This window comes from Leopardus geoffroyi, chromosome C3 (assembly GCF_018350155.1).
Source record: "Leopardus geoffroyi isolate Oge1 chromosome C3, O.geoffroyi_Oge1_pat1.0, whole genome shotgun sequence".
NCBI classification, from domain to species: Eukaryota; Metazoa; Chordata; class Mammalia; order Carnivora; family Felidae; genus Leopardus; species Leopardus geoffroyi.
In genome coordinates this window covers 92507162-92651340 of record NC_059338.1, presented here as the reverse complement: position 1 = coordinate 92651340, position 144179 = coordinate 92507162, and the positions used below count along the sequence as shown (strand labels likewise).

Here is a 144179-nt window from a genome sequence, read left to right as displayed (position 1 = left end):
TAGACTCTGGTCTCTTCAGGAAGGAGCGGCAAGTGTTAGTCATTTTTCTTTCTGGCAGCACTTATTATAGAGCCTGGAAAAGAGTAGGAATGTAAAAGATACTGGTAGACTGGCTGACTGACAAACTAAATTAACAAAGTGCAGCAGAAATTAATAAAGGAAACCTTGACATTTGTGACATCTTTAGAAGGGACATCTTGGCATTAAAAAAGAAAAGTAGTATTCTTGTGACAATTCTTGGTAGGATATGTTCTACGGTTCTAAATAGTCTTAGCTGACATAGCTAATTATAAGCCTTTTAAAGAACTACTAAGATGTTTTTTGAACTCTGGAAAGCTATTAGAAGAGGTAGCATTCAAGAGACCACCTGCCTATCCCTCATGCTTCCTGGAATGTTGGTGATTGTGTCTCACAGACACGGGCACCATCCATCATCCCATCTGTGAAATTTCAGACTTGACCTACAGGTGTGTTTTGTCTATGGTTCCTAAAGGAGTCTTTCCATTTAAGAGACTGTATTCTTAACTAATACCAATTTTCGACCAAAGAAGCAGTCATTAAAATAGCAATCAGTAAGTCAGAAAGGAGTTTTTGTTTTTAACAGAGCAAGTTTTTTTTAATGTTTTATTTATTTTTGAGACAGAGAGAGACAGAGCATGAGCAGGAGAGGGGCAGAGAGAGAGGGAGACACAGAATCCGAAGCAGGTTCCAGGATCGGAGCTGCCAGCACAGAGCCCGAGGCAGGGCTGGAACTCACAAACCGCGAGATCATGACCTGAGTGGAAGTTGGACGCCTAACCGACTGAGCCACCCAAGCGCCCCAACAGAGCAAGTTTTAAAAGGAAATGTGAGAAGCAATGTTTTTCCTTCTCCATTAACTCTATGAATCTAAGCATCAAGGCAGACACCGTTCTTACTAGGGTGCCCTTTTAAGTGGCTCCTGTCTGAGCTCCTGTAAGTTGCCTAACTGTGCATTGGCCACTGGTGGTCTATTCATTCTACACACGTTAAGCCTCAGTATCTCCTGAGGAGCTTGTTAAAAATACAGATGTCAAGGCTCTTGCCTATGATGACAAAGGGATAGCCTTAGATGGACATTTCAATAGTTTTTGCACTTCAAAGTTTCTGATTCTTTGCCCTATTCTAAAAAGAAAAAGAAAAAAGTTTCTTAGGATGGCTTGCCAAAGTAAATCTCTGTGTTTATTATTTCTAATCAATAAAACATGATACTTTCCCAGTGTGACCTTTTTTGGTGTCTCTTTCCTTTAATTAACTTTCTCCGTAAGAATGAAGTGTAATACAATTTGTGTTCAGTTTTTGTTTTTTTGATTAGCACTATGTTGCTACTGACATCTGATTTGGGTTTAACAATAAGGGCTATAGTCTTTGGAGACAGATAAAACAAAAGCAAAAATAAACTATTGGGAATACCCCAAAGTAAAAAGGAAACCATCAATAAAGCAAAAGAAACCATCAATAAAGTTAAAAGGCAACCTATTGAAGGGGAGAAGATATTTGCAAACGATATATTCCATAAGGAGTTAATATCCAAAATATACAAAGAACTCATACAATTCAACAACCAAAAAACAAGTAACCTGATTAAAAATGGGCAGAGAGGCTGAACATTTTCCCAAAGAAGAAATACAGATGGCCAACAGAAATATGAAAAGATGTTCAACATCATTAATCATTAGGAAAATGTAAATCAAAACCATAATGAGATATCACCTGACACATCTCAGAATGGCTGGAATCAAAATCACAAGAAATAACAAGTGCTGGTGAGGATGCAGAGAAAAAGAAAACCTCATGCATTGTTGGTGGGAATGCAAACTGGTGCAGCCACTCTGGAAAACAGTATGGAGATTCCTCAAATAATTAAAAAATAGAAATACCATACAATCTGGTAATCCCACTCATAGGGTATTTATTCAAAGAAAATGGGGGTGCCTGGGTGGCTCAGTTGGCTAAGTGTTCGACTTTGGCTAAGGTCATGATCTCACAGTTCGTGGGTTTGAGCCCCGCATCAGGCTTTGTGCTCACAGCTTGGAGCCTGGAGCCTGCTTCAAATTCTATGTCTCCCCCCGCCTCTCTCTCTCTCTACCTCTCCCCTACTTGTGCTCTCTCTCTTTCTCAAGAATAAATAAACACTAAAAAAAGAAAATAGAAATACTAACTTAAAAAAATATATGCATCCCTGTTTATCACAGCATTATTTACAATAGCCAAGATATAGAAGCAACCCAAGTGCCCACTGATTGATGAATGAATAAAGAAGATGTAATATATACACACATGCATGCATATATATACATATGTATATATATATATACATACATATACAACACACACACACAGGAATATTATTCTGCCTTGAAACAGAATGAAATTTTGCTGTTCATGAGAACATGGATGGACCTAGAGAGTATTATGCCAAGTTAAATAAGTCAGAGAAAGAAAAATACCAGATTTCACTTACACTTGGAATCTAAAAAACAAAACAAACAACAAAAACAACAACAAAACAGAAACAGACTTATAAATACAGAGAACTGGTGGTTGCTAGAGAGGAGCCGGGTGGGTGATGGGTGAAAGAGGGATTAGACTGTACAAGTTTCCAGTTATAAATAAATAAGTCATGGGGATGAAAAGCACAACATAGGGAATGTGGTCAGTACTAATGTGATAATGTATGGTGACAGATAGTGACTACACTTATCATTGTGAGCACTGCATAGTAGATAGAATTGTCAAATCACTAGGTTGTACGCTTGAAACTAGTATAACATTGTATGTCAATGATTAAAAAATAATAAGAATAAAGATAATTATAAGGATAAGAGTATTTTATTTCACCAACTGCAAGATTCACATCCTTCATATTTTAAGATATCTGAAACTGGGATGCACCTTTCAGTTCATGGCATTTTATAATCTGTCTTAGGGAGGCAGTAGCTGTGACAAGGTTAGAATTGCCCATACATACATTCACGGTGTCAGCATCAAAACATGCTGAATAGGTGGCAACAGCATGGAAGGAAATCCTGGAGACTGGAGAAGAGAACTCTTAACTACTATAAACCAATTGTTATCCTGAGTATTGGCAATACTTCTAGAGCTGGATCAAAGAAAATTAACTCTACATAATCACAAAACCATGTTAGTCTGACCCTCAGTAAACACTTTTCATAGTATTACGAGTTATTTTAGGAAAGGCTTAATCACCAGCACTCTTTCTGGGACAGAGGCTGTTGCGTGGAATATGTTGGATATTGACCGATGACTCCAAGTTGGAAAGTGGTGAAGATTAGGATTCTGAGTTTTGAAGTGGTTTTAGAAGTACCTTAACCAATTTATTTCACTTCCATTTTCCTTTTTATGTGTGCACAAAGTTGATATACAATAAAAAAATCTATGTTTAATTAAGCCAAAAGCATTCTTCCAATAAATATAATACAAAATTATAAGTGATAAGAATGCCCTAGGTTATAGTTTAATCAGAAGTATTTCTTTCTTTACTCTTAGGGGTAGTAATGGAAAATAATGGAGTTTCTTACCACTGATGGACTCTTAGATTCTATGAAATGAAGTTATGACAATGAGGGAGCTTATAACTTGCTTACTGTGTGTCAGGCACTCTTCCAAGCATGTCACATGTAGGAACTCAAATTAATCCTCACAAAACCCTATGAGATATGTACTTTGCTATTCTCATTGTACAGAAAAGGAACGAGTCACAGAGGTGTAACTCTGGCTCTTAACGAGTCTCTAGATTTGTGACCCATGACATTTTTTTCTCTGACACCCAGTTCCTTGTGTGCAAAGTGGGTATCATAAAGCCCACCTCACAGGGCTATTGTGAATATTATTATATTATATATATTATTATATTATATTATATTAATTATATTGTATTATATTGTATTATATTATACTACTTAGTACATAAAAAGGTCTAAGTAAGACCTCAATTCCACAAATTATAAATTCCCTTTCTTGGGCATTTTCGGTTACCTACACAACATTTATTATCCACTTCCTTCATAACAGAATCCTGATTTTGTCCAGATTATCTACCACCTCCTCCAAGAAGCCCTTGTGCTGCAGGCGAACTACTCAACTGTAGTAGTGATCTTTGGTTATTTTAAGCTACTCATGGTAACATTCTCCTTGCTAGTGATCGGTTTAGGAACACAGGACTAAGCCAATCAGATCAGAACATTCACCTAGCAGCAAGAAAATGGCACAGACTTTTGACCCAATGGGGCATGAAGAAAAGTTAGGGTTCTGGAAAAGGTCTTAGAAAAATGCAGGTCCATGCTTCAGATTCTGTGTCTCCCTCTCTCTCTGCCCCTCCCTGCTCACCCTCTGTCTCTGTCTCTGTTTCAAAAATAAATAAACAGTAATAAAATTTTAAAACAAATAAATAAATACATTTGGTAAAATGTTAAAAAAAAAGAGAATGAAAAATGCAGGTCTTTTCTTCTGAATATTTTGGGGCTCACAACTGGACAGCCATTTAGCTACCAGCCTGAAGATGAAGTTGGCACATGGCAAGGGACAGAATTAAGATATCTACAAAGAAACAGAGTCAGTTAAGTCAACTCTACCCCAACTTTGGATTTCCAGTTATGGAGCCATTTCAATTCCTTGTTATTTAGACTACCTTGAGTTGAAATTTCTGTTATTTATAGCTGAAAACATCCTGACAGAATGAATAGCTCCAATTACTTTGCCCTTATTTGTTCCAGGTGCTGTGCTCGGCACTTTGTATACATTATACACATCCCTGAATCATTATCTTTATTTTAAAGGTGAGGAAATGGAAGTCAAGGGAACATAATGAGAAGGTGGCACAGACAAGATGCAATTCCTTTCTCTTTTTGCTTCATAATCAATGATCTTCTTAAACTTATATCTGATAGAATTTTACAAACCCCATTAAAATTTTGTTCATGGTACTATGTTTTGTTTAAGAAATATTTGCCTTTGCAGAAACTGTTTTTACCCAAATATTTAGTCCAGTTTCATTATACCTACTTTAATATCTTCATCAAAGTCACTGATTTTTTAACTGCAGAGCCATCTGTATTTTATTATTGGCTAGAGTGATTATATCACGGGTGACAGACTCAAATTCCTCAGGGACCCAAAAAAGTTATGAGTGAAATAATAGGGAAGTCTTATTCAATAGCTTTTCCTGCTTTTCACATACTTTCTCTCCATCTCTAGGTACTATTTCAGTGGAAATACTCATGGAACGTTTGAGCTGGACTCAAACAGCAGTCCAGCCTCATTCATCCAGGGGGTTAGAGGTCTTTTAGTGGTCATTCATGATTTCTCATCTCCCTGAGATAGTTTTGAGAAGTCAGCTGTTCTTCAATAGGCTTATAAACTATAATTGGTTCCACTAAGATAGAAACATATAGCTATATTTAAAGAATCAATAGTCTCAGTCAATTATTAAAGTAGGTTAATAGCTACCTAGTGTCCAAGGACTAATGCCATATATGCAGTGATCCATATCCTGCTTTAATTATAATTGGCCCAGGTCCTTAAAGCACAGGGCACTGTCCAGATGAAGTATGTAATATCTCTCTAATGATGAAAAGTAAGGTGTATTTACAAAGATAGTGAGAAAGAATCAAGTGATTAATAGGGGAAAAATAGCTGATCACAGAAAATATGCTTTCAATGAATTTTAAAGTTGAGAAAGTATCTGTTTCTTTTTGTTCCAGTTTAGTGGTCTTGGCTGAGTCCCAAGGTTCCAGGGTTTCAGTTACCAGAAATTGAATCAGGTGCGTGGTTAAGAAGACCCATCTGAAAGACCCAATAAGAGGCAATTAGCAGGTGTCCAGGCATGGAAGTTTATTATGATGATGTGAAATATGAGAATATACAATTTGAAGAGAACTGGATGCCATAGTATAATATATGTATAGAATATAGTATAGAATAATATAGTATATATATATATATATAGTATATATAGTATATATATAGAATATATATAGTATAGGATATAGTATAGAATAATATATACATAGTATAGAATAGAATATATAGGATAGAAAATATAATATATATACTATAGTATAGTATAGAATAGAATATAGTATAGAATAATATGTACAGTATAGAATATACTATATTATAAAATACAGTATAGTATATATATAGTATAGTATAGAATATATATAGTATATAATATGTAGTATAGAATATATACTATAGTATATAATATAGTATATATAGTATAGAATAATAGTATATATTATTATACTATAGAATATAGTATAGTATAGAAAAATATATATTCTATAGTAGTATAGAATATAGTATAGAATAATATAGTATAGAATATAGCATAGAATAGAAATAATATAGTATAGAATATATAGAATATAGTATATATAGTATAGTATAGAATATAGTATAGTATAGAATATAGTATAGAATATATATAGTATAGAATATACTATATATGGTATAGAATAGTAATGTAGAGTCCAGGAATCTGAATTAATGGAGAAGATCAGTGAGGGATAATAAAGGCCTAGACCCCTTGTCTTAAGGTGAGACAACTCTAAACAACCATTCAAGCTCCAGAACTCCCATGGGATTAGCCAAGGTCTTTGTTGTTATTCTATCACAGTTCTCTGCCCAACCAACTTCTGTCTCTCTTGTAGATGCTAATTCCAAGTTTACTGCCCGATAAGCATTCTGCATAGAAATCATCTTGATCTGTCTCCCAGGTAGCCCGACCCAAGACACCTCTCTTCTGCCATTTAGAGAGGTAACTGTTCCAGATGGTATAGCTACAAAATGGCAAAGGCTGAAGTGGATATGTGGCATGAATGAAAAATAAACCTTTATTGTTTTAAGCATTGACATTTGGGATTAATCTTCCATCACAGCCTAACTTTGCTATCTTAACTAATAAATATACTCACAGTGTCAACCATGTCCTTGGTATTTCTGGTGGGCTCCTGCAGCTTCATCCAAGTCTCTATCTTTAGGACACTTTCAAGATGGCTCCTCGGGGCTTTGTCAGTCCCAGAACAAGAACACAAAGACTAAGTAATACAGCCTTTACATACTGAACTCTGCCCTAGACTTAAGATATTTTTGGCTGTAATTTTCTCTGAGAGTAGCATAGTGGATCTATTTAATAGATGAAACTTCAGGGCAATGAAGTATAGCTGGACTCTCTTTATCTAGGGTTCTCCCAAATCTATTGGGGAAGGGGGAAAAGTGGAGAAGGGGGGAATAATAAAGCAATTTTATCCTAATACCTCATGCTTATGGAGTCTGGCAGTCAGAATTTCTTCCCAAGTCATCCACAAGGAGAACTCTCGTGGCCCATTTGCCTGGGTGTGGCAGAAGACCACGTAACTGTTCCCCAAGTTGTGTAATAGGAATGGATTCCTGAATTTCTGAGCAGTACAGGTGGGCCTTTAGGACTTTCTATGTCTAATTTGACCCTTGCATCACATAAAGAGAAATGGGGAAGGACTTGTAGTTTCATCAGGGTGATCCAAGGTGATGTACCATCTCTCTTTTCACCTAATAAGTATCTCCGCAACAATCTCCCTTGTATAGCCTTGGTCAAGCCAAGATGCATTCTCTAGAAATTCCATTCTTGACCACTTAGGAAGCTACCTTTCCCAGGGAAAGTTTTGGCTCCTTGGTCCTTCTTATGTTTTATAAATCCCTGCATTCAGTCTTTCTCTAGGTGTGAATGCTTTGCTCCAAAGTGGGCAGGTTGGGAAGTCCAAGCTCATGAGAATCTCTGATTCTTATACAGTCTTTCCCAGAGACATAACTGGCTTCTCTATGAGTTACTTACAATGAAGCACATCTTGCCACATGGACTCAAGAAGAAGAGAGTCTTCATGTGAATTTGACTTTGATTCCTCTTCTTGTGAAATAATAACCTAGGAATTTTGGGATTAAGGGTGTTTAACTCCTTCCTGATACTATTGTAAAGGTTCATGTTAGACAAAATGGCTCTGAGCTATGTGAAACAACTGATATCAACCCCAAAGAGATTTATTATTATTTTTTCAATGTTAAAATCTTTCCTTTTTAAAAAAGTTTATTTATTTTGAGAGAGAGAGAGAGAGAAAATCCCAAACAGGCTCTGTGTTGTCAGTTGCAGAGCCCGACGCAGGGCTCGATCTCATGATTCATGAGATCGTGAAACTGGAGCTGAAATCAAGAGTTGGATGCTTAACCAACTGAGCCACCCAGGTGCCTCTTAAATCTGTCCTTTGATGATGTTTTGGGAATTCATCCTGTTTCAGGAACAAATATGCATACAACCGAGAAAGAGAAATGGCTTAGGCTACAAAATCGACATTTTCCCCTTGGCTCTTTAGTAAGTTTAAAAAATAATGATAACTTCTATTTATTGAGCAGTTGCTATTGGCCAGGAAGTTTGTATATACTCTATTATTAAGCACTCACAACATTCCTGTTTTTACAGATAGGGAACACCAGAGGTTAGTTAAATTTCTTAAGATGATTCTATTATTCATAGTACTCAGCAGAGAGAGGATTGAAACCCATGTTCTTTCTGATCTGCTAACCAATTCTTCTCACCATTATACCTACTCATCTCTCTGTAATGAATAAAAATTTGTAGAAATCACTCACCCTCTAGAGATTTCATTATTGATGTCTACATTAAATGGAATTGCAAGTTGTTTCTGAATGTGAGAAGTACAATTAGAGTTAAAACCTGATGCAACTTATTTTAAAACTGCCTTTAAAATGTTATGAGACAGATGAGTATGTACAAAAAAGAGGTAGACAAAAACCTGAGATTCTTATCTGGACAAATACCATCAACAGCATAATAGCTTTCACTTCTTGAGTCCTTCTTATGTGACTGGCACTGTTCTAAAGGGCTCTTATGAATTGACCAATTTAATTCTCAGGATGACCCTAGCAGACAAGAACTATTATTATCCCCATTTTACAGCTGAGAGAATGGAGACTCAGAGAGTTGAATTATCTTGTTCAAGGTCATATAGATAATAAGTGTTAGGTCCAGGAATTGAACTTAGGTAGTCTAACTTTAAATGTGTGCCCTTAGTTATAAGGAGCTTCTGTAGGATAATTGTACCAGGGTGTCAAAGACAATTTAAATGTTCTTGTGGATACATAAGAAAAAAGATTAAGGTATTTGTGGGCAAGCGTAAAGAACAAAGTAACACCAAGAGAGTCTGAGGATTTTGGATAAGGGATGATGGGTAACCTGACAAGTCTGGAACTGTTTTCTCTTCCTTATACATGAACTGAGTCAAGTCGTACCTCTGTTTAGAATGTTCCTCACATTTGATGTAAAAAATAGAGGATTGATTGTAATCAGACACTCCATTTCCCAAACAAAGATTTTGTTGGAAGGATGGGGCTGTTTACTTGGTTCCTGACTGGCAACCCGAGAGTCCCCAGGATCACTCTTATGAAGCTCTTTTATATGTTTCTGGGAACTCACAACTGTGAGTAATCCAGGAAGAGTCAGGAGGATTAATTCTGCTGAAAGAAGGTGAATACTCCCGCTAGGGCTTCACCTCAGAAAAGAGCACTCTGGTTCATTGGAAGAGGGTTAGGGGAAGAAAATTGGATGGCTGTGCCACTTGTAACATTTTGGCCAATACACTCCAATGGTGGGCCCCTACTTTAAAAGTTCATAGTCATACTGCAGCCAGAGTGGTTCCTAAAATACAAATCTGATCACATTCCTTCCTTGCTTCCAACCTCTCAAGGGCTCACATTTCCCTTTGTATAGAGTCCAATACCCGTAGATGAAATATAAAGCTCCTTCTCACCCGACTCTTGCAGACTTCTGCAGGCAAATCTTTCACGTCCCCCTTCTCACACCCTACAGTCTGGCCACAGTTATCTCTTTGGACTTTTGTGGACATGTCTTGCTATCTTTTGCACCTGGGATTTTGCACTTGTACTTTCTGTGTGGAACAATCTTGATAACTCCAAATACATTTTTTAAAGACTAACTTCACCTATGAAGTCCTCTGAGAAGTTTGTCTTCACTTATTCACTCATGCATTCACCAAATATTTATTAAACACCCACCCTGTGCCAGAAGCTACTGAATGGGCGGCAGGGGTGGGGGGATGATTTTGTGCAAGCATCTAAGATGTCTCATAACACCCACACTTAGCTCTATATCCTTGTCACATTGTATTGCATTTGCCTTTTATGTGATTTTTTTCCCCACTAGGCTGAGAGTAGCATCTGGGAACAACCAATGTCTTATTTATAGTTTTGTTGCAATACCCAACTCAATGCTTGACATATAGAGTAGCTACTCAGAAATATTTCTAGGATGAGTGGATGAATGAACTGTTTCTTTCAAAATCCTTTCTTCACTTCTAGAACACAGAAAAGTCAGATTTGGTTTACCATTAATCTGAAAACATCTTTTTTTTTTTTTTGCAATTAGGTCGACAGAGTCCCTTCAGCTCAGCAGAAGCCTGACCACTTGCCCTCAAGGTAAATCACAGCAGTCTGCCCAGAATTTGCAACCACCAATTCCTGATGGAACCTCTCTGGCTTCAATGAGTCCAAGAGACAGAAAGCTGAAGTTCCTTAACATGCCCCTAGTCCCTTTTCTTTCTGTAATTTATCTTGAAAGACTACTGACAAAGCCAATTTCAGGGTGAGGAAGTGTGCAATTGTGCACACGCTGAAAATAGGGACTCTGGTTTTCTGTACAGAATCTTTCTTTTACTTTTCAGAAGGTTTTTATTCCATTTTGCTAAATATCCATGTAGTTCCCAGGAAGAAAATCTTGAATTACAGCCGGCTTTCAGCTTCTGCCCTGCCTCCTTAGCTGGTCTTGGCATTGACACAGCAAGCATATGGTAAAATTCAATAAATATTTGTTGAATTGAATTATCTTGGTGGTAAGGGAAATGAACCCTGTAGAACCCCACGAAGCCACAGTGGTTAGGAGTTTTATTTGTGTTTAATCAGTTTAGAACCCTTGGGACTAGAAATATGATGGATAAGAATTGACCACAGAAATATCTCATGTTATTTCCCTCATTGTCTTTCTCCTCTTTACCTCTAGCCACACAGACACATCTTACAAGGAAATAAAATCAGGGTATTTCTATGGGCTATGTGAAAACAATTCTGCTGAACCTAGATGTGGCGGTACTTTGAAGGCTGATCCAATCACTCATACACTGTGTACATTGGAGAGACTTAGAGTAATTGCTCACAGGGTCTTCACTATGGTTCTCAGGGACAGGCAGTGGTGTTCAAAGAAACGTAAAGGACCAAGGAATCCTATTACAGCTTTTCTTGCTTATTTATCTCCCTATATTAGCCAATCACTTATGCTGAAATGAAAACCTAGAGAAAAAAAAAGGATAGGACAACGCACTGTTCACTTGCTTTTCAGTTTCCTTACTATCCTTAATCATCTATGAGCCCAAGGTAGAGAGTGCTGGTAGAATTATAACAAGAAGTGAGGAGTGCCTGGGTCGTTCAGTTGGTTAAGCATCCGACTCTTGATTTTGGCTCAGGTCATGATCTCACAGTTCATGAGATCTAGTCCCTCAGGCTCTGCTCAGATAGCACTGAGCCTGCTTGGGATTCTCTCTCACCCCCCCCCCCACCCCTCTCCCATTTGTGATCTCCCTCTCAAAATAAATAAAATTCAAAAAAATAATTATAACAAGGAGTAAAATAAAAACAGTTCAGTTAGTTTTGCATGATGTTTCCACTGTTCTGGTAAGAATAAAAAACAAATACTTGTATGAGCTATGAAATACAAATTGTGCAATTTCAGTGATTCCACACATGAACTAAGTGCTCTTATATTTGCACTTAAGACTCACTGCATGCTATAAAGTTCAGCTAATAACTTATATTTTTAATTTTTCTTTCTAAGAACAAATGAAGCATCAAATAAAAACACATCATGACAAGTTGAGAGAGAAGATATGGAAAAAAGGGAAAGCTTTGTACCTTAGTACTCTTAACAACACTCTCTTGCTTGAATTTTAAATGAGACTCCACATTTTCATTTTGCAAATATGTAGCTGACCTAGAACGACGATGGGAATATTCACTCATTTAACAAACATTTCCTGAGTGCCTGTTCATGCCTACACCTAAAGAGATAGATTAGACAGAGAAGCAGGGCTGAGCCTATGAAGACAGGACAAGAAGCTGAACCTGGGAAACAGAGAAGTGTTCTTCAGGTGAGACTCTGACACAAGTTAGAGGGGGCTCCTCATGTTGTCCCTGGGAGACACTGAGGTGAGGCCCCCATGGATGCTGCCTGAGCAAGGCTCCACTGTGTTGGTGCAATCTGTGCTGTGTCTCTTCATCTGGGACCGGAGCAAGAAACAACTTACTTCAAGACACATTTGAATACTGGTGTTGTTCACAGGTTGCCTGGCTTATTCTGCTCCTAGTATTGCTTGCATTCTGCTGGAAGATATATCAGATGTCCCCTATTTAGCTAAAGGCATCAAGGAGTGAGCCATTGGCCCAGTTCAGCCCTCCTTAATGTATCCTTACAAGGAGCTGATAGAAATAAGCTCTTACTATCAGGCTCTTAAAAAAGGACGGAACTCAGCTTTCTTGAGTTTGATAGACAACTTTCTTTCTCCTTTCATCTCCCTCCCTTAGTCATGAGGTAGGGCACACCTAGGTATCCTCCTTCTCTTGGAATGAAAATATCTGGTGATGACTATGTCCGTGACTCCTCTTAGATCATGGCTTGACAGCTTCTAGACCCATAACTTCAGCAGCTTATTTTAAAAGAAAATTCAGGGAGTTGAGATGGGGTTTGAATATTCAACCAAATAAGCTGAATGTGCCCCCATTCTTACCAAGTCCTATCTGGTCTTGAGATGGCTTTCTTCTAAGCTATTTCTCTCCCATTGCTCTTTTTTTTCTTAGTTTTTTTTTTTTTTTAGTTTATTTAGTTTTTGAGAGAGAGAGAGAGAGAGAGAGAGAGAGAGAGAGAATATCCCAAGCAGGCTCCATGCTCTCAGCGCAGAGCTCGATGCGGGGCTTGAACCCACAAACCTTGAGATCATGACCTGAGCCTAAATCAAGAGTAAGACGCTTAACCTACTGATCCATCTAGACACCCCTTTAAAACTTGTTTTTAGTTTATTTATCGAGAGAGAGAGACAGACACACACACACACACACACACACACACACACTCTCTCTCTCTCTCTCCCATTGCTCCTTGATTGCCCATAGCTCTCAAAGTTATTATATTAGATGCAGGAATTATATTGGCTGATACACTTCTGAAGTTTGGTCATTGCTAGTGGTGGGGGCGGGGGGACTACTCTTCATTTGTTCCACAGTTTTATCCTATTAAAATCCTATTAAAATAACTTTTCGTAACATTAGGGAGTAAAAATTTCTTGAGGACAGGATTTATTGTTAGAAAAATGTGCTTATTTTTTCGTAGAATGGTACTTGCTTGATATAAACAAACTTGACATTATTCTGCTTTCCTCATCTCCCAAACTGAGTTAATTGCAAAGTGCATTTTAAAACAACAACATTGTACAAATGATGCCCATGGGAGAGTAAGACAGGCAAAACCTGTCAATAAGTCTTTCCAAGATTCTATTGCTTCATTCATTCACTTAGTCACATATTCAATATTTATTGAGGGCCTGCTGCTTGCTGGGAAGTGAGGTGGATACTGGATGTGAATGATGCAAAACAGAGTTTCAGTCTTCATGGAGCTCATCATCTGGTGGGAGGCATGTAAGATCTTCAACTGACCATAAATTTAAGTAATTACAAGCTGTGTGTAGTACTACAAAGTAAATGTATAAAAACCTGCAGTATCACAGAACAGGAGGTCAGGACTCATTGGGAGAAGATTGGTCAGGGACATTTCTCCTAAGGGTATGATGAGCTGACATGTTAGGCTGTTGTAGAGACAGCAACAGCTCTCAACTCTTCCTTTGCACATTTTTGGGCTCATTTGTTCATCATTTTGTTTTCTTACACCAGCTGTTATGGTTGGAGTTGCGGCTGGGGATTCTGCAAAGGAGAGAGTGCAGTCGTGATATTATAGTCTCTCTTCTGCACTGATGGTGTTTGAATTTTGCTCTTTTGCATGGCTAGGAAGAACTTGCCTTCTCTGCAGAAGTGCTGGGTTTGGTGAATACATCAGGAGAGCATTGCTTTCTTCATTGCTGTGCGTGGCAGATACTGCTATATCAATAAAGGCACTTCTTGCTGAGCCTAGATGAATAATTCTTAGAAAATGTCCAGGTTGTTGCTTCCAAATGATTAGAGTTGCAGTGAGGAATGAATCCTACTTGCTATCATCCTACACTTCTGCTTTAGTTGATAAATGGAACACAACTGGTTCCATCTAGGCCTGGGGCAACTGGGTGCTTCTAATGCCAATATCCTGTCCCTGACTTATGATTCATCTAACCTTCCAGTCAAGGAAAATTCTTCTCCCAGGTTTCTGCAAACCATACTCTGACACACTTCCAACCTCCAAGGAGCATGTGCACAAGTTATTAAATTAATACTGTAAATTGCTCAGAATAGTATTTGGCACCTAATATTTGGAAAATAGATATAAACAAACATTAACTAACAAGAAATACATAAATATCTGTCCTACTTTAACCTTTGCCTTTATATGGAATCAGATTCTCAGGAAAGAATATGGCTTCCTCCTTACCCCAAACCTGTGTCAGGGGTAAACTGCTACTGAATATATCACATGGACCCTGATTCTCGGTAATGCTCTTGTGGGAAGGGATGGATGGCATACTGTAATTAAGGAAGAAAAGATGTGGAAAATCAATTATATTTGAGATATAATTTTGGTTTCATGTCAGAGATGTTTGGGTTATCTTTTGGCATAGATATATGTTAATTGTATAAACTTCCGCTGGGAATTCATCTGAATCTTCTTTTATTAGTAAAGATCTTGTGACCACTTCTCAGTCTTACCAATGCCTGGACATAATAGACCCTCAACTAACACTAATTAGATTCTTCTATACTCTGTTTTTTAGTTCCTTCTTGTATTCATTTCTGCACATTCCTTCCCCCTAGGGGTACAACTTATTACTTATGGACCCAAAGAGTAGAAATGGACCTACAGAGTCATCTAGTCCAAGAGTCTGTAAGTTGTATTTTGAGGGTTCTAAGGGATCCATGGAGGAATATCAAGGGTGTGAGCAGGTAGAAAGACTGAGAGAGCTCAACTCCAGATTCCAACACTGACATTTTTGTCCACTGAGTTCAACTGGAATTAATATAAATGTGCTTTTAAAAAAAGTTTCCAGTGCTAAAAGAAGCTTTGGAAACCACTAATAGTTCTAGTCTTTGTTTTATAAAAGATGAAACAGCACCAGGGAGGGGAGATGGCCAGTTCAAGGCCTCATAGAATGTAGAGTGAGACCCAGTTCAAAGGCAAGCCTCCAGGCTCATGGGCCAGGGCATTTGGGACTCTGTTTGCAAATGTTCTGCCTTTGGCTTCCACCTCATCTCAGAAAAAGTAGGTTTCCTAGTGCAATTTTGCCTTGGGAACATTGCAGTTAAGAATCTCTGAGTCTATTCATTTAGGATTAAGTTCTCACAGTTGGCTGGATTCCTTAAGACACTACTGAATACAGAAATAATTGAGAAGTGCCTGCAGAAATAAAATAGCAAAAAGTATGGACAGAATTGAAGTTGAGATGCAATTCAAAAAAGGGCAACACCACCTGTGGAGACAATATCTGAAACAGTAAGTGAGCAAGGAAAATCCTAGAAAGCTGGCTGCAAGCATGGCATGGAAGTAGCAGGCAGAAAAGCATATTTATGTTTGTAATGGGATTCAGTAACAGAAAATAAACAGACTGGGATGGGGCACACACACACAAAACAACACCAAGTCACAGCATATTGAGGAGATTGTCCCGATGGTCTTTGGTAATACTGTTCTTATAAAAAGGGCTGTTCCATTTCGTTAGCTCAGCAGCAAAGGGGAGAGATGAATTGGAGGGAGTTCTGAGCAGAGTAACGAATGGGAAGGATAATTGGCTTCTGGGGTAAAAGGTAAAAATGTATAATGCTTTTGAGGCACTGTCATAATAGGTTTCCATTAAATTCTGGAAACCAGAAAAACCAAATGGGGAGTGAAAGAAACTCGGATGCATAGAGAGTTAGTGGAAAATGATTGCATAGAATTAGGAATATCAGAAAATAGGTTATACTTGGGAATAAAGTTCTAGTAGAGAAAATCAATTTATCAGCAAATTGAGTCACCATGCTAGAGGTAGAAGCAGCTTAACATAAAGTGTAAGATATGTGTCTTTCCTCATAAACTTTCAGGTATGGGATGCCTCCAGCCAAACCATTTTTTTTTCTTCTTGAACACTCTTTGTTCTCTCCAGAGGGTCTTTGCACCTGCTGATTCTTTTGTCTGGGTCAGTAGTTGCCCACATCCTCTCTCTCCCCATCAAGATCACTGAATGACTCTTTCTTTTGTTCAAATATCAGCAAAAATGTCACATTCCCTTCTTTTAAAATGAGATGTTGAGTGGTTTTTGTTGTTTAGAGAGAAAGAGAGTGCAAGAGTGTGGGAGAGGGGCAGAAGAGAGAGAGAGAAAGAGAGAGAGAGAGAGAGAATCTTAAGTAGACTCCATGCTCAGCACAGAGCCAAACATGGGGCTCAGTCCCACGACCCTGGGATCATGACCTGAGCCAAAATCAAGAGTCAGATACTCAAACAACTGAGCCATGCAGGCATTCCTGAGGTATTAGGTGATTAAGTAACTTGACAAATATTACACAGTGTCTCACACCAGAACCCTAGCTTTCATTTCAATACTGCTTTTCTCAATAAGAAATATATATTTCAATTGAAGAAAAATGAGTGTATTCATATCACAGGAGACAGAGAAGCAAGAGCCTCCCATCCTAAGTCTAGGAAAGTTCAACTAAAAAGAAAGAGAACCTGGCCACCACACATCATCATTTGGGGTATCTTGAAAAAAGTTTTACAGTAAAAAACAAATGGGACCTTGTGAGAGCCACTAATTTATAAGGAATGTCAACTGGATAGACTTTCTATAAATTTTACCAAAATAATTACAAACTAGATCCCTGCAGGCTAAATATCATTTGTCCCTGATATAGATTGTGGTACCAGGAAGTGGGTTAAATATTAAATAATCAGATGTGATTATTTAGTAATAACATATAATATATAGAGATGCATGTTTTTATTTTAAGGAACTAGTTCATACAGTTGTGGTGGCTGGAAAATATGAAATCTGTAGGGCAGGAAACTGAGAGAGAATTTCTATGTTGCAGTTTCAAGGCAAAACTTCTTCTCTGGAAAAATCTCAGTTTTTACTCTTAAGGCCTTTCAACTGATTGTATAAGGACCATCCATATTACTGAGTGTAATCTCCTTTACTTAACATCAGCTGATTGTAGATGCTAACCACATTTGCAAAATATCTCTACAGCAACACCTAGATTGGTGTTTGATTAAATAACTGGGTAATATACCCTATCCAAACTGACACATAAAATTAACCATTTTAGGTGCCTGTCTCTATTTCTTTTCCACTTCCAGCTTACCTCTCAAATTGCAAAAGCAGGACAGCACATGTTATTTCAGGTATGACCACCAAGAATATAAGAATAGAATAGGAGTTTATTTTTATTTTCAGTGTCCATCATAATTTTTTGGATATTTTTTGGTGATAGCCCTTTGTTAGACTGGTATTGGCATTGGCTTTATTCATGTCTCATTCTCTCATTTATTCATTCCACAAATATTTATAGAACACCAGGAGGTTCTGGGTGATGGAAAACAGTCTTTGTAAATCAGTGCTTTCTGCAATGATGGAAATGTTTTATAATCTGCACTATTTAATACAGTAGCCACTAGCCACATGTGGCTATTTAACACTTGAACTGTAGCTAGTATGACCAAGAAACTGGATTTTCATTTTTATTTAATCCTAATTAATTTATATTTCCATTTAAATATTCACATGAGACTACTGTATTAGGCAATGTAGTTCTAAATTATTGAGTTTCTTTTACTAAGATCTAGAGATCAATTAGATTCTGATTATTGCTCCAGAGAATCTTAGAATTAAAAGGGACTTCAGGGGTCATTTGGCCAAACTTCCTCTACAGATGAGGATACAGAGGTCAAATGAGTTGATGAAGGTTAGAGCTTGTTAGCAACAGTGCAGGACCCAGGACTTGCATCAGCTAACTCTCAGTCCACCGTTTATTCCCTTAGTCTGTACAACCTTCCCATCTAATTAGACCATTTGATTTTCCCCTTAGAATCTCCAGCCCATTTAGTCTACAATTAACAAATAACTCTAAAAATGGAACTCAACCATGCACATGGTTTCAGAATGATTACATCTTGCCTGCATCATGGCAGAATAATCTGGCATTTTCTCTTTTAGAAGCCAGTTGGCTGGTGATACACCTATAACTTCTGCAGTGATGCCAATGGGATGTTCTCTCTAGTCATGCATGATCCCCATATGCTTTAGTGAAAACAGAAAACGATTTTATCTGTATAACCCTTAGTCATTGGTATTTTCTTTGGAGGAAAATGCAACTTGGCCCACATAATACAACTTTGAACACGGCACCTTCTTTGATAAATCTCTAGGTGACAGAAATGGGGTGAACAGAGCATCCTAAGGCTTTCTCATATGGCTACTGATTGACTTTCTTGTACTATGCATCTTTCTTTGTTCATTTCCACTGTGCAAAATAAACAGATTTATAGACAGTGTATCTTGGCCAGGACATCATCCTTGTTAATATGAGCTTGATACCATTTTGCACTACACCAAAGCAGCATGTCATATTGACTCTGTATTTAATTTAACATCAAAGTATAAAATATAGGCCACATAGGACTCAGAGGAAGCCTTTGCTTTTTAAAAATAAGGTACATTTATAAAATAATGGCTATCAGTTGTTGCATGAATGAAACTGTGTCTTGTTATGTGCTTTGGATTTGAGGAGCAGATGGAAAGTGTCTCTGAGATGAGAATGATTGAATAATATAATTTTAAACATGTTTTGCCAACAACCGATTTTCTGTCACACTGATCAATTATTGAAGATGAAATTCGTATACCAGCTAGAAACGAGGATTGTTATTTAAGGGAAGGAGATGATACTATCTCTTGGTGCAGAGTTTTATTATTTGGGGCCAGATGTCCAATCCACTATCTGTGATTGACACAACGATCCAAGTTCCGTCATTCCTATGAGAGGTGAATCATCCATCCATTGCTATCAGGGAACCAAATTTAGATTGGATATTTATTTGAGCCACAAATGCAACTGCTCCAAATCTGTTCAGCTAAAAAAGAGCAACAACTAACATCAAAAAATCTACAGGAAAGGTCATTACAAAATCAACTACAAGTCAAAGACAGTAGTTTGGGCTGGGATAATAATTTTTATTTTGCTTTTCTGGAAAAGTTTCAAAAGTTATAGTAAGTGCAGGGAAACCGAGTTCATTCAAGTGATCTATCTTTCATGAACACAACTTTACCATCCCGGTATTAATTGGTTTGTCTCTGAAATATATAGAGATGTATAGGGTCTTTGAATTTTTAGAGAACAAAAGTTCTAGGGGAATTTATTGTTTAATATTTTTCAGCATCATTTTCTATTTGTATAATGTTTTATTTTTTTATTTTGATGAAGAAAACTGATGTTTCCTCCTTAACCAGCTTTGGGGGCATCAGTGGAACAACTGAAACATTCAAAACAATCAGCAGCAGTATGAATAAAATATCAGCCACCTCCTAGCAACATTTCACATTTAAAACTTTTATTAAAGTTAATGGGAGTTTTGCCTGCACAAGGACTGCTGGATGGGAAATCCATGGAGGAAGGCAATTTTTAAATGGGTAAATTAAAATCAAATGGTCCCAGATGACAAGAATAAGCAGAATGGTGTTTAGAGTGATATGTAACAGTGGCCACAGCAGGTCTAATATGCTATATTCAGACTTCCAATTTTATTTTTACAGAGACTCTGCAAATGGCTCCAAAGAGTGAATTGCCAGTGTTATTTTAGCAAGGGAGTGAACAGTGCTCAGAGGTGATACTCCCAGGGCCCAAATTGAACTGATAAATGGAGAATGATCCCTCTCTTCATTGTGTCATTAGATCCTCACAACTATCCTTAAAAAAAAATTAGAGGGCCGCCATTACCCCTTTTTCACAGAGGATGAAGCCAAGGTGAAGATCAGGTATGTAGTCTGCCTCACATATACAGCTTCTTCAGGACAGTAAAAGGATTCCAAAAGTTTCTGAGTTTCCTGGACATTAAGTAGATAAGCATGGAGTTTTGGCTTTCAGTTCCTCTGACTTGACTCTGCAAGGAGATAAACCAATTCTCAGGATGTTGAGTAGCATTTCTAAGAATTGAACAACATGAGACCTAAATGTTCTAATCCACTCTTCTAACAAATTGTTACTGAGCATCTACTATGATCCTGCCTTGGGTCCTGTCTCAGAGCTGTTGACTATTAGAGAATTTAACAAACTTAAATTCCTGGATTCAGTGTCACCATTTATTTGATAATTTTCATTCCTCTTTATCAGTTTTGATCATCCTGTGGCTCCAGCTTTCATTCTCCTAAACTAGATATCTCATAGAGTAAGAATGGTCTTGACTAATGGTTCCCAGTAAAAGTCCTGAGGTTGAGTTTTACTGGATTGTTCTGCATCATGTGCTTCCACTTGAATCAATCATAGTAACCAGAGGGATTGGCCACTGATTGGCCAGGCCTGTGTTATACACTTGACCTTGACAGAAGGGTGTGTGTGGGCAGCCTCATGTAAATTTCATTAGCGTGGGAAAGGGATAGTTCTCCAAAAATATTAAAGCAAGAGTAAGTGAAAATGCCATCCATTCTATAAAGGAGAAAATTGAGGCTCAGAGAAATTAAGTAGCTTGACAAAGAAAAAGATGGTGATGAACGGTAGAGACAAAGGTCTTAACTTCTAGCTCCAGAGAAAATCTTCCCACACATCCATCATATTGTGATCACTCAGGTCAGGAAGAAGTGTTCCGTTCATCTTTTAAATCCATCCACTACAAATAGGAAAAAACAAGAGAAGCTACTAACCAGATTTTATAAACACCCAAGAGCCCTGAGTATATTTTGGCTGGAGAGTTGTTTGTTCACTTGTGTTTAATGAATGGCCCCTTATCTGACAATGCTGAAACACCCATTTAAACTACAACATCTGTATTTATGTTTGCTGAAGACATGCTGTTATTAAGTTGAAAAATTGCTATCTTAACAGTCTCATGTGCTTTAGACTTTGTCTACCAAGGTAAAAAGTCTTTAACAAAGAACCTTAGTGCTGTTAAGGACAAATACTGAGAATTCAAGGAAGATATTCTATTGAGGGGATGATCTAGGAGGAATTACCACCCTGGATACCAGTCAGAAAAATGCTTCAGAGAGGAGACATCTCAGCAATTATAGTGATTAAGAGGCTTAGAATTACCCTTTCTTTATTGACTTTTACAAGCCTTCTCTTTTTTGAAAAACTAAACTGTAGTGCAAAACATTTCTGAATTTTTAAATTCCCATTATACCTTGCAAGATAGGTATACCAGGTAAGATTATTAGAATTAAAATATGTTGATTAAAAAAACCCTCTCTAAAGAAGATGAGCTAAGACATGGCTACTATGGATGTTTCGGATAGTCGCAAGAGAGAGATGCTGAGACTTGTCCAAATTCTTTCCACTCCTCTGAATTTTATAGGAATTCAGCAACATTAGCTTAATAAAAAAGCCATCAAATAGGTGGAAATTGAAGTCTGACACTGTGCGTTCTGTCACTTGCTCATTCTGAATGACACAGCTGAGGATTTCTTTCCAGTCCTGTGGGTGTAAGTGCCAAAAAGATAAAATGAGCAGAAGCAATGACATAAGGTTGCCATATGTCATGGTGCACTGCCTGGGGATGGAGACCCAGAGAAAGGCAAGGTCCTCCCAGGGTGGCCATCAGACTTGCAGAACAAGAGTACAAAAAGCTGAGAGTAAAGGACCTTTAAGAGGCGGCCGGATGTCAGGTCACACACTGGGCATACAATGAAGCGTCACCTCTTTGGAGGATAAAATACTTGGAGTCCCAGAGTGTCTGAGAGGATCAGGGAACTGGCTGAAAAGAGTGTGTGTTCTTGGTGGAGCTAGAAGTTAGTGAATATGGGAATTGGGGTGGTGTGTGTGTTTCTATATCCAAATTTATACCTTAATTACATAAGAAATAATCATAATCACAATGCTACATGTACATCACCTCATCTAATCCTCACAATTGCCCTGAGAAATGAGATAGGCAGATCAGGGCCAGTATCCTCTTTCTCATTTTACAGATGAGAATACTAAAGTCTGAAGACATAGAGTGATTTGTCACAAGACACGCAAGCATTAATTGTAGACAAGTCCATGAAAATGTAGGCAGGACAGAGTATAGCGATTAATTGCTTAGACTCTGAAATCAAACAGAACTTTAATCTTGGATCTACCGTAAGTGTCATGTTACCTTGGGAAAGCGCCTTAACTCTGAGCTCCAGCTGTCTCAAGTAAACACGGAGTTAAGATAAAACACATCTTTATAGGTGTTTGGATGATAAAATTAGACACATAATGCATTTAGCACAAATTCTGGCACGAAGTATGTTTTTTAATGTTTATTTATTTTTGAGAGAGAGAGAAAGAGAGAGAGAGCAGGGGAGGGGCAGAGAGAGGGGGACAGAGGATCTGAAGTGGGCTCAGTGCTGACAACAGAGAGCCCAACATGGGGCTCAAACTCACCAAACCTCGTGATCATGACCTGAGCTGAAGTCAGATGCTTAACTGACTGAGTCACCCAGAAGCCCCACAAAGTTAAGTATTTGATAAAATTACTAACCATTATTATTGTTTTCAGGCAGACAAAATGTAAGATCAGACTTAAAAGTAGACCTCTCTTGCTTGCCTACTCACCATTCCTTCCTTCCTTCCTTCCTTCCTTCCTTCCTTCCTTCCTTCCTTCCTTCCTTCCTTCCTTCCTTCCTTCCTCCTCCTCCTCCTCCTCCTCCTCCTCCTCCTCCTCCTTCTTCTTCTTCTTCTTCTTCTTCTTCTTCTTCTTCTTCTTCTTTTTGTAACAATAGCCCCAGTTTCCTTTGGGGGAACCACTCCTTCCAAATTCTTGATTACTGGGCATAGTTGGGGCTTTTCCCTCAGAGGGAAAGGAATGCTTCCCTAAGAGGAGGGAGGCATTCAACTAGACCTGACTAAATAGAACCCCATACTCTCTGGCAATGGTGATGATTTATTTAGCCATGGGCAAGTAGAGTAAACTCACCAAAATGGAGTGAATCCTGGAATTTTTCTGTGAACTACTAGTGAAAGGGGCACTTTCTTTCCACTGGGGGGTTGTGGAGGAGTGGAAGGCCAACTTACCACCCTACGGGGACACCTTCCTGATAGTGAAGTCAAGCGGGAGAAACACAGAGCTAAGAGATGGAGGGAAACTAAGTCCTAATCACATGCTTTGGGGTAGCTGCACAGCAAACCAATGCTGTTCCTGGTGGAGGTTTTGTTTGGTTTGGTTTTAAGTTTTTCTTTATAATTGGAGAGTTTGGGGTTCTCAATTCCAAGATATCTTTCTCGCTCAACATCTGGAAATGTCTCAGATAATGGGTATGCCTTAGGTGGAGCCCAGTGATCCCAGGTGGGTGAGAGGAAGGCTGCAGAGATTAGGAAACAAGCAGCAGAGATGGGCTGCAACACTCTGTGAAGAAGGGGGTGACATCCTGTCCCTCTCTATTCTGGTTATTGTCCCCCCCATAGTCCCACTTCCTGAAAACTGTACTTGCTGCTAGGAGTTTGTGAAGCTGACATCATTCATGGGTTAAGTTATACATGACACATGCCTTCATGCTTCCCTGAGACAGATTCCAAGTGCCAGAGTGTCTTGTGCCCCAGGCCTTAAAAGGGATTCCTAGAAAATGGTTTAATGTGGATTGTATTGTTCTAACTCACCAACTGTTCAGAGAATTTTAATTAAGTTCTGTCGTATTCATCCTTTACTCTTAAAAAAGCCCTTTGTTTCATAACCCAGTTCAGAACAGTTAAATATTTCATTTGAAGTATAAAACCCCATTCACCACACAGGTAAAACATTGGTATCTATGAAAAAACCCTTCAGACTCAGCTGAGTGACAAGATCTGGGGCTCTAATTTCAGCTCTGCTGGAGACACTGGAACAACTCAGACTTCTTTGCCCAGAGCAAAAATGAAAATGCTGAAATTGTTTTACTTTGCTGAACCTTGGCAGAAGTATGAGGGAGGCAATGTCTTCAAAGCACAAAAAGTACTTGGAAAAAAGTCATCATATTATGTATAGGGTCAAGAACATATTCTGATGGCTACAAATACATAAGCAAACTGTGTTATTATGGGCTCAAGAGTTAGCATAGGGCAAACAGTGGGATAAATCTCAAGGACGCTCCTTCCCTGAAAGTCCTTGGTTTTACCATTAAGTGATTACGTGGAGTTCTTCACAATGAGAGTTTTCTTTGTTTCATTGAGTGGTTGGTTAATTTATTAATTCACTATTTGTTTCCTGAGTATTTTACTATCTTCTCAGCGCTACGGATACCAAAAGTGGGTCATTCATTATTTAATTGTCAATAAATATTTGTTGATTACCTACTATGTGTCAAGCAGTGGAGATAGAGAGATGGGAGGTGGGAGAGCATGGTCACAGCTCATTAGAACCTTACTACTCAAATTGTGGTCTAGAGACCAGCAGCATCAGCATCCCTTAGGAATTTGTTAGAAATCCAAAATTTCAGACATACTGAATCAGAATTTGTGTATTAACAAGGTCCTCAGGCAATTTGTATGCACACGAAAGTATGAAAAGTACAGCATTAGGAAGGCATGTGTCATAGTGTAGTTTAGTGGGCAAAGAATGAACAAGTAGTCTAGAAACTAAGGTGCTAGTGGTTGGGAAGTTTCTGCTCTGATGCTTGCTATGCAAATAAAGAAGTCACTTATCTATGTTATGACTCAATGCATTCCCTTCAAAATAAGATAATAATATCTGCTCTTCTTCTCTTGTGTGCTGTTGTGAAGATCAGATGAGAAAATGGTTGCACAGTGTTAGTGCTGTCCAAAGGCAAGGCATTGCTATTATAACATTTAAGGTTTAGAGAGGTTTCTGTATATTGTGCTTAGCTTCAATGCCCAGGAACTGGGGTTTGATTCTGATTTAACAATTTCCTGCATTATGATTCTATGTTAAGACACTCTTATCTCTAGGACTCAGAGATGTGAATAACAGTTTTGTTAATGTGCCAGCACGCAGTGCGGTTCTAGTGCTTTTTAGCTGTGAGTATAGAAATGGCTATAGTAGACATTTTTTACATTCAGCTCATTTCAATAAAACATTGAGGGCTTGACTACTGGGAAAATCCCCAGGGTATGGCAGGTTTGATTCCACTTTCACAGAGTGTTTATTTTAGGATGATGATGTAATATGCAAAATAATTATAATTCATGATACAATATGCATAGGTGCTCCGAGAGAAGTTCCAACAATAGGCAAAGACATGGGTATATTTGTAAAACACAAGAGATTTGTAAAATAAGAACGTGACAGATTATTTACAGATTACAGTTTTATCATCTACTCCTTTAGCAAACTCTCAGGCCATTGGGTCATGAGATATCTACAGGCATTGGAGAAAACTATTAATAGATTACTAGAAAGTGATGACCTAGCTCCAGGTGTGAACACCTTGTTTTATCAGCCATCAAAATAGAGAATTCAGACACATATCACTTAGGAACCTGAGCTCTTTCTTCCTGCTGTGGTTTATAAAGTTTCTCCATGAAAGTACTAGCACACTGCTTATGTGCAGTTTGCAATAATTGTTAGAGGAAATCAGATTAGGATTTGGATGAGAGAAACAATATACAAGAACCATCGCTGAACCCCGACATTCCTATTTCATACCTTCCTCCCATCTTGCCACTCTGAATTGCTATTTGGATTCCACCACACAGCTTTTGAACAGCAAGGAAAAATACTCAGTGGAGTAGCCAGGATTTGATGATGATAGAAAGTAGAAAATCAATCTGGAGGAATTAAGTTTTATTACTGAACCCTGAAGCAGTGGGGCAATCACTTAGAGTGAATTCCCCCATCAAAGGCTAAGCTGACCCCTGCCAGCTTTAAATCCCCATTCTTCCTATTGCACAGTGCATCATTTTAAAAAGTGAATTAATTGGTTGTTTAGTGGGCCAGAGGCTTGAGGTCCCACTTCCCCTCATTCAGCAGATTCTCAACCATGTGAGACATGGAGACTGGAGGAGACACATCCCATAGCTGTATGAAAATGACCAAGTCAGCCCTCCAGAATGCCTGCCAGAGAGGCCCAGAGCAGTCTCAGAAATGAGAATAAGGAGGTCTGAAGTCTATTTTAGGCTCTACAAGATAATCACCTTTGTTTCTCTAAATGGAAAGCCAGCAAGAGGAACTGCTGTAGTTAGCACGTGATCAGGCAAACTCAGGAGCAGCTAGAGGTTATCCTGCCAAGTATCATCCCTGTTTGCCATTGTGCCTGCTCTGTCCTCTCCCATCAGTCTTCTGTTCCAATTCTCTTTGTTCCTTTTGGGTAATTAGTTCTTCCCTTGTGCACCCCCCTCCGTGGATCCCCTTGGCCACCTTCACCAGGTCTGCATTGTTTTTTAGTAGCAGTAACTATTCATGTTATAATTATTCTTTCATGATTGTAATTTTATTTCACTTCACAAATAGACATTGAGCACCTACTATGTGTCAGGCAAAGACAAACAATGTCCTTTCTCTCTCTGAGATTCCTTTTGGGCAAGGGAGGCAGAGGCCATCTAAATATGTGAAATAAGTTCCTTTCAGTTAGCAATTAAGTGGGAGAAAGACAGTTCAAAAGTTACATGATGAAAGGGGGTGAACATTGGGAGCCACATTCTACCTAGTCTTTGGGTAAATGCTCATTAAGGCAGTGGGAGATATGCTGAGACCTCAGCGATGAGAAAGGGCCAGCCATTTTGAGATCCGAGAGGATCATTCTAGACAGAGGAATCACAGGTGCAAAACCATTGTTGGTGCCAAATTCTAAATCCAGGAGGTGCTTGGGAGTAGGCTAATAGAAAGGAGGGAATTCAGGATTTATCTGGAAATTGCACTTGCAGAGCAAACACATTCTTCTTGCTTATATTGTGTGTTGAATGTGTGCTTTTATGGTGAGTGGCTTGGGGAAGGTTTGTAGAGATTTTATGGAGGGGAGAAGAGCTCTTTTGCCAGTGATATATGTGTGATGTCCTGTTCATAAAGGCTATGGCTTAAATATAATACAGGGTAGACCATAAGTAGACATGGGTAGACCCAGTGTCCTAGCTGTATGTCCAATCTTTTTAGTACTCCAAAAACATGCCAGAATGCACGATGACACAATTATGGGTATTACTTTCAAGTCTCCTTTGATTTTTTTACTTTTATTTTTTTAAATATGAAATTTATTGTCAAATTGGTTTCCATACAACACCCAGTGCTCATCCCAACAGGTGCCCTCCTCAATACCCATCGCCCACTTTCCCCTCCCTCCCATCCTCCATCAACCCTCAGTTTATTCTCAGTTTTTAAGAGTCTCTTATGTTTTGGCTCCCTCCCTCTCTAACCTTTTTTTTTTCCCTTCCCCTCCCCCATGGTCTTCTGGTAAGTTTCTCAGCATCCACATAAGAGTGAAAACATATGGTATCTGTCTTTCTCTGTATGACTTATCTCACTTAGCATAACATTCTCCAGTTCCATCCACGTTGCTACAAAAGGCCATATTTCATTCTTTCTCATTGCCATGTAGTATTCCATTGTGTATATACACCACAGCTTCTTTATTCATCAGTTGATGGACATTTAGGCTCTTTCCATAATTTGGCTATTGTTGAGAGTGCTGCTATAAACATTGGGGTACAAGTGCCCCTATGCATCAGCACTCCTGTATCCCTTGGGTAAATTCCTAGCAGTGCTATTTCTGGGTCATAGGGTAGGTCTATTTTTAATTTTTTGAGGAACCTCCACACTGTTTTCCAGAGTGGCTGCACCAGTTTGCATACCCACCAACAGTGCAAGAGGCTTCCCCTTTCTCCACATCCTTGCCAGCATCTATAGTCTCCTAATTTGTTCATTTTAGCCACTCTGACTGGCATGAGGTGGTATCTCAGTGTGGTTTTGATCTGTATTTCCCTGATGAGGAGCGACATTGAGTATCTTTTCATGTGCCTGTTGGCCATCTGGATGTCTTCTTTGGAAAAGTGTCTATTCATGCCTTCTGCCCATTTCTTCACTGGATTGTTTGTTTTTCGGGTGTGGAGTTTGGTGAGCTCTTTATAGATTTTGGATACTAGGCCTTTGTCCGATATGTCATTTGCAAATATCTTTTCCCATTCCATCGGTTGCCTTTTAGTTTTGTTGATTGTTTCCTTTGCGGTGCAGAAGCTTTTTATCTCCATGAGGTCCCAATAGTTCATTTTCCCCTTGCCTTTGGAGATGTGTCAAGTAAGAAATTGCTGCAGCTGAGGTGAGGTCAAAGAGGTTTTTTCCTGCTTTCTCCTCTAAGGTTTTGATAGTTTCCTATCTCACATTCAGGTCCTTTATCCATTTTGAGTTTATTTTTGTGAATTGTGCAAGAAAGTGGTCTAGTTTCATCCTTCTGCATGTTGCTGTCCAGTTCTCCCAGCACCATTTGTTAAAGAGACTGTCTTTTTTCCATTGGATATTCTTTCCTGCTTTCTCAAAGATTAGTTGGCCATACTTTTGTGGGTCTAATTCCGGGGTTTCTATTCTATTCCATTGGTCTATGTGTCTGTTTTTGTGCCAATACCATGCTGTCTTCATGATTACAGCATTGTAGTAGAGGCTAAAGGCTGGGATTGTGATGCCTCCTGCTTTGGTCTTCTTCTTCAAAATTACTTTGGCTATTCGAGGTCTTTTGTGGTTCCATACAAATTTTAGGATTGCTTGTTCTAGTTTCGAGAAGAATGCTGGTGCCATTTTGACTGGGATTGCATTGAATGTGTAGATAGCTTTGGGTAGTATTGACATTTAAACCATATGTATTTTTCCAATCCATGAGCATGGAATGTTTTTCCATTTCTTTGTATCTTCTTCAATTTCCTTCATAAGCTTTCTATAGTTTTCAGCATACAGATCTTTGACATCTTTGGTTAGGTTTATTCCTAGGTATTTTATGCTTCTTGGTGCAATTGTGAATGGGATCCGTTTCTTTATTTGTCTTTCTGTTGCTTCATTATTAGTGTATAAGAATGCAACTGATTTCTGCACATTGATTTTGTATCCTGCAACTTTGCTGAATTCATGTATCAGTTCTAGCAGACTTTTGGTGGAGTCTATCAGGTTTTCCATGTATAATATTATGTCATCTGCAAAAAATGAAAGCTTGACTTCATCTTTACCAATTTTGATGCCTTTGATTTCCTTCTGTTGTCTGACTGCTGATGCTAGAATTTCCAACACATGCCAAACAACAGCGGTGAGAGTGGGCATCCCTGTTGTGTTCCTGATCTCAGGGAAAAAGCTCTCAGCTTTTCCCCATCGAGGATGATATTAGCTGTGGGCTTTTCATAAATGCCTTTTATGATGTTTAAGTATGTTCCTTCTATCCTGACTATCTCAAGGGTTTTTACTAAGAAACGGTGCTGAATTTTGTCAAATCCTTTTTCTGCGTTGATTGACAGGATCCTATGGTTCTTATCTTTTCTTTTATTAATGTGATGTATCACATTGATTGATTTGTGAATGTTGAACCGTCCCTGCAGCCCAGGAATGAATCCCACTTGATCATGGTGAATAATTCTTTTTATATGATGTTGAATTCGATTTGCTAGTATCTTGTTGAGAATTTTTGCATCCATATTCATCAGGGATATTGGCCTGTAGTTCTCTTTTTTTGCTGGGTCTCTGTCTGGTTTAGGAATCAAAGTAATGCTGGCTTCATAGAATGAGTCTGGAAGTTTTCCTTTCCTTTCTATTTTTTGGAACAGCTTGAGAAGGATAGGTATTATCTCTGCTTTAAATGTCTGGTAGAATTCCCCAGAGAAGTCATCTGGGCCTGGACTCTTATTTGTTGGGAGATTTTTGATAACTGATTCCATTTCTTTGGTGGTTATGGGTCTGTTCAAGTTTTCTATTTATTCCTGTTTGAGTTTTGGAAGTGTATGAGTGCTTAGGAATTTGTCCATTTCTTCCAGGTTGTCCAGTTTGTTAGCATATAATTTTTCATAGTATTCCCTGATAATTGCTTGTATTTCTGAGGGATTGGTTGTAATAATTCCATTTTCATTCATGATTTTATTCGGTCATCTCCCTTTTCTTTTTGAGAAGCCTGGCTAGAGGTTTGTCAATTTTGTTTATTTTTTCAAAAAACCAACTCTTGGTTGCATTGATCTGCTCTACCGTTTTTTTAGATTCTATATTGTTTATTTCTGCTCTGATCTTTATTATTTCTGTTCTTCTGCTGGGTTTCGGGTGTCTTTGCTGTTCTGCTTCTATTTCCTTTAGGTGTGCTGTTAGATTTTGTATTTGGGATTTTTCTTGTTTCTTGAGATAGGCCTGGATTGCAATGTATTTTCCTCTCAGGACTGCCTTCGCTGCATCCCAAAGCGTTTGGATTGTTGTATTCTCATTTTCGTTTGTTTCCACATATTTTTAAATTTCTTCTCTAATTGCCCGGTTGACCCATTCATTCTTTACTAGGGTGTTCTTTAACCTCCATGCTTTTGGAGGTTTTCCAGACGTTTTCCTGTGGTTGATTTCAAGCTTCATGGCATTGTGGTCTGAAAGTGTGCATGGTATGATCTCAATTCTTGTATACTTATGAAGGGCTGTTTTGTGACCCAGTATGTGATCTCTCTTGGAGAATGTTCCATGTGCACTCGAGAAGAAAGTATATTCTGTTGCTTTGGGATGCAGAGTTCTAAATATATCTGTCAAGTCCATCTGATCCAATGTATCATTCAGGGCCCTTGTTTCTTTATTGACTGTGTGTCTAGATGATCTATCCATTGTTGTAGGTGGAGTATTAAAGTCCCCTGCAATTACCACATTCTTATCAATAAGGTTGCTTATGTTTGTAATTCATTGTTTTAAATACTAGGGGGCTCCTGTATTCAGTGCATAGACATTTATAATTGTTAGCTCTTCCTGATGGATAGACCGTATAATTATTATATAATGCCCTTCTTCATCTCTTGTTACAGCCTTTACTTTAAAGTCTAGTTTCTCTGATATAAGTATGGCTACTTCAGCTTTCTCTTGACTTCCAGTAGTATGATAGTTCTCCATCCCCTCACTTCCAATCTGAAGGTGTCCTCAGGTCTAAAATGAGTCTCTTTAGATAGCAAATAGATGGGTCTTCTTTTTTTTTATCCATTCTGATACCCTATGTCTTTTGGTTGGAGCATTTAGTCCATTTACATTCAGTGTTATTATTGAAAGATATGGGTTTAGAGTCATTGTGATGTCTATAGGTTTCATGCTTGTAGTGATGTCTCTGGTACTTTGTGGTCCTTGCAACATTCCACTCACAGAATCCCCCTTAGGATCTCTTGTAGGGCTGGTTTAGTGTTGATGAATTCCTTCAGTTTTTGTTTGTTTGGGAAAATGTTTATCTCTTCTTCTATTCTGAATGACAGGCTTCCTGGATAAAGGATTCTTGGCTGCATATTTTTTCTGTTCATCACATTGAAGTTGTCCTGCCATTCCTTTCTGGCCTGCCAAGTTTCAGTAGATAGGTCTGTCACTAGTCTTATCGGTCTTCCTTTATATGTTAGAGTGTGTTTATCCCTAGTTGCTTTCAGAATTTTCTCTTTATCCTTGTAGTTTGCCAGTTTCACTATGATATGTCATGCAGAAGATCGATTCAAGTTATATCTGAAGGGAGTTCTCTGTACCTCTTGGATTTCAATGCCCTTTTCCTTCCCCACATGAGGGAAGTTCTCAGCTATGATTGTTCAAGTACATCTTCAGCCCCTTTCTCTCTCTCTTCCTCTTCTGGAATTCCTATTATACGGTATTGTTGCATTTGATTGCATCACTTAGTTCTCTAATTCTCCCCTCATACTCCTGGATTTTTTTCTCTTTTTCTCAGCTTCCTCTTTTTCCATAATTTTATCTTCTAATTCACCTATTCTATCCTCTGCCTCTTCAATCCAAGCTGTGGTCACCTCCATTTTATTTTGCACCTCATTTATAGCATTTTTTAGCTACTCATGACTATTTCTTAGTCACTTTATCTCTGTAGCAATAGATTCTCTGCTGTCCTCTGTACTTTTTTCAAGCCCAGCAATTAATTTTATGACTATTATTCTAAATTCATGTTCCATTATATTGCTTAAATCGTTTTTGATCAATTCATTAGCTGTCGCTACTTCCTGGAGTTTCTTTTGAGAAGAATTCTTCCATTTTGTCATTTTGTATAGTCCCTGGGGTGGCATGGAACTGCAGGGCACTTCCCCTGTGCTGTCTGGAGTAACTTGTGTTGGTGGGCGGGGCCACAGTCAGACCTGATGTCTGTCCCCAGCCCACCGTTGGGGCCAGTCAGACTGGTGTGTACCTTATCTTCCCCTCTCCCAGGGGCAGGACTCATTGTGGAGTGGTGGTGTCCCTGTCTGGGCTACTTGCCCACTGTCAGGCTTGTGGTGCTGCTCTGATGGGATCTGGCTATTAGACAGGGTGGATCTGCAAGGTGCACAGGGGCGGGAGGGGCAGGCTCAGCTTGCTCTGCTGTTCGTGGCCCCTTGTGGAAGGTCCCAGTCCTGCAGCACTGGGAGGGAGGCCAACTCATTGGGAGGGAGGCTGACCCGTCAGAGGGATGAATCCACAGAAGCACAGCGTTGGGTGTTTGTGTGGTGCAAGCAAGTTCGGTGAACTGGTTCCCTTTGGGGTTTCGGCTGGGATGGGAGAGGGAGCTGGCGCTGGCCAGCGCCTTTGTTCCCTGCCCTGCTGAGCTCTGTCTTCCGGGGCTCAACACCTCTCCTCCCCAGGGTCCTCTTGCCCTCCAGCTCTCTGAGCAGAGCTGTTGACTTGTAATATTCCAGATGTTAAGTCCCTCTGGCTGTCAGAACACACTCCATCCAGCCCATCAGCTTTTGCAAGCCAGACTCGGGGGCTCTGCCTTGCCAGGCGGGCTGCCCCTCCACTGCCCAGCTCCCTCCCACTAGTCCATGTAGTGCGCTCCACCTCTCTGCTCTTCCTACCCTTTTCCGTGGGCCTCTTGTCTATGCTTGGCTCCGGAGAGTCCTTTCTGGTAGTCTTCTGGTGGTTTTCTGGGTTATTTAGGCAGGTGTGGGTAGAATCTAAGTGATCAGCTGGACGTGGTGAGCCCAGCGTCCTCCTATGCCGCCATCTTCTCCAAGACCTCTCCTTTGATTTTTATACAAACATTTAAAATTAGAATTCTTTTTTTTTTTTAATTTTTTTTTTCAACGTTTATTTATTTTTGGGACAGAGAGAGACAGAGCATGAACGGGGGAGGGGCAGAGAGAGAGGGAGACACAGAATCGGAAACAGGCTCCAGGCTCTGAGCCATCAGCCCAGAGCCTGATGCGGGGCTCGAACTCACGGACCGCGAGATAGTGACCTGGCTGAAGTCGGACGCTTAACCGACTGCGCCACCCAGGCGCCCCAAAATTAGAATTCTTAATTACACATTACTCCCAGCATACCTCATAAACTGGTGGGTAGCCTGGCTATCCTCCAGGACACTCTCTTTCTTCTTGCTATCATCAAAATATCTCCTCATGTAGCTATTACACTGAAATTGGAAAAGTCTGATGATTCAGTTTACACCCAGTTGTCCTTAGGAAATCGGAAAAAATGCTAATTTGTCTGTTCTCCAATATGCACATTAGAATAGGGGCAATGATTTCACTAGCAGAAAGTGTCGGAGGTGGGTGGGTTAATTCAAGCCTAAGTCAGGGTTGTAGGAGACCAATATTCAGGCAAAAGCCCTTCCCAGAACCCCTGAACCTACCCCAGGTAGCTCTTCTCCACACATACTGTGTTTCTGAGGATCCTAATGTTTTAGAACACTGCTCCCTCACCCTACTACTTTGTGGTTTTTATGCTCTTGAAAATTAATGCTGTGACACTCTAGAAATGCACGACTCAACAAATAATGAGAACACTTTGTAGCTACCATCATTTCTGTCCTGCTAGAGGGCCCTCCTCTCCTCCAAACAGTTTCTATGAAGGAAAGAAGTTCTTCTGAATAACAACACAAAAACTATAACAATCATAGTAATAGCCAATGCATGTAGTGTTCTCTGTGTGCCAGGTTCTGTACTGACTCACATGACTCATTTAATCCTTGCAACAACCCTGGGTAGTGGGTATTGTTGCCCATCCCCATTTTAAGAACAAGAAAATGGAGGCACTTATGCTAAATTCATGCACTTGTAAACAGGTAGATAATTTAGGAACCGAATATGTAACATCACCTCAATAAGGGCTTCAACCATGGAGTCGCATCCCAGAGAACAGGATTTATTACTCACTAAATTCATTTGTGCAGAATATGCCAATGGCTTCCACTGTTTGGGATGAGGATGCCTTCTCGAGAAAATTTATTCTTGTTAGAGAGTGCCATAAAGCTACAGAGAGGTTTTCAACTTTTAATTATTAAACAGTGAAAGAGAATTTCAGAAGAATCCCTCAGATATAATTTATATTGTAATGTTTTATATTACTTTATGTACAGACGTCAGGAAAGATGATTCTAAATGAATCTTATAGGATTAAGGGATGGCTCATGGTCTCAGCTCCAGAGATGAAGGCCTGAAAGAAATCTTCATGGAAACTTGAAAACGTCAGAGGTAAAAGGTCTTTCAGACTAAATATTTGGCTTCCAAGGTAAAATTGCAAGTTAATGCTAACAGCTGGGTCTGTCTCATGTTTTCTCTTTTTATTATATTTGCCTTTTTCTTATGAACATGACCAAGAATTCATTGCCTAGAGGTCATCAAAATTATGTAATTGCTCTTTCAGTAAGTTTTGAAAGACTTTTAGCCCTTGCAAATTTAACTCAGAAACAGTCTGGGTTATTTTTCTAGTTGATGCTATACCATTTTTCTCTCTCTCCTTCTCACTCTCAAAAAAAAAAAAAAAAAAAAAAACACCTTACAAAACAACAGTTGCTCACAAATAAAATAAAAGCAACTGCCCATCTGTCATTATTGGTTTTTTAAAATTAAGAGTTGTCTTTCTAATTTCTCTTCAACTTTTGACATACAACTCAAAACACCTTTCCACAGGTTATGTGGTTATTTCAAATAGTGTCTAAAAACTCTATAAAGAGATTTGATTAAAATGGAAGCACAGATGACTGATACTCTTAAAATAATTGCTGTCTTAGTGATTCAACATGAGCCCTGCCATTTATTACACTTTTAAGTGAAATAATCTAAATTAAAATCTTCTAAGATCAATAGCTCATTTTTTAAAACCCATGGCGCATTCTTAATGCATTACCAGACTGGATAAGTCATATTTTCAGAACTTGAAAGTCTATAGCAGCTCAAAACAAGTGTAGATTTGGAGTAATATTTTACAGCATCCCCCCCTTTTTTTTGCACAAATATATTTAAAAAGTTCAGCCATCCTAAGTGTAAAATTTCTCTAAACATATCTAGCTCCTTCTCTCCCTGTACCTCCTCACTTGAAAGATACCATTTTTTTTAAATGTGTGAAAGTACTCATCAGTCTGGTCTTTTATCACTTGAACAACAATTTGAGACATTCATCTTTGCATTACTGTCAGGTGATAGTAAAATTTTGGTGAATGTGTAGAAAGAAAATTGTGCAAACAATTCACTAAAAGTTGAAACTCATTCAAAGATGTGGTACTGGGAAAAGGCAAATGATACTGAGCCTCTGACATAGGCTTAGTGTCCTTGGGGAGTCAGAGTTGGTAGAAATCAAATATGGCAGTCCCCATTTGTGTGCTTCCAAGGCAATGAACAAAGAAGCTGTAATTTGGAAAGGACAGATCCAAGTTTTCATCATCTGTATCAGTAAGAGTGCTCTGGAACAGGTTCTAGACAGGTTCTGCTGATAGGCTAAGAGAAGTCTTAGACAATCTGACAATCTCAGAGTTCTACTCTGCTCACAAAGCAATTCACAGCTTTTGCTGTTGTCTCCAATACCCACGGTCCATCTGCTTAGTGCTAGGGAGACATATGAGACCAACCCTGGGCTAGAGTTCTTTGAAAGTTAGTCTGCATTTCCTCCTTCCTATCCTCGTAATTTAGACTGAGTTTGTAAATGAGAAATAAAAGGAGATGCCAGGGCTCTGGTTGCTAAAGTCTCCCTGTCCATTTATCACTCCCACTTTAGTCAAGAGGAAGCAAAGGGAAGTATGAGAAGAATACATTCTTTTAAGAATTATCCTACTATCTGACCACACATTCAGCCATTCTTCCTTCCTTTATACTGCAAACCCTCTCTCCTCCCCACTCCTGCATCACATCTCCTTGTCACAAGGGTGCTCAGTAAGCCTAAGTTCCATTGTGCAAGGTTAATACCATATACAGCCCATCTCTAAACTGTTCTTGAGAAGCCCAGCATCTTGAGAGGTGATGCAAGCTATAGCACTAGGAAGGAGCAGTGCTATATTAACATAAAATGTAAGGTGTTCCTACAGTATTGTCTCTGGTATATGGACTTCCATAGACATGGAAACCAGGGTAGTAGAGACGTTATTTACATCTAACTGCTTTATAGGGTGTTTACATTCAGGCTAATGACTTACTAGTAACAAAGTTTTAGAAGCAGTACCAAGACTGGCTTTTGTATGGCCTGTAGTCTCACTCTAATTGGTTTATAGTTGGATCCTCTGTGGGAAAATGAGATTAAAAGACCTATTTGCAGCTGCAGAGTCATCCTTTAATAATAGGTAACATGTCTTGAGTTTGAGGAGAGGTAGGCAGTCTTCCAACTGCTGTTCATACTTTGTCTCTTTTAATGATCACTGCAATCCTATGACATAGGTACCATTCTAATCATTGTCCTTTTACTACAGTCCCAGTCCCCTAGCTCCCGAATGGCAGAGCTGCAGTTCAAACCCAGGTTTCCTGCTCTCAGACATTGTCCCCTAAACCACCGCCATACAGCCTCTCCTTGATCTCCTCAACCGTACTCATCACAGCTTGCAGCAGCAGGGCTCACTGTCTACAAGAACTCTGAATCTGAGGGCAGATGTCCCCTGTGGGCTCCAGATGAACCCACAGTGGAGGCAGGCAATTTTAAACATTCTCATACTCTCATTTAATAAGACTCATTGCTAGCTTTATTAACTTCCACACCACGAATGAGGTCTGGGTGTCCACTGAAGACCTCCTGAGCTGCCTGACCTCTCACTGAAGCCCTAGTCTCCTTTCCCGGAAGTGAGGACCACAGAGCCTTGCAGTGTTGCATCCGTGTTGATGGCCACACTCTGCCCTTTCTCCCACAGAGGACCCCAGTCTCTGTTCCCCTCCATGGGGCTCTCCACCTCCATATGAAAACCCTTGAGCTGATTTCTCCCCAGATCATGACTGAACTTTTCATTAGCTCTGACATTGAATTGGGCATTCCTTTAGACGATAAGAAAACACACTCCCTCGGAGAGGGACCTGTTCGGCTCAATCGCATTACAGCTTCAGCATGGAGCACACTGCCTGGCACAGAGTAGGCGTGCGGCAAACATTTATAGCGGAATCAATTAATGGGAACTTTCTCTATCTTCTGTCTCACCTTAAACGGTGTACCTCAGGCCAGGCTCCATCTGTTTCACCTTCACTATTTGCTCCTTACCACTGGGCAATTAATTATCTTCTCTTGGACCTAAGTTTTAGACAACAGACAGAATGTGCCAACATTGAAACCTTCCCATTTACTCGGATGATATAGAGACTAAAGGTCTCCTCCCCTGACCAGATGCCTTCATGTTTTAAACATGGGATCTCCCTGACTTTATGCAAGGCATAAACAGGCATCAGAATGAGACGAACAATGACATTTACATAAATAGTCTATCAATATTAAACTAACATGACGGAACCTTTAAATGTAACATTAATTAGGAACCTGAACTAATTTTATTATTAGCCATTAATACCCTGAGGACATCATCCTACTTCCTGAAATGCTGAAGTGAAGGTTTGTGGTATTTTTTTTTTTTTTTTTGTGCAGAGTAATATGAAAATTTCATAACATAAGGCAATAGTTGACTTTTGAATTTATGCTTTATTTAAAGCAATCACATATTTAATTTGGTAATTTTTAATAGCATTTTAAGGTATGATTTACTTACTATAAAATTCACTTGTTTTATGGTACACTTCAAGGCTTTTTAGTAAATTTACACAGTTGTGAAATATTAGCGCATTCTAGTTTCAGAACACAACATGTCATTCTTAATGTACTTCCCATATGAGATAGTTGCTTATTTTAATTCCTCAATTCTTTTTCGAATGCCGTGCTACAAACCACAAAGAGGACACTGAAGATATTGGAAACTATTGATGAAGAAATTGAACAAAGATCCAGCACTGGGTATTAGCTAGTATAACCAATATATTGACTTGTTGTGGTAAAGCTTCCCTTCTATCATCTTTTTGTTTGCAATGTTTGTTTAGTTTCATTTGATAGGACCTTGATAGGCAATGTCCAAGCCGAGGCAAAACTAAGTGGGGGAGGGGGGGAATGGATGGGCAAATTTCCCCAAATGATACCTTTTCAGGCTTTGAGACTTACAGAGAACATTATCAAAGGGTAGAACTTGTTTTATGTGCTCATTCCCTGATAGTAAAAGCTAGTCTAAGAAAATGCAGTCTTTTGCCATAAGAAGCAAGGGGTTGTGCCAAACCTTTGTGATAAGAATACTGTGTTAGAAGAAGCTAGATTATGCTACAAAACAAACAAGCCACAGATCTCAGATGTTTACAGAAACAAAGCAACATGTTTCTCCTCAGATGACATATCTCATTACCAGGCAGTAATTTATGTAACTTTCATCCTTAACCCACTGGTAATTAGCAACATGACCACATCCAATTTCAAGAGGGCAGGGAAGTTCTCCCCTATGTCCAGAAAGAGAGGACAATTGAAAATCAATGAATGGCAGGAATGATTACCATGTATATAGTACTGTTTAATGAAATGAGGGAAAAGAAGGTCAAGATACCAAAATTCTAGCATTAGAACTTCTTTTAGTGAAAGAACTCTTCTCATTTGGGAAAATTTCTCAGTACACATTTTAATGTGAGGGTAGAGAACTACATAATCTGACAACATAAGATTATCCTTGAATTACTCTGAAGGTGATACGTTTAAGAATTTGCTATGATATTAAGAGGAAGAGGAGAAGAGAACAGAAAAGAATGAAGTGACAAATCAGCAAGATGGAGAGATTGAGACAAGATGAATGAAAGATGGGTGAAAATCTTTAACCCTGTTAGTAAAGTGACTGAAGTATCTTTTTGGAATGGTGATACCTACAGTCCCATTTCATAATTTCCAATGGCTGCAATTTAACTTCTTCCTTCACTCTTGGCCTCCATCGTCAGTAAATATTCTACATTCATTAGTGCACTGTGTGTATAGATTTCTTCTGTGGAAAAAAGTGGAGGAGAGTTTCTTTTCTGGTGTAATACATTGCTAAGTGAAGACAGTTTACATGGAAGCAGAACTTTGAGCCAGATATCTTCCTACTCCTGTGTCCTTTCTGTTACCCCCCCAAAACTGCCAGAATAAAGGGAAGATTTTGGATTTCCATAGGCCATTGAATTCAGGGTCAAAGCCAAATATCTTAGGGGGCCAGGAGACCCCAAGTTAGTTATATCAGCATATATTTAAGATTCTTAGCAGGCTAAGAAATCTGGGTGTTTAAGAAAGTTCTTTGTTGCATATATAGAGATATTTGAATCTAGCCCCCCAAACTGGAAATATAACTTTATCTTATGGCTTTTGACTCTTTTCTTTTTAATTTTTCCATGTTCTTATACTTTTCATCATTGCTTCTTCATTTCACACAAAGAGACACCAGCTCAGATTTGTGTAAGTCCAGTGTGGTCAGTGGAGGAACCAGGAATTTATGCCACCAATTTTCATTCCTACTTCTGGAGCCTTAGGAAACATGAATATGTTAGGAATTTCTTCTTAGCTCAAGGGGAAAAAACACCAAATGTGGTTATGAATAGAGATGTGCATGGGAAATTGGTGCCATCAATGGGTGGCATTGTAGACAGCAAGAGACTTCTCTTAGCAAGGGCTTTTGAGGCTTGGGAAACCAATGGCTAGGATGCTTGGAAATGCACAGACTTGCCAGGTGGTTGTGCCCTCTTCTAATTTCAGCTGCAATTATGAGGATGATAAAATGGAAAAATAAATATTTGTGCGATGACTGGGAAAACCCAATTCGTTTTGCACCAATGAGAAACAGGGCAGAACTCCTCATGGCCTACAATGAATTGGCTCTCTCCACATATATTTTTAAATGCATATATACTGTCCAAATGTACTTAGAAGTTTAAATAGAACTAGAATGAAGTATACCCTGCAAGTTTAGTAAAAGAAGTAAGCAAAAAAGTTTCTGTATTTTAAGAAGAAAAAATTAATTAAAATAGCATCTAGTTGTGTTATATTTTAACTAGTAAATGTCAGAGTTGTCCTTTTTGTTTCCATAATGTGTCAGTTTGCATGATCCCCTCTCTCTTACTATCTTTTTTCCCCCTTCAAGGAAGCATAGATAAAGCTAAGACATGCCAGTTAACCATGCAATTTCAAGCTTAATACTCCTGCCAACTTCAAATTTTTTTAAAAGGAAAAAAGCCCAATCTATGATAGCCTTTTCTCCTTATAAGTTGACTTAACAACTAGATCTGAAAGTACTTTGTGATTTTTTTCATATTTGATCAGTCAGAATTGCGCGATTACAGCTGGCTTTATATATGAAGTATTAATATGGCTATCCTTTATTTATTAAGTAGTTACTATTCAGTTTATATGTGAAATGAATCTTATATAAATTACTGCAGTTAGGGGGGCCTGCGTGGCTCAGTTGGTTGAGCGAATGACTTTGGCTCAGGTCATGGTCTCACGGTTTGTGAGTTCCAGACCTGCGTCAGGCTCTGTGCTGAGAGCTCAGAGCCTGGAGCCTGCTTCTGATTCTGTGTCTCCCTCTCTCTCTGTCCCTCCCCGACTCATGCTCTGTCTCAGAAATAAATAAACATTAAAAGAAATTTTTAAAAAAATTACTGCTGTTCATCTTTATAACTATATATATGTATATCTATATGTGTATATCTATATTTTTTCATAGGAGATACACACACACACACACATATGTATATGTATCTTTTTGGAATGGTGATGCCTACAGTCCCATTTCATAATTCCCACCCCCTCCCCCACACGTCCTATGAAAAAAACCTAATTATTCCTATTTTACAGACAAGAAAACAGATTGAGAAAGGTTATGATGATCCACCTGGTGAGTAGAGTGATACCCAAAGTCTCCATGACTTCAAATAGTTTACCCTCAATCCCTATGTAATATTTCTCACCAGTATGTTCTATCCATCCATCCAGCCAGCCAGCCAGCCGTTCATTCCTCTATTCACTGATTAAAACATTGTATTATTAACCCATGATATACCACACACTCTATACTGAGCACCGGGGATAGGACAGTATGAAACAGAACTCGTTCCCTCCAAGAGCTTACATTCTCATAGGAGTGGATGAGACCAGAAACAAAAACATTGTGAGGGTAAAACAGAGAGAGTGATAAGATCTCTGAAGGAAATGAAAAGTGCAATGTGGAGGGAAACTGGTTGTGGCTGAGATCACACTGCTTTTCACAGGAAGATCTGAGAAGGGCTTTCTGAGGTGGTGATATCTGAGATGAGACCTTAAGATGAGAAGGTAGCATCCTTGTGCACAGCCAGAGAGGGAGTGTTCCAGGAAGAGGAAGCAGTGTTGGGGAGGTGTCTAAAAGGGCCATTTCCAGGTGGGGTAAGCTTACTTTTTGGAATGCCAATTTTAAAAATGAGGTAACCAGTTCAGTGGGAACTATCCACAATCAGTTACGCACATCCTACTTTCTAGAAGAGAGGCCACTGGACCTGTCCTCTGGTTTTGTTGATTACAATAAGACCATTATCACATCCTCAGGTGTTCATTTTAGATAAACAACTCTGAAGTCTGTTTATCAAACATACCACATTTATTTTGGAAACCTAGGAGAAAGAAGTCTCCTGTGGAAGTTCTTAGGGAAAATGATGGGCAAGTCACACTTCTAATTAGTCTTTTCACATTACTTAATGTCTTAGTTAAATTACTTTTTTTTGGTAGCCTTCCCATTGCTTCTCATCTACTGAATAATAAGTTGCTGGGTGTTTGTAAACACCATGCTGAAGAGCAATAACACAAACTCTCCATAAAAGAGATAGGCAAAGCAGAGCGATAATTTTGCCCTTAGGGTGTTGGAAGAGATATTATTTCTTGTGCACTGTCATTACTTTCACAATTAGATGAAGCCAGAAAAGATTCACCTTCTCGTGACATTTCCCTGAACGACAGGAAAATGTTTGGATTCATATGACAAAGTAAATGTTTCAGTTTGAATTGCCTGAATCTACAGGGCGATATTAAAAGCTTCAGTGTCTGTAATTTCAGGCCCTGGAGAGTGAGATTTTCTTTTAAAAGCCGTGAGAAACTATAAGATAATGTGTGATGTGTAATATTGTTTTTGATCGACAGAGCCAGATCTAATAACCCAAGGGTCTAAGACAGGAGCTTCTAATTTCTAGTGTTGGCATTAGAAGGTAAACTGGGTTGGTGATAGTCACTTTTATCCTCACTCTGCTCAGGTTTTGTGAATGAATGTTATATATTTTAAGTATAAATATGTTGGCAGTACTGTGACATGTGTGCTAGTTTGTGATGATAGTTTGTGATTACTATGATATGTCACCCGGTACCAAATGGATTGCTTTTCAAAGGCAGTTCTCCTTTAGATTATAAATTCTCAGACAGCAGGAATAATGCTTGTCTAAATCACTAGCGCTTAGCATAAACTTAGAGCTTAGCTAGTAGAAATGGGAATGTTATCAAGGCTTGAGAGGAAGAGGAGGATCGATTGATGGACCAATTGCTGAGTTGAGCAACAGAGCTGAATTCTCTCCTAGAGCTTCTTGCTTTCTTCTTCATTTCTTTCCCAATGAAAGCGACTTCTGTGAATTTCAGCCTGTTCAGTTTGCTAGTAAACAAGTCATGAGGTGGATGCGGAATTGGATGTGCTGTTGGCTCATGGGGGAGTCATGGAACAGTGACAGCCATCAAATCTTAGTGGTCCAGTAGGTAGAGGACAGGCTGGGAGTCTCCCAGCAAAAGCAAAAGGAAAGAAATAGCTTCATTATCGATGTTACTTTAACATTCACCAAACAGCAGCCTCATAAAAACCGGACAAATCTGGCTTAAGAAAGTGTGTGTGAGTGAATTTCAGGGCAGCGAAACCACGGTGTGTGACACTACAATGGTAGATGCATGTCATTATACATTGGTCCAGACCATGGAATATACAGCACCAAGAGTGAACCCTAATGTAAACTACAGACATTGGATGACAATGTTGTGCCGATGTAGGGTCATCACTTGTAACAAATGTACCAATCTGGTCCCGATGTTAATAATGGAGGAGGCTATGCATGTGTGGAGACATGGGGTATGTGGGAAATCTCAGTACCTTTCACTTAATTTTTCTGTAAACCTAAAACTGTTGTAGAAAATACAGTCTATTAATAATTAAAAATGACATGTATGTAATTAACTGTGGACAGGATTTTAAATTATTTCTAAAATGTACATTAGGTTGGACTACAAAAGAAAAAAAGTGTGTGTATGTGTGTATCTATAAGTGCGCAAAGGATTCCATGAAGATATTTAGTTTATCCTTTAAAAAATTTTTTTAAAACATTTATTAATGTTTGAAAGACAGAGAGAGACAGAGCCTGAGTGGGGGAGAGGCAGAGAGAGGGAGTCACAGAATCCAAAGCAGGCTCCAGGCTCTGAGCTGTCAGCATAGAGCCTGACACGGGGCTGGAACACACAAACCACGAGATCATGACTTGAGCCAAAGTCTCACGCTCAACCAACTGAGCCACCCAGGCGCCCCTTCAGTTTAATCTTAAAACTGATTTATTCCCTGAATCCTGGCCTACAATCTTAGCTGGAGGACAAATTGTCCATTGCCTATCTTTTTGAATCTTAAACTTATTTTGCTGTGTATATATTTTACTTTTTAAACTAAAAGTATGTTTAAATTTTATTTACATGGTATTTACCTTCTGGTACATTTTGCTTATTTTATCTACAAATAACTTTCCAAATTTTAATGTATTTAATAATATTAAGTACTTGGAAATTGTTTTGTTACCTTTGTAGGAGGAAGAGGATTATTTTTACTCACAAGAGTCTTCTGAGGTGACCCAGTAACTGTCATTCAAAGTTTTCTGGTTAGGAAATTGGGGCAGAAAGAAGCAAACTTATCTATTGATTGACATACTGAAAATCAGTGAAAGGAACAGACTGAGATCTTGCAGCCCCCAAATTTACTGACTGGGTACTTTCGGTATGGTAGCATGTTCTCCCGAATAGTTTCAGTTAAAATGGGTTGCTGGGCTGGATTCAGGTGTCAAACATGATAGTTCTGAGAAGACATACCTTCAGAGAAGAGTTTAATATGTGGAAATATACCCTGTTGTCTAAGCCCTTGGGTAGAAATAACCTCTTCTACCCAGCAAAGACTTTGAATGAGTAGCGAGTGATCAAGGGGTTAGAATGGTACACTGAGAGGCCTGTGATCTTGCCTGTCAACAGTGGAAAGGATATATGTGAACAGACAATGAATCCAACACGTTCAAATCTTAAGACTGATCAGTATACTTCACTTCAGCTGGAGGGCTGGTCTTTATTAATAAGCTAAGGTAGAAATGGCTGTGTGGTAGAAAGCAGATGAAGAACCATTCTTCATTTGCTGACAGCAGCATCCATAATAATGATGATTCTAAGAAGTAGTGAAGAATTAGTGTTCTTTGGGACATTACATTAATCATAGAATCGATTTCTCCTTCTTCCTTCAGTAGAAAATGGCCAAAAAGGCACCTGACATTACTTACCAGCTTCCCTGGAAACTAACTTGTGACTAGGACGTGCAGGATAGGCCAAACCCCACTCTAAGTAACCAACTTCTATCAAAAACTCTTCCTAGTGTTTTGTCGTATGGATTTTTGTCGCATAAATAATACCGAAAATATGAGGACATTGTCATTGTGCCTTGGATATTAGTTTTTGTGGCAGTTTAATCTGGGCATTAATAATGTTTAAAATGAAATTTTTATTCTGCAAATGATGAATTATCACAATTCTGTTGAAGACTGAGAGAAAAATCTTAGTTTTAAATTCTGAAGGGTAAAGGCGATTATTACCCTAGGTACTTAAAGCTTAAAATAAGCTGTTACAAAATGCAATATTTTTCCATAACTTGCCTGTTACAATTAAATACATAGTTCTGTTCTCTTTTGGAGTTAGCTGACCGTGAGGGAGACACAGGCTCCCATCACCTGCTCAGTGGCCAATATCTGGGTGATCAAGTCGGGAATTTAGGATTGCAAAAGGTAATATGCTATCTCACTTGCGTGCACTCGATGCAAATTCAAAGAACACATCCCCTGATGGTGGTGGAGAGACCTGTTACAATTGGATTAGCAGCATTTGAAAATGTTGACTCACTGGATGCAAATTCACTAACACGAAAAGAAGAGATGAATTAGTTAGCAGTGCCTTGTGGTTGTGCTTCCAAGCAGAAAACCCACCTGCCGTCCCTTGGTGCATTTTGGGTTTGATGTGAAAAGCAATGGCTCAGTCTTTCAGGGGAAAGCTTCCAGGCGGCTTTTGTCTTGTCTTCTGGACTATCTCCTGAGAGGCAGTCTTGTCAGCCTCGAGTCAAATAAATCCAGACTTCGAGATTCAGAGGAGAAGATGAGCTATGTCTTTGCTCTCTTGGCATTCATCTGGGGACTTGTGTGAAAATCCTTCTCATAAGACGAAAGTCCCCTCAAGGTCTTTCACTAAAGGAAAGTAAACGGTACTCATAAAAATTAAATGGGAGCATTCCAGATAATGACAAAGGGGTCTCTCTTTCTCTCTCTCTCTCTCTCTCTCTCGTTTAATTCAGGAATTCAATGCTTTAGGTTTTAGTGATGCTCTGTGCATATATAGATCAAGGAGCTAAAATATCAGAAAGTATGTTTTTGTCTACTTTTTTTTATGATTCAAATAGGGAAGTACTTTTCCAGACAGACCAATACAAGTGTTTGTCAGCCACAATAAAAATGCTCAGATAATAGTATCAAACATCCAAGAAATGTCCAAAAGCAGTAACAACAGAAATAAAATTCTGGTGATTAGACAAAACAGACCAATGGGATTGTTGTCCTGAAGCCAGAAACAGAATAAAACTTAGATTGGTTGAAATTTTCTATGTAAACTGAGAGACTGGCTTTCTGAAGTGGCGTCATAGACAAATACTCATTAGCCACTCTGAGGAGTAATCCTCCATAAGCTCTTTCCTTGAAAACTAGATACTATGCTGGGGTGCCTGGTGGCTCAGCTGGTTAAGCTTCTGACTTTGGCTCACGTCATGATCTTGTGGTTCGTGAGTTCAAGCCCCACGTCAGGCTCTGTGCTGACAGCTCAGAGCTTGCAGCTTGCTTCGGATATTGTGTCTCCCTCTCTCTCTGCCCATACCCCACTCACACTATGTCTCTCTCTCTCTCCCTCTCTCAAAAATAAAAATTAAAATTAAGAAAATAAAGAAAATTAGAGATTGCAGTTCCAAACTCTACCTTCGCTTCTAAAAGAGTAGAGATAGGACCAGGGAAAACAAAATGCAGATGGGTAAGAGAGACTCACAAAGTCTCCTAAAAACCTTTTGCAAAACTTAATCTGCCAGACACCTGACAGCAGTGGGCTGGATGGGCAGAAACAACCTCTAGGTGACACTTTGTTTGTCTCCACTGGATGTAAGAAGCAATCAGCAAGGGAAAGAAAAACTAATCGGATGAAAAGGACCCATAGAGACGACAGAGAAGTGATCCTTCTGGAAACCAAGGTCCCTGGCCAGCCATGCACAAGGGTCCTCCTCTCAATGCAGAGCTCTTAAGGACCAGCATCCTCAAGAGCTTGCAAGCTCACCACCTAAGGGCAGCCTCCCCTGGTAGCCTTGAGTGCTTTCCTTCATGCACACTCCACTGGGATTAAAGCTGTCAGTCCTGGTCTCCCTAATGTCAAAGAAGTTTGTTGCAGTGAATTGTTTCCTGTAATGACTCTAGGGAAGAGACTCTGTCAAGTTTATTAATTCCATCAGTGCTTGGCACAGAGTCTAGCTAAATGAATTAACAAATACACACACAGACAGACAGACACACACACACACACACACACACACACACACACACACACACAGAGCGAGAGTGAGCTTATACATATATAAGTTCTCTAGAGTTTAGTGAGATGCCTGGCTCATAGCAATCACTCGACACCTTCTAAGTAAAATCGGACTTTGAATCATTATAAAGCTCTGATTTTGTTTGTTTAAAATTTATTTAGATCTCTTGCAAAAGGCAGTCAATTGATGGATTTTTTCCTCTCTGGTAGCCCCAAAAGAACAAAATAATCTTCTACCTCATAGAAGTTTGAAATGATAGTTTGAAAAATCTTTTCTCAAGTATTTCAACTATATATTTTCCTTTCTGGTTGTTTTTGTCTGGTTAACTTTTTCTCATACAATGATGATCACCTTTATTCAAGCTGATTGAATAAGGATATATACCAGTTTTGTCATCAACATCCTAAATTATCTTTAATTCATCTGCAGTCTAACTGGACAGCTAATCTTTGACCTTCTCAAATAGAGAAGGTCAGTACACATAGGCCAAAATGATTGCTAACATCATTGTTTTTTCTTTGCCATGTTTCAAAATAAATTATATATATTTTTAGCTTCTAAGGAACTAGGTGATAATAATCAGGAGGAATATTGAAACTTTTTTAAAAAATTTAAAATTTATTTAAACTAAAAAATAAAAATAGCTCACCCATTTTTCCCACCACTCCCTTTCTCCCATGAGAGAACTTAGATTTTTGTATATATATTTATATATACAAAATTTAAGTATTTTAATTTTTAATTAAATTTAATTTAATTAAATATTTTAAATTTTATATATGAGATAGGCCATATGGGATTTATTTTTTTCTGACTTATTTCACTTAGCATAATGCCCCTGAGGACCATCCACATTGTTGCAAATGGCAATATTTCCTTCTTTTTTTAATGGCTGAATAATATTTCATTATATACACATACCACAATTTCTTTACGTATTCATCCATTGGTGGACACTTGGTTTTTTTTTTTTTTCATATTTTGGCTATCTTAAACAATGCTGCAAAAAGCATGGGGGTTCATATATCTTTTTGAATTAATTTTCCTATTTTCTTTGGATAAACAAATTGCTGGATGATACCATAGTTCTAGTTAAATTTCTACTTTATTCCATGGTGGCTTCACCAATTTACATTCCCACCAACAGTGCACAAGGGTTCCCTTTTCTCTACATTCTTGCCGAATTTGATATTTCCAATCTTTTTGATAATAACCATCCTAATACGTGTGAGGCGATACCTCATTGTGGCTTTGATTTGCATTTTCCTGATGATTAATGATACAGAACATCTTTTCATGTACCTATTGGCCATCTGTATATCTTCTATGTGAAAATGTCTATTAAGACCTTCTGCCCATTTTTTAATGATTATTATCATAGTTTTTGCTATTGAATCGCATGATTTCTTTATATATTTTGGATACTAGCCCCCTGTCCGATACATGGTTTGCAAATATCTTCTGCCATTCAGTAGGTCGCCTTTTCATTTTGTTAATGGTTTTCTTTGCTGTGCAGTAGGTTTTAAGTATGATGTAGTCCCACTTGTTCATTTTTACTTTTGTTTTTTTGCTTTTAGTGTCAGATTCAAAATATCACTAACACCTATGTCAAGGAGCTTACTGCCTATATGTTCTTCTAGGATTTTATGGTTGCAGGTCGTTTGTTCAAGTCTTTAATCTATTTTTGAATTAATTTTATATATCAAGTCAGATAGTGGTCCAGTTTCATTCTTTTGCATGTGGCTGTCCAGTTTTCTCTGCACCATTTATTGAACAGATTGTCTTTTCTTCATTGTATATTCTTGGCTCCTTTGTTGTAAATTAATTGACCATTGTGTGTGGGTTTAATTCTGGGCTCTCTATTCTGTTCTACTCATCTATGTGTCTGTTTTTATGCTAATACCACAGTTTTAATTACTATACATTTAGAATACAGTTTGAAATCTATATTAGAGTCTAATCTCTATTGGATTATGTGATGCCTCCAACTTTGTTCTTTCTCAAAATGGCTTTAGGAGTCTTTTGTGGTTCCATACAGATTTTAGGATTTTTTGTTCTATTTTTGTGAAAAATGCCGTTGGAATTTTGATAGGAATTATGTTGAATAGATTCACTAGGTAGTATGGACAGTTTAGCAATAGTAATTCTTCTAATCCATGAGCATGGGATATTTTTTCATTTATTTGTGTCTCCTTCAATTAATGTCTTATAGTTTTCAATATACTGGTCTCTCACCTACTTGGTTAAATTTATTCCTAGGTATTTTATTCTTGTTGATGCAAGAATGGGATTGTTTTTTTTACATTTAGTTTTCTAATGAACATTTAGTTCATTATCGCTATATAGGAATACAACAGATTTTTGTGTAGTGATAATGTATTGTACACCTTTACTGAAATTTTTTTATTAGTTCTAACAGTTTTTTGCCAGGGTCTTTAGAATTTTCTGTATATAATATCATGTTCTCGGCAAATAGTGACAGTTTTACTTCTTCCTTTACAATTTAAATGCCTTTTATTTATTTTTTCTTACCTGATTGCTCTAGCTAGGACTTCCAACACTATGCTGAATAGAAGTGGCAGACTGAACATCCTTGTCTTGCCCCGATCGTAGAGGAATAGCTTTCAGCTTTTCATCATTAACGGGCTTATAATAAATGACCTTTATTATGTTTAGATACACTCCCTCCATATCTGCTTTTTTGGGAGTTTTTAATCATAAATAGATGTTGTATTTTGTCAAATGCTTTTTCTGCATCTATTGAAATAATCATGATTTTCCCTTTCTTATTCTTTCTTATACCTTTCTAATGCCTTAAAATCATGGCTTGGGTCCTTGGAAGACTCTCTTGCTTGCCAAAGTAAATAAAATAAAAAAAGAGAGACATATACAGTTGTGAGAATGTGAAGCCAGCAGACAACTACTTTGGAGTTTGCAAGACAAAATAAACCATACCTATTCTGGAGAGTGCATTTAAGGGTTAATTAGTTTAAGACTGAAGAGTGCTTGTAAAAGGCATTGTGGAGGCAAGGCATGGAGGCTAATCAATAAAATATATATTTCATAAACATTTTAACCACCTAGTCCCAGTACTCCTCTCTACCAAAACAGTGCTAGTTTATTTTTGTATTATTTATTTGCATCTATCAGGTTTAATAAAGTACTTCTTTTATTGTTTCAGTATCAATATTTTATCAAGTTTTTCTTTTTTCAGCAAATACAAACTGCATTTGCACTGAAACATTTCTATAGCTCAATCTTTTTAAAAATAAAAATGGCAAAAGAAAGAGTTATATAGTCCCAATTTATCAAGAAGAAAATAAAACTCAGATGGCTTTCAGTCTATTATCACGTAAAGTATGAAATATCAGGAAATGGCTTGTGTTTTATACATGTTTACTTTATATTAAAATGAAATTTTCACAATGTTCTTTAAAATACAATCTAATTAAATTTTCAATGTCTCTGTTTTCACATTCCTGGATGGAGCTTTTGAAAAGCCCACATTGTAGTAATAACCATAAAACCACCTTGCTAAGGAAATGCTACCAAGCTTAGAAATAATATCTTTATAGTCTGTGTGGGAATACAGAAGTCTAGAATCTTCAGCAGGTGATTACACTGATTGAGTTCTCATTTCCTTCCTGTTGTGTCCTTTTTTATGGAGGACGCATTCGGAATTGCACTTGGCTGCTAAGTGGGTAGAATGAGGGAGGCATGAATCTATTTGAGAAATCACAAATCACAGATTATTTGAGAATATTGAGCCTAGAGAGTTTGAGGGATTTTCCCCAAATCGTAGAGCTGACAACAGGTTCAAGTCCCCAGGTCTTCTTTGCAATAACTTCTACTTCCTTGATGATTTCTTCTGTTCGTGGGTAATTCTTAGCCTTCTGCTAAGACTGGGGCCAGTTTTTCAGGGACAGCCAAGACATTTTACTTAGACATGGTCAAGTCCATAGCAACTCACTTCTATATGACACTGGTTATATGGCAGATATCATGCTAAGAACTTTTATAGACATTATCTCTTTTACTCTTCATAAGCACTCTGTAAAGAGGGACTCCACTAGTGTACCATTTTACAGATGAGAAACTGAAAACCACAGAGGCCAGATAACTTGTTCAAAGTCATACATGTATGGAAGTGGTCAAAGCAGAAACTGAAACTAAGTCATTCTGATTTGAAAGCCCATGCATTAAACCACTTTACTACATTGCCTTTCCACACAAACAAGAACATGTCAAACAGAATGAAAATCCACATTATTATTTTAAAACAAGCACATTTTCATGTCTATTTTTAAAAGACAGGTACATGTGAACAATGGCAATATGAAGTGTTTCTGAAATATGAGTTCAAATTTTGGGAATGCAAATCTCAAGAACTCAGTACTTTATTTATTAAAAAATTTTTTTCTTTAATGCTTATTTATTTTTGAGACAGAGAAGTGGGGGAGAGGGAGAGAGAGAGAGACAGAGAGAGACAGAGACAGAGAATTAGCAGGGGAGAGGCAGAGAGAGAGGGAGACACAGAATCCAAAGCAGGCTCCAGGCTCTGAGCTGTCAGCACAGAGCCTGACAGGGGGCTTGAACTCATGAACTGTTTGAGATCATGACCTGAGCCGAGGTCAGACGCTCAATCGACTGAGCTACCCAGGCGCCCTGAGAACTCAGTACTTTAGTGTCTAGGGATGATCATGGTGGTTTTACATAAATACACCCTTTCTGCAGGTAAAATATCAAATGATGTGTAAGACACATGTGTAGATTATTTTTGCACAGGTATTAGCTACTATTTGTAAAATCCTATTAAGAAATTGTTGCCAACAACAGCTAGCACTGGGGAGCTGAACCAGTTCTTTAGTCATGTCAGTGATGTTCTTGTAGCTGACAGAATATTTATTCCCAGAGGTAACTGCTATAAATTGCATTTTGCCCCTTCAGTTGCTACAAGCTTGTGATGGTGAGTAGGCGGAGAGGACAACCTGTAATTCAGGATGGTTTGGAAGCTGGTTGCCTAGGAAACTGGGAAAAGTAACATCATGCACACCAAGACTGTCAACAGGAGACAGGATTTTTTTTTTGATCCATGTTGCTTTCCAAATACATATTTTGTGACTTTTGTGAGTCTCATTAGGGCCATTGGTCCTTGGTGGGCAGAGCATGCCAAGTGGGACAAAGGTTAGTCAGAAAGGACTGGAAATTCTTTATAAATATTGTGCTGACAGAATACTGAGGGGGAAGAGATAATGGTGTAGTTCAAATGAGTTTATAAGATGACAAAGTTATCAACAGGTGAATATTTCACACAATGTGACATGCAAGCAATTCTTAGTCATAATTTACATCTAAATTTATAGCAGTGAAAACTTACTTTTTTTTTTAACATAAAAGTTTTATTTGCTGTAACCCACTCTTTGCTGCTTTTATACTACTTACACCAGAAATTTTGGTTTACAAGGGAGTAGTTATTTTCAAGGGTAGCACTTGGAAATTCACAAATATTTGATGAAAATAATTTCTTAATATTTTAAAAATATGCATATTTAATTTTTTGTTTTTAAATGTATCACACATGTACACATATACATTTTATAAGTGTGTATATGTGTGCACACTATTTAAGTAAATCATATGAAATTGCTGATTTTAGCCTATATTGGGTCTATAAAAATGACAATTTTATATATTTCAACTTATAAATAAAGAGCAGAGATCACAGAAGGTATTTTTTTTTTCTTGTCCTTCTTTGCTTGGGTCCCCATTCCCTCTTTTTTCATCTCCACCTTACCCCTACCCCATATCAATACTACCCTACCCTTCTCATATATCCTCGCCCTATTCCTGCCTCACATGAATAACCTAGTATACATCTCTGGGCTCACAGAATCATGACCAGGTGCAAATATGTCTGCGCATCTATGTATGTGTTAGTGACAAAAACTTACAGTGTAGAATCTCAGGCTTCCAGATTAATTTTTTCCCATTGATATTTATAGCTAAATATTCTCTTTCCTGTATTTGAATACTGCTTATCTTCTCTTCCTTGCACTTATTCTTAATGAATCTCAGCCTAATTTTAAGTAGTTTCTTCACTTTTGACATTCATTCACTTGAATTCTATTTCTCTCATATGTGGTAGCAACAGCTCACAAATGACTCAAGCTGCAAAATGTGGCAACGTGTCGCACAGATGGATTAGTAATTATTTTCTGGTTTCTGGCTTTGCATCCACAGAATAACCTATTACTTTGTAAAGTAAAGTGCCAGGAAAAATGAAAAAGAAATACTTTGGATTATTTTACTGACCCTAGACCCAGAATTTCTCCTGCAAGGAAAAATGTCCTCCTCCAGCCATTTATCTGGTTTCCATCTGTCAGAACCAAGTTAATGATTGGTTAGGCAATGGAGTCATATGAAAAGACCTTAGAATTTATGTTATGGATGACACTGAAATCTTAAAGATGTACAGCTTCACTGAAGATGTGATAGGAGACCTGATGCTCTCACTGTCAGCCAAAGATGACTCTCCCTCCCTGCTACTGCAACTGCCATTGAATCCCATGTTCGTCTCCAGAGACAATATGTATTTTATTAGGCCATTGTGGCAGATTTCTGCTCGGTATGGTGGGCAGATTCCCAAGATGCTGGGCAATTGGGCTATTCCATGACTACCCTACTGTGAGTTTTCTTACTAGAAAGTGAGTGTTGACAGAAGGAGAAGGAAATGAGGACTCAGTGGTTGGAGATTTATGCCCTCTTCTCCAGTCTGCACTCACCCTCACCCCTCACATGCATCTGTTCCGGTCCAGGATGTCCTTTGGCCTCCACACAAATGCTACCACAAAGGGCTATTGCCCTTGGGCTACAGTCACTTCTCTTACTTGGAAAGGAAAGTGCTGTATAATGAAATAAAATATGAATTCCTAGGAGTTTGGGGGTTGAAGTTCTCTTGGGATTAACTCAGAAGATGCCATTCCTGAGTTGTCATTTGTTTGCCTGATAGAGTTTCCTTGAGTGAGTCTTTTATCCTTAGCAGAGGATACCCTGGCCAGATCATTCCAGTTCTTGTAGGTATGATTGAGGGCTGTTATGTATTTAGAAGCTGAGTCTGCCCTTTACCTGCCTGTCAAAAGGGCTTCAAAGCTGCTGCACCAGGAACCGTTTCAGATTACAGACTTCGGTAACTAATGACCCATGTCCTCCCTTCAGTCGTAAAATCCCAAAATGGTCCTAGGAGCGGAGAAGTAAATCCTGATGGCTGCTGAGAGGTCATCTTAGAACTAAATCTCAGGAGAAATGCTTTTAGGTTGAGAGAGAGAGGGCCCCCTCAAAAAAAGGAAAGGAAAAGAAAGGGGAAACATGAGACTAGTATACAGAAAGGTGTTTGCGTTTCACCCAGGTGTGTTCTAAAGACCAAACCCCCACATCAGCAATTAGCAGGAAACCTTTGAGCTCTTCTACCTCTGAGGAAGCATGATGGAATCAGATAGCATAGGAAGCGTGGGCACACACACACACAAACACACACACACTTCACCTGATTCTACCTGCCGGTCTCTGTAGGAAAGGAGTTTCTGGGGGAGAGAGAATGAGACCAGCTGACAGTCCAAGGAGGCCATAATTTTAGCAGACCTACCAAGAGCATTGATGTAGGAGGCTTGTTATTCTAAATCCCGGAAGCCTTTTTATTTTTTCTTTGGAAAGTACGTGAAGGGTTGTAATGCTGCTTTGCTCCCCAAACTGGACAGCGAGGTAAACAAGAGCAGCCACAACAACAGCAAGGAGCAGAAGCTCTCATCCTGACCACCATGGAGTTTCTTGAAAGAACTTATCTTGTGAATGACAAAGCCACTAAGATGTATGCCTTCACCCTAGACAGGTAACGGACATCTGTTTCTGCTTCACAATTTTCTGTCTTGACTAATCAGTAAACCCTTGGGTCCTACTGCTTCAAAATTGAGAACTTTTGCCGTGCAACTCAGAGGCATTTTGTAAAATTTGGTAAACTTTTGACTGACTTGTATAATTCAAATCCTGAAGAATTCAGGATTTAATTCCTTAAATATCCTAAGTGCACAAAGGATACATTTTATTAATATATTTTTCATCTGTAGTTTATCTTCCAGAAAATAGGCATATATACGATCCAATGTGTTTACCTTTCTTTTCTTCAAGTTATTCCATTTTTAAAGTCCTAGGTAAATTTTACTAAATTACATTTAGAAAAAAATTAAGGCTTTTAAACTATGTGACTGAATTGTGATTATACTGATCTTTAAATTAATTGCAATTTTCTTAATCACAAAATAACATAATCAAATATATACAACTATAATAAATATAGCTGAATTTAATGTGATATATAGTTCTAGTCCCATTTAATATCTCCACATTACTACATGCAATATATTCATTCATTTTCCCCTTATTTAACTACTATTGATTAAATACACCTGGATATATAACAGGAAGAAGATATTCCTACTCTCAGATCTCTGTCCTCTTGAAATTTTGAGTCTAATGTGGAACCTATATAGGGAATAGGCAATTACAAAACATCATGCAAGTGTCATTCTGGTGGTGTTTAATGAGAATATCTCAAAGAAAAGGTATTAGCTAGACTTTAAGGGTCAGAGAAAGCTTTTCAGAAGTGCTAGTGTAAGAACTGAAAAATGAAAAGGAGTTAGAGAGTAAGGTTAGGAAAACTCCACAGAGAAAATAGGGTTAGAGAGAGGGAGGCAAACCATAAGAAACTTTTAACTATAGAGAACAAACTGAGGGTTACTGGAAGGGAGGTGGGTGGGGGATGGGCTAAATGGGTGATGGGTATTAAGAAAGGCACTTGTGATGAGCATTGGGTGTTATATGTATGTGATGAATCACTAAATTCTACTCCTAAGACCAGTATTATAGTATTTGCTAACCAGCCAGAATTTAAATAAAAATTTGAAACACACACAAACACAAGAGAGAGAGAGAGAGAGAGAGAGAGAGAGAGAGAAAATAAGGTTAGGGGACATTTTCCAGACTGAGATAATTGCCTGGAAAAAAACAGAGACATATAAGAACAAGAGTTTGGTGTGTTTGGGGAGTTCAACCTGAATGAAGAGCAAAGAGAAACATGCTTAGTACATATGGATGAATGAATGGAAATCTGAAATGAATTCATGTTAGGAGCAGAGCTTAAGAGAATACATATCCACTAATAATATGTATGTTTTTGTTTGTTTCGTGGAACCAAATTAATATTCTAAAGAGTAATAACATTGTGTTTGAGAGCACTAAATGTTTTAACAACAGTAAAGGGACTTTTTATAGGACATTTATAATTTTGGTTTAAAAATATATGATAGGGGCGCCTGGGTGGCGCAGTCGGTTAAGCGTCTGACTTCAGCCAGGTCACGATCTCGCGGTCCGTGAGTTCGAGCCCCGCGTCGGGCTCTGGGCTGATGGCTCAGAGCCTGGAGCCTGTTTCCGATTCTGTGTCTCCCTCTCTCTCTGCCCCTCCCCCGTTCATGCTCTGTCTCTCTCTGTCCCAAAAATAAATAAACGTTGAAAAAAAATATATATATATGATAGATTCTAGCACATCTATTATCTCACATTATAAAACTTATTTTTCTTAGAAAAATAATATTAGATGTGATTTATTAAGACCATAAATAACCAAACCTCATTTTAGGTCAGGCAGAAATTAATTTTTTTTAACTTTATTCATTTTTGAGAGACAGAGAGAGACAGAGCATGAGCGGGGAAGGGGCAGAAAGAGAGGGAGACACAGAATCCGAAGCAGGACCCAGGCTCCGAGCTGTCAGCACAGAGCCCAACGCAGGGCTTGAACTCATGAACTGTGAGATCATGACCTGACCAAAGTTGGACGCTCAACCGACTGAGCCACCCCGGCGCCCAGGCAGAAATTTTAGACAACCAATTGTTAACACTATGGACACTATTCATAAAGCATCTCTATGTTATTAAAATAACACTATTTCCCTTCTCATTAAAATAGACCATTAACACTCTGTTACACAAATAAAGCCAATCATTTATAGTTACAGGGTCTCTTTCACTTCCTAAATGCGTATGATTTTCAGGATATGGTGATGATAAAAACTGTCAAACTCATTTTAATTTTGCTTTCATATAAAAACAGTTAAACCTGGGAGAGATGATTTATCCTGATTCCTGACTTATCAGTTAGGAACCTGAATGCCAAAGAGAAAAATTGCCTTTCTTAAGGTCAGATATCTAATTATGACAGAGTTGGGGTCTGGATCCATGCCTCCTGTTTGTGAATTCAGTGTCTGCTACCTCCTCCATATCTCCCGCACACACACTTTCATCTTGTGCCCTCCTGAATCCTTAATCTATTTCCTCCTGAGGTCACATAGACTTTGATTTCCTCAACAATCATTTTATTATTCGTAGTTCTGTGGGTCAGGATTTCCTCAAGGCCCCATATGAGGTCAGTGAGGTTTGCTCATGAGGGTGCATTCTGCTGGTGTCTGAACTGTGCCAAAAGATACAAGATGGCTTTGCTCACATGTCTGGGAGCTTTGTGTCAGCTTTTGGTTAGTCTTCATTCTCCTTCCTATGGCCTTAAATATCCCCTCCCTGTAAAGGAGCCTGCTGTGAACTGGATATTTGTATCTCCCCCATCCCCCAAATTCATATGTTGAAGCCTGAACTCCCATGTGACTTTCCTGGAGACAGCACTTTTAAAAGGTGATTAAGGTTAAATGAAGTCATTAGGATAGAGCCCTGATATGGTAGAACTGCTGCCCTCATAAAAGAGGAAGAGACACCAGAGATATCTCTCTCTCTCTCCACCACGTGAGGATGTAGCAAGGCAGCTATCTATAGACTAGGAAGAGAGCTTTTGCCAGAAACTGAATTTTCCAGCACTTTAATCATGGACTTTCAGACCACGAGAAAATAAATTTCTGTTGTTTAAGCTACCCAGTCTGTGTTATTTTGTTATAGCAGCTTAAGCAGACTAACAAATGGTCCAGCTTTAATTGGATGGGATTGTGGAGAGATTTATGCCTCAGGGCATTGTTGAAAACACTAATCAATAAATGATTACATAGGTCAACTGTTAGATATGATACCCATTTAAACAGAGCATCCAGAAGCTTAACAATGAGACCATGGAAAGAGAGAATCACAGCAAACATGATTAAAAAAGATCAGCATCCCTGGGCTGGGGTGGGGGTAGGAGGTAAAGATGACTGTGTGCATCCCCAAGGCTGCACCCTTTTGCAAATGATAACAGAAGCTGTACATGTAGGGGATGTCAGAGGAAATAGATTCCACTTAAGTAGACAAGTCATTGCTAAACAAATAAAAAAGCAAACAAGTAAACAGCAGCAACAACAGGCCCACAGGAGATCAATATCCAGAACTGCTATAGTGTATTATCTAAAACATCCAATTTTAGGCAAAATATTTTAAGACATGCAGAGACACAGTGAAGAATAATCCATAAAAGAGCAGGTAATAGAAACTTCCTTTGAAAGGGCCCAGAAATGGAACTTAGAATTCAAAGATTTCAGAGCAGTCATTATAAATATGATTAAAGAACTAAATGAAATCATGTTTAAAGAATTAAAGAGAGGTATGATGCAATGTTTCATCAAGGAGAGAATGTCAATAAAGAGACAGAAATCATAAAAAGGAAAAAGAACCAAATGGAAATTCTGAAGTTGAAAAGACAGCATTACCAACAATAGCCAAATTATGGAAAGAGGCCAAATGTCCATCAACTGGTGAATGGATAAAGAAGATGTGGTGTGTGAGTACAATAGAATACTACTCGGTAATGAGAAAGAATAAAATCTTGCCATATGAAACAATGTGGATGGAACTGGAGGGCATTATGTTAAATAGAATAAGTCAGTCAGAGACAGACAGATATCATATATTTTCACTCATTGAGAAACCTAACAGAAGACCATAGGGGAAGGGAAGGTGAAAAACTAATTTCAAACAGAGGGAGGCAAACCATAAGAGACTCTTAAATACAGAGAACAAACTGAAGATTGATGGAGGGGTGGGAGAGAGGGGAAAATGGGTGATGGGCATTGAGGGGGGCACTTGTTGGGATGTGCACTGGGTGTTGTATGTAGGCGATGAATCATGGGAATCTACTCCCGAAGCCAAGAGCACACTATATACACTGTTAGCTAACTTGACAATAAATTACATATTTAAAAAAAGAAAAGGACAGTAAGTAGAATAAAAAAATTGTTAAAGGGGCTCAGCAGTAGATAAGAGCTGACAGAAGAATGGACGAGCTTGAGGATAGATCAATAGATATGCAATATAAAGAACACAGAGAAAAAATAAGGAAGGAAATGTAACAGAACCTCAGGGAAATCATTAAGTGCCCTAATATAAGCATAATGGGAGTACCAGAAGGAGAGGGAAAAAAAAGGAGGAGAAAAATATTTGAAGAAATAGTGGCTGGAATTTCCCAAAATTTGGTGACAATATTAATCCACACATCCACAATGGTCAACAGATTCTAAGAAGAATTAAGGAAAAATGGATCTACTCTGATACATCACAGTGAAAATGCTGAAAGGAAAACACAAAGACAAAATCTTGAAAGCAGCAAGAGAGAAGAAAAAGATTCATCATGTTCAAGAGCATCTCAGTAAGATTCACAGCTGACTTCTAGCAGAAACAAAGGAGCTGGAAGGTGGTAGAATGTCATATTTAAAGGGCTAAAAGAAAGGGCTAAAAGAAAATGACAAAAGGGCTGTCAACCAATCATCTTATACCTAGCAAAACTATCTTCTAAAATGAAGGTGAAATGAAGACATTCCCAGGTGAACAAAAACAGATTTTTTTTGCTTGTAGACTCACATTTCAATAAATAGTAAAGAAAATTTTTCAAGCTGAAAATAAGACACCAGACATTAATTTGAATCAACACATAAAAACCAAATAGCATCAGTAAATGTAATTATAAAAGATAGTGTATTTACTTTTCTTTCTTCTCTTAACTGATAATAAATTGCATATATAAAATATATATAATATTAGATGAAATGGAAAATTTATACAAAGATACAAACTACCAAACTAACTCAAGAGAAAATAGAAACTCTGTGTGGATCTATAATAAATAAAAATAATGAATTAGTAATAAGGAGATTTCATGCAAAGAAAATCCCAAACCCAGCTGTCTTCACTGGTGGTTTTTACCAACATAAAAAGTAGAATTAATACCAATTCTTCACAAATTCTTCCAACAAATAAAAAAGAATGAGCATTTTCCAATTCATTTTATATTCAATATTTCACCAATAGCAAAACACAAAACTATCACAAGAAAATAATACTACAGGTCAATATACCTTATAAATATAGATTCAAAAATCCCTGCTCCTACTACTAACAAACTGAACACAGCAAGATATAAAAAAATTATAAACCATGGCAAAGTCAGATTTATCCCAGTAATGAATTCTTGATTTAACATTTGAAATATAATCAAAGTAATATACCATATTAATAGAATAAAGGACAAAAACCACCATATGATTATCTCATTAGATGCAGAAAAAGCATTCAACAAAATTCAACAGCCTTTCATTACAGTGTTCACCAAACAAGGAATAGAAGGTAACTTCTTCAACTTGATAAAAAGCATCTATGGAAAATCAGAAGCTAACATTATACTTAGTGGTAAGGCCTGAAAGCTTTCCCCTAATATCAGGAACAAGACAAGGATGCCCATTGTCACCATTTCTACTCAGCAATTTATTGAGTGTTCTAGCCAAGGCAAACAGGCAAGACAGAAATAAAAGTGAAAATAAAAGCCATCCAGATTGGAAAGGAAGACATAAAACTTAACACCATGTGCAGATAACATCAACTAGTATATAAAAATCCTAAGGGATACACTAAAAATCTTTAGAGCTAATGAACAGGTTCAGTAAGGCTTCAGGTAGCAAGATAATATCCAAATAATAAATTGTATTTTTATATGGTAGCAATGACTAATCTGAAAATACAATTAAGACAACAATTCAGTTTATAATAGCATGAAAAAGAATAAAATACTTAGGAATAAATTTAACAAAGTACAAAACTTGTACACTGAAAATAACAAAACGCTGAAATTAAAGAAGATTTAGATCTTTATTTAGATCAATGCAAAGATATCCCATGTTTGTGTATTGAAAGACAATTTTAAGATGGCAACATTCTCCAATGTAATGTAGAGGTTCAGTGCAATCAGTACTAAAATCTCGTCTGCCTTTTGAAGAAATTGACAAGATAATCCCACAATTCATATAGAAATAAAAGGGGCCTAGAAAAAGTGAAACACACTTGAAAAAAAATATTTGAAATCATTTCCTGATTTCAAAAGTTAATATAAAGCTACAACAAATGACAGCTAAATGTAAGAGCTAAAACTATAAAACTCTTAAAAGAAAACACAGGCATAAAACCTTATGACCTTGGGTTAGGCTATGGTTTCTTAATATGGCACCAAAAGCATAAATGATAAAAAAAAAATAGATAAATTACAGAGCATCAAAATTAAAATCTTTTGTTCTGAAAACAATACAACGAAGAAAATGAAAATACAAGCCACAAATTGAGAGGAAATATTTGCAAATTAAATATATCAGAATATATAAAGGACAATTACAACTCAATAATAAAAAGATAAATTGGCCAATTTAAAAATAGGCTTTGGATAGACACTTCTCCAAGAAAATATACAAATGTGTAATAAACACATGAAAGATATTTAACATCATTAGCCATCAGGGGAAATGCATGTCAAGACCACAATGAGATAGTACTTCATACCCACTAGGATGGCTATAATCAAAAAACCAAAAACAAGTGTTGGTGAGGATACAGAGAAATGATAGCTCTCAAGTACTGAATGTGGGAATGTATAATAGCATAGTGTTTTGAAAAACATTCTGGCAATTTCTACAAAATGTTAAATATAGAGTTTCCTTATGACCCAGGAATTCTACTGCTAGGTATTTTTTCAATAAAAATGAAAACATACTTCCAAAAAAGCTTGTATACAAATTTTCATAGCAGCATTATTCATTATCATGAATAAAGTAAAAACCCCAAATCAAAACCACCTAAATACCCATCAAATGATTAAAGAAAATGTTGTATATCCATGCAACGGAGTGTTATTTGAAAATAAAAAGCAATAAAGTACTGATGTATTGATACTTTCTAAAACATGGATAAACCTTGAAAACATTATGCTAAGTGAAAGAAGTCATTCGTAAAAACCACATGCTGTATGATTCCATTTATATGAAATGTCCAGAATGGGAAAATTTATGGAGGCAGAAAGCAAATTAGTGCTTGCCTAGGGTAAGGTTGTATGTAAGGAGATTGGGACATTGGGGAAATATTGCTAACGGGTACCAGGTTTCTTTTTGGGATGATGGAAATGTTCTAACTTAGATTATGGTGATGGTCGCACAACTCTGCAAATATGCTAAAACCCATTAAGTTGTATACATAAGTGGGTCATATGTGTGGTATATGAATTATACCTTAATAAAGCTGTTTCAAAAAGGAGAGGGTAACTGAATTCCTGTTCTGGGATAAGAAATTACATCTGATGCTGCAAACATTTCTATTCTCCACTCCCTCTAGCTCTCCCCTCAAAACACTTCTTCACATCACTCATATATTTCATAAACATCGAATCAAGTATAATCTCAGCAAATATGTACTGATATTTACGGTGTTCAAGACAAGGTCCCAGGAGCTGAATACTTAGGACTCTTTCTAGTGCAGACAGAGCACAGGTTGATAAGGGGAAACGGGTCAGGAACAGCTAAGGGATTTATGACTGTTTTCTCCTTCTTTGACATTTATCCTCTCCTTAGGATTAGAGAATCAAGCCCCGGGGTCAATTAATACAAAACTGATGATTTGTATGATTTCTTGTCATTGGAGTAGAATCTAGAATGATAGATGTGGACAAAGGGGCAACAAAAGAAAAGCCTGCTTTTTGTTTATTCAAGCTCTGTTATAAAAATGCTTAGCCTAAAAGTTATTTCACAGTAAAACTTGCTTTATTCTTTCTCAAGAACAATGATAATAATGTAGTTTGTGAAAATGGTAGACTAACTTAAAAATTCACATTTTTTGGTGCATTTACCTTGTTCCAAACACACTTTGAAATATTTATATGAATTAACTAAAATATCACAGCTGCCCTGTGAGAGAGGTGTTATCATTATCACCATTTTGCAGTGGAAATTGAGGCACAGAGAGGTTAAGTCATTTTCTTACAGTCATATGATTAGTGAGTGGTAAAGCTGGCAAGTGACTTAGCAATGGGATGTCAGAGCCCAAATTCGCAGCCCCCTCGCTGTGCTGCCAGTCACTCAGCCCATCTCTGAAACTGGTATGCCCTTATCCTAGCTGCTGTAACCAGAAATCCATGAGCCATCCTCCGGTCCCTCCCCTTCCTCATTCCCCCTTAAATGATGCTATTGATTAGTATGTCCTGTGGATCCTACGTCCCAAATAGCACTCAAATATGGCTACTTCTTCCCATTTACTTTGTCACCGCACTGGTCCAAATCATCAGCCTCTCTGCTTCAGCCAAACGTGGTCTCCATGTTTTGCCCCTTTATACTCAAACCTTCCAAGCATCACCCAAAGTGATCATTTTAGAAATGTGAACCACATAATGTTACTTCCCTGCTCAAAACTTGCCAACTTCCTTCCTGTAGAATTTGAAGAAAAGTAAATCCTTTTTTATTATTTTTTAATGTTTATTTTTCAGAGAGAGAGAGAGAGGAGAGACAGAGACAGAGCTTGAGCGGGGAAGGGGCAGAGAGAGAGGGAGACACAGAATCAGAAGCAGGCTCTTGGCTTTGAGCTGTCAGCACAGAGCCCGACATGGGGCTCGAACCCACTAACCGTGAGATCATGACCTGAGATGAAGTCTGAGCTTAACTGACTGAGCCACCCAGGTGCCCAAGTGAATCCTTTTTTAATGGCTCAGAGTTGTGCATGAGCTACCATCTGCCTACTTCTCTGACATCATCCAATGTTACTCTTTCTTCACACCACAGTGGCCACATATGTAGTTCCCTTTCCGTCAAGCCAAGCTTTTGAGCAAGACAATCTCTTTCTTGCCTTTGTGCCCTTGCCCCAGCAACACCCTCCACTTGATGTTTCTCTTGCATGTAGGTCTACTCCCGGTTACCCTTGAACTCACCATGGCAGTATCTCTACAGAAGTGCACCCCCATTACCACTCTGTTTAAAGCAGCCCCACCTTCCCTCACCTAGTCACTGCCCATCATACCACACAGCCTCTGAAACTATCTGCTGGCTTACAGTTTGTGTCCCTCTGCTAGGATACAAGCTTCTTAGGTCAGGAGCTTAGTCTCAAAGACTATGGTGTCATTAGCACCTCTGATAGTGGAGGCATGTTGCAGGCATGCAGCACATATCTGTTGAATGAATGAATGAATGAATGAATGAATGAATACATGAAGTGTGGGAAATGCATGGTGGGACCCAAGCTTTCATCTCCTGTTCTAACAGTCATAGTGACTGGAGGTTCTTGGGAGAAGTGATGTGAAAGTACAAAATGGGATTGATTTTATATGGTCAATATATGAAATAAGAGGGTAAAAAGTATTACCAGCTCTATTTTTAGAGACATAGAATAAAGGAGTTTAATGTCTATCATCAAGCAAAAATGAAATACAAAAGAAAAAGAGAGGCTTCCCCAAGATTACAAAACAAAGCTCCATTATCTAATTCATATTTTAAGAAATAAACTCAAATTTGTAGGCTATTACAAGAAAAATTTGGAATATTTCCCTATTTCTCCTGTTTTTCTCCCCCCTTTTTTTTTCTTTGATACTACAGTAAATTTCTTTGCTTGGGTCTACTATTCCTATCCTTCTGAGCTTCAACCATCTTTGAATGTGTGGGAATCTATGGTAATTTATTCACAATTCGTTTTTTGATGCATCATAGCATTGCTTTTTAGAACCTTCTTAAAATTCTTAGGATTCACATCATTTTTTATATCAAGAGCCTATTCTGCATCTATAGGTACCCAGGCCATTTTGCTCTAATGAGGTGATGAGAAATGTATTTTAATTTTGGATTTCAAGTTTGGGGAGGATTATGGACCCTTTTAGAAGCCCAGAGAAGACTGTGGGATCCTGCATTCCCCGCCCCCCACCATAAAACACACACAGACACACATATGAACACACTGCATCCAATTTCAGTGGACCCTCTGAAGCCCACCTTTGGATCCCCTGCTTAGTACCTCGAAGAGCAATCTCAGCTCAGAGTAAATCCATATTGGTTAATCTCAGAGTCTGGGACAACAAAGCAGGGTTTAAAAGTAAAATTGGCCATATTTCTTGTACTTTTCTTCTTGTGGCATTGCCCAGAGGCTACACCCTTAGTGGGATTCCTGCCTTGGTCTGCCTTCTGCACTGCTCCAGAATAAGTTCTTTCTCCTGGTCACCACCTGGTTTTCTCTGACCCCAAGATTCATGAAAAGTATAAAATAAAGCAAGGCTTCCTATGGCTTCAGCAAATCATATGGTCATATGAACAGTGCCAGAACAATTGGTGACCTTGTCTTGGTTATGTTGCCTTCTCTGCACAAAGGAAGGGAAACTTCTATCATGCTTCCTTTTTAGTTCTCATGCTCCTCTGAGTTGATGGCCATTGGTGACCCACACTGCTACATGACATTTTTTTTTATTATTATTATTCTAAGGGTATGTATCACATTACAAAGGCAAAGACTTATAGATATAAATATTCTATGTGCCTATTGCCAAATGGTTCCTATTCTAAAAAAGGAGATTATTTGGAACTGTTCAATATCCTGAATGCTATTAACATCATCAGAATCCCAGTTCTGCTGTTTGCTGGCTATTTGGCCTTGGGCAATTACTTAACCTCTCTGAACCTTAATTACTTCAGCTAACAAACTACAAATCAAAAACCACACTGAGATATCACCTCACACCAGTCAGAGTGGCTAAAATGAACAACTCAGGTAACTTCAGATGCTGGTGAGGATGTGGAGAAATGGGAACCCTCTTGCACTGTTGGTGGGAATGCAAACTGGTGCAGCCACTCTGGAAAACAGTGTGGAGGTTCCTCAAAATATTAAAAATAGATCTACCCTATGACCCAGCAATAGCACGGCTAGGAATTTACCCCAGGGATACAGGAGTGCTGATGCATAGGGGCATGTGTACCCCAATATTTATAGCAGCACTTTCAACAATAGCCAAATTATGAAAAGAGCCCAAATATCCATCAACTGATGAATGGATAAAGAAGATGTGGTTTATATATACAATGGAATACTACTTGGCAATGAGAAAGACTGAAATCCTGCCATTTGCAGCAATGTGGATGGAACTGGAAAGTGCTGAGTGGAATAAGTCAGTCAGAGAAGGACAGATATCATATGTTTTCACTCATACGTGGATCTTGAAAAACTTAACAGAAGACCATGGGGAAGGGAAAGGGAAAAAAATGGTTACAGAGAGGGAGGGAGGAAAACCATAGGAGATTCTTAAATATAGAGAAGAAACTGAGGGTGGATGGGGTGTGGGGGAGAGGGGAAAATGGGTGATGGGCACTGAGGAGGGTGCTTGTTGCCCTGGGTGCAAGTGATGAGCTACGGAAATCTACCCCAAAAAGCAAGAGTCCACTTTACACACTGTATGTTAGCCAGTTTGACAATAAATTCTATATATATATATTAATAAACTATGGGATTGACTAAATGGTATCTATAATCTTTCCATCTATGAAATGCTAGAATTCTATTCCGGCCTGTAAATAATGCTTTATACTTGAGAAGAACTGATATATACTGCCTGCTTTAGGAAGTGTAAGTAGGTTCAACTCACAATACACCTTTGATAGATTGGTAGAGAGTGTGTGCAAAGCTGTGTTAAGAAGGATTCTGGGGGTCAACAGGGACTCAACAGGACAAGTGCTATGATCTATTAACAGTGTCGGTGTGGAGAAGAAAGGAAGAGTTTGGGCATGTGATGGTATTTGAATCTTCAGACTGGCTCATACGCACATATCTAACATTGCTCTTCACCCCTGCTTTTTAAAATTTGTAACACAGGGTCCAAAATCCTTTCAAAGTGGAGTAATTTGTAAGGAAATGCATCAAAATGTATCTGCTTCCTTTTTCCTGTTCCTTTAACATCTCTTAATCACTGCTGGTATAGCTTGGCTGAATAAAAAAGCAAAACCTTTAGTAGTTGAGACTTCAGAAGGAAATTTCTTGCTTGTTCCTTACACTTGATATTTCTTATAGAAGGAGCTGTGAACTGTAACTTCCTATCTAGTTAGCAAATGTCCTTCTATCAGTTCTGAGAATGGGTAGGGCTGTCAGTGAGGTATTTGTTTGCAACCGTGTTCACTTCTTGCTTCTGTCAAACTCATCCATAGCGTGGAACTCCAGCAGAAATCCTTGAATAAAAATCAATGTCCTGGAGAGAAGCCAGAGGAGCTGGACTCAGGAGCCATCTATCACTGCCACAGCAACTCCAAGGCCACAGAGAACAGAGCAAACGAGCAAGTCTATGCCAAGTGGAAACTCTGTGCTGCTTCAGGAATATGCTTCGTTTTCATGATTGCAGAGGCCGTGGGTGAGTATTATTCAAAAAGACTTCTCTGATTAAACTAGCAAACAGACAAAACCCCACATCATTGCAGGAGGGTTACGTAAGTTCTTCTTTTAAAGAAAGATTTCATATTTTCTGTAAGTATGGAGTAACAATATGCTCATTGTAGATAAGTTGGAAAATATTAAGAAACAAAATAAAATTCATTACCATCCCACATTTGAGTACTAACCTCTAATAACATTGTGGAGTATTTTTATACAATATATTTTTCTATTCATAACTCGGTTTTTAAAATATAACTGAGGGCATACTGAATGCTTTTGACCATGCCATCAAATATCCTTCAAAAACATTTTTATGCCTGAACAATATTCTATAATATGCTCCACTGTAATTTACATAACCATGTCTCTATTGTTAGAAATTTAAGGAGTTTTTTTTTTCCCCCCTGCTATGAACAATGCTGCAATGAAAACTCGTGAATAAAACTCCGCCTGCCTCTCTGGTTAATCCCTTGAAAGAGATTCCTAAAAGTGGAAAAATTGATTGAAGGATATAAATATTTTTATTACTTCTTGATTCATACTGCCAAACTGCTACCCAGAAAGCTTAAAACAATTCACATGTCTGCCTGCTGTACATGAGCATTACTGTCCAAATCTTTATCAAAACTTATTTTAATCTTTTATTTATTTTTTTAAGCTTATTTATTTACTTTGAGAGAGAGAGAGAGCACAAGCTGAGGAGGAGTAGAGAGAGGGAGAGAGGGAGAGAGAAAGAGAGAGAGAGAGAGAGAGAGAATATGAGAGTCCCAAGCAGGCTCCACACTGCCAATGTGAAGCCCAATGTAGGGATCGAACTCACAAACTATAAGGTCATGACCTGAGCTGAAACCAAGAGTCTGATGCTTCACCGACTGAGCCACCCAGGTGCCCCTTAATCTTTCATTTATTTATTTTTTAAAGTTTATTTATTTTGAGGGGAGGGGGGAGGAGGAGAGAACATGCAGTAGCAGGGTTGGGGCATACAGAAAGGGAGAGAGAACCCCAAGCAGGCTCTGTGCTGTCAGCGTGGAGCCTGACATGGGGCTCAATCCTGTGAACCGTGAGATCATGACCTGAGCCAAAATGGGGTTGGATGCTTAACTGACTGAGCCACCCTGGTTCCCCATATGTTAATCTTTTAAAAATCTTTATTCATGTATAGGTGAATATGCTTTATTTTAATATTCATTTCTTTGTTACTGTTAGAATATTTTTGCAAGCTTATTAGTAATCTGTATTTCACTTTGTTGATGCATTTCCTGCTTGCCTCTTAATGTCTCCTGATCATTTGTTTTTTAGATAATTTATAATGTTCTGTTCTGATCTCTGAGAGCTCTTTATACTGTTAGGATATTGAAATTTTTATACTTGTTGTAAGTACTTTTCTAGTTTTTCATTTACTTTTTAGTTTTTGGTTTGATGTGGGTAAGTTTTAATGTTTTATATATGTAATTGTATGAAACATTCCATTTTGAGCTGATTTCTTTTATTGCTCTCCCTACTTTAGTGCTTTGGTTCCTGCCTACTGAGAAGACAAATACCATTTTGTTGTTCAATTTTTTGCATGTAATTTCAAATTATTTTGTGAGATTAAATATTCTCTAAGGACTAAAGATTCTTTTTCTAAATAGTTAACAAAGTTTTCAGCATTATTTATAGAATAATCACTCCTTCCATTGATTTTTGATGTTTTTTTCATCACATCAATATTTTATAAAGAACAGGGTTTGGTTCTAAGGTGGGTTTCATCAATCTGTATTGCTATTCTCTGTTAGTAGTAACATATTTAATTAATGTACATTTATATGTTATAATATCTGTTCTTTCCTTATTATTCCTTGCTTAATAGAAAAAAGGAAAAGGCTACTTATTTCTGTTTATTATTCTAATTGAACACAAGAACCATTGTATTCTGTTCCCTCCAAAATCAAATTATGATTTTACTGGTATGTAAGTTGATTTGGAAACAAAGATCTTTTAAAAATACTCAGTTTTCTCTTCTAGGAACATGGCGTTTCTCCATTTATCCAAATACTCTATGTCTCTCATCAATATCTTGCAATTTTAGTTAGTTTGCTTATTTGTTTGTTATAGTACAGGGACAGCCTATTTCTTGCTAAGGTTATTTACATGTGTTTGTTTTATTATATTTCTCTTTTTTTTCAATAATAAAAATATGTTTCATATTTTTACCATGTTAAATAATATCTTATGCTAAATCAAATCTTATGTTCAACGAGTTAACTGTTAAGTGAAATGCTTCCTGAGAGGTTAAGTATTTTCACTATGTTAATGAAGTGGGGTTTTTTCCCCTTAGTTTTTAAATGATAAACAAATAATCAAGGATGCTTGTTGACTTTTGTCAAGTACCTTTTCTTTTAAACATATTCTGTTAAAAAATTTTTTGACACATTGCTGGTGTGTGTTATATTCAGAGATTTCCTAATATAGTACAATCTCTGCATTTCTGGCATTATGATGATAATAACTAATACTTATTTAATGCTTACTATGTGCCAGAAACTGTGATGAATGCTTTCCATCGTGTTACTTTACTTAATCCTGTTGAAATCCCTGAGAGGTAGGTCTATTATTATTTGCACTATGTAGATGAGGAACCTGAAACACAGAGAGTAAAGGTCTCTACTGGAGTACCACAGCTCGTAAATAAGTGGGCAGGCAGTCTGAATTCTGGGGCTCATGTTCATAGGCTCTCATTACAGTGCCACTCAAATGGACTGTGGTGGACCATTCTTTCAACGCATTGCTCAATCTGGGCCACTCATATTATCCTTAGGATTTTTTTTATCTTTATTGATAATTGAAATTTAACTATAGTTTTCTGTTATGGGGCTATTTTTCTAAGTTTTTGAATTAGAGTTACACATATGAAAATGAAAAGTTTAGTTTTAATGACACTTTTTATAAGAAAATGGAAACCATTTTTGTAACATTGTAACTATCTCTTCCTTTTTAAGAACTACCTGGTAAGTTGTCTAGCTTTGGAGACTTTCTTGGAAATAATTTTTAACATATGTTTGTTTGCTTCTTCCTCATTTATTGATGTACTCAAAATTTCTACTTCATGAGTAAGTTTGGGTCATTTGTGTTTTCCAAAGCCAGCCATCTCAATGAAATTTTCCAACTTATTATCATACAATGGAACATGACAGTTTAATACTAAAACTCTCTAACTTATTCTACTTTCTCATTTTAATATTGTTTAAATATTTTCTTTTCCTTGATTTAACTTGGTAGATGTCTAATTTATTGATATATCTATTTATCGAATATATTATTATCTAAATTTTTCTTTTATTTTTAATTCATAATTTTGCCTTTAAAAATATTTGTTACTTACTCCATCTTTCTTCAAGGTTGTAGTCTTATTGCATGTTTTAGTATCTTGAGTTATATCCTTCTCTGATTATTTTTATCCCATATTTTTATTAATAATAAAATTATGTTTAGCTATGCACTTAGTCTAAAAGTTTTGACTTTATTATTTATTTGACTTAATATTTATTTATTTTAAATTATTTGAATTTATATATTATTTTTGAGTTTATTTTATTTTTTAATGTAAAAGGAATACCAGAAACTACCTGGCATATAGTATCATAAGCTATGACTACCCTATTACCACTATTACCGTTATACTGTTACTAATTTTATGCCTTCATTTTCTATTACACAAAAGGTGGGCCAAATTAGTAATTATTTGGCACTGGAAGAAAACAGAACTTGCTAACTTTTTTTGTTTCTTGTTTTTCTCATTTTGTTTGTTTTTTGTCTTTTGCACTATCATAGATAGCAATCAGAATTAATTGGTTTCTTTTGTCTGCTTTTTGCATTTATATTTTTTTATATATTTTTTACATGAAATTTATTGTCAAATTGGTTTCCATACAACACCGAGTGCTAATCCCAACAGGTGCCCTCCTCAATGCCCATCACCCACCCTCCCCTCCCTCCCAACCCCCATCAACCCTCAGTTTATTTTCAGTCTTTAAGAGTCACTTATGGTTTGCCTCCCTGCCTCTCTAACTTTTTTTTTTCCCTGTCCCCTCCCCCATGGTCTTCTGTTAAGTTTCTTAGGAACCACATAAGAGTGAAAACATATGGTATCTGTCTTTCTCTGTATGACTTAATTCACTTAGCACAACACTCTCCAGTTCCATCCACGTTGCTACAAAAGGCCATATTTCATTCTTTCTCATTGTCAAGTAGTATTCCAGTGTATATATAAACCACAACTTCTTTATCCATTCATCAGTTGATGGACATTTAGGCTCTTTCCATAATTTGGCTATTGTTGAGAGTGCTGCTATAAACATTGGGGTACAAGTGCCCCTATGCACTAGCAGTCCTGTATCCCTGGGGTAAATTCCTAGCCGTGCTATTCCTGGGTCATAGGGTAGGTCTATTTTTAATTTTCTGAGGAACCTCCACACTGTTTTCCAGAGTGGCTGCACCAATTTGCATTCCCACCAACAGTGCAAGAGGGTTCCCGTTTCTCCACATCCTTTCCAACACCTATTGTCTCCTGTTTTGTTCATTTTAGCCACTCTGACTGGCGTGAGGTGATATCCGAGTGTGGTTTTGATTTGTATTTCCCTGATTAGGAGTGATGTTGAGCATCTTTTCATGTGCCTGTTGGCCATCTGGATGTCTTCTTTGGAAAAGTGTCTATTCATGCCTTCTGCCCATTTCTTCACCGGATTATTCGTTTTTTGGGTGTGGAGTTTGGTGAGTTGTTATAGATTTTGGATACTACCCCTTTATCCGATATGTCATTTGCAAATATCTTTTCCCATTCTGTCAGTTGCCTTTTAGTTTTGTTGATTGTTTCCTTTGCAGTGTATAAGCTTTTTATCTTCATGAGGTCCCAATAGTTCATTTTTTGCTTTTATTCCCTTGCCTTTGGAGATGTGTCAAGTAAGAAATTGCTGTGGCTGAGGTCAGAGAGGTCTTTTCCTGCTTTCTCCTCTAAGGTTTTGATGGTTTCCTATCTCACATTCAGGTCCTTCAACCATTTTGAGTTTATTTTTGTGAATTGTGCAAGAAAGTGGTCTGGTTTCATCCTTCTGCATGTTGCTGTCCAGTTCTCCCAGCACCATTTGTTAAAGAGACTGTCTTTTTTCCATTGGATGTTCTTTCCTGCTTTGTCAAAGATTAGTTGGGCATACTTTTGTGGGTCTAGTTCTGGGGTTTCTATTCTATTCTATTGGTCTATGTGTCTGTTTTTGTGCCAATACCATGCTATCTTGATGATTACAGCTTTGTAGTAGAAGCTAAAGTCTGGGATTGTGATGCTTCCCACTTTGGTCTTCTTCTTCAATATTACTTTGGCTATTCGAAGTCTTTTGTGGTTCCATACAAATTTTAGGATTGCTTGTTCTAGTTTCAAGAAGAATGCTGGTGCCATTTTGACTGGGATTGCATTGAATGTGTAGATAGCTTTGGGTAGTATTGACATTTAAACCATATGTATTTTTCCAATCCATGAGCATGGAATGTTTTTCCATTTCTTTGTATCTTCTTCAATTTCCTTCATAAGCTTTCTATAGTTTTCAGCATACAGATCTTTGACATCTTTGGTTAGGTTTATTCCTAGGTATTTTATGCTTCTTGGTGCAATTGTGAATGGGATCCGTTTCTTTATTTGTCTTTCTGTTGCTTCATTATTAGTGTATAAGAATGCAACTGATTTCTATACATTGATTTTGTATCCTGCGACTTTGCTGAATTCATGTATCAGTTCTAGCAGACTTTCGGTGGAGTCTATCAGGTTTTCCAAGTATAATATTATGTCTTCTGCAAAAAATGAAGGCTTGACTTCATCTTTGCCAATTTTGATGCCTTTCATTTCCTTCTGTTGTCTGACTCCTGATGCTAGAACTTCCAACACTATGCTAAACAACAGCGGTGAAAGTGGACATCCCTGTTGTGTTCCTGATCTCAGGGAAAAAGCTCTCAGTTTTTCCCCATTGAGGATGATGTTAGCTGTGGGCTTTTCATAAATGCCTTTTATGATGTTTAAGTATGTTCCTTCTATCCCAACTTTCTTGAGGGTTCTTATTAAGAAAGGATGCTGAATTTTGTCAAATCCTTTTTCTGCATCAACTGACAGGATCATATGGTTCTTATCTTTTTTATTAATGTGATGTATCACATAGATTGATTTGTGAATGTTGAACCATCCCTGCAGCCCAGGAATGAATCCCACTTGATCATGGTGAATAATTCTTTTCATATGCTGTTGAATTCGATTTGCTATTATCTTGTTGAGAATTTTTGCATCCATATTCATCAGGGATATTGCCCTGTAGTTCTGTTTTTTTGCTGGGTTTCTGTCTGGTTTAGGAATCAAAGTAATGCTGGCTTCATAGAATGAGTCTGGAAGTTTTCCTTCCCTTTCTATTTTTTGGAACAGCTTGAGAAGGATAGGTATTATCTCTGCTTTAAATATCTGGTAGAATTCCCCAGAGAAGTCATCTGGGCCTGGACTCTTATTTGTTGGGAGATTTTTGATAACTGATTCAATTTCATCACTGGTTATGGGTCTGTTCAAATTTTCTATTTCTTCCTGTTTGAATTTTGGAGGTGTGTGAGTGCTTAGGAATTTGTCTATTTCTTCCACGTTGTCCAGTTTGTTGGCATATAATTTTTCATAGTATTCCCTGATAATTGCTTGTATTTCTGAGGGATTGGTTGTAATAATTCCATTTTCATTCATGATTTTATCTATTTGGGTCATCTCCCTTTTCTTTTTGAGAAGCCTGGCTAGAGGTTTATCAATTTTATTTATTTTTTCAAAAAACCAACTCTTGGTTTCATTGATCTGCTCTATAGTTTTTTTTAGATTCTATATTGTTTATTTCTGCTCTGATCTTTATTATTTCTCTTCTTCTGCTGGGTTTGGGGTGTCTTTGTTGTTCTGCTTCTATTTCCTTTAGGTGTGCTGTTAGATTTTGTATTTGGGATTTTTCTTGTTTCTTGAGATAGGCCTGGATTGCAATGTATTTTCCTCTCAGGACTGCCTTCGCTGCATCCCAAAGCGTTTGGATTGTTGTATTCTCATTTTCGTTTGTTTCCACATATTTTTAAATTTCTTCTCTAATTGCCCGGTTGACCCATTCATTCTTTACTAGGGTGTTCTTTAACCTCCATGCTTTTGGAGGTTTTCCAGACGTTTTCCTGTGGTTGATTTCAAGCTTCATAGCATTGTGGTCTGAAAGTGTGCATGGTATGATCTCAATTCTTGTATACTTATGAAGGGCTGTTTTGTGACCCAGTATATGATCTATCTTGGAGAATGTTCCATGTGCACTCGAGAAGAAAGTATATTCTGTTGCTTTGGGATGCAGAGTTCTAAATATATCTGTCAAGTCCATCTGATCCAATGTATCATTCAGGGCCCTTGTTTCTTTATTGACTATGTGTCTAGATGATCTATCCATTGTTGTAGGTGGAGTATTAAAGTCCCCTGCAATTACCACATTCTTATCAATAAGGTTGCTTATGTTTGTAATTCATTGTTTTAAATATTTGGGGGCTTCCGTATTTGGTGCATAGATATTTATAATTGTTAGCTCTTCCTGATGGATAGACCGTATAATTATTATATAATGCCCTTCTTCATCTCTTGTTACAGCTTTTAACTTAAAGTCTAGTTTCTCTGATATAAGTATGGCTACTTCAGCTTTCTCTTGACTTCCAGTAGTATGATAGATAGTTCTCCATCCCCTCACTTTCAATCTGAAGGTGTCCTCAGGTCTAAAATCAGTCTCTTGTAGACAGCAAATAGATGGGTCTTGTTTTTTTATCCATTCTGATACAATATGTCTTTTGGTTGGAGCATTTAGTCCATTTACGTTCAGTGCTATTATAGAAAGATATGGGTTTAGAGTCATTGTGATATCTGCAGGTTTCATGCTTGTAGTGGTATCTCTGGTACTTTGTGGTCCTTGCAACATTTCACTCACAGAGTCCCCCTTAGGATCTCTTGTAGGGCTGGTTTAGTGGTGATGAATTCCTTCAGTTTTTGTTTGTTTGGGAAAACATTTATCTCTCCTTCTATTCTGAATGACAGACTTGCTGGATAAAGGATTCTCGACTGCATATTTTTTCTGTTCATCACATTGAAGATGTCCTGCCATTCCTTTCTGGCCTGCCAAGTTTCAGTAGATAGGTCTGCTACTACCCTTATGTGTCTACCTTTGTTAAGTCAGGGCCTGTTTATCCCTAGCTGCTTTCAGAATTCCCTCTTTATCCTTGTATTTTGCCAGTTTCACTATGATATGTGGTGCAGAAAATCAATTCAAGTTACGTCTGAAGGGAGTTCTCTGTGCCTCTTGGATTTCAATGCCTTTTTCCTTCCCCAGATCAGGGAAGTTCTCAGCCATGATTTGTTCAAGTATACCTTCAGCCCCTTTCTCTTGCTCTCTGTTTGATTGCATCACTTAGTTCTCTAATTCCCCCCTCATACTCCTGGATAGTTTTTATCTCTCTTTTTCTTTTTCTCAGCTTCCTCTTTTTCCATAATTTTATCCTCTAATTCACCTATTATTTCCTTTGCCTCTTCAATCCATGCTATGGCCACCACGATTTTATTTTGCACCTCATTTATAGCATTTTTTAGCTCCTCGTGACTATTTCTTAGTCCCTTGATCTCTGTAGCAATAGATTCTCTGCTGTCCTCTATGCTTTTTTTTTGATTCCCAGCAATTAATTTTTTGACTATTATTCTAAATTCTTGTTCTGTTATATTGCTTGTATCATTTTTGATCAATTCATTAGCTGTCACTACTTCCTGGAGTTTCTTTTGAGAATTCTTCCGTTTTGTCATTTTGGGTAGTCCCTGCAGTAGCTCCAAACTGCAGGGAGCTTCCCCTGTGCTGTCCAGAGTAACTTGTGTTGGTGGGTGGGGATGCAGTCAGACTCAATGTCTGCCCCCAGCCCACCACTGGGGCCACAGTCAGACTGGTGTGTACCTTATCTTCCCATCTCCCAGAGGCAGGACTCACTGTGGAGTGGTGTGGCCCCTGTCTGGGCTACTTGCCCACTGCCAGGCTTGTGGTGCTGCTTCAATGGGATCTGGCCAAGGGCGTATTAGCTGGGGTGGATCCGCAAGGTGCACAGGGGCAGGAGGGGTAGGCTTAGCTTGCTTTGCTGTTGGTGGTCCTCTGGGGGAGGGGCCCTGCAGCACCAGGAGGGAGGAAGGCCTGTCTGAGGGATGGATCCACAGAAGCACAGTGTTGGGCGTTTGCGGGGTGCAAGCAAGTTCGGTGACGGGAACTGGTTCCCTTTGGAATTTTGGCTGGGGGATGGAAGAGGGAGATGGCACTTACCAGTGCCTTTGTTCCCCCTTGAGCTCAGTTCTGTCTCCCGGGGCTCATCCTCTCACCCTCCCTGCTCTCCGAGAGCAGAGCTGTTGACTTGTAACATTCCAGATGTTAAGTTCTGCTGGCTGTCAGAACACACTCTGTCCGGCCCCTCAGCTTTTGCAAGCCAGACTTGTGTGCTCTGCCTTGCCAGACAGGCTGCCCCTCCACCACCCCAGCACCCTCCAGCCAGTCCGTGTAGCGCACACCACCTCTCCGCCCTTCCTACCCTCTTCCATGGGCCTCTTGTCTATGCTTGGCTCCACAGAGTCCGTTCTGCTAGTCTTCTGGCAGTTTTCTGGGTTATTCAGGCAGATGTGGGTGGAATCTAAGCGATCAGCAGGATGAGGTGAGCCCAGCGTCCTCCTACATCACCATCATCTCTCTCTCCCCCCAGAATTAGTTGGTTTCTTAAACCTATGGAGTCTAATGGCTTGTGTACTTGTATTCAGACTTTTATTTATTTTTTAAATGTTTATTTATTTTTCAGGGAGAGAGAGAGAGAGAACATGCACAGGTCAGAGAGGAGCAGAAAGACAACAGAACAGAGGATCTAATGTGGGCTCTGTGTTGACAAAAGAGAGCCGACATGGGGCTTGGACTCAGGAACCATGAGATCATGACCTGAGCTGAAGTCGGACCAAATGAGCCACCCAGGCACCACTTTTTTTTCTCTGACTTTTTTGTTTTGTTTTGTTTTTCATTTATTTATTTTGAGAGAGAGAGAGAGAGAGAGAGTGTGCATGAGTGGGTAGGGGCAGAGAGAAAGGGAGAGAGAGAATCCCAAGCAGGCTCCATGCTTTCAGCACAGTGCACCACTCAGAGCTTGAACTCATGAACCATGAGACCATGACCTGAGCTGAAATCAAGAGTTGCATGCTTACCCGACTGAGCCACTAAGGCATCCCTTTTTCAGACTTTTATACTTTTGAAAACTGGAAAAGAACTTCAACTCATCCAGTCCAAGACAAATCCAGGGTTGGCAAATATTTTTCTAGTCAAAGATTATAAAATTAATTGACACCACACAATTTCTAGACCCACAATAAGCCTTTTGAAGGAACCAACTTAATAGCTTGATGAGGTTGCAAAGAATTTACTTTTATTTATTTTTTTCAATATATGAAATTTATTGTCAAATTGGTTTCCATACAACACCCAGTGCTCATCCTAAAAGGTGCCCTCCTCAATACCCATCACCCACCCTCCCCTCCCTCCCGCCCCCCATCAACCCTCAGTTTGTTCTCAGTTTTTAACAGTCTCTTAAGCTTTGGCTCTCTCCCACTCTAACCTCTTTTTTTTTTTTTTCCTTCCCCCCCCCCATGGTCTTCTGTTAAGTTTCTTAGGAACCACATAAGAGTGAAAACATATGGTATCTGTCTTTCTCTGTATGGCTTATTTCACTTAGCATCACACTCTCCAGTTCCATCCACGTTGCTACAAAAGGCCATATTTCATTCTTTCTCATTGCCACGTAGTATTCCATTGTGTATATAAACCACAATTTCTTTATCCATTCATCAGTTGATGGATATTTAGGCTCTTTCCACAATTTGGCTATTGTTGTGAGTGCTGCTATAAACATTGGGGTACAAGTGCCCCTATGCATCAGTACTCCTGTATCCCTTGGGTAAATTCCTAGCAGTGCTATTGCTGGGTCATAGGGTAGGTCTATTTTTAATTTTCTGAGGAACCTCCACACTGCTTTCCAGAGTGGCTGCACCAATTTGCATTCCCACCAACAGTGCAAGAGGGTTCCCTATTCTCCACATCCTCTCCAGCATCTATAGTCTCCTGATTTGTTCATTTTGGCCACTCTGACTGGCGTGAGGTGATATCTGAGTGTGGTTTTGATTTGTATTTCCCTGATAAGGAGCGACGTTGAACATCTTTTCATGTGCCTGTTGGCCATCCGGATGTCTTCTTTAGAGAAGTGTCTATTCTTATTTTCTGCCCATTTCTTCACTGGGTTATTTGTTTTTCGGGTGTGGAGTTTGGTGAGCTCTTTATAGATTTTGGATACTAGCCCTTTGTCTGATATGTCATTTGCAAATATCTTTTCCCATTCTGTTGGTTGCCTTTTAGTTTTGTTGGTTGTTTCCTTTGCTGTGCAGAAGCTTTTTATCTTCATAAGGTCCCAGTAATTCATTTTTGCTTTTAATTCCCTTGCCTTTGGGGATGTGTCGAGTAAGAGATTGCTACGGCTGAGGTCAGAGAGGTCTTTTCCTGCTTTCTCCTCTAGGGTTTTGATGGTTTCCTGTCTCACATTCAGGTCCTTTATCCATTTTGAATTTATTTTTGTGAATGGTGTGAGAAAGTGGTCTAGTTTCAACCTTCTGCATGTTGCTGTCCAGTTCTCCCAGCACCATTTGTTAAAGAGGCTGTCTTTTTTCCATTGGATGTTCTTTCCTGCTTTCTCAAAGATGAGTTGGCCATACGTTTGTGGGTCTAGTTCTGGGGTTTCTATTCTATTCCACTGGTCTATGTTTCTGTTTTTGTGCCAATACCATGCTGTCTTGATGATTATAGCTTTGTAGTAGAGGCTAAAGTCTGGGATTGTGATGCCTCCTGCTTTGGTCTTCTTCTTCAAAATTACTTTGGCTATTCGTGGCCTTTTGTGGTTCCATATGAATTTTAGGATTGCTTGTTCTAGTTTTGAGAAGAATGCTGGTGCAATTTTGATTGGGATTGCATTGAATGTGTAGATAGCTTTGGGTAGTATTGACATTTTGACAATATTTATTGCAAAGAATTTACTTTTAGTAGTTCCAATTAGAAAATTCACTTGGAAAAGCCACTGACACTCATGTCAGATGTGTATTCTTTTTTAATTATTCAAATTCATAAGATCATGGACAATACTCTGTTGCCCATGTAAGAGATGGACAAAATGGAAAATCTAAAAAACAGAATCCATTCAAAATGTGATTGGAGGGGCACCTGGATGGCTCAGTCGGTTGAATGAGACTCTTGATTTCGGCCTGGGTCATGATCCCAGAGTTGTGGGGTTTAGCCCCACGTCGGGCTCTGTGTTGACAGTGCAGAGCCTGCTTGCGATTCTCTCTTTCCCTCTCCCTTTCCCTCACCTCAAATGCATAGGTGCTCTCTCTCTCTATTTCAAAATAAATAAACTTTTAAAAGTGTGATTTTAAAAGGTGATGTTCTGGAAATTCATAGCTTTCCAGATAAAGTACTGACACCACCCCATGCAAACACAATTCAGTTAGATAAACTGGCTCATTTTCTCCATTACTTTCTTCCTCTGCTTTCCCCTGAATCCAGGTAGATGGTGAAAACAGATGGCATCTTCTTCCCAGTATGTCTAATCAACAGTCTGAAATGAGATGGTCTCCCATTCATAAAACTCACTTTTCTCCTCATACCTTTCCTATGCCCTGGCATTCTGCTTTAAAATGACATATTTCTAGGAGAGGAGGGAAGAAAAATTATTCACTTGGAGTGAACAAATCAATCTCCCTCTTCCCTCTCATTCTTAATAATTAATTCATCTATGAGTTCTAATCTGGATGTTGTCAGTAAAGGAATTAAATGGATACTCACAGAATCATTTGGAGTTTAAGCTGCATTTATTTTAGGTTGATTTTCCTAAAACATTGCTCTCATCATGTTAATTCTGTCTCCAAAATTCTTTAGTGGCTCCTTCTTGCCTAATTCAGTGCTTCACACCCTTCTCCCCATCCTGGCAAGCACAGGAAATTTTACTGATGACTGGGGGTACACCCACAAGGGTGTTGTAGCAGGAAGAGGCTGCTTCAGAGGCTTCCTCTGTGCTAGGTCCCACTTGGCTGCCCCATGTGAAAAGAGATCGGTATGTTCGAAAGCTCTGGCACCCTGGACAAAATGAAAAATTCTTTGACTTTCAAGTCATTACACCATGTGGCTGCCAAACTGACTATTAATCCTTTACTGCTTCACTACATGACTCTTCTGTTTCAGCTGTTTATTCATCCTATGCAAAATAATCGTGGCACCTTGAAGTCTCTGTAGCTTTTGCTTATGTCTTTTTATCTGAATGGAAAAGGCCTCTCCTCATGCCCCACAATCATCAAAACCCTGCTCATCATTCAAGACCCCAACCAGACCTCACCTCCTCCCTAAAGCCATTCTCAATCAGGTCAGAGAATGCAACTGTTATTCTCAGGTTACTTTTGGGAATCTAGGATGTCCACATTCAGGATATAGGATTTGAGACAGGACTTGAAGTTTGTGTAGGAATTGAGGGGTGGCTAAAAGAGGGAGGTAAAAAAAAGGCCTTGTAGAGAGAGGTCCCTGACTATTGCTGCGGTCCAGGAGGTAGTAAATATCAGCCTTGCCTGGAAAGAGTTTAAGTGGGTAGGTCTCAAAAGGACAGGAAATCTGTATTCTTAGAAAGTAATTCAACTGAGGGGCACCTGGGTGGCTCAGTCAGTTGAGCATCCAACTTTGGCTCAGGTCATGATCTCAGGGTTCTTGAGTTTGAACCCCACATCATGCTTTGTGCTGCCAGAAAGGAGCTTGCTTCAGATTCTCTGTCTGTCTCTCCCTCTCTCTCTCTCTCTGCCCCTCCACTGCTCGCTTGCACACACACTCTCTCTCAAAAATTATTAAACATTTAAAACAATTAAAAGAAAAAAAAAGAAAGCAACTCAAGTGATTCTTGATGCCACTGTAGCGGTAAATATTGCCTATTCAGGAAGCTTCTTCCTACTCACTGTGCTAATTCCATTTCTGGTCCTCCTGGACCAAAAAACCTCATGCTCACAGGCAAGGCTGGGTATGAGATTCCAAGCTGGATTATTCCATCTCTGGGTCTTTTTATAGGGAGGATAGATGGGGGACTCTCTCTATCCTCTGCAAATACTATGCTGTAATGCTATAAACCTGGAGCTTCCAGAGGCCAACCTTTCTTGCTAAGGGTAAAGTAGTCTATCTTCAGTAGGACAATAAATAACAATAGTTAGTGACAGAGCAGAGTCCCTCAAACATTATTTGAACCTTAGGATTAGCCTGCACTAGATCCAATCCCACCCTGATTTGTTCTGTTATTTGACCCAATAAATTATCATTTGGTAATGATGTTGTTGTTGAAGCTAGTTTGAGTTAGGCATTTATGATTTACCATTAAACCTATCTAAGAATCTATCTAAGTCAGCAATGTAAGATAAAACACAGTGAATGGAGAACAAAACTAGACTGGTAGTTGGGGATTCAAGAAAGAGGGTGAAGCCTGGCTGGGGAATCTGGATTAATTCTATAGGCCTTGTGGAATAAGCTGGCATTTAGAACAGGGGAGAACCAGGTCATAGGGCTGTGTTTAGGGAGAGAACTGGCCATGGAGCAGATTGGAGGAAGGAATTAAGGAAGGCCATAGGCATCAGCGTGTCCACTCCTAATGGGCCTTTGAGCCTGTTGAACTGGGACTCTTTCTGACTACTTGTGAAAATTACTAGTCATGGAAAGGCCCTAACATGCACATGTATGCATGTATCCCTATTTGAAAAGGCAGATGTACAGACACTGAGACCTCACAGAAATCAGCTCAAGTATGGCTATTACTGGCAGCAATTGGGAATGGTCAGAGAGAGATGCCCCGATGCAGGACTGTTTAGAGTGCAAAGAGTGATGGAGAATGCACGATGTTGCTAGATTGGAAAACAGCTGGGGGCTGGCTGGGGAAGACAGTAAGTAGCTCGGCGTACAAAAATTCTCTTAGAGAAAGCTATGGCTGGGGGGTTTGATACCCACGAGCTTTACTGATAAGGGCGCTGGCTTCATACTATAGTCAGGGTGTCTCAGAGCCTTAGGCTACTTATATTTTTTGAGGTTCTTGGTATTAAAAATTTAAGAAGTGTCAAAACACACCTATGTAAACTGTGGTGTGTTTTAATTACTTGTTAAATAATAACTCCATGTGTTTTTGATATGCCACGTTATATAGTATAATAATGCTATTCATAAGATAGTTAAAGGATTTTAGAAACATGAATTAATAGCATACAGTAGTTGTCCTGTAATAGGACACAGCCTGATGTTGTCAGAGAGACATTTGCTTCTTTCGATCCCGTCAGTATGTCTCTGTTCGCCACACAAAATGTTATGTGTACGTAATGCACACTTTCTGGAGCTGAGGTGAATATGAGACCCAGGCCCAGTGGCTCCCCTGATGACCTCCTGTCCTGACACCCCACAGGCGCTAATAAGAATGTGTTTCTAGAAGGTAGTCCTTAGTGCCTCTTCTATCTTGTTACCAGTGCATTGCTTTCTACAACTTGCCATATCCATAAATGAGTGCTCCTGTCTTACTTCATGACTTCATGGCATTTTCTTGGCTATAACTGTTGTGTCTTAACCTCCAGTTCCTTCTCCCTCTAGGTCAGCCTCCACACTGCTGGCAAAGATGTCTCTCTTAAATACAAATCTGAGCATGTCACAACCTTATGCCTCAATATCACATTAGATTCCCATATTCCATATCCTTATCCATAGAATAGCATTCAAATTCTTTAGCAGGACATAATTTCCTATAAGAGGGTCCCCCAACCCACTTTTCAACTCTCATTTCTGGTTTTTCCTCCAACATTCCACACCTTTTGCTATTCCAAAAAAGTGCCATTTTCTTTTTTTCTGTTTTTGCTCCTGTTCTTACCTCTTCCTGAAAAACCCTTCCCTTCTGGCACATTCTTACCCTTCTGTCCTCTGAAAAGCTCCTCAATGCTGCCAAGGAGGGCAGCTTTCTGATCCTCTGGCCCATTGTACATGTCTTCAATACAGAGAATGTTAACAGTGAGATCACTGAAGGGAGGGACTGTGATTTGTTTAACTTTGTTTATCTTTGTTTACCCCATCCCTGTACCATGCACAGCAAGGGCTCAATAAATACTGGCTGGATGACTGTGTTAATTGTTGGTAATACCCCATGCTTTCAGAAGCAAATACAAGTTCAGTCAGAAACTACCTCTTGCAAACAGTTTTATCCATAGGATTCATCTCAATGGCTCACAGTTTTCTGGACTATTCTTACATATAAGCAAGGATGGTTGCAAAAGAGTTCTCACTTCCCAGGCCTCCATCTAAGTATGTTTCTTCCAAAGTAAGCCCTTTTTCTCTCTCAGTTGCCTCCTCATTCAGCTGAGCCTGTTGAAGGACCCCTATAGGACTTCATTTCCTTGACTTAGGCTACAATTTGAGCCCAGCACATGGAATCATCACCACCGTTCGTTGTTGAGATTGCGGCCGACTACTTATCTATATGTAGTCATTCTCTGTGTAAGAAATAATGCATTATTAACACGGCTTTATTATCAGACCCAAGTTTGGCAGATAGAGCAACATTAGAGGGTAATTGGAAGAAAAGCTGATTTGTTAGCAAAATGTTGCCTTTTGGCTAATGAATCATTCTGATTTTTTGCACTGACAGCTCAGTAACAAGCTTGAAGACTACTTTGCTTCAGACCATTAAACTTTGACAAACCAGTGATTAACTACAGCTAGAGCCAGTGGTCTGTGGGGATTATTGCAATTATGAGCCATATCTATAACTTTTCAAAATCATTAGTTGAGACAAGGTGGGTTTGATGATGGAGGGGCTACTGACGGATAGGCTCCATTGCCTCGTCGTACACAGGCAATAAACAGCTGCTGGAAGACAGTCAGTCAGCAACAGCTCTGTTTTGGGGGAAGCTCTAGTGAGAGCAATAAAGGCTGCTTTCAGAGAATGAGCCCTGTTTGGGAAGGAAGAGACAAGAATTTCTTGTGACTTGTAGTTGGATCTGGAGGTCTTTTCTCTAAGGAGAACTCAAAGGCAGTAGAGAAGGCAAACCAAACAGACAGAACAGCAAGGTGGGACCACCATGGCTTGGGTTCTCTTCCTGTGCTTTATTGGATTGTCGTTATACTCAAGGGCCCCAGTGGAAGGTGCCTGCCCTTTTCTTTACTGCTCCCTACTATTCATAATAGGGATCTTGAAATAAGGTGAATAATATAAATTAGTAGGGCAGAAGGAAGTGGTAAAAAAAACTGTGGTAAAATTGCAAATCAAATACAAACACAGCTGTGGGCTGTGACTCCTGGGTTACAGGCAAAAGTCCAAGTCCTCAGCCTTAAGTGTAAGACTCTTCAAATCCAGCCCTCACGTCTCTAGCCTCATCCTTTTGTATTTTTGAACTCTTATGTCCCAGTCCAACTGTGATGTTCTCTAAATGTGATGTGACCCACACTTTCCAATTTCTGTACCTTTGATCTCCCAGGAATGGCTGCAACCTTGAACTTCATTTCTATTTGTTCAAATCCTATCCGCTCTCTGGGTATCTGTTTCTTATAAAATTGGGAAGAAGAGGTGGATTAAATCAACATTAAGACCCTTTCTCTGATCAAGTTTTGTGAGTCTGTGGCATATTTCACCAACTATGGTTAATATGCATGTGAATCTAGTTGCATTCTGGGGCCCTTAATCCTATGTAATGTTCTGTATCCCCCAGGTGGGCACGTTGCTGGGAGTCTTGCTGTCGTCACAGATGCTGCCCACCTCTTAATTGACCTGACCAGTTTCCTGCTCAGTCTCTTCTCCTTGTGGTTGTCATCAAAGCCCCCTTCGAAGCAGCTGACGTTTGGATGGCACCGGGCAGGTATAGTTCACCCACTGAGCATTAATGTCAAGGTAGTGCTGCAAGGTCAAACCAAGGATAAAGACAGAAGAGACAAAGCAAAGGCTTGTTCAGAAATCCCTTAGAGGCACGTCTGATGTTCAGGATAAAAAGGATGTGTGTTCTCAAGGGCACTTTGGCAACAAGCCAGATTAATTGCGCTACCTCTATTTCAGTGGAATAACAGGAACACAGGTATCACTTCGGCAACCGCCCTGGCCCAAGGGTAACAGCCACGATACCATTCATCAAGTTACTCTGCATCTGGGAGGGAGGATGGGATAAAGCACCTACCATTTTGCAAAGTCAGGCACAGAGAGCCCAAGAGAGCTAGAGAGATTGAAGAATTTCTCACAGGTAAGTCGAGAATAGAACGTGAAGGAGAGTTTAGGGCGGAGCAAGGGTGGCCGACATGCTGACACGGTGGCCAGCCTTCACTGGTGCCTCTAGATACAGACCACAGCTTACACACTGACAATTGTGGGCTGTGGTTTTTCAAGTTTAGAATGGTAGGAAGTTCTCGTTTCACACAAAACAATTTATCATAGCAAGTGTTTCGGATTTCCTTTCCTTTAACATTCGGCGGTGGGGGGAGAGAGAGAGATGAGACGATAAACATCAATAAAAAGAATTTGTGACAATGTGACCTGAAGATGCTTTTCAGTCCCTGAACAGTGCTACACTTGGGAAACATGTATTTTTGGCTGAGTGCCTGTCATTTGTACGCATTTTTACACGTACTCTCCCCTTTCTGGTACTATTGGTCAAAGCTCTTTGGTAAACATGGGATGTTTTATAAACACAGGCACAACCCAGAATTCAGAATACTGCTTGTACTTTCTCATCTTGGTGATGGAAGCTCATGAGCATTGACGCTGTAGAAAATCAGGGCTGTTCAGTAGCACTCTCTGCTTTAAGACAAATGTTCTATGATATAGAGTATGATGTGGCCATAGAGCACTTTAAATGTGGCTACTGTTACTGAAGAACTGGATTATTCTATTCTATTCTATTCTATTCTATTCTATTCTATTCTATTCTATTCTATTTTAGAGAGAGCACATACCTTCATGTGAGCAGGGGAGGGGTGGAGGGGGAGAGAGAGAATTTTAAGCAGCCTCCATGTTCAGTGCAGAGACCCCGACGTGGAGCTCAACCTCATGACCACGAGATCATGACCTGAGCTGAAATCAAGAGTCAGACATTTAACTGACTGAGCTGCCCAGGTACCTGGAAGAACTGGATTTTTAATTTTTTAATTTAAATGGATACAGCCACATGTGATGATGGTTACTGTTTTAGGCAGTACTGCTTAGACACACAGGTGAAAATGAACTAGCTTGTCAAATAGGTAATTTCATGGATGACTTTGTTTAGGAAGAAGCTAAGTATAAAAAGTGAATTTATTTAAAAAAAAGTGTTAAGTGGCTAATAAGACAGGTGTCATGTGGACAGGTTGCATGTAAATGATTGAAGTCTGGGATACAATAGCCCCACACTGGGAAACAATACTTTACATTGTTCTGCTTTGACAGGGGAAAGATCAAAAGTAGGGAAAGTCCTCGGCAACGGACTCTCCGAATACTTCTATGTCCTGGAAGGCTTTTAGTACCTGCCTACAAGGTTGAGTTAAAGATCAGGGAGAGGTGTTAAGGAACTCCACAGTGAGCAAATGTGCTTTACTCAGCCTGCAGACTGAACACTATCTTATCTTTAAATATTAATATACATGTCTCTGCTCTGATACTTCTTTTCGATATAGTTGCTCTTAAAATGCAGTTAGAGTGTTGATATACCTCTGAGCTTGCCTCCGTGTTTATAATATGTTGGGTTGGCAAATGAAACTCATTTTCATCAAGTACCCTCTGAAGCCCTCCCTTGTTACTATTTTATTCCACACAAGGTACCGCTACTGGCAAATTGTAAATGTTTTATGGTGAAATTAAGAGTTTCTAAATACATTTTACTCTTTGCCTCTCATTATTTCATCTCCTAATAAGTTTCAATCATTTTAGCACCTGTTTAAATTAAAATCCCCGAGGAAAATAGCAATGGCAGATAGCAATTAATATGCTTTAAAAATTTGCTAGAAATTACTTACTAATATGGAGCATAATGAACTCAGATGCTGGTGTTTAATGAATGCAACACTAAAGTGAATCATCTTAGTGCTAAAATCCATCCACACATTTGGAACTAGTTAGTTTAGAGCCTTTTTTCGCAGGGGGACAGGTTGGGGGGAAGCAAGGAACATCAATGTCTTATGACTCTTGGGAGATCAAGGTGATCCACAAATTCTTTATGTATGGGTGTCTGTGTGCTCGAATCCCTAGAGATCCTTGGTGCCCTGCTGTCCATCCTGTGCGTCTGGGTGGTGACGGCTGTGTTGGTGTACCTGGCATGTGAGCGCCTGCTGTACCCTGATTACCAGATCCAGGCGACTGTGATGATCATCATTTCAGGCTGTGCGGTGGCAGCCAATATTATGTAAGTCACCCCACCCATAAAAGCTTGTCTTTAACCCTGTGTGGACACAGACAGTGGGGTTTTTCTTGATGTTCGTTTTTGCTTGATTTTTCCATTTGTGGAGATGGTGAATTGAATAAACTGCCAATGAGGTAGTGCAAAGGCCAGGATCTGAATCTAGACCCAAGAGGCCCAGGATTGAGCTCCTAGCCAGTCTGCGCTCTCATACGTATTGATGGTTCCATATGGGAAATGACTTACTCCTATTTATTTAAAAAAATTTTTTAAAAATGTTTTATTTATTTTTGAGAGAGAGAGAGAGAGAGAGAGAGAGAACATGAGTGGGGGAGGGGCAGAGAGAGAGGGAGACAGAATCTGAAGCAGGCTCCAGGCTCTGAAGTGTCACCCCAGAGCCTGATCCGGGGCTCAAACCCACAAACCGTGAGAGATCATGACCTGAGCCGAAGTTGGACACTTAACTGACTGAGCCACCCAGGTACCCCACCCGATTTGGTTTTTGTTACATGATCACATTATGGGTTCCCAGAGTGCTGGGTTGGAAGGGATCTTAGATTTTGTTTACTCCAGTCCCTTTTCTACTTTTGAATTCTGTTTTGCAACATCCCCATAAAATAAATAGTCATTAGTGTCATATATTTTAACAGAACTAGTAGCAGGGAATTTGTTCCTCTCAAAAGCAGTCTATCTTATCTTTGTATCATTGTAAGACTGCCTGAAAACTCCTTCTTAAGCTCTGTTAGCTAGTCGCTGTCTTTAGTTTCCACCTTTTGGTCCATTCTCTTATCCAGGCAGTCTTAATTCATTCTTATGAGACATGTGATGTTACTGGACATGTGATCATTTCTGTATTGGTCTGCTCTTACCCAAGTAAGCTACTTGATTGTTCATGACAAGGGTGCGGGGTGGGTGCTGTTAAGGCCAGGCCTTTGGTCTTTTTTGGTTGATTTACTCCTTCCAATCTGATAGCCTGATTCTGGGCAACCCGACTTAAAACTGCATCATCTACCTCCCTACCTACCCTACATATCAATTATCTGTGGTGAACAGAATAATGGCTTAAAGATTTCCTCAAAGATTTCCATATTCTAATCCTTGGAACTTCTGAGTATGTTAACTTACATGGTAAAGGAATTTTGCAAATATGATTAAGTTCAGGATGGATCTTGAGATGGGGAGATTATCCTAGGTTATCTAGACAGGCCAAATGTAACCAGAAAGATCCCTGTGAGAGGGACACTTGAGGTCAGAGTAAAGGGAAGATGCTGTATTGCTGGCTTTGAGGACAGAGAAAGGATCCTAGAGCTAAGGAAACTAAGTGACCTCTAGAAGCTGGAAAAGGTAAGATAATGAATTCTCTCCTAGAATCTCCAGAAGGAATGTAGTCCTGCATACCCATTTTAGAACTATAAGACAATATATTTATATTGTTCTAAGCCACAGAAGCTTTGTAATAATTTGTTATAGCAGCAAAAAGAGACTCATATACACTATCTGTGTATCATCTATCTATCTTGTGATGCAACATGATACATGCTATGAGGTAGGCTTATACCTGAAAGTGGAAGAAGAATCACATTTTAAACAGTGTCTTTTAAGGAAGGCACAATGGAATCTCTGGTATTAGAGGAAAATCCGAATGTGTACATTTTGAAAACGCTCCTCAGGTCACTCTAATACCCATACCTTTTGCCTGCATCAGTTCCTCACCTCTTAGTGTGCAAACTGTTGCTCGAAATATCTAAGCTAACCAATTAGAAGAGTGCTATTTGACTGCTATTACTGAGTAGATCCCTATTTCCATCCAGCTAACTTGAAAATGTGTTTCATATTGGCACTGGGAGAAAAAGTGTGTAGAGTTCAATGCAAATCTATCAGCACAAGGAGACAAATAAGGCAGAGCACATGTGCTGCTGACTGGGGTTAATAACATCATCTTTGCATAAAGAGAACAATATGTCCCCAAGACAGCAGGGACAATGAAAATATTAATAATTTCCCAAGAGGCATATGTCACATAGGTTGTGTCGATGCTACATGAATATGAAGGATACAGCTAGCTAACTTCCCCATAAATCTAGAACCCTGATAATCGAGTTTGCCTTTCTAAATAGATGCCATCCAAATTTTCTTCCTACAGCAACTGCTTTTGAACTTTGATCTTAACATTGCAGGTGCTTTTCCTACTTAGAAAGATAAGGAAATTGAAAAGTGGTGACTTCCCTGTGCAAGTAGGTAGTTATTTAGAGAAAAAGATATTGAGTCACTATAATGTTTCTCCTAGAACTGGGATTATAGTTTCAAGTGCTGCTAGATGCTGTGTTGTCTGAATACAGAAATATCAGAACCATAATTTGGGAATAAATCAAACCCTTGCAGACTCCAAATCAGAACAGAAAGTTCTAACAAAAGTTGCAAAGGGATTCTAGGATAAAGATTACTGACAGAGCCTTAAGACTATTGCATGCTAAGTTTTCTCTGCCTGAAATATTCCCTCCTCTCCAGCCTGTAATTTAAATCTAACATAATCTTTCAAATCCAACTCAATTACTTTGTTTAACTAAATCAGACTTCCCTGTTATATTATCTATAGTACCTGTTCTTACTAGACTTATTAAAATGAGAATTTTCCACTTATGGGTGTATTTTTAAAATCTATGCTATCTCCATCATACTTAAAGCCACACCGGGGAGGGTTCACGTCTGTTTCATTCACCTTTATACCCCAAGCATTTAACAGTGGCTGGCACACAAGAGTCCCTAAGTTGTTTTTTTCTTAATAAAATGAGTAAAAGAATGAATGACAAGGTGATGAGCACACATGGATAGATCTAGAAAGAGAGTATGTTAACTGCCAGCCATATTAAGCTGTCTGAGGATTCATAAATGGTAATTATTAATTAAGGGTGAATTTCTGTCCAAACACTGACCATCTAAAAACTGTGCCTTATGTAATGATCAAGTATTGCTGGATAGCAGTCATTCTACTTTGTGGATAATGACCTTGGGTTTAACAGACACTTTACCAGCAAATAGACTGGGATGTATAGTACTAAATAATATTTTTTTAAAACTTTTGTTCCAAAATAAAATCAGGTACGTAATTTATATGCCTAACACTTATCTCTTTGACTTGGGTAGGAGATGTTAAATTTTGTAATATGTTATCTATAGAGAGAGAATGAAGCCACAGCTCATACTCTTAGGACTGTATACACATATGTGTTTATATATATATACATTTATATATACATTTGCATATATATACATTAATATATATTTACACACATATATGTGATACATTAATATATTTTAGTCTCTTGTTAATAGCTAATATACACAAATGCATCATTGGCCATTAAAAATTATTCAAATTTTAAATTCTCATAGAAATAAACAAAATTAAGTAAAATAAAATATTTTTAAAAATCCAAACTTGATGAAATTTTCTTATTTTGTTTTACCCCTTTCTGCTGCTTTTTGTATTTGAAACCAGTACATTAATTAAGCTCCCACCAAAGCTCAGCTTTAAGCTTAGCTCAGTGCCTTGCATTCAGTAGATGCTCAATAAATATTTCCCCTCCTTATTGTCAAATAGTTTCATCTAGGAAGTGATGCTTTCCAGTTTTAACGTGAACCAGAGTAGCATTAGGTAGATGGAAGAGAAAACAGGTGAACCTTTGTTGTCTGTCCTTGTGTAAAAATTTAAAACTTGTATGATACATTTGTTTTCAAAATTAGTCCACAATAGTACATTTTACAGCATTAATATTTCAACTATCTTCCATCTTGGATAACACATGCCTTGTCAACTGCTTCATTATGCCACATAGGTTTTCAATGGCTAATCTCATGTGTGCCAAGAACATCCTCTTCTCTTTCAGACTAAGTGTGATTCTGCACCAGAGACATGCTGGACACAATCACAAGGAAGTGCAAGCCAATGCCAGTGTCAGAGCAGCCTTTGTGCATGCCCTCGGAGATCTATTTCAGAGCATCAGTGTGTTAACCAGTGCACTTATTATCTACTTTAAGGTGAGTATGTTTGAGTTTACTCACTGTCATAGTAAGTTTATAGATTAGGTACTGCAGAAGCTGACCTGCCAGTATTAACCTAAATGAGGGTGGCCAGCCTCTATTTACCTATACCAACTACTTTGCAAGGTTTAAACAAACAACACATATTCAAAGCCTGAAACCTTAGACTTTCCAGATTCCTAAGTACTATGTCTCCAAATGTAGCGCTGCCAGTCTTCCAAGAAAGTAGTTCCTTTTGTCATGGAGTTAAGATGAACAGCAATGGAACCATGAATACCTTAGGATTCTTGGGTTGTAAGTAACAGAAAGGATGTCTAGCTTACTTAAGCAAAAATATATTTATTAGTTGAAGTGTATTGGATGTACTCTTGGATAGAAATCAAGGTAGAAATAAGGACAACATTAGGTATCTTAGATTTCAGAAACTATCCAAATTCTGTCCCAGGTACCAGTGCAGAAATGACTGCGAGTCAACCAATTTTTTTCCATTTCTTGGCATTCTGCTGGAGATTCTCTTTCTCTGGGAAAGAGAGCCCACCAGACCTAGCTTGGGTCTTGTACCTGCTGCTTGGCTGGGGAGGAAGAGCACCTGATTGACTGTTCCACCAATATCACCCCCCAGTGGGGGAAAGACAATTCTCCCCCCGCCCCTGACAAATCAGGGTGTTAATGGAAAGTTGAGATGGATCTTGGATGAAACTCTGACCCTAAACAAACATTTACTATAGATCTGTGTTTCTTGTACCAAGAACTAACAGAAGTGGGTTGGGGTGTAGGTGGGGGTAATGGAAAAGAAGAGCATTTAGCTCTGTTGTTTGCACCTTGATTGTCCAGTTATCAAGGACTCTTTATTATTTTTACTAAAAAATGAAAACACATAAATAAAAATTATAAAGACATATCTGAATTCAATTGAGCAAATATTCACTGAAAGCTTTAAGTTTAAGGCAAAATCATTCACACTTATCCTGGGTAGTGGAGTTTGAGAGTTTCTCAGAGGTAATGAGGCATGGACTTTTCTGTGGGACAAAACTTCATCAAGGGCAGAAGGACACGTATCTCTTCTTTTTTTTTTTTTTTTTTTTTTCAACGTTTATTTATTTTTGGGACAGAGAGAGACAGAGCATGAACGGGGGAGGGGCAGAGAGAGAGGGAGACACAGAATCGGAAACAGGCTCCAGGCTCTGAGCCATCAGCCCAGAGCCCGACACAGGGCTCGAACTCACGGACCGTGAGATCGTGACCTGGCTGAAGTCGGATGCTTAACCGACTGCGCCACCCAGGCGCCCCAACACGTATCTCTTCTGGAGCTAATGGCTTCAGTGGTGAGACAGGGCAAGAATGAGGCCTCAGCTCATACTCTTAGGACTTAATCAAAGATGCCTGTCTCAAACATTTCTCCAAAGAAGACATCCAAATGGTCAACCAACACATGAAAAAATGCTCAACATCACTCATCATCAGGGCAATGCAAATCAAAACCACAATGAGATACCACCTCATACCTGTCAGAATGGCTAACATTAACAACTCAGGCAACAACAGATGTTGCCAAGGATGAGGAGAGAGAGGATCTATTTGAACTGCTGGTGGGAATGCAAACTGGTGCAGCCACTTTAGAAAACAGTATGGAGGTTCCTCAAAAAATTAAAAATAGAACTACCCTATGGTCCAGCAATTGCACTATTAGGTATTTATCCAAGTGATACAGATATGCTGTTTTGAAGGGGCACATGCACCCCAATGTTTATAGCAGCACTATCGACAATAGCCAAAGTATGGAAAGAGCCCAAATGTCCATGGATGGATGAATAAAGAAGATGTGGTATATATATACAATGGAGTATTATGTGGAAATCAAAAAGAATGAAATCTTGCCATTTGCAACTACGTGGATGGAACTAGAGGATACTATGCTAAGCAAAATTAGTCAGTCAGAGAAAGACAAACATCATATGACTTCACTCATATGAGGATTTTAAGATACAAAAAAGATGAACATAAGGGAAGGGAAGCAAAAATAATATAAAAACAAGGATAGGGACAAAACATAAGAGACTCTTAAATATGGAGAACAACAGAGAGTTGCTGGAGGGGGTTGTGGGAGGGGGGATGGGCTAAATGGGTATGGGGAATCTACTCCTGAAATCATTGTTGCACTATATGCTAACTACTTGGATGTAAATTAAAAAAAAAAAAAAAAAAAAAGAAAGATGCCTGTCTCGAATATGTGCCATCCTGAGGAGGGAAAGAAAGGAAACAACCCCAGTCTGCCATGACCAAGCTCCAGCTGGGCCTTGGTCATGTGCAACCTCTGGACAGTTGATACCCTTTCTTCTCATCATAAGGAAGGCTGAAAAGCCATTGAGTATTATATAAATTTGTGCATATTTTCATCACATACTCTGTGCTTCTATTAACAGAAAAGTCAAATCAGGCCTTCGGAAAGAACACTCAAGGCCCCTCTCCTTTATGTCTTAAATTTAATTTTTAAATTTCTTCAGCCACTGATAGTTTAAAGCTTAAATGAAGGATTGAATCTTCAGGAAATCTTGCCTCTGAGTTGGATGTCAAGTTTCAGGGAGGTGAAAGGGTGATAGAGAGAAAAAGAAGCAGGGAGGTTTACTCATTTTATTATAAATCAGAATTTCTGCATGGAAGGCCTGAATTCAGTTAACCTAAGTCCCTATATTTTCTAGCCAGACTATAAAATGGCTGACCCAATCTGCACATTCGTCTTTTCCATCCTGGTTTTGGCCAGCACCATCACTGTCTTAAAGGACTTCTCCATCTTACTCATGGAAGGTAGGAGTGATTTTATTATTATTTCCAGGATTGGTGTTTCTCTTCACTATAATCACAGAAGGGAATGGCATCAAGGCAAATCCACTGTTAATTTGCATTATAAGGAAAATCTAAATGTATAAGGATTTTTTGTGAAAACAAATATGATTTTTCTTCATATGGGAACAAAAAGAATTGCCTTCTCTTTTTTCCTCCAGCAACTATTAAATGATATGGCATACGATAAAAACAATATGTACAAATAATAAGGATAGGCACTGAGGGAGATATTGTGAAAATACAAATTTCTCTCTAGATATATGGAAAAGTCCTAAGAAAAACTGAATAAGCTATCTCTTAGGCAGCATTATAGCTACTATGAAGGGCTTGTCTAAAACCCTTGTTAGACCAGGCCAGCACTCAAACTTCAAGGCATCAGAATCACTTGGGGTCTGTTAAAACACAGATTTCTGGGCCCATCCTGAAAGTTCCTGAACTGGTGGGTCTGGGGCAGCAGCTGGGAATTTGAATTTCTTTTTTTTTTTTTTAATGAAATTTATTGTCAAATTGGTTTCCATACAACACCCAGTGCTCATCCCAACAGGTGCCCTCTTCAGTGCCCATCACCCACTTTCCCCTCCCCCCCCACCCCCCATCAACCCTCAGTTTGTTCTCAGTATTTAAGAGTCTCTTATGGTTTGTCACCTTCCCTCTCTGTAACTTTTTTTTCTCCCCTTTCCCCTGCCCCTGGTCTTCTGTTAAGTTTCTCAGGATCCACATATGAGTGAAAACATGGTATCTGTCTTTCTCTGCCTGGCTTATTTCACTTAGCATAACACTCTTCGTAGCCAAATTATGGAAAGTGCCTAAATGTCCATCAATTGATGAATGGATAAAGAAATTGTGGTTTATATACACAATGGAATACTACGTGGCAATGAGAAAAAATGAAATATGGCCTTTTGTAGCAACGTGGATGGAACTGGAGAGTGTGATGCTAAGTGAAATAAGCCATACAGAGAAAGACAGATACCATATGGTTTCACTCTTATGTGGATCCTGAGAAACTTAACAGGAACCCATGGGGGAGGGGGAGGAAAAAAGAAAAAAAAAAAAGAGGTTAGAGTGGGAGACAGCCAAAGCATAAGAGACTGTTAAAAACTGAGAACAAACTGAGGGTTGATGGGGGGTGGGAGGGAGGTGAGGGTGGGTGATGGGTATTGAGGAGGGCACCTTTTGGGATGAGCACTGGGTGTTGTATGGAAACCAATTTGACAATAAATTTCATATAATAAAAAAAAAAATAAAAATAAATAAAAACAAAGCATAACACTCTTCGGTTCCACCCACGTTGCTACAAATGGCCAGATTTCATTCTTCCTCATTGCCAAGTAGTATTCCATTGTATATATAAACCACATCTTTTTCCATTCATCAGTTGATGGACATTTAGTCTCTTCCCATCATTTGGCTATTGTTGAAAGTGCTGCTATAAACATTGGGGTACAAGTGCCCCTATGCATCAGCACTCTGGGAATTTGAACTTCTAACAAGACGCTGATGCTGCTCATCCAGGGACCACACTTCAAGAACCACTAGAATGACCTTTTCACACTACTGAAGGATTACTACCCAAAAGGCACAAGAATGGAACCTAGAAAAGTCCATCAGAATTAGAGGTTTGCATCATATCAAGCAGTTGGATGATCAAGAATATCCAGACATTGGCTTGAACTTTTCTTTTTTGTCCAGCACATTTTGACATAAGGCAGACAGAGTCTCAGAGTGCACGTGCCTTCACAAAAGCCCACATTTCCTTAGTGTTCACTGCTGAGTACACGTTTAAGAGTTTTGTTCCTTTGGGCACTATAAACGTTGGAGGATGATGCCGACAACGGTGAATCACAAGATGGAGTCAAGCGTCACTAATAAATGAACGTCCTCTCTCTGAAGGTGACAATATTTGGTTTGTCAAGTCACAGATGCATCCATTTCCTTTCCTGAGGGCCAAGCGCTGAGCTGCAGCTGTTGTTCCCATTAGGGAACTTTGCTGACTTACAGGTGGATAAAAGGCAAATGGGTATCCATCGGAGATGAGTATTTTCCATCCCTGTCTCGCAGCATAGCTCTTCTCAGGTGATTATCTCTTCTTATTTAAGGAAAATGTAGCTAACTTAAAACAATCTTCGTAAACATTTATTTTTGAAAGAGAGTGTGAGAACGAGTGGGGGAGGGGCAGAGAGCAGAAGACAGAGGATCTGAAGCTGGCTCAGACCTCAGGAGCTCTGAGTGCAGTGCTCCAACCCATGAATTGTGTGATCATGACCTGAGCCAAAATCAAGAGTCGCTTAACTGACTGAGCCACCCAGGTGCCCCAGGAAAATGTAGCTAATTATTGAAGCTGGCAGGTAACTCCTACCTGGAAGAAGCTTTTTTTTCTAATGTTTATTTATTTTTGAGACAGAGAGAGACAAAGCATGAACAGGGGAGGGGCAGAGAGAGAGGGAGACACAGAATCCGAAACAGGCTCCAGGCTCTGAGCTGTCAGCACAGAGCCCCACACGGGGCTGGAACCCATGAACCGTGAGATCATGACCTGAGCCGAAGTCAGACCTTAACCAACTGAGCCACCCAGGCGCCCCATTTTTTAAACTGGGTTTTCAAATTACATTAGCATACAATAATACTTGTACTTAATAAAGTTTTATAAAAATATAGAAAGGAATAAAATTATAAAAAGTCTTTCCATTTTTTTACCTTTGAGTTTTCAGTCCCATTCTTCAGAGGTAATACCTACTGATAAGTCATCCCAAAATATCTGTACATTCACACACACACACACACACACACACACACACACACACGTCTTTTTTTATATAAACAGAATTTTGCATTGATACATAATTTTGCTCTGCACCTTGCTTTCTTTATTTGGAGGTCTTTCCATACGAGCATATATAGAGATACAGTCTATTCCTTTTCATGGTACAAAGTATTACACTGTATGCATTGCTTATTGATGATATTACAAATTATGGTGTAATTACCATGTGCATATATATATATGTATATATATGTGCATATATATATATGTGTGTATATATATATATATATATATATATATATAGTGCTTGTATGTCTGTGGCATAACTCCTAGAAGTGGCTTTGCTATTTCAAAAGTTATGTGCATTTAAAAATTTGATAGATGTTGCCATTTCTACCAAAAACGCCATATCAATTTCTTTCCCACCAATAGGATTTGACATTTCCACACATCCTCACCATCACTGAGTACCATCAAAATGTTGATTCTTTTGTAATATGATAGGCAAAATACTATATCTTATTGATTCCATATGCAATTCTTTCATTATGAGAGATATTGAGTGATTTTGCATATATTTATTAACTTGGGTAATTATTTTTTAAATACTAATTAGCTATTTTCCTGGATGCATTGATATTTTGCAGGCTCTCCCTCAGGAAAAAAAGTTTCTAGTATATGATGAAGCACTGAAGCCAGTGGGAACATATCTTCTTGTTTGTTGATATTATTTTACAGAGTAAAATAAGTAACAGTGGACTTGTGTTCTCCATAAAAGTAAAGAGAGAGTAGAGGCAAAAGAGAAGGACGTAGGGGAATAGTGCGATTTCATCTCAAGGGTCCTAGATGAATGACAATAGGTCTTCAAAGGGTCAAATGAAACTCCTCAGAGGTGACACATTAGGCCTATTAGTCAGCTTCGGGTTGGGATACTTAGAGTCTACTATTTGCGTAACATTTCACACTGACAGCCTGGTCTTTAGAGTCTGACATCTCCCTTATCTGTATATCCTAAGCAATGCTTCTTAACCTCTCTGATTCCCAATTTCCTCTCCCCAGTGAGATAGGAATTGTAACATTGATAATTAGCTCTTAAAGTTCTTAGAACTACTAAGTAAGATAATCACTATGAATACAGTACTTAGCACAAACCTTGACATATGGCAGTTTCTCAATAAAGGTGTGTTATCATTATAATATAACAATGTTACAATATAACAATGTCACCCACGAATCCATTCTATGGCTACTCTGAGAACTCTTTTAATTTGTTTCTAATGCCTGAGTTCACAGAGTAAAAGAACATGTTGACCAGCTCTTTGTTACCCCATGAAACAATATGAAGTGGGATTAAACTAAACTCAAACTGTACAGAATTTTAATATTAGCCTCAAGGAGGAAGTCTCCATAAGCAAGGTTCTTAAATCCTGAAAAAGGAGGGTTAAGGGTTCCCTATTCCTTTAGTCCTTTAAAGTTATTCTTGGGGCACCTGGGTGGCTCAGTGGGTTAACTGTCCGACTTCAGCTCAGGTCATGCTTTCATGGCCTGTGAGTTCAAGCCCCGCTTCAGGCTCTGTGCTAACAGTTCAGAGCCTGGAGCCTGCTTTGGATTCTGTGTCTCCTCTCTCTCTGCCCCTCTCCTGCTTGCACTCTCTCAAAAATTAATAAACATTAACAAAAATTTAAAGTTATTCTTGACTAGCTGCTCATTATAATCATTTGGGAAGCTTTTTAAAAATACTTGTGCCTAGGCCCCCCATACCCAGAGATTCCAATTTAATTGACTGGGGTAGGGGCCGGTTTTGTGTTTTTTAACATGCAGCCAAGCTTGAGAACTACTGCAAGGCACAGCTGCCCAGTGGCTCTTAATGTTAGTGCAATGGTTCTCAACCTTGGTTGTATGTTAGAATCACCAAATGAGCTATAAAAATACTGATGCTTCATCTTATCCCCAGAGGGTCTGATTAATTGGTCTTGGGTGTAATCTGGTGATCAGGATTTCTAAAATCTCCTCTGATGATACTAATGTACATTCAAGTTGGAAAGCCATATCAACCATATCGAAAGTGTGTCGATTTCAGAGCTCATCCATAGAAATTTTCTTTAGGGGGACTGGAATGAATCTAAGGCATATATATATACATATATATATATATATATATATATATATATATATATATATACATATATATATGTATATATATATATGTGTGTGTGTGCATATATATATATATATATATATATATATATATATATAACAAACACAACAGGTGTTTGTGTCTATATAATTGAAGTAGAAGCTAAAAGGTGGTCATCCTTAATAATCTTTTCATTCTCTTTGGGTTAGTTGGCAGGGATTTAGTTATTGCATCAAATAGCCTTATCATTGTCATTCTGGTTGAGTTGATTAAAAAAAAATAGCTTTATCATCGTTATGCTGGTTGAGTTGATTAAAAAAAAACAACTTATGTTAAACTGATGTGTTTTCCAATCCTAACCACCCATTAACTTGCCCTCTCTCTAGCCAAGGCAAGGACCCTTAACACTTCCATATCCTCTCATCTTCCAAATGACAGTCCTTGTAATGTTTAAAGAAAGTGATCCTTCTTCCCTTAGCCTTCACTTCTTCAAGCTAGAGAAACCCCAGTTCCTTTAGTCCAAAAGAATAGCTGATTGGCTGCCAGGGTCCCTCCCTCCCTATGTGCCCCATACCATTCCTTTAGAAGCAAAGATGGTGTCAAACTCTGATCTTACATGACCCAGACAGTAAACCCTGACTAATGTACCTAAATAAATAAGAATTCTATAAATAGATGGTATTACAATGTTAGGATCATCTATTAACTCAGTTTAGTGAGTGACCTGTCAGATAACTACTATTATGTAGCATTGCAGTATACAAAGAACAGATATTTTCCCATTTTCTCCTCAAAGAATTTAGTGTACATATTGCTCTTATCACCCCTCTTTTACTACAGATGTGCTGAGGATCAGAGAAGTTCCATGATTTGGGTAAATTCATGGTAGTTGTGGTCAGAGTGCTAACCAGGAATTATTTGATTCCAAATCCCACGTTCCCTCATTTTGCTTTTTAGAGCGTATGCAAAGATAACTGGAAAAAGCTCAGTTGGTTTAATAACACACCCTGAAAACCAAGAATGATTACTATTGTTGGTTATTGCATAATAAATTCTTTCATGTTGAACCCTTTGAAAGAGTCAGGTGAATTTAATTTGTAAACATCTGAAGTAAGAAACCAGAAAAGCGGAAGACAAGTTGATAATCCTGGGGAAAATTTTGCAGCCCCACTTAGCCATGTTAATGAGCTGTATTTAGTTAAATAACAAAGAGCCTCCCTCCCTTTCCACTTGTCAGGTGTGCCAAAGAACCTGAACTACGATGATGTGAAGGAGCTCATCTTAGCGGTGGATGGAGTGGTGTCTGTGCACAGCTTGCACATCTGGTCTCTAGCAATGAACCAAGTGATTCTCTCGGCTCATGTTGCTGCAGGTCAGTGAGTTTTGTAAACACCCTGCCAAAATTCAGTCCTTGCCCTGTAAACTCAATAATTTCCCTCCTTTCTGTACAGCTGCCCTCCGTGTCTGTTGCCTGTCAAAACAACTGTGGAGTGTTTCCTATTACCAAATCCCTTTGAAAAAAACCCTTGTCAATGTTATCATGGCAACAGTGATACTGAGGACATCCCTTGAGGCAGACTGCAGAGGGTAGTGGGTAGAATGAATGGCTAAAATGCCACCCAAAGTTCAAGGTCTTCAACTCGGAAAATTAGATCTCACCTGTTTGACTTGGTACCCGATGAATTAAATAATGGGATGAGCTCAACAATAAACTTCATTATTTCCTGTGTCTGAGATGCTCTGCCTATTACAGAAGATTAAAAAAATGAAGGAGACCTAGGTCCCATGCTTAAGATTCTAACAGGTTAAAAGATGTGCTAGTAGGAATTAATGGTGATTCCCTCACTGGATGGTTAGGAATTCTGTAACCATGTGAGATAATTCCTAGGATTTGGGGTTTATTCTAAAAAAAGTACTTTCTCAAGTAGAATGTGATTTGTACACCATGTGTCCTAGAGCTGGGGAGATAGGCAGTGGGGGAGGGGAAGCCTCTCACTGCTTCAGGAGACAGCTCAGGCCAAATGATATGTTAGGCTGCTAAAAAAATAATTCAAGAAGTTACTTAGAGGCAGGGTACAGGATCACTGGCGACAGGCATTTGAGGACTATGCTTTCTCCGATATCTTTGGCTTTGCTGAGAGGCTTAGATGTGGCTACAGGTAATTTATAGCATCTACTACACCAATATTTCACTGCAGATGGAAGAATCTAGTAAACAATCAGGTTACTATGGAGGGAATCTTACAGCTTCCTGATACCTTTTGGGACGAGAGAGAAGATGGCAGTGAGGTTCCTGCTCAAAGAAGAGTCTGTAGGGAGCTCTAAATGCTTCCCTGTTCCTATCACTAGTCTTGGTTTAAATGCTGATTAGATACAAGAGCTTCAACGGAAAGATCTCTGGGGACTGGTGGGAAGGGCTGTATAAAAAATCAGAACTTTGTCTTGGCTTTTTTCAGGCCTTATCTCCCCTTCCATGGTCAGGTTCTAGGACAGCCAGACCCAAGAGAGAACTGTGGGCAGGAAGAGTTTCCATAGTGATGGGTACTTTGCTGCACTAGAATTTCCCCCTATCTTGTCTGTGTGGATATAGCTGATTATCAGAGCCAGAGTGCTTCTCCTGAGTGCTCTGCCTGTGGCCCTCCCCACCAGGTTAAAGACAAAGTGCTTGAGGCTGGAAATTTAGCCATCACCCATGTGTGTGCAATCAGTGCCCATCTCACTGTGGTTCTTTCTCAACAGCAGCCAGCCAGGACAGCCAGGTTGTTCGAAGGGATATTGTAAAAGTCCTCAACGATAGCTTTACTGTGCACTCACTCACCATTCAGATGGAATCTCCAGCTGACCAGGACCCTGACTGTTTTTTCTGTGAAGAACCCCGGGACTAGTTCAGTCACAATGTCAACTTCCAGAGTTCAATGGCCCACTATACACTGCTCTGCAGTTTCTAGAATATAAGAAATAAAGAACCAAAGGAAGAAGTTTGAGAAATTCGTGATACAGTACAGTGCACATTTTATCCACCATGAATGAAGATGCATATAGATTCATTAATCAATTGGATTATCAACTCATCAGTAGCTGTGTTCAATTACAGGAATGTGTGTATGGACTATTCCTGACTGGGGCTGAAGTAACAGCTGTTTGTAACCACAGGCAATAAAAAGTTCATCTCCTTTCAGTGATGTATCCTGAGGATGAGTGGGTAAAATTGAACTTGGGAAAGCCTTATTAGGAATCAGTGCCCAGGAAAAGTCACAAAATTCTCCTCAAATGGGAGAAAAAAGCAAACTAGGAAGAGCTTAAGTTAAAAGAGATGCTGGAAGCTTAACACCCCACTAGAACTTGACTCTCTGGCCAGTTTATAATAGGATTTGGAGCAGTTTCTTTTTACTCCCTAGCAGCATCACCATGCCCTAAACGGGGTAGAAATGTCCTCTTTCCTTCTCACAAATTATGTTTTAACATGCCTAAAACTATTGAATGGTATTTTGCTTCTCTGTGTAAAAGCTCTGGACAAATGAAAAATTATGAAATTGCTGCTTTTTGAGTGTTTTCACTTGGTGTGACCTAATAACAAAACAAGGAGGCACACAGCATCAGAGTTCTTATTCCAGACCATATGGAAAATAATTTAGTCAAATAATTAAGAACTCCCAGGTCTTAAATAATATTTATGGAATACCAACTATTGTCCAGGTATTGTACTAGGCTTTTCAGATGTGTCACCTCATTTCATTTGAGTGACAACTTTGGAAAGTTGCAATTAATACCATCGTTATATAGACAAGGACATAGGCTCACAGAAGGTAAGTAATTTAACCAATATCATTATTCATTCATTCAAAAACAATTTTTCAGAGCACCTGGGTGGCTCAGTCAGTTAAACTTCTGACTCTTGATCTTGGTTCAGATCATGATCTTACGGTTCATGAGATGGAGCCCTGGGTTGGGCTCTGAGCTGACATCCTGGAGCCTGCTTGGGATTCTCTCTCCCTTTCTCTCTGCTCCTCCTTCTCTCTCTCTCAAAAATAAATAAATAAACTTTAAAACAATAGATAATCTTTCAATACAGGTTATGAGCTAAGCATTGGTGAACTATGTCAGTATGGTCTTTGTGTTCATGGAGCTCCCCTTTTGTTGGGAAGACAGGCATTCCACCAATAAACACCAAGAATGTACTACAAATAATGGCAAATGATGAAAGGAGAGAGGCTGATTTAGGTTGGTGGAGGTCGATGGGGAGCCTCTCTGAAGAAACAGCACCCAAGCTGAGACCTGAACAGTAGGTGGTAGCCAAATGAATTGTAAGAACATTCTAGATGAAGCAAGAGCATGAATGGATACCATGAAGAAAGTACTTGGTGTGTGGGAGGAAATGAAGATGGCCATTGTGGCTGGAGGGTAATAAGTGAGGGGTGAGTTAAAAAAACATTGAGGACATGAAGCAGGAGAGAATGACAAGTCCGGCTGGCAAGGCAAAATTCTCTCATTCTGAGTCATTGATTGTATAATACCATGCTTCTAGCCCTGATTGTAACTCAACATCACTTGTAGAGAGTAAAATAAAATAAAGATGTGCAGGCCCACATCCTGGAAATCCTGAATCAATGGATCTGATTTGGAACTTAAACTTGTGTACTTTTTTTTTTTTTTAACATACCCAGAGATGTTTTAAAGAACAGCCAGGGTCTAGAAGAACTTCAATCAAAAGAGGTCACTGAGTATGGGAATTCAGACACATAACCAGGATACCTACAATAATATCTTGAATTGCAAACACATGGATGGGGCACAGAAAAAGTGATGGGCATTGCTGTGTGGGCATGGCTGTTGAGGCTTCATGTCATTGAGGTGACAGTCATGTTGGACTTTGAATAGATCTGGAGTTTCTGTAGACAGATGAAGAAAAGGGCATTCTAGACAAAGGGAAGACTGTATGGAAGGCATACTCAGGGTTACCTGTTAGTTTTTAATTTGAAAAGCAGAATATATGTGGCAAAGGAAACTTTCAACTCTGATTTTAAAACTATATACTTTTTACCACTTTACCATTATTAATATTGTAGAGAACAAGAGTTATGTCTCTGATGATTTTTATGTCACTGTCAGCATCTAGCAGGGTGCTGGAAACCTAACAGGCATTAAATAATTGTCGAGACAATGACTCTGGGGCCGTTCATGGGTCTTGTCATTATTTTTCATTTACATTTGTATTTTTCTGGAAATTTGAGGGCCAAGAAAACATTGACTTTGACTGAGGAGGTCACATCTGTGCTATCTCTGCAAATCAATCAGCACTGCTGAAATAGCTACTTAGCATTCTGCTGACAGCTCGCCCTGCTCAGTGGAGACAAATAGACTTGTCCCCCACCTCAGTGAGCACGTTTAGGCAACCAGAATTAGAGCCACTAAGGTTCCTAATGTCTCCTGCCTCAGCTGGCTCTCCAAATTCGAGGGATAGTTCATGCCAAATCATATCTCCTGTCTCAAAGACCATTGAATGGTTTTGCTTTTCCATATATTGTGTAGGACATAGCCCTTAAGACTTGGCAAACACACAAATTCTGGTGTAATTGTTCACTCTGCTTTCTTTTCAAAATCTCATTTATCTTTTATGTCAGAAACACACTGAATGCCAGGTAATCATAAGGTAAGGGGATTTGTATGTCAACCAAAGGAATTGCCCCATGGCTCCTAGCCATTTCTTCTGTCTCCCTGAAATTCTACTTCTTTTGTTGGCTAGATTGAAAACTCTGGATGGTAGATGTTTTGGGGATAAAGTGCAAGACAATCTGCAATGGGGATTTTAAGGATTTGAAGATGAAAGGGCAGATGACACCAAGGGACTTTATGCGCCATGTGTCAGTTTTGAAAGTCGGCTTCCCCCTTTGTCTCTTCCCTGCAGTTCAGGATCATGAACTCTAGGCCACTGACATTACTGGAATAGTGTAGTGGAATTCTTTACTTTATGCCATTGCATTCTCTCTGCCTGTCAAAACATCTTTCAAGTCATTCAAAGCAAGACGCTTTATTCTTCAGGCCAACTCCACCGCCATCCTCCACATCTTTAATATGCTTCTCTGTCATCCAACATCCAGTCAAGATTTATCTAGGACTCTATGGTGATGTTAGGGCCCATAAAAGAAATTGATGTGTTCCATATGTTTGGTTACAGATGGGAAATGGGAATGTCGAAGGACATGAAGGAGAGAATGTTTGCACTTTGAACATCGTGTTTGTAGTTAGATTGCCTGAATTTGAATCCTAGCTCTTCCCATTATTAGCTCTGTGGCTTCAAGCTGGTTACTTAAATGCTCTGTCCCTCTGTTTGCTGATCAGTAAAATCTCGCTATTCAGATGTGTGAGAATTTAATAAGTTAGGACACTTAAAGACATTGGACTTGTGTATAGCATGTGGCTAACACTCAGTAAATACTAACTTCTATTTATTCTTATTTACAAAGGGAATGCATATGAATGTGTGCATGAACACAGATTTATATCATCCTGGCTTTTAAAAGTCTTTGAATCTTCAACACAACTCCCACAAGAGAGTGGCAGAATTATTGGTGAGAATTGAACAGCCCTTTCTCTCATGGAGCAATTGATGCTTGCTGAGATAAAGGTGTCTACTGAGAGCATTGCCTAGTGAGGGAGGCATGGAGTCATTAAAATAAGTCCCTTTCTGACACACTCTGAAAACTTCTACTTTTATCTTTAAAGTAAACGCCTAATTAGTCACTCAAAGTACATTTATTAATAAAATACATCTGTCCAGTTCAAGAAGGCTGAGTCACAGATCTCCCAGCCCAGTTCAAGAAGGCAGAGTCACAGATCTCCCAGCCCTCTTCCCCTGCTCCTGAGATATATCCCTTCCTTGGTTTCTTTTTCTCTCCCAGCCACAACTTGGCTCTAACCATGTGTGTTTCCTCCTTTTGGTTTCTAAATTGTCATTAGCATGTAGGCACCATTTCCTTACCTGTTAAGTTTGGCAGAGCCAACAAAGAGCTTTAGCACTCAGGTGTCCCAAAAAAACACCTGGCATGTGCATTTTATAGATTCTTGGAGAACATGGCTCTCTAGCTATAGCTCCACCCCATGAACTATGAGCCAGAGAATCCTACACAGAGACAAGCCTCATTTTCTGCCATTAGGTTTAAAGTACCTTCAGGAAATGATTTTCTCAGCTCATCTCCCTGAATTCCCTGTTTTGGATCACAGGGCAATCTGTTTAAATGACTAATTAGAGAAATCATTAAAGGCACCAAGCAAATGTCTTTGAATACCCACATCCCAAGTTTTACAAGTCCTGCTTGATGTGACAGTGATAAAACCACTTAACAGTCCAGCACAGGCGGATATTTAAAAAAAAAAGAAAAGGTGACCATATGTAGCTCAGTCTCTTAACTTTCAGATTTCACACTTAATGTTTGTCATTCTGTTATTGGGCACCTGTTTGAATTCTATTTTAAAATGTTAATGTATGTTGTTTAAAACAAAATCAGGAAAATGAGAGAGTTTGGTTAAGTCATCATCTTTTTGTCACTAAAATCATGGCATAAAATGTTTCTCATAACACCAGTCAAGGCTGCAATGAGAATATATTCTTCCACTCTCAATCTTTTATTGGAGGATAGAACCCATTGAGGAAACAGATTGGTCTAAGGGAGATGGAAGATGATCTAAGAATCGTGGGCACTGTTGAAATCATCTTGGTCATTGGTATGAAACTCCAGTGGGGAAAAGGATGGTGATCAGAGACAGTGGTAGCCCTTGACACTTGTAAAAAACAAATATACTTGTGCTTCTTCACCCATAAAGGCCAGGAAACGATGAGAGATGTCGAGCTGAATTGCACTCCTTTCAGGTATGTCAATCGAGCCCTAGGAGACAATGTTTCAGTATAATTGCCCTATATTTCCTTTCTTCAAAGGGATACCCATTTGCTAAAAACATAATTATCCTATTTGAAGCCATTGAAACCATGTGGTTGTTGTACACAGTCCAATGGTCCCTTCAAGTGTTATTTTCCTAGATCGTAGAGTTTAGAAGGTTTTGGGGGTATTACAGAAGAAGAAAGGGCACCAGCTGTACTGAAGAGATTATAAACCACGGTGAGTTAGCTTGTACAAAAGAATCAGGATCAGATGTGACTTTGGGATCTTGTTCAAAGTTGAACAGCATTCTTCAAATGGGAATCTGTAGGCACTTAAGAAGCTAATGCCCTGTTTCTTTTCCATCCTCTCTTTTATTTTTTCGGAGATGAAGAGTGGATTTTATCTGGCATGTACAGGAAAATGATGAACAGTAATTTCTGTAACTGTCCCATTCTCCACTCCACATTTGTCTTTGACATGAAAGAAGGCTATAGTAAAAAAATATGAGTACCCTATGTCGATATTTCTTTAGAGAAATACTTTCTATGAATAATTAATGGCCTAGACAGATTAAGTGTCTTTTTCTAGTTTCCACTTTCCCATAGAGTTCAGCACCTTGTATGAATTTGGATGGGGAAAGGACAGTTCAGATTTCCTCGGCTCCATGAGCTCTGAACTCATAAACAAGAAGCAGATTCTCTTTCTATTCAATCTCTAATCCTTTATAAACATAAAGACATAAAGAAGATTTTTTAAGATCTTAGATTAGGTCATCTTTAATGTTGACTAAAGGGAAAATTCTGAGGGAAGCACTATGATCAAACGCAGTTGATGAAGACATCTCCTCCTCCTCCTCCTCTTCTCCTCCTCTTCCTCCTTCCCCTCCTTTTACTCCTTCTTTTCTTTCCCTTCCTCCTTTCTTCTTCCCCTCTGTTTTCTCCTCCTCTATTATAATTATTATTTTCATAGCTTTTAAACACTCTGGAATTTACCATTTATACCCCAATAATGGAGAATGTTTTACTTAAGTACAAACATTTGCACAATAGTAGAGACACTTCAATATACAGAGTTTGAAGAATATGACTAATCTCCTACCCTGAGACTTCATTTTATTAATTTTTAACTCATACAATTTATTTTCCAACTCATTTTACTAGTATTTATTGACCAACTACATGTCAGACACAAGGTCAGAGAGTACAATATTGCTTTAGATATGTTTATGTTACTCTAGAAGACTTCCATTTCTATCACGAGTTAAGAAATGACGGCATTACTAAACGCTGAAGGTCCTAAAAAAATTTATACTCAAATGCTACACATCAACTCTGAGAAGTAAACACACCTGCATGGCTTCTCCCCTGGAAAATATATTTCATAAAGGTATTTCTCAGGTGCAGTCAAGTCATGAAATTAGTCACATTTCCTGATGAAATCTTACTGATTGTTCCAGAACTTGAAGTATTTCACTTCACTTCTTTCTCCATTTACTGAGATATCAGTGTGTCTCATTGTATAATAGCAAATATTGGGCAATGACTTGAGGGTTAGATGAGCTTGGAATGTTAGTACTGGAACAGGTAAGATTAAATAGGAAAAAAATTAACAAGAAGGGAAATAATGTGCACGCTGAAAACAATGTGGCATTGATGAAAGAAATTGAAGAAGACACACACAAATGGTAAGATACCATCTGTTCAGAGATTGCGATATTGTTAAAATGTTTATACTACCTTAGGCGACCTACAGATTCAATGCAACCTCTGCCAAAATTCTAATGACATTTTTCACAGAAATAGAAAAAACAATACTAAATTCATATGGAACCATAAAAGATCCTAAAAAGCCAAAGCTATCTTGAGCAAGAAGAACAGAGCTATAGGCATCACACTCCCTGATTTCAAAATATATCACAAAGTTACAGTAATCAAAACAGTATGGTATTGGCATAACAGCAGACATATAGACCAATGGAAGAGAGATCTTAAATATAAATCCATGCATTTATAACCAAATGATCTTTGACATGGGTGCCAAGAACACATAATTGGGAAAGGACAGTCTTTTCAACAAATTGTTTTGGGAAAACTGGATATCCACATGCAGAAGAATGAAACTGGACCCCTGTCTCACACAGTGTACAAAAATCAACTCATAATGGATTAAAGACTTAAGGGTAACTTTTGGAACACTAAAACTATTTGAAGAAACATAGGGGAAGAGTTTCTTGACCTTGGCCTGGGCAATGATTTTTTAGATATTACCCCCAAATCACAGGCAACAATAGCAAAATAGACAAATGGGATTACATCAAACTAAAAAGCTCCTGCACAGCAAAGGAAACAATCAGCATAATGAAGAGACAACATATGGAATAAAAGAAAATATTTGCAAACCATAAATCTGATAAAGGATTAATATCTAAAATATATATGGAACTCAAACAACTCAATAGCAAAAATCAAATAACATGATTGAAAAATGAGCAAAGGGTCTGAATAGGTATTTCTTAAAAGAAGACATGCAAATAGCCACCAGGTATTTGAAAAGGTGCTCAACTTCACTAATCACCAGGGACATGAAATCAAAACCACATGAGACATCACCTCACACCTTTTTGAATGACTATTCAAAAAGACAAAAGATAACAAATGTTGGTGAGGATGTAGAGGAAAGAGGACCCTTGTACACTGTTGGTGGGCATGAAACTGGTGCAGCCATTATGGAAAGTAGCATGGAAGATCCTCAAAAGTTAAAATAGAATAACCCTATGATCCAGGAACCCCAATCCCACTTCTGGGTATATATCCAAAGGAAATGAAATCAGTATCTTCAAGGGATATATGCACTCCCATGTTCTTTGCATCACTATCAATAGCCAAGATTTGGGAACAACCTATGTTGTCTGCTGACAGATAAATGGATAAATAAAATATGGTGTGCACATGTGCACATGCTCGCATGTGCGCACACACACACACACACTGGAATATTATTCAGCCTTAATAAAGGGAAATCATTCCTTTTGCAACAGCAGGGATGAACCTTGAGGGCATTATGCTAATGAAATAAGCCGGACACAGAAGGACAACTACTACATGGTGTCACTTATATGTGAGATCTAAAAAAGTTTAATTCATAAAAGCAGAGAGTAGAATGGTGGCTGCCAGGGGCTGAGGAGTGGGGAATGGGGAGATGGTCAAAGGGTACAAAGTTCCCATTAATGCAGGATGAATAAGTTCTGGAGATCTGATGCACAGCATGGTGACTATAGTTAATAATACTATATTATTTATCTGTAATTTGCTAAGAGAGCAGATCTGAAGTGTTCTCATCACACGTACACACATACATGGTAACTACTAAAGTGATGTAAATGTTAATTGGCTTGATTGTAGTAATGTTTTCACATCGTCAAAAAATCAATGTGCATATCTTAAATATATACAATTGTTATTTGTCAATTATACTTCAATAAAGCTGGAAAAAAAAGAAAAAGAGAATGGGGAAAGCTGACAGGGTGGGATGGGGTAGGACTGGGAATCTTGAATTATACAATGTATTAAACAAAAAAGTGAATGGGGCCCCTGGGTGGTTCAGCCAGTTAATTGTCCGACTTCAGTTCCGGTCATGATCTTATGGCTTGTGAATTTGAGCCCCATGTCAGGTCCGTGCTGGCAGAGCAGAGCCTGGAGTCTGCTTCAGATTCTCTTTCTCCCTCTCTCTCTACCCCTCCCCTGTTCATGCTCTGTCTCTCTCAAAAGTAAACATTAAAAAATTATATAAACAAAAAAGTGAAGATGTCAAATAGGCAGTGCTTATATGAGTCTACATTTCAGGAAATGAATCTGGGCTACAGTTACAAAAGTAGTGGTTTTGCTGGCTCCACATGGTTATACAGGAGGCTATACAGAATGGCCATGAAGGCCATCTTATAATGGTGCCATGTGGAATATTTAGCCTTTGTGGTAAAGGGGGAGAGAGAGGAGAGATATGCTTGTTTTTAACCACATCTTAAACTTGTCACTTGCAGTGCCTTTAAACTGATACATCTCATTTCTGCCTTGAATCCACTGGCCAGAATTCATCCCAACCCAACTGATAGGAATCTGGGAAGTATAGGTAAGCACGTGGATTATTTGTACTAATGGTCACTCACTCAGAGAGAGGAGACAATTGCTAGAGTGGTATACGTGGATAAGCAGGAGGGGAAGGATTCTGTGGTGCAAGTGTTGGGACTGGCTCTAGGGAGGCACTGGGTAATTTACCTACAAACCCAAGATTGTACAAGAACAGAGCTCTGCGGGTTGGTGGGCAGATGTGGTGGAGGCAGTCTGGCATGTTCTTCTGGTTGCTTCAGTTTTCTAAGTGAAGGAGGAAGAAAGGTCATTAATAGAGTGTGACAATGGAGGAGGAGGTATTGGGGATTTAAGGCAAGAGGAGGAAGAGTGAAATAGTCACCAAGGACGGGGAACAGTGGAAGGGCAATGATGAGAGAATGACAGTGCTAACCCTTTGTCTCTCAGCTCCCAGCTGTCTACACTTGGCTTCACGATGCTGGGGTAGGGATGGCGTTAACTACACTTCTGCTTTGTTGGCTGCTTCCTGTTCAGAGGCCCTGGAGGGGGACCAGAAGCCTGCAGGGAAGAAAAGGAGACTTTCTTCTTGTTAGCTTCCTGCCTGATTTTCTCCTGATCAGTGTCAACCAGCAATGCTTCTTTAGCCTGGCTGTGGCAGTTCATTCTGGTGGCAGCAGTCTTTCCAGTTTACGTTTTATCCACCACTCACAGAACCAGCCTCATCACAGAAACTCAGAGCAAAGCAGCAGCTTGCTATATTCCTTCCTCAGGGGTCTAGACCCCAGCTGCACCATGGCCACCTCAGGGTAAGACACCAGCATCAACTGCTCAGTGCCTCCATCTCAAGGCATAGAGTTTTAGTTTCTTGGGGGTTTCCTTCTCTAGGTCTGAGTTCTATTAGTTTCCCAAGTCCTAAAAGTGTCAGCTGCTTATGGGATTCTGTGTTTTATATTTTAGTGTTCTCTTTTTGCCTTCCAGTTCTTCAATACCTAGTTAATATATTTATATGAAACATAAAATAATAGAGAATAACTAATGTGGTCTCATTGGACCCTGATTGACACAATGGCTGTCTGACCATGAGAAAGCTATTCGACCTACCTTAGCCTTCATTTCATCACTGATAAATGGCTTAATAATACCCACTTTATTTTGTTAGTCATGACAATTAAATGAGTTGTGAGGATTAAAGTACTTAGCACAATGCACTACTTGGAGTAAGTTCTCAATAAGTTTTAGTTTTTTGAACTAAAATATAAAGTTTACTTTTTTGGGGGGGGAACCTACTTAGATGGTCCCTTGTCCGGAAAGCTTTCCCTGACAGTCTACCCAATGCCAATCATTCCATCTTCAGTGCTATACTTTCAACTAGATACCTGCTTGTGCTTTTGCCTTTGACTCTCTGTATCGTGTCTGTGGTGTTTATATTTGTTTCCCTCCCTGTTAATCATATTTATGATGAATAATAACACCTAGCATATGGCCTAACACAGAAAAGTCTTCAGTGAATTACCTTATTCAGAGTAACATACCCTTGTCCAGCAGACTTTAATGGTTATTAATTAAGATGGCAAAACACTTAATTCTTTCATATGTTTTTTTTTTAAACACTAAATATGTGCACTTAAATTCTAGCCTTGGATTCATTCACTCCTGGTTCTAATCCAGTACATTTTTCTAGCTGTTTTGACTACATCATGAAGTAAAGTTTCTCACAATAAAATGGGGATACCGACACCTATACCACAAGGTTGTTGTGATCATTAGATAACTAATGTGACATCCTCATTGTGGCCTGCACATAGTATGGACTGAGAACATAAAAAATTCCTCTTTCTGTGAACTAGAAGCCTGCTTTAAAGATAAACTTGTTGGGGCTCCTGGGTGGCTCAGTCGGTTAAATGTCCAACTTCAGCTCAGGTCATGATCTCACAGTTCATGAGTTTGAGCCCCACGTTGGGCTCTGTGCTGACAACTCAGAGCCTGGGGCCTGCTTTGGATTCTGTGTCTGCCTCTCTCTCTGCCTCTCCCCCACTTGTGCTCTGTCTCCCTGTCTCTCTCAAAAATAAATAAACATTAAAAAATTTTTTTAATGAACTTGTAAATAAGAACCCTGATGCAGTGTCATAGAAGGTATGGGTTCTTTATTTTAGAAAAATTAATGTGGACACCTGGGTGGCTTAGTGTTGAGCATCTCACCCTTGATTTTGGCTCAGGTCATGATCCCAGAATCTTGGGATCAAGCTCTGAGTTGGGCTCCATGTTAAGCGTGGAACCTGCTTGGGATATTCTCTCTCTCTCTCTCTCTCTCTCTCTCTCCCTCCCTGCCCCTCTCCCCCTCTCCCCCACTCGTTCTCTCTATAAAATAAAATAAAATAAAATAAAATAAAATAAAATAAAAAAATGAAAGATTAATGCACTCACTTAAAGTATCATATGATCAAAATATGCCAGAAAAAATCTCTGGCCCATATCAGATAACCTTTAAAAATTAGATTAGTTCTGTTGAGTAAACTATTATTTTAAGGAATTGGTAGAAATAAATAGGAAGTGGAAAAATAGAAGGGAAGAAGGAGTTTCCAAACAAAAAGAGTGAAGCAGTTATAGTGCAAACTTGTGGGATCTGACAACATTTGGAAGAATAGATGGAGAGCACGGAAATATGGGGTGAAGGATGGGGTGTGGGGTAAGAGAGAAGGCTAATAGGTTGGGGATAACAAAGGAAAACTGCTTTCTAAGTTACATACAACCTGACCAGGGGACATTGGAATAATGTGATGCAAGGAAGATGAGATGGCATTTTCCTCCATGATTACTGATGTCAAATAGATATTAGGTATTTGAAACACTAATGCTGATGTAGGGCAGAATTTAAGTTACGCTAAAATTGTCTTTGCTTTTTCATTCATTTGTTTATTTAATGACTGTTTGTTTAGTGGTTGCTGAGTATGCGCTAGGCTGTGTGGTAGGCATGGGATCCGAGAGAACCGTGACACTCACTCTCTAGTGGGGAATATGGACAACAGACCAATCAATGAAGACTTTAATGAGAAATTTTCACATAACAATAAATGGTGTGAAAATAGATAAAGAAAACTTCATTTAAAATGGAGTCAGAAAACCCTGAAGTGGGAGATCTCACACGCACGTGGCCCTCACTGCAGCCTGCATCACCAACAGGAAGGAGGAAGATGAAAAATATTTCAACAAGGGAGGGCACTTCTCACATAGGAATTCATCTCCTGCCTTTACAAAAAGGCAGGAAGATCCCTCTCTGCCCCAGCAACAACACACTACTGACCACCTGCAGCCAATGAGCAGCTGCACAACCTCAAACTATTGTTCTCCAATCAACTTTTGTTCAGAATAACCCTCCCCAAGTTTCTCCTAAAACCTAATAAAAGGTGACCTTCCCCTTTCTCTTCAGACTCGCCTATGTTTCACCATAGTTTGCTTTCCCTGAATTACAATTCCTCTGTTATTCTCAAATAAACTCTTTTTTTTTACTTAAATAAGATTGATCTTCACTCTGTGTAAAGTTAGCAGTGGTAAGAAGAAAACCAAATCAGATGATACAGTAATGAGTGAGATGGCATAGAGGGAAGCAGTTATCTATACAGTGTGGTCACATAGGTCCTTTACGTTAGATGACATATGGGCTGAGCCTGAATGTCCAGAAGGAGCCAGTCTTGCAAAGGAGCAGAGGAAAAGGGAGGCCAGCTTGAGCAAAGGCCTGAGGTAGGAAGAGCTTGACAGGCTTGAGGAAAAGAAAGGCAGTCACTGTGCCTGAGCCTTGTGAGCAAGGCTGGGGGAAGAGGGACAAGTGGGGCTGGAATGGGTAAGGTCTCTGAAGGCCATGGCAAGGAACCGAAATTTTAGTAAATGCAAAGCTCTCCACTGGATAGAAGGGGAAACTGCAGAAGCTTGGCAGGCTGCAGTTGGGTAGGTTTGTATTGTTTTGGCAAAACACATTTTCAAATAAATTGATCAAAGATTGACCAAGTACCCTAAAACCCCTTATAAAGAAAGTCTTTGTTTTTAACACATACTCAGACTGACACACACACACACACGCACACACACACACACACACACACACACACACAGTAAAGCACCACTCTCAGGGAAATATAACCCATGATCAGTGTCAGGAGAATCACCAGGTGGAGGTGGGGGGTGACATAAGTAGTCAATCACATCTCCATGCTCCTGAGATGCATCTCTTGTTTGGAGTTCCCACCATTTAAACAAGATAATTATAAATAAACCCATACTTGGCTATCTTTCCTTTTTGGCTATGATGCCCTGGCTTCCTCCTCTGGGTCTGCAGAAGCTGTCCCTTTTCCTTCATACAGACACCAGGGAAAAGCTATGGTACCCAGTTGATCCTTACCATGGACTTTAAGACCCATAACCTATTCACACCTGATCTGGGACATTCTTGGCCTCCCTCTAGAGAAGGAATTTTAAAATTTAGTAACCAAGTACATAGGTACAACACTTATTTACAAATCTTGTGCCTTTTTAAAAATTAAGTTCTGAGAATATACATTACACACAGGATTAAAACCTAGACTTCTCAGTATGGGTTCATCTGACATGATTTCATTTTCCAGTTTCATCCACTATCACTCTTCCCAAGCATCCTATACTTGTGGCTCACTGAGCATCTCAAATCTGTTCCCAAGTAGGCCATACTTGTTCATGACTCTGCACTCTGGCTCACTTCCCGTACCTAAAATACCCTCTCTTCTCTCCTCCTCCTCCTCAAAACCTCATATTCTGCAAACTTCAAGTTCTAAGATAAATACATTTCAGGGATATAATGTACAGCATGGTGACTATAGTTAACAATACTGTATTGTACATTTGAAAGCTGCTAAGACAGATCTTAAAAGTTCTCACCATAAGAAAAACAATTTTGTCTGAGTAATGGATATTAACTAAACTTACTGTGGCGATCATTTCACAATATATACATCTATCAGTTCATTATGTTATACCTTAAATTTATACAATATTATATGTCAGTTATATCACCATAAAACTAGAAGAAAATAAAAACTCCTATTCATCCTCTCAGCCCTGGCCAAAGATCACGTCTTCCCGAAGCTTCTCTGACTTCCACCCTCAGGAGACAGCTCCTCCACCTTCTTTACTTATTCAACACTTTGTAGGCGTTTATTATATTCCACAAAAAATATTTCTTTACAAATCTGATTTTCCCAGTTAGGCTTCGAGTCCCTCAAAAGCAGTGATCTTTATCTTGTTTAGCTTTTTATCCTCCCCTAGAACCCACTCTTGTGCCTGACATCCAAGTAATCACAGGATTGCTTGTTGAACAAATAATTATTATAATAATTATACCATATTATATTATATTATATTATATTATATTATATTATATTACATTATATCTCCTACATTAAAATATAGGAGTGGGTCATGAATCCCTGCTTGAGCCTCTAAGGAAGTGGGGTGCAGGTAGCAGATGGGAATAAGGGGTGGCAAAAATAACAAGACAGGTGTTGACAGAGCCAATTCTATCATTATAAGTCATTCATAGATAATTCTGGAGCTGTGTCACTACAAGTAAAATGAGGATAAGCATCTTCTTGACCCTTTTTACCCCTGCACTTGTTGTGGAGATCAAATGGGAAATCATAGGAGAAAGCACATTGTAGACTGTAAACTATCATATAATCAGCAGTTGTTTTTATTATTATTATTATTATTATTATTATTATTATTATTATTACTAACTGCCATGAATTCTGCACGGTACTACCTTGTAGAAATTGTATTTTATAGATTTACCTCTTTTCATGGGAGTATAGCTGCCCCTTCTCCCCTCAATGTTCAACACATCTAAAACACACACAGTCATATACACACTGACTATTTCCTTCTCTGAATTGTGGAGAATTGCTTATTGAGGTCTTCCTGTAAGACCACTTAACCATGAGGTTGCAAATACATATCCATTTAAGCTGTGAAATAATTCTTTTGGTAGTAACAATTGTTCTCTGTTCAGCAAACATTGACTGAGCAGCTCTTATATGCCTGACATTATATCTGAGAAACTTAAAGTAATTCATGGAAAAGAGGCAGAGGTTCTGATCTGAATTTTCCCCCAGCACTGTAAGTCAAATTTATAAGACAAGGTTTTAATAGGAAGGTCTTGCTTAGCTTATTGGGGAGTGTGGACACAGTTAGCCTTCTTGGAATGCCATTTACCTGGCTTAAGCAGATGATAAAGTAAAGAAAGCAAATGCAGGATGCATTTTATGACTTAGAATAAAATCCTGTTACTAATTAATATGTTGGAGGAGACAGCTTCTGTACTGGTGTTATGTTGGAATTAAGGACACCCTTGACTTTCCAACAATTTTTGGAAGGGTTGGAGGTCAAGGACTGCATGGTTCTAGAAGGCACTATGGGCCTGGAAAAAAGCCTGCCCATTTTCCTAACAAGAAAGGGAATCTGTCATCTATTCCAGAAGAAGTATTATTAGAGTGGCAAAGCCATAAACTCCCAAATGTGTTTAGACCTCTTAAAGTGAGGGTTTGGCAGTGATGTTTATTCAAATTAGGGATTTGATTTATTATAAGGGAAAAGTCTCTATTTTCCAGTGGATCAATCCAGCTGACAGAAGTGAGATGGGGCAGAAGAAAAAAGCAGCAGGCTGATTGATACGGGCTCCTATACATCACACGCCTCTTTATGAGAAATTAGCATCTTAGACAGGAGGGCTTGGAGAATTTTAATGTTAAGTTGATTAGAAGCCAAATAATTTGGTTTAGTCAGAGGCCCCACAGGTTTCTTGGGAGCCCTGATTGCTCTGGTCCAGATGGTCTTTTTTGGCTGTGCTATTCCCAGCCACACACCCCGCCAGCTCTATGCTCCCAGCTCTTCTCAGAGCCAGAGAGGCTGTCCCCACAAATGCTGTAACTTCTCAGTGCTCAGTGAATACTAAATAATAAAAATAGCATTAATAGCTCAAGCTGGCATATCCCTTCAAAAGTCAGACAGAGGTAAGGTACTATCTTGAACTGGCTGCTAGAGGGAGAGAATAGGGTCCAACATGTTCCTCATTATAAATGATTATCATGATAGCAATATATTATTTAAAAAAATTTTTTTAATATTTATTTATTTTTGAGAGAGAGAGAGAGAGAGAGAGAACGAGAACAAGCTGGGGAGGGGCAGAGAGAGAGAGGGAGACATAGAATCTGAAGCAGGCTCCAGGCTCCGAGCTGTCAGCACAGAGCCTGATGTAGGGGTCGAACTCATGAACCATGAGATCATGACCTCAGCCAAAGCCAGATGCTCAACCGACTGAGCCACACAGGTGCCCCTCGATAGCAATATATTATTGATATAATATCAGTAATAATGATAATAGTAGCTGGCCAGGTGTCAGGTACTGGATGAGAAATCAAACACATTTTCTCATTTAACCCTTAACAAACTTCATGATGTACATATGATATCCTTCACATTACAAATGGGAAACAGCTCAGAGAGGTGAAGTGATTTGCCCAAAGCTAGTTAAGTAATAGAGAATGACAATTCAAACCCAGGTTTCTGTCATTCCCAAACACATGCTCTAAAACTTTATTCTATACTCCTTATTTCTCATTGTGGCTACGTGCATAATGTGAAAAAATAACTTGGGGGGTCAAAGGTCAATTCCCTCATTTGGCACCAAAGGGGCAAAAGAAGTTGAGATGACAAGGTGGGGGCTGGAGAAAGCCGACTCTAGGTGAAGTGATGCCATTCTTGCGCATTCTGACTCCTGAACCCCCTACTTTAAGGAGAAATGAATCTTACCTATTTGGGAAAGCCAATTGTACTAATAATGGTGATGGTGATGGCCACATAGCTTCAGTGAAAATTCTCCTAACTGTTGGATAATACCCAAAATGTTATCAAAGTTCATTAGCTGTAGAACTGTAAATGCAACCCACACATGCTATGTCCTGAAAACATTGAATGTCCCAGGAAACTCATTGGTCTTAAATATGCCTCAATTTATTCTACTTAAAGAACGGGGAAGTAGACTTTTATACGTATATAAATATTTATATATTTTTATATGTATATAAATATTTTTTACTGGGATGGGTGGAAAATTGTGTTTGTGTTGTGAATATATTACTTATTTTAAAAATAAATTTGGGGGGCACCTGGATGGCTCAGTCGGTTAAGTATCTGACTTCGGCTTAGGTCATGATCCCCCAGTTTGTGGGTTGTGAGCCCCACATGGGGCTCTGTGCTGACAGCTTGGCGCCTGGAGTCTGCTTTGGATTCTGTGTCTCCCTGTCTCTCTGCCCCTCCCCCACTTTCACTCTGTCTCTCTCTCTCAAAAATAAGTAAATGCTTAAAAAAAATTGATGAAAATAAATTTTGAAAAACAATCACCTTCAACAGCTTAAAATAATTAATACACATTTAATGTAGTGTTCTACATCTATAGTCTCTGAATTTTCCATATGCAATAATACACAAAACAGAATTAAATGATTGGCTGTTTCTACTGTATTCCCCTTGTTTCTCATACTCAGGATTTGGGTGGGGCAGAGTTTTATTTAGAACTTAAAAAAAGACACCTTTGCATACGAGGGTGACCACTGCTCTCTTGTACAAGTCTGTTGAGGGAAAGAAAAAGTCAAACTTTCACCACGTTCTAGCCATCATTAAAGGTTGGTTGTAGTTGGTAAACGATTCACAACCACCCAAGAGCCCAGGATATGGGTTTGACCTTGTGCATCTCACATTAAAGTAATTAGACTGTGCTATCAGGAGCAGACTACAGGATGGCTGGGCAGGTGAAGGGGGAAACTTCCACTAAGTAAAGAAGATATTAATCCAAGCCTTGCTATAAGGCAGGAAATGCAGGGAAGGTATATGACAGCTTAATGGAAGTTGCTGAAATATGGACTGCTTCCCATTTTTGCAGAGCCTCTTAAGTGCAAAATGTCTTATAGGTGCAGAAAGTACTTCTGCCAGTGATGTTCACATTTGTCAAAAGGCCTCCTCCTGCAGTACCCACCCAAGGCAGATAGATGACTAGTGATTTCTTCTTGAAATCTTACTCTACTCTCATTCACTCATGAATCTGACTGATATAACTGATGTTTGAAACACGCTTATCAATCCACTCTCCTCTGAAACACAAAGCTGATCATTAGAGGCAATGTCAGGTAACAGTTCCGGGGAACTGGAGCCAGATTGCCCAGGGGTGAATCCCAGTTCAGCTTTTTGCTGGTTGTCTAACATCAATTATTAAAACTTTGTATGGCTGAACTTCCCCGTGTATAAAACAGGGATGCTCAAACTATCTGCCTGGTAGGGTTGTAGAGTTAACACATATAAAGTACTCAGAAGAATTCCTGGCTTGTTATTATTATGTCACATCCCAGCTTGACATCCTTCCAGTAGCTTCTCAGTGCCCTTAGAATAAAATCTGAAATACCAACTACAGTTGACAAGGTCTTCCATGACCCGTCTCTACAGTCTCATCTGGCAGCTCTCTTCCTTCTGTGCTTACTCCAGCCACATTCCCATTCATCAGATGTCCCAACTTTCTCCTTCAGGCACTTGGCATATTCTAATCCTCTACTTGGAAGAGTCCCACCTTCTGCTTTACAGAATAAGGGCTAAATTCTCATTCAAGTCTTGATTTAAATGACACACAGTTAGGCCTGGTTTAGATCCCCTGTTTTGCTCTCCCATAGCATCCTGGACTTCTCCTTTGTAGCACTAATCAGATTTATAATTAAACACAGATTTTCTGCATTTTTATTTTTTTTTAATTTTTTTTTTCAATGTTTATTTATTTTTGAGACAGAGAGAGACAGAGCATGAACGGGGGAGGGGCAGAGAGAGAGGGAGACACAGAATCGGAAACAGGCTCCAGGCTCTGAGCCGTCAGCCCAGAGCCTGACGCGGGGCTCGAACTCACGGACCGCGAGATCGTGACCTGGCTGAAGTCGGACGCTTAACCGACTGCGCCACCCAGGCGCCCCTTCTGCATTTTTAAAATACCTGTTCCTCCACCCTATATTGACATAAGTATTTGCCAGTGATGAACACAGTCACTGCCATTTAATAAGAGGCTCAAAAAATACTGGATAAATAAACTGAATGAAAAAAATGCAAGCCTACCATGGGTAATGTTTGGTACCTTGTGTTACATAATAATAAACATGGTTTGCAGTTTATCAATGTGGGCCTGATTTCACAAGTCTTTGTAGAAACATTGTGAGGTAATAGATAGGTTTACGGCATAGATTGTGGCCGTGGTTTCATGGGTGTGTACTTATCTCCAAACTCATCAAGTTGTATCCATTAAATATATACAGCTATTTGCACGTCAATCATAACTCAGCAATGTAGTTTTTAAAAAATACCCAACTATGATAATTCTAGACTGCTTTTTAAATAGATTCCACTAGCTGTTCATGTGCCTATCTCCCCATGAAATTCTATAATCCTCGAAGACAGAAGCCAGTGGCTGAAACATACTGAATCTAACATAAAGCATGTAGATATTACTTAACTAAAAATAATAAAACAAGATTGGCTATTCTGTACAACAAGTATTCACTATTACAAATGTACGTGTAATATGTATGAACTCAATTGGAACTTGACACTGTAGGGGTGTTGTTACTTATAATGATCTAAGCGCTGATGATACCCAAGGCTAGGAGTACAGCACCTGACCTCTCTGTGCCACATTCCAGATAAGCAGCTATGCCTTGCTGTGTGTCCCCTGTCACTCTGTTCTCTGCTCCTTTGCCCTGGCGGCTGTCAAATGCTCTCTTCTGAGAGTCGGCGTATCTCAAGTTACCACATACTCCAGTTTGTGTCTCTGCCAAGAGAGGGTTTGGGCTGCATTATGTTGCTTCAAGTCGGCTGTACGGATCTCCCTCACCGGTGTTTTGGCCTGTTCTGTATATTGTGGCTTCTTTACGAGCTAGGCTTGAGCATCTGTAGGTAAAGTACCAATAATCTTGGCCCAGTGCTTTCAGCCTAGTACTTGTGCAACAGGCAAGCCAGCATGTTTTAGCTTCTCTAGGAACGATATAGAGAATTAGTTAAGAGCATGAACTTTGGAGTCAGATGGACCTCTGTTCAATCCTGCCTCTGCGATGTATTAGGCGTGTGGTTTTTGAAAACTGGATCCAGTTGCTTCAGCTTTAAAAAAAAAAAATGATCTCACAGGTTATCATAGGACTTAGTGAGACAATATCTATAAAATGATCAACATGGTGGCTACTATTATTACTAGTATTACTAGTATTAGTATTATTACTAGTATTACTCATGGTACCATGATTATTTTTTCAAGCTAACCGTGAGGCTGAATTGAATTTCACCAATCCATGTGGCATAGGGCAGGTGTGCAGAGACCACTGTTCTACAATTAAAAGTGCATTAACATATCTGAATGGATGGTTCTATACCCCTTAGGGAAGACTCCGGCGCTTCTTTAGCATCTTCATGCTGATGGAACCGCTGTGGTTCAAATAATGTTGAAGGGAAGAAGGACCGATAAAAAGTGAGGACAGATGAAAGACTTGTAAATTGAAAGTTATACTTGAGAATCACATAGAAGCCCTTGCCATCTATTTTGCAAATTAGTTTTCTTTCTAAACTTCCAAAAAGCTCAGCTTCCGCAACTAGCAAGTCAGCAGGAAGCAAAATTTTGGTGAGTTTCTTATTTTACACTGCATGTTCTCACTAATTCATTTCATAAAGTATATAAACACACATATAATATATCTTTATGCACAAATGTAAAGGCTCCCTTTTGGAGTTTATTTTTAAAATCACCATTTGTTTAAAACAAAAAAGCAGCGGGGGGGCGTGGTGGCACCTGAGTGCCTCAGTAGGTTGGTTAAGCATCTGACTCTTGATTTCAGCTCAAGTCATAATCTCAGAATTGTGAGATTGAGTCCCTTGATGGGTCCCCTGCTGGGCATGGAGCCTGTTTAAGATTTTTTTTCTCTCGCTCTCTCTCTGCCCCTCCCCCCACTTGCACGTGCTCTCTCTCTCTGCCCCTCCCCCCACTTGCACATGCTCTCTCTCACTGCCTCTCTCCATTTGTTGGCAGCAGGCAATTTTGTCCTGGGGCTATTGGGGTTGGGGGGAAACAACCACAGAGGTATGATGAACTTCTTTAGACATGGGTGTTATCCTTGCCCTCTGAGAAACTTCCTGTAGCTATCAAATGGAGGCCCTTCCTTCTGGTGACAAGGCAGGTCCAAGCAGCAGTTCAGGCTCCTTGGCAAATGAGTAAAAAAAAACCCCAACAAACAAACAAACAAACAAACAAAAACAAAAACAAAAACAAAAACAAAAACAAGGGGGCTCTTTCTTATGGAATATCCAGGAAGGGGGACATAGACATGTTTTTCATCTTGGATGGCTTTTTTGGAATTTTATTTTATTTTGTTGTTGTTGTTTAGAATTTTAATCTATGTTGATGGGCATGGGTATGATGATAATGTAATCGACCCAAGTCTTTAATACCTATTCCAAGTGCTAGATTCAGGGTAGGGTCAGATTTACCGTATTTGCCTGTGGGGCTTTCCTGCTTACCTTCTCAGGACTTGGGACCCACTACCATGCTGACTTTTACTTCATCTTACAGGTAGCTTTTATCTCAGCAGAATTTCAGCCTAAAACTTATAACATATTTAGAAGTATCTGCAATCATTGCAGGTAATTTATAGAGGTGTATTTATGACACATGTAAATATATATGTGCATGGATACACACACACACACGTATATGCAAGTATAACATATATATACAAACAAAAGATGCATACATATACATACATAAATGTGTTATGTGTTGTGTGTGTATATATATATGATGTCTAATATAAATATGTTGATCTAGTTTTTATAAATTTACTTTATATATTTTATAACTCACAAATAATATTTCTATAGCTCTTTTCAACCAGATCAGAGATGGGAAGCAGTCTTCCACAAACACCCCTTTATACTGTACCTAAACATCCAAATTTACGTATGTATGTATTTATTGCAAATATTTATTTATAATGTAAATATATTTTATATTTATTTATATAAAAATACATTCAAATATATATAATTAAGTATATTTAAGTACACTGTATATTTTATATATATAAAAGATTGAAAGAGAAGACCAAGAGCAAAGAAAGGGCCCAGTTAGGTTGTATTGTTTCTTTAAATCACTAGGAGCACTCCTGCTCGAATGTAGGAGTTGAAAGCTACAAGCTATTGGTTGGGTTAGAAATTATTTCTCTTAACACCCTGGCAATCTGATCCATTGTACATAATCTGAATCTTATTTAGTAGTATCAAGATGCTCTACTCTGGAGTCTAACAAACCGTGAGCCTTGGGAATTTGTAAGTCCCATTCTTGAAAGTCACCTTGAAAGTCAAAATAAGCTAAAATTCAGTAATGAAAAATATTTTCAACCTGTAAATAACAGATAATTGTAAAGGTTTCCAGTGCACAAAAGAATAACTTTAGGGATACAGGAGTGCTGATGCATAGGGGCACTTGTACCCCAATGCTTATAGCAGCACTTTCAACAATAGCCAAATTATGGAAAGAGCCTAAATGTCCATCGACTGATAAATGGATAAAGAAATTGTGGTTTATATACACAATGGAATACTACTTGGCAATGAGAAAGAATGAAATATGGCCCTTTGTAGCAACGTGGATGGAACTGGAGAGTGTGATGCTAAGTGAAATAAGTCATACAGAGAAAGACAGATACCATATGTTTTCACTTTTATGTGGATCCTGAGAAACTTAACAGAAGACCATGGGGGAGGGGAAAGGGAAAAAAAAGTTACAGAGAGAGAAGGAGGCAAACCGTAAGAGACTCTTAAAAACTGAGAATAAACTGAGGGTTGATGGGGGGTGGGTGAGGGGTATTGAGGAGGGCACCTGCTGGGATGAGCACTGGGTGTTGTATGGAAACCAATTTGACAATACATTTCATATTAAAAAAAAAAGAATAACTTTACCAATAGTAGCACATATCAATGGTTTATGGTAACCATATCCTCTACAATGAATTTGTTCCCTACCTTCTATGAAGAGGTGGAGTATTTCCCCACAAGCCTTGAAATTAAACTGATCTGTGACGTGTCTTAGTCAACAGAATGTAGTGGAAGTGAAGGAAAGCTAGTTCCAAGTTTAGGCCTTAAATGGTCTTGTGGACCTCTGTTCTCTTTCTCCCTCCTGTTTTTAGACTAATCTTCTAGAGGATGAGACACATGGGGCAGAATAGTCAACCAGTCATCTCAGTTGAAGCACTCACTAGTCATGTGAGAGAGACTATTCTAGACCAGTGGTCCCCAGTCAATGCACCAGCTAACTGCTGACTCCAGCCAAGGTCATCCAAACCCAGACAGGAAAATTTCCCAGATAACCCATAGACTTGTGGGAACAACAATGTTTTGGAATGGTTTTTTACATCGCATTATTGTGGCAATCTTAATTGATATAGCCAGTGTACAGAAATTAAGAGAAGGACCTATAGATAAGACAGAGATAAAATTGTCAGTAGGGTAGCTGATCATCAAAACTTGGTTATTTCCTACTATGCTGAATGTCAGGCAAAAGAGGAATGTGGTTACCAATAGCTAAAATTACCTTTCAGTCCCAACCCCTTTAAAGATGAGCTACTTGGGGGAGCAATATTTAATATAAAATCTCCATCTAAGATTTGCCTATGATTTGATATACATTTCTGCCCACTGCATAAAAGTCGGACACTCTCAAAAATGTTAATGATGGAGCACAGGTCATCAAGGGAAGTTAAATGGGGAAGTTCATGCATGTTTGGCCTACTGCTCAGAGTGATACATGATTCTGATAATTCAAAAGTTAAGTTCTTGGAAGTCAAAGATTTCTTATGCCAAAATGGGACACTATGCACTTACAAAATAAACACCAGAAGAGGTTATGTATTAAAAATTCAACGAAATAATGTTTGAAGCCATTTCAACAACCCACCCAAAATAGGGAAACAGAAGCTGCTATAGACTGCATTAAGGCTAGTGGGGCTTGGAGATGTTATAGCCTGACCATAATCCCAATGTAAATTCTAAAGTCCTCATATCTTAACTATGGAGATTAAAGCCCCCGCTTAGCTCCATGTGGTACAAATCCCATCTGGGGGCTGTCTGTGCAAAGGGTCAGAGGAGAGATGCAGTTTCCTCCTTCTCACCTATTGGGAAGTGATGTCTCCTGAGGCTGCCAGCTGTGTTCTCTTTCATTTCTTAGGCTTCCCAGACAATCCTGGGACTGTGAGTGATTTGTGATTATGTTAGGATTCTGCTTTCTCAACATCAGCAGCCTTCTGTGGATTGACACTTAGAAGTTTCCAGCACACTAAATATGACTTCTGCTGTCTTTGCTCTTTTGACATCAGGCAAAGATAACTTGTTTCAGACCAGATGGTGTCAGTTTAATCATTGGAACCTAATGTAGCATAATACACTAGTGTTGACCCAAAGTACATTATGGGTAATTTTCTGAGATTTTTCTTTGGAAAGGAGAATGGAGAGAGTTTAGAGGGGAAAAAAAAAAAAAAACATTTGTAGTAGTATGAAAACCTGATCTAAGATTTTTTTTCTAAACTAACATAAAATACACGTAATTAACAATTTAACAGTAGTATTAATCTTCTATTAAAAATCTAAATGTGCTATTGAATATAACTGGTTGTTTTATTTCCTTTTAATTAAAATTTTTTTCCTTTTAATTAAAATTTTCTTACTCAGTCAGTTGAGTGTCTGACTTCGGCTCAGGTCATGATCTCACAGCTCATGAGTTCAAGCTCCGTGTCTGGCGCTGACAGCTCAGAGCCTGGAGCCTGCTTCGGATTCTGTGTCTCCCTCTCTCTCTCTGCCCCTCCCTTGCTCATACTCTGTCTCTCTCTCAAAAGCAAATAAACATCAAAAAAATATTTTTAATTACTTATTTTCTTTTTTCAGTCTCATTGATTTTACTTAATGTACAAAATTTGCACATATTTAATGTTTCATTTTGATGTATATTTGGACATGCACATACACTTATGATACCATTATCACAATGAAGGTATTAAAGATATTCATCATCTTCAAAAGATTTATTGTGTACTCTTGCTTTTTTTTTTTTTTTAAACCAGGGGGCCAGGGGCAAGCACACTTAACATGAGATCTACCCTCTTAACACGTTTTTAAATGCACAACACCATATTGTTAACTACAGGCAGTGTGTTATACAACAGATCTGTATAATTTATGCATCTTTTAAAATGTTTTATTTATTTGTTTTGAGAGAGAGAGAGAGAGAGAGAGAGAGAGAGAGAGAGAGCACAAGCAGGGAAGGGGCCAAGAAGGAGGAAGAGAGAGTTTCTCAACACAGGGCTCAATGTCGCGAACCATGAGATCATGACCTGAGCCAAAATCAAGAGTCAGAGGCTCAACCCAGGTGCCTATAAAATTTATTCATCTTGTATAACTGTGACTTTATACCCATTAAACAACAACTCTTCATTTCCCCCTGCCCCATCCCCTAGAAACCACCATTCTATTTTCTGGTTCTATGAATTTGACTATTTTAGGTAACTCATATATGTGGGATCATGCAGTATTTCTGTCTTTCTGTGTCTGGCTAATTTCGTTTGGCATAATATCTTCCAGCTCCATTCATGTTGCTGCAAATGGTAGGATGTCCTTTCGGGCTGAATAACATTCCATTGTATGTACATACTACTTTTTCTTTATCCATTTGTCTATCAATAGACACTTAGATTGTTTCCATACTTTGGCTATTGTAAATAAATGCTGTAGTGAACATGGGAGTGCAGATAATCTATTTGAGATCCTGATTTCAGTTCTTTTGGATATGTATCCAGAAGTGGGATTGCTGGATCACATGGAAGTTCTATTTTTTAAGTTTTTGAGGACCTTTATACTGTTTTCCAAAGTGTCTATATGAATTTACACTTTTATCAACAGTGTACAGGGGTTCCCTTTTCTCCACATTCTTGCCAATACTTGTTATCTTTTGTTATTTTGATAATAGCTATCCTAACAGGTTTTGATTTGCATTTCTCTGATGATTAGTAATGTTGAGCACCTTTTCATATACCTCTTGTCCATATGTATGTCTTTAAATGTCTGTTCAAGTCCTTTGCCTATTTTTTTAATCCAGTTATTTGCTTTTTGTTATTGAATTATAGGAGCTCCATACATATTTTGGAAATTAACTCCTTATCAGATACATGGCTTACAAATATTTTCTCTCATTCCATAGGTTACCTTTTCAATTTGTTGTTTGTGTCTTTTGCTGTGCAGAAGCTTTTTTGTTTGATGCAATCTCACTTTGTCTATTTTTGTTCTTATTGCCTGTGATTTTGGTGTCATCTCCATGAAATCCTTACTAAGACCAATGGCACAAAGATTTTTCCCTTTGTTTTCTTCTAATACTTTAATAGTTTCAGAACTTACCTTTAAGTCTTTAATCCATTGTGAGATGATTTTTTTGTACATAGTGTGAGATGGGGGTCCACAGTCTTTGGCATGTGGATCTCCAGTTTTGCCAGTACTATTTGTTGAAAAGACTATCTTTTCCCCATTAGAGATTTTGGCACTCTTGTGGAAGATCAGTTGCCCATTTATGTGTAAGTTTAATTCTGGACTTTCTGTTTTGTTCCACTGGTCTATATGTTTGTTTTTATGCCAGTACCATTTTGTTTTCATAACTATAGCTTTGTAATATATTTTGAAATCAGGAAGTCTAATGCTTCCAGCTATGTTCTTCTCTCTTCAAGATCACTTTGGTTAGGGGTGCCTGGGTGGCTCAGTCGGTTAAGTGTCCGACTTCGGCTCAGGTCATGATCTCAAGGTCCATGAGTTCTAGCCCTACATCCAGCTCTGTGCTCTCAGTTCAGAGCCTGGAGCTTGCTCCGGATTCTGTGTCTCCCTCTCTCTCTGCCCCTCCCCCACTCACACTCTGTCTTTCTCTATCAAAATGTGAATAAACGTTAAAAAAAATTAAAAAAAAAGATCACTTTGGTTATTATTTGGTCTTATGTCTTTTATCATTCCATATAAATTTTAGAATTCTTTTCTATTTCTGTTAAAAAAAATTGAAATTTTGAGGCAAACAGTATTGAATCTGTAGATTTCTTTGGGTAGTACGGATATTTTAATAACATTAATTCTTCCAATCAATCAACATGAGATATCTTTCCATTTACTGTGTCTTCTTTAATTTCTTTAATTAATCTATTGCAGTTTTCAGTGTAGAAATATCTCACTTCCTTTGTCAAGTTTATTTCTAAATATTTTACTCGTTTTGATGCTACTATAAATGGGATTATTTTCTTAATTTCCTTTTTGGGTAGTTTGTTTTTAATATAGAGAAATGCCACTGATTTTTGTAGATTGGTTTTATGTCCTGCAACTTTACTGGATTTGTTTATTGGTTCTAACTGGTAGGTGGTTTTGTTTTTGTGTTTTGGAGTCTTTAGGGTTTTCTGTATATAAGATCATGCCATCTGCAAACAGACACAATTTTATGCCTTCCTTTCTGATTTGGATGCTTTTTCTTTTTCTTGCCTATATGCTTATAATCTTTAAATTCCAGACTCTACCATGTTCTATGGGTTTCTGTGTGGTCTGGATTCTGCAGACATCTACAACTATATCAATTAGGAAGTATGGCTATATGTTCAGTACAAAAAACTCAACAAAATGAGTTATTAAAGGAGGGGACCAATTTTTCTCATATAACAATTTTCTAAAAGTAGGAAGTCTAAGCAGCTGATCAAGGGAGTCATCCAAGAGCCCAGGCTCCTTGTTTTTTCTATACTATTTTTACTAAGCGATTTTTGTCCTTATGGCCACAATATAGTTGCTGTATCTCCAGGCACTGCATCACTATTTCAGGGAGGAAGAAGAGAGAAGCATAAAGGAGCAAAAGCAAGAATCTTATCATTTGAGACCTTACTGCTGCTTTTATTTCAGAAAGAAAGTCTCTCCCACAGGGAATTAGGTTTCATCTCATTAGCTACAGCACTGTCATCTGGTCACCCTTATCCAAGGTAATCTGTTACTGCTCCAAACAAAATCAGGATATTGTCAGGAGTGAACAAAGGCAGAATAGGAGGCAGTTAGTGTCTGCCTCAATAACCTCATCTTACACCACTCTGCTGCACTCTTCATTTTCCAGCCACACTGGTTTCCTTAGAGTTCCTTCAGTACAGCAAGCTCTTTCTTCCTCGGGGCATTTTTGCATTTACTGCTTTTTCTGCTCAGAATATGCTTGCCCTCACTCTTTCCTATGATTTGCTTCTTCACAGCTAAGCATACACTATGTACAGTGGCCCCTGCTACAACCCCTAAGCAATTACTATTGAGCACATCCTTTTGTCCTTGGCTCTAGCCACAATCTGTAACTATACCATTCACCTGCTTACTTGTGTGGTATCTGATTGAAATTGAAACCTCCATAAGCATCTCTTAAAATTTTTCTTTTGTTCCAGGTGCATAGCAGGTACTAAATAAGTAGAAGTTGACTACATTAATATTTTACTGCGTTTAATATTCCCAGCAGCCCTGGGGGATAGTCATTTCCTGTGATTATAGAACTATTGCAAGTGTCAGAGTTAGATTTCAAACCCACGTCTGCCTGGCTCTAAAATCTTTCTCTTTCCAGAAACACTGCTTCTTATAGAAGAAGGCCCAGCTGCCAGTTCTTGGAAGTCCCTCTCTATTTGGGGCACTGAGGTCATGCTCTACACCAAGCTAATTCCTCTGTTTGCCACCTCCTGGGGTTACTGACATTAGCCCTCCCCTAACAAGCCAGTCTTTTCATCTGATTCTCTCCAGAAGGACAGAGACCAGAGTGTTTGTAGTTTCCCTTGAGTGGCTTCATCTTCAATGATGAAAAATTACTTCGTTCTGTTGACTAGTAAATGGGAAACCCCAGTCCCCAGTATATTTATTAAAAAACATGATACTTATTAATAATGTTTCATTTCAGAGATAAGGGAGTTATTTTCCTCAGAGAGGGGACCCCTCAGGCCCAGGTTAGTTGTTTGTAAGCATTATTACTTAATTGCAGTCAAAACCTAGTTTACACATAAATCTTGTCTAAGGACACCCTCTCCTGATACAATTTTTATCAAAGCAACTGCTGACCAGGGTCTCTAGTACTTAAAAATGACTCACGTTGGAAATAGATTAGTTGCCTAGGTCATCTCCTGGGAAGTTCCAAATTTCTGCCTCTTGCACACTTGCACATTCCCATTTGGAGGGCTCTGAATGCATTCTGATCCCCACTCAGAAAATTTCAGTACGCCTCTTTGAAGGTTTTCGTTGTTTGTTAGTGTGTTTGTTTTTCTGTCAGCCATGCTTCTTCTCTGTTTCTTCCTGAATTACCACCAGAAGCTTACTCCCTTTGCCTTTTTTCTGTGTTAGGTTAATGGGGGTTATGGTTGGTTTGTCTCCATGATAAATGCTGTTGGTTTTCTTCCTCAGTTTTTAATCATGGATGAGCAGAGAGAGCTGTGCTCCACAAGAAGTGTTATTTTTTTGGCCTTAATTGCCATGCCCTTCTAGCCTGGGTCAGGCGAACCTGCTGTGTGATTTCACTGCACTTTTTATCTCTACTCCTCATCAGCTTAAATAAAACCCATATCACACTTGACCCACATCAGACATTGCTCTTTCTCCTGCTCCCCATGTTGATCATGTGAATAAATATTAGTAAAAATAATAAATGAATGAATAGATTGCCAGTATTCTTCTCTTGCCCTATAGGAAACCAGAAAAAAGGGTACTTGGTGCAAAAATAGTGTTCAATAAGTATTTGATGAATAGGTGATTGCTTGCTTCGCATTGTCTCTTCTGAGTGACTCACTACTTTATCTCCACTTCTTTTGTCTGTGGCCTTTATCTTTTCATCAGTAACACTCAATTAAATAACTCGAAGGCCATTGGGCAAATCAAATTTATGTCTCCAATTCAAATTATTGAGCACCTATTTTGTTAGGCACTGAAGCGAATACGCAGATGAGAAGGACACAGCCCCTGTCATTTAAAATAAAAAAGACCAGAACTATATAGTCATGTAGTGATGCAGGAAAATACAGTCAGGGCTAGAAATCAAACAAAAAGTAAATGATATGGCATTCCAATGAAGAAAGAGACCACTTCTGTGTCCTAGGTATGAATTAGGAGAAATTTCTTTGGCTCAAAATAAAAATAAAACATGATTTTTCTTTTCAGAAAAGTTAAAATGAAAAAGACTGTGATATCCTAGGCTAATTTATCAGTTTGCAATGGGTTGGCTGGATCTCTCTAGTTCACTCCAGCTCCTAGTAGGGAAACCTCTATTCTACTCAGCACGGGTAACCACCCTGCAACTGCTAGGACTGGTAATGGGTCCCTGCTGTTGCTAGCTCTGTGGTACTATTCTATCTCACTGACTCCCTAGGCTTTACCCTCCCCTTTGTAAAGAGCCCCATGATTAGACAGTCCTTAGTGACTCAGCTTGGATGTTTACTACCAGGGCAAATCTGAAATAGGTACTTGCAAAGTGCTAAGCACTGCACATTTTGTGATTTAATTTTCAAAACAAAATTGTGGGGTAGGAATTACAATTACTACTTTAAACATGAAAGATATTCATTCCTGAGTTACTAATTAACTTAGAAAGTAGCAGGGGGACCAGGTAGCCTGAGACTCTGTTTTCAGTTCTTTATCTAACCTCCCTTTGCTTCTAACTATAGGAACATGACTTCAGCAGATTTTTCTTATTTCCCTTTATTTTAGTGCTCAAGGTCTGCTCATTATTTTTTCTTTTAGGCTTCTCTCCCGCCCTCCCCGCCGCCCACCTTCACCTCCTACTTTTTTTTTTTTTTTTAATGTTTATTTATTTTTTTTTCCTTTTTTTTTCAACGTTTATTTATTTTGGGGACAGAGAGAGACAGAGCATGAACGGGGGAGGGGCAGCGAGAGAGGGAGACACAGAATCGGAAACAGGCTCCAGGCTCTGAGCCATCAGCCCAGAGCCTGACGCGGGGCTCGAACTCACGGACCGCGAGATCGTGACCTGGCTGAAGTCGGACGCTTAACCGACTGCGCCACCCAGGCGCCCCGCACCTCCTACTTTTATATGCACTACGTATATGCATTTTGAGGGACTTCCCAGTCAACTCTTTTAGGGATAGTCTGTGAAAATGAAAGCACAGAGAAGGCCATTTCTCATCCACTACAGGTACATAAGAGTGGTAAAGAAAATAAAGTTCAATTCTTGCAAGTGACAACCACAGGTAATAGATACGATCAAACCAGGAATTTGAGAGTGGGTTGTAAATCAAAACAACACAATGTGCAGTCAAATAGATAGGAATAGGAGTGATCAGAGTTCTTTTCATCTATGTATTTATCCACTCTCGGCAAAAGCCTCTGGCTCTAAAGAACTGGAGCTCCTAGAAATGCCAGTTCTCATTGGCAAGCAAGGTTGGATAATGACATGTTATTTTACACACCTGACATCAACCTGCCACTGTGGTCTCCATGGCAAAACCTACGAAATACCAGAGAAGGCTACGATGGAAGGATGCACATTTTCAGTAATGGTAGGAAAAATAATAAGGCCCCCAAATGGAAGCATCTGCCAGAGTAGAGGTTGCCTGATGCCTTTGACAGGAGAGGGGTCGAAGCTGCTTCACTGTAATACCATGAGAAGCAAGATGGCACTTTAATATAATGACAGTGATAATGTCACTTAAAATTTTTAAAGCTCCTTTTATTCTGAAGGAGACAGTGGGAAAAACACAGAAAGCATTGTAAGTTTTGCTAATTTGGTGTTAATTGCCCTGCTTTAAGATAGTTTATGGTCCTGAGAATGTGGTAAGATTATGTGGGGCATTTATCCTGCTTTTGAATTAGCACTTTCCTGGTTCAGGAAAGATGGTATAAATCAATGCTATGCAGTAGGTATTTGTTTCATAATATTCAGACACACGAAACATCACGTTGCTTTGTTTTTCCAAATCAAATTAAATCTTGTGCTGAGTGTCCCCAGAGCCACTATGCAATAGCCAGTATCTGTCATTATCAAGGAGCTTTTCTTTTTCATCCTGGTTGTTCTGGGTCCCAAATGGCTTCTGCAATTCAGTGAACATGGGCAAATGTACAGACCATGCAACTACTACCATGCTTAAGACATAGAACATTTCTATTACTCCAAGTTTCCTGATACAGATTTACAGGGAATCTACTTCCTATACTTCTGGCCCCAGGCAACCATTGATCTACTTTTCTGCCATATACATTAGTTTTAGATTTTCATACAAATGGAAAGAAGATAGAATGTATCCTTTTGTTCTGGCTTCTTTTGTTCAGCAGTATGTTTCTTTAGATTCATATGTTATTGTGTGTAGCTATAGTTTATTCATTTTATTCCTGAGTACAATGCCATTGAATATTTATATCAAAATTTCTTTAGCCCTTTACCTGTCGACAAGCATTTAGGTTGTTACTATTTGGCTATTCTGAATAAAGCTGCCATTAACATTCGAATACCGGTTTTGGGGTGGATGTGTGTTTATTTCTATTCAGTAAAAACCTAGGAGTAGAATTACCAGATCATATGGTAGATATGTAAGACACTAATCATCACTTTTCCAAAGTGGGTATTCAATTTCACATTTCTATTAGCAATACTTGGAGATTGTAGTTGTTATACAGCCTCACCAAATCATGGTATTTTAAATCTTTTTTATTGTATCCATTTAATCAGTGTATAGTGGTATTTCAATTTACTTTTAATTTAGTATTTTATTGATGACTAATGATATTGAGCATCTTTTCAATTGCTTATTATCTTTTTTTTTTGTGAAATCTGTTCATATCTGTGCACATTTTTGTCTCCTTATTCTTGAGATGTAGGAATTCTTTATTTTTTTTTTAAGTTTATTTATTTTGAGAGAGACAGAGTGCAAGTGGGGGAGGGGCAGAAAGAGGGGGGTACAGAGGATCCAAAGTGGGCTCCACCTGACAGCAGAGACCCTGACAGGGGCTTGAACCCATGAATCGTGAGATCATGACCCAATCTGAAGTCAGACACTCAACCACCTGAGCCACCCAGGTGCTCTAAGATGTAGGAGTTCTTTATAGATTCTAGATACCAGTCCTTGGTCAGAGATATATGCACTGCAAATATATTCTAGTCAGTGGCTTGTATTTTCATTTTTGGAAAGCTGTCTTTCAAAGAGCAGAAATTTCTAACTTTAATGAAGTCTAATTTATTATTGTTTTTCTTATTATTTCTGCTTTTTATGCTTTACCTGGGAAAATTTTGCCTCTTCCAACTTTGCGATCATTCTTCCTTTTTTTCTTTTTACTTTTTACTTTTATTTATTTTTTTATGAATATAATTTATTGTCAAATTGGCTTACATACAACACCCAATGCTCATCCCAACAAGTGCCCTCCTCAATGACCATCACCCATTTTCTCTCTCCCCCACCCCCATCCACCCTCAGTTTTTTCTCTGTATTTAAGAGTCTCTTGTGGTTTGCCTCCCTCCGTCTCTGCTTATAATTAGTTTTTACCCCTTTCCTTCCCCATGGTCTTCTGTTCAGTTTCTTAAGATCCACATATGAGTGAAAACACATGATATCTGTCTTTCTCTGACTGACTTATTTCACTCAGCATAATACCTTCCAGTTCCATCCACATTGCTGCAAATGGCATGATTTCATTCTTTCTCTTTGCCAAGTAGTATTCCATTGTATATATAAACCACATCTTCTTTATCCGTTCATCAGTTGATGGACATTTAGGCTCTTTTCATAATTTGGCTATTGTTGAAAGTGCTGCTATAAACATTGAGGTACACATGCCCCTATGTGCCAGCACTCTTGTATCCCTTAGGTAAATTCCTAGCAGTGCTATTGCTGGGCTGTAGGGTAGTTCTATTTTTAATTTTTTGAGGAACCTCCACACTGTTTTCCAGAGTGGCTGCATCAGTTTGCATTCCCACCAACAGTGCAAGAGGGTTGCCATTTCTCCACATCCTCGCCAGCATCTGAAGTTTCCTGAGTTGTTCATTTTAGACACTCTGACTGGTGTGAGGTGGTATCTCAGTGTGGTTTTGATTTGTATTTCCCTGATGAGGAGTGACGTTGAGCATCTTTTCATGTGTCTGTTGGCTATCTGGATGTCTTCTTTGGAAAAGTGTCTATTCATGTCTTCTGACTATTTCTTCACTGGATTATTTGTTTTTTGGGTGTTGAGTTTGGTAAACTCTGTATAGATTTAGGATACTAGCTCTTTATCTGATCTGTCATTTGCAAATATCTTTTCCCATTCCGTCGGTTGCCTTTTAGTTTTATTGATTGTTTCCTTTGCAGTGCAGAAACTTTTTATCCTCATGAAGTCCCAATAGTTCATTTTTGCTTTTAATTCCCTTGCCTTTGGAGATGTATCGAGTAAGAAATTGCTGAAGCTGAGGTCAAAGAGGTTGTTCCCTGCTTTCTCCTCTAGGGTTTTGATGGTTTCCTGTCTCACATTTAGGTCTTTCATCCATTTTGAGTTTATTTGTGTGTATGGTGTAAGAAAGTGGTCTAGTTTCATTCTTTTGCATGTTGCTGTACAGTTCTCCCAGCACCATTTGTTAAAGAGACTGTCCTTTTTCCATTGGATACTCTTTGCTGCTTGCTCAAAGATTAGCTGGCCATACATTTATGGGTCCAATTCTGGGTTCTCTATTCTATTCCATTGGCTATGTGTCTGTTTTTGTGCCAATACTATACCGTCTTGATGATTACAGCTTTGTAGTAGAGGCTAAAGTCTGGGATTGTGATGCCTCCCGCTTTGGTTTTCTTTTTTATTATTACTTTGGCTATTCTGGGTCTTTTGTGGTTCCGTACAAATTTTAGAATTGTTTGCTCTAGCTTTGAGAAGAATGCCAGTGCAATTTTGAATGTGTAGATTGCTTTGGGTAGTATTGACATTTTAACAATATTTATTCCTCCAATCCATGAGCATGGAATGTTTTTCCATTTCTTTGTGTGTTCTTCAATTTCCTTCATAAGCTTTCTATAGTTTTCAGAATACAGGTCTTTTACATCTTTGGTTAGGTTTGTTCCTAGGTATTTTATGGTTCTTGGTGCAATTATAAATGGGTCAGTTTTTTTATTTCTCTTTCTTTTGCTTCATTATTAGTATATAGGAATGCAATCAATTTCTGTACATTGATTTTTTCTCTGCAGCTTTGCTGAATTCATGTATCAGTTCTAGGAGTCTTTTGGTGGAGTCTTTCAGGTTTTCCATGTAGAGTATCATGTCATCTGTGAGAAGTGAAAGTTTGTCTTCTTTGCCAATTTTGATGCCTTTTATTTCACTTTGTTGTCTGATTGCTGATGCTAGGACTTCCAATACTATGTTAAACAAGAGTGGTGAGAGTGGACATCCCTGGCGTGTTCCTGATCTCAGGGGGAAAGCTCTCAGTTTTCCTCCTTGAGGATGATATTAGCTGTGGGCTTTTCATATATGGCTTTTATGATGTTTAAGTATGTTCCTTCTAGCCTGACTTTCTTGAGGGTTTTTATTAAGAAAGGATGCTGTATTTTGCCAAATGCTATTTCTGCACCTATTGACAAGATCACATGGTTCTTATCCTTTCTTTTATTAATGTAATGTTTCACATTGGTTGATTGTTCCATTTGTTTCAATCTTGTACAGAGATTGGCAGCATTTTATCTGCTTATGTCTTTGTTTCTAATTTAACTACCTGTTCATTTTCTAATTCTCTTGCCATAAAATTATTACCTTTCTTCCTTTTCCTTTCTTCTCTCTTTTCTCTTCTTCATTTCCTTTCTCTTTCACAATATTTTTAAGTCCTAAGTTTAGACTTGAAAACAGATATTATAAACACCTGCAAATGTTGAGTAACTGTGACACTCTTTAATAAATGCATGAGTTCACACACACACTGATATGAAATCTCCAGTTTTCAAAGGAGAAACAGGGAAGAACTAAAAACTAGGGTGATGCGGTTCTGACATGAAAGTGGGGAGAAGGAGATATGGTATCAGTAACCCCTTTTTAGTGGTTTTTGTGCTCTGGTTGTCACAGGCAATGAGGACTCAGAGATAGACAGATCCATATAGAGAGCTGGGAGTTGGAGTTTTACATGGTTCTGGGAACTTTGAAGAACTCTTACACTAATTGTTAAAGATTTGAATAGGGAACATTTACTTATTGGAACATGGAGAGAACAGAGATTATTGTCTGTCTCTGTCTGGTCTATGGTAGGAAAAAAGAATTTAACACTCCAGATTTATGCCTCACTCAGGTATGTGTTTTGAACTCATACTGCCTATGCTGGGAACCCCAACCCAAATATTTAACATAAAAATTGGCTCCAGGAAGCACTTGCCAAAAACAAATGCAAACTAACTCTTTTTTTTTAATATATGAAATTTATTGTCAAATTGGTTTCCATACAACACCCAGTGCTCATCCCAAAAGTTGTCCTCTTCAATGCCCATCACCTACCCTTCCCTACTCCCCCCCCCCGCCAACAATCAGCCCTCAGTTTGTTCTCAGTTTTTAAGAGTCTCTTATGCTTTGGCTCTCTCCCACTCTAACCTCATTTTTTTTCCTTCCCCTCCCCCATGGGTGTCTGTTAAGTTTCTCAGGATCCACATAAGAGTGAAAACATATGGTATCTGTCTTTCTCTGTATGGCTTATTTCACTTAGCATCACACTCTCCAGTTTCATCCACGTTGCTACAAAAGGCCATATTTCATTTTTTCTCATTGCCACGTAGTATTCCATTGTGTATATAAACCACAATTTCTTTATCCATTCATCAGTTGATGGACATTTAGGCTCTTTCCATAATTTGGCTATTGTTGAGAGTGCTGCTATAAACATTGGGGTACGAGTGCCCCTATGCATCAGTACTCCTGTATCCCTTGGGTAAATTCCTAGCAGTGCTACTGCTGGGTCATAGGGTAGGTCTATTTTTAATTTTCTGAGGAACCTCCACACTGTTTTCCAGAGTGGCTGCACCAGTAAATGCAAACTAACTCTTGAAAAAAATGCTTCTACACTCCAGGTCACAAAATATACTGCGTTAAAACAACAATAATGGGGGTGGCTGGGTGGCTCAGTTGGGTAAGTGTCTGACTCTTGGTTTCAGCTGAGGTCATGATCTCACGGTTTGTGAGTTCGAGCCCTGCAAGGGTCTCTGCACTGGTAGTACGGAGCCTGCTTGGATGTCTCTCTCTCTCTCTCTCTCTCTCTCTCTCTCTCTCCCTCTCTTTGCCCTTTCCCCACTGGCACTGCCTCTGTCTTTCTCAAAATAAATAAATAAACTTAAAAAAAATAAAAACTTACAATAACAATGACAAAAGAGATCAGCTAGATGAGTCTGTTACAAGAGAGCATATGAGAAAATAATTCAAATGCATTGGAGTCAACACACAAAATAAAGTGTCATTCAAACTTGAGATATTAGAATGACAATCTGAAAAAAATATAATAATTACATTTAAGATGCATAAGAGTTGAATAAAGGAATCAAAATCATTAAGCACATACAAAATATTATAGGAAAAGAATAAGAAAGTTTAGAAAAATAAATTATACTTTGAGCAGTAAAAAGGTACAATCACTGCACCTAAAAAGTCGATAGATATGTTTAAAATCAGATAAACACATGGACTTAATGAATAGAAACATGTGTCTGAGCAAAAATCAATAATGCATCGTGAATGATAAGAGATGAAAAATAGGAAAGCACGGTTTAGAAACAAAAGAGATGAAATGAGGACATCCAAAATATATCTAAGAGGAATTTCAAATGGAAACACTAGAAAGGATGGGACAATGATAACATTGATAAGAAATAATAGCTGCCAACTTCCCAAAATTAATGAAAAAAAATCTACAAATGCAAAAGTAGAACAAAACGGAAGAAGTATAAATAAAATTTTAAAAATCAGAGAAAAGTAAACTGCTTCTAATAAAAACAATTATACTGAAACTGTAATTCTTTTGTTATTCTCAACAGTAGTAATGATGAGGGAGTGTGGGGCAAGCTGAGGGCAAAATACCGGCTAGCAGCACCCCCTGCCCCCAGGTGAAATGTTTGTGATATCGCTTGGACATTCCTGGCTGCCCAAGAACAAAGGAAAGGGGTTTAAGTGCTTGGCATGGTAATGTGGGAAACTAAGGCAAATGAAAACTTAAGTTCCCTTACTGCCTACAGCCCACTGACAAGTCCTTGAAACAGGCAGAGTGACCTCCCTCTAGGAGCTCAGCTGCCTGGAGGATGACACTTTGCTGGGGGCAAAAGAGAATCAGCTTAACATTATCCCAACCTCGAGGATCCTGTAAATCTACTTCCTTTATCTCAACTGCCCCAAGACATATGCTGACAATCATACTCCAAGCTTCTGGCCCCCTGATATACATCTGAAGGGTCTCAAGACTGAGGTTTTACTTAACAGTAATAAGTGGCGTTTCCTTAGCAACAGCTAGTCCCTTAAGGTCCTGGAAACCTTGTTTCCAAAATACTTTAGAGACTTTATCCCTGACCCCCACCCAACCTGAGGGTATATAATGAGTTACCTGTCACAACCCCAGTGCAGCTCTTTCTGCCCATGGCTCCTGTCCCCATGCTTTAATAAAATCACCATTTTTGCACCAAAGACATCTTCAATAATTCTTTCTTGGCTGTCAGCCCCAGGCCCCATGAAGCCCCATCACCCCAAAACTTCATCAATAACAAAAATCAAAAGACCTTAGATGCTGAGGGAAAATAATTGATAATCTAGTTAGCTTGAACTCTACAAAATTGTGAAATGTTAAAGTCTTATGCCTATAAAGTGGTAACTGTATATATTTTAATCAAATAGTAGATTTTATTCAGACAACTTCTTATTCAATTATGTACAATTGAACTGTATAATTATGACATTTTCAGAAAAAAAATAGGAATTTTTCACTGAAGGATCCTTGCAGAAAAAAAAATACAGCAGGAAAAAGCAAATTGCATACAGAGGACAGAAACGAATGCAGAAGGCAGCTGAACAAAAATAATTTCACATGGATAGGCTGATATCTGAACAATCATTGGCTTCATTAAACAATCAAAAATAGTGATAATGGCTAATTGGATTACCTAAAATGAAGGGAAAACTAAAATACCAAAAAACAATTACATGATATTAGAGGACAGGAAATTTGTTTACCAATGTTCTAATAGCCATACATAGTTCATAGAAGGGTACAGATAGTAGTTTCCTTTATATTTTTTCAAACATGAGGGAGTGTTAAAAGTTTAACGGTAATCTCAGAAGAACAGAAATCAAATGTATAACTTAAGTGGATAAAGGAGAAAAAAGCTGGATTAATGCATTAGTAGCCATAAAGGAGAATAAAAGAAGTAAAAAGAAAAAAAGCCTACTAATTGAAGAATTAGGTAATAAATAAAAATATATCAGCAATAGGAATCATGTTAGTGAATCAAGCTTGCTGTAAAAGATAGTCACAGCTTAATTACAGAAAAAAAAAATCTGTTTTGCTTATTGCTTTATCTCTCACATCCAGAATAGGGCCTATTTAGGAGGAGCTAACTAATGCTTAATGCTTGTTGAAATAATTAAAAATCGGATTGAAATCCTATTATATTCTGTTGACAAGAGACAGAGTTAAAGCAAAACAAACAAAATACAGAACAATATAAAAATAAAGGACAAATAAAAGGCTCACCAAGTTATTACTAATGAAAGGGAAGCTGATGTAGTTATATGAATAACACAAAATACAGTTAAAAATGTACTAGAGATGAAAGCATCATTAGGGATAGAGTATTACTACCTACATTATTAGGACAGGATAGATTTTGCTACAGTAAAAATGAACCCGGTCCCAGTTGTTTAACATGGCTTGATCGCATTATATATGTGAGTTCAGTGTGGTATTCAATTCCACATAATCCCTCAGGAACCCAGGCTGATAGAGTCTCCATTATCTTGAGGCAGCTCCATCAGAAGTACATAGTCTTTTTTGCCATGGAAGGGTAAGAGAGCACCAGAAGGTCTCGTGCAATGAACTACAAGCTTCATTCTGGAAGTGACATTCACTTCTTCTCTCACCCTCTTTGGTATAAACTGGTTCCTGGGTTTTCCTTGGTAGCCTTATTGCTACAGGGTATGTAAGTATGGTATTCCAATGTATTCAGAAGGCAAGGACCATATATAGGTAAGCACTAAAAATCATTACCATAATGGTAGAAGAACACATCTAAATTTTCATGCACCTAACAATATGCTGTCCTATAAGGTAACATTTAGCATATTTTAAAAAATGTCAAATATACTATCATAGAAGGATATTTTTATACACATTTCTAAGAAATTGATGGGTTAAATAGATAAAAGTTAGGAAGGATAAAATATTCTTTAAAATTTTTTAATTTTATTTTAGAGAG

At 38.6% G+C, this 144179-nt stretch overlaps 1 protein-coding gene across 1 annotated transcript; it reads left to right on the top strand.

Moving 5' to 3' along the window:
• The first annotated feature begins 55252 nt into the window (after positions 1 to 55252).
• Positions 55253 to 104208, top strand: SLC30A8 (solute carrier family 30 member 8). The gene is made up of 8 exons (XM_045456270.1): positions 55253 to 55548; positions 68153 to 68352; positions 86239 to 86385; positions 88737 to 88890; positions 92772 to 92922; positions 95625 to 95730; positions 101908 to 102042; positions 103410 to 104208. Exons 1-8 carry the CDS (start codon positions 55478 to 55480, stop codon positions 103553 to 103555), a joined length of 1110 nt encoding a protein of 369 aa, XP_045312226.1. The 5' UTR covers positions 55253 to 55477; the 3' UTR covers positions 103556 to 104208.
• Positions 104209 to 144179: the final 39971 nt, after the last annotated feature.

Coding starts and splice junctions, on each gene's coding strand:
- SLC30A8 (XM_045456270.1), top strand. CDS start 55,478: ATGGAGTTTCTTGAAAGAACTTATCTTGTGAATGACAAAGCCACTAAG. Junction 88,891..92,771: donor GCGGTGGCAGCCAATATTAT/GTAAGTCACCCC, acceptor CTTCTCTTTCAG/ACTAAGTGTGATTCTGCACC. Junction 95,731..101,907: donor CTCCATCTTACTCATGGAAG/GTAGGAGTGATT, acceptor TCCACTTGTCAG/GTGTGCCAAAGAACCTGAAC.